Below are 144,179 nucleotides of genomic sequence, written 5' to 3'. Positions count from 1 at the left end.
ATTTGATAAACATATTTTTCTTCCTTTTTAGCATGTGTATCAATTCTGCATTCATCCATACTGGTCTCTTTAAATGCTTCCCATTCTTTATTCCCATTACTAACGATTGTGCCATGAGAATCTCATTTCGCAATATTTCCCAACGTTTTTGGACATTTCTGTCCTTAAGAACATCCAGCTTTTGGATTCTTCCTATCCTCTTTCTGAGTTCATTAAAATCTGCCTTTCTGAAATTCAACCTTGAGGTCTGAATTTTCTCAGGTCTTTCTCTCCTGGTTATCCAAAATTCAAGGATAGCATGATCACTGCCTCCTTAGGTTCCTGCCACCCTTACTTTCTCAACCATTCCCTCCGTGTTGGTAAGATTTAGGTCCAAAATAGCAGATCCTGTTGTTTCTCCTCTACGTTTTGGAAAATAAAGTTGTCATTAAGAGCGGATAAGAATTTGTTGGATCCATTACTTTTACTTTTATACGAGGCATAGTTATGACTTAGGGCTTGTTTGCATCAATCAGGGGTTCCATTTTCCTGCTCTTTTCAAGGAATGGCGCCAAAGGGCATTTTGCTATGCTTGTTTGTCCTTTTTTTAGTGGAAATCAGCAATGGAGTTTCCAAATGAAACCTCCAATGTTGATGTGAACATGCCCTTACACACACATACACACTGCCACTGAGAAACCCACTGATCGGGAAGGGGGGGGGGACTTGTTATTTGTGTAGCGCCAACTTATTCTGCAGTGCTTTCAGGTAATTTTTGTTTATTACAAGCTGGGTACTCATTTTACCAACTTCAGAAGGAAGAAAGGCTAAGTCAGCCTTGAACCAGCTACTTAAACCAAGTGGAGATTGAACCCGCAACCTTCAGGTTGTGAGTTAGAGCTTAGGACTGCATTCTGCTGCCTTAACACTCTTCACAACATGAGGCCAAATGATCAGTCATTTATCAACTATACTGACCTATCTGGCTTGTCCTGAGCTCTAGCTTTTGCCACTCAAAACTGCTATAGCAACTGTACTGTGATCGCAGTAGGCATGTGGCTAGGGTGAATGGCTCTATCAAGAGCCAGGTTATTATTACCTTGCTATATGGTTGTCCCAGTGTTGATGGGGGTTACTATGACATGTGACCAATTTCTGTATTTATGAAGCATTTTTATTTTGCGAGTTGTATTTTCCAATGGTACTATTTAATGTACTATGTAATGTACACACAAACTTTAAAAAAATTCTAAGTGGAGCAAAATGGTGAAGAAAATGTAATTATGCCATTTTGAGGGTTATGTTTTTACAGTGCACACTTTATTCTGTGGGTCAGTACGATTACAACAATACCAAATTTATAAAGCTTTTTTTGGTGCAGTACTTTTAAAAATAGAATAGAACGAAAAATATTTACTTATTTTCACAATTTTAAGTCCCCTAAGGGAACTTAAACTTGCAATCATTTTATAGCTTATACAATATACTGCAATACTTTAGTATTGCAGTATATTGTATTTCTACAGGCAACCTACTAGGACATGCCATGTCTTAATGGGCATACATACATAGCAGCCTTGGGGCCCACACAAGGCTTTGGACTGCCATTGCACTTGTATCGCACCCTGTAATAGTATCTTGGGGATGTTGGGGGATGGAGGGTCGTTGGGTGCTTCCAAACACTGATTGGGTCTTTTAAATGTAGCTTTCAGAATTGACAGTGGCATTCAAATGGTTAACAGCCACGAATGGAGCGACAGCAAACACCGCGATGTATTACACAGGCTCAGTTCCTGAGCCTGTGCCATAAAAAGCCCTGTGCACATCCACTGTACTAGTGTCGCTAAGGAGTTAAAGGGGTTGTCCCGCGCCGAAACGTTTTTTTTTGTTTTTTTTGCATAGGCCCCCCCGTTCAGCGCAGGACAAACCCAAGGGATGTGTTGAAATTTAAAAAAAAAAATTTTACTTACCCGAATCCCCTCTCTGTAACTTCTTCCTTCTTTTCCTCCAAGATGGCCGCCGGGATCTTCACCCACGATGCACCGCGGGTCTTCTCCCATGGTGCACCGTGGGCTCTGTGCGGTCCATTGCCGATTCCAGCCTCCTTATTGGCTGGAATCGGTACACGTGACGGGGCAGAGCTATGTGATGACACGTAGAAGGGGCGGAGCGACCAGAAGGGAGAAGACCGTTCTGCGCAAGCGCGTCTAAACGGGTGATTAGACGCTGAAATTAGACGGCACCATGGAGACGGGGACGCCAGCGCAGGGAAGATGAGTATATAACTTCTGTATGGCACATATTTAATGCACGATGTATATTACAAAGTGCATGTATATGGCCATACAGAAGTGTTTAACTTAACTTGTCATCGCGGGACAACCCCTTTAAGTTACTTGTTTGCTGTTATTGAACTGTGTTAATACAATTTTATAACAGCTACTTCCCTGTGCCGCACTACAATGTACATTTGGGGAAAATTGCCCCCAGCTCCAATTTTACTACTTCAAACAAACTCCATTCAGCTATTGCCCTGGTCAAATATGGGGAGAATATCCGAACTCCAGAAACTGTAGTGCCCTGCTAAAACACAGCCTCAGGAGCTTGTTCGAGTCTTAGAACATTTTATGATCCAGGAATATCTCCAATGTATAGTAGTAGTCACTAATGTTTTTTGTACAGTCAGATGCCGGTACCTCCTACCAACAAGGACATCCACTACTGTTCCAATACAGGTCCCAGAACACGCTACAATCTCTTGATAGTGGTGTATTGATTTTTCTTTTTTGCCTTTCAGCTTATTGTAGAAAAATGATATAGAAATTTTTAATGCAAAAATCTTACGTATGAGTGATATCATGCCTGTTCCCAGTGTATTACTTGTACACAGAGATGGATGATTGGCAGTGTAAGTGACTATTTAGTGGGTTTAAACTAGCATTGAAGTAATTATTCCAAACATAATATAGAACTCTTTTGCACAGTTTTATTCCTTTAGGAACAAGTATAGTGGCAGCGCGTACAATATCATCTTGATAAATAGTACCTGAGGCCCATGAAATTATATTATGCCAAGGTACCTGAATATCATCTATCTATCTATCTATCTATCTATCTATCTATCTATCTCATATCTATCTATTTATCTATCTATCTCATGTCTATGTTTCTCATATCTATCTATCTATCTATCTATCTAATATCTCATATCTATCTATCTAATATCTATCTATCTATATCTCTAATAACTATCTGTCTCATATCTATCTATATCTCTAAAAAAATCTATCTATCTATCTCATATCTATCTATCTCTCTCTCTCATATCTATCTATCTATCTATCTATCTCTCTTATATCTATCTAATATCTATCTATCTCATATCTATCTATCTAATATCTATCTAATATCTATCTCATATCTATCTATCTAATATCTATCTCATATCTATCTAATATCTATCTATCTCATATCTATCTATATCTCTAATATCTATCTATCTCATATCTACCTATCTATCTATCTATCTATCTATCTATCTATCTCATATCTATCTATCTCATATCTATCTCTCAAATATCTATCTATCTATTTCATATCTATCTATCTACATATAAATTATGTAGCACTATCCCATCGTTTCTTACAACTCTGCATTTTGCCATTTCTTTTGTTTTTCCTCCCTGAAATATCTGATATATTTTCAAGAATAACAGAGGAACTTTACAAAATAAAGTCTAAAACAAGATGCTACATGGTGGAGAGCGGACAAGTTCTCTGTAATTATTGGATGGCCGATATGGTTTATTGTAGATCTAATGGTGATTATTTATTTCTAAATTATTTTAACATATGCCATTCTGAATAATCTGATATGCTGTGAAAAAAATACAAGACTACTTCTGATTAGGTTTTTGGAAATGTTACGGCCATTTATAGTATGTGAATGGAGTTGTAGTTTTTACATCACAATTTGTAAAGAGGCTTTTACATTTCCTTTTTGTTCTCAAAAAATTGTTTAATGCAAAAAAATTGAATAAAAAAAGAGAAAATATGTTTAAAAAAGATACTAGCTTCAGGTGGTTTAAACTATTGAAACAGGCAGAAAGAATCATTGGCATTAGAGATGAGCGAATGTACTCGGTAAGGCCGATTTCGCAATCGAGCACCGTGATTTTCGAGTACTTCACTACTCGGGTGAAAAGTACTCGGGTGCGCTGTGGGGCGGGGGGTTGCAGAGGGGAGTGGGGGGGAGAGGGAGAGAGAGAGAGGGCTCCCCCCTGTTCCCCGCTGCTACCCCCCGCTCCGCCGCGCCCCCCCCCCCCCTGCCCCCCCGGCGCACCCGAGTACTTTTCACCCGAGTAGTGAAGTACTCGAAAATCGCGGTGTTCGATTGCGAAATCACCTTTACCGAGTACGTTCGCTCATCTCTAATTGGCATGTTTAAGAGAATGAAATAGAATGTAACTGTTTTGCAAAAACTGAAAACTAAAGTCAGTCATAATTCAGTTATACAGGCAATGTGTATATTTACGGTTTTAAAGCTTGTAGAAAATAGTTTTGTACAATGTTCTTATGAATTGATGATTTATAAAAGCGGGAAAGCAGCTGACTTATTTTTATTTCTATTTAATCAATCTGGGGTTTAGGAAGTTGAGGTGTTATCTCAGATGTAATCATCAGCATTTTCAAAAATGCAGTCAAAAATATATATTCTTTTCTCGCTGAACTTGTATTCAGCACTAGGGAGGGCAAAGGACATCAAAGCGCTGTATAGGGATCTACAGCATGATGAGGGTGGTGCCAAGCTGGAGGGGTGGGGCTTACCCCCTTCTTTGCGCAGTGGATGCCTTTTCTGCTGCAGTCACCTCCCTGGGACGGGCTATCTACTAGTTATCCAATATGTATGTCCAACATATGCTGTCCATGCACTGTATGATACTGCTGCTGAAGAGGGCCCCTATCACATTTTCCACTATAGACCTTTGCAGACCTTGATCAGACCTTGTCTACAATGCCCCCATTTTGTTAATCAGGGAAATATGGGCATAAGAAGAAACCATTCAGTCCCATAAAAATGCATGGATTGAGACCCCATTCTAGTAAAATTACCTGTTAGAATGGGGATACACACAGCACTTTTTGGAAAACACACTTGCATAATGCGAGCCACTTCTGACCCATGTGAAAGCACCCCACAAGTGTTTTCCAGGAAATGTGTGAAGCCACCCTAAATCTCACTATTTTATCATCCACATTGACCAATAGCTACTCCTCTCCAATAGTTAGAAGTCCCTTTGCAGCTGGGTCCCACAGCAACTGTCACCCTAGTAGTTACATCCTGGACCACAAATAATCAAAATAATGTTGGGGTGGCTTTGCTCACATGAATGGGCTGAGATGCAGTACCAGGCACAGCCAGTTGGATGACTACCTCTGTTTATATGAAGGCCGTGCTCCTGTGGTCAATTGCTCACAGATCAATCATTGTCGTCCTATCCTTAGGATAGACCAGCAATGTTATAGACTCACAGAACCTCTTTGTCATAAAAAAAAATCTATAAATGGTTGTTTTTCCATATAATTTATTAAAAACTAAAAATTACAGACAGAATATATTAACTGTCTAACATTAAAAACTAACATTTTTTCATCAGTTTGATATATTGCTCTATTTCACCAAGCCTTCTTAATGCAGGATCTTAAAGTGGCAGCCAGCTACCTTGCATCAGTACTAGAGATGAGCGAACGTACTCGTCCGAGCTTGATACTCGTTCGAGTATTAGCGTGTTCGAGATGCTCGTTACTAGAGGCGAGCACCACGCGATGTTTGAGTTACTTTCACTTTCATCTCTGAGACGTTAGCGCGATTTTCTGGCCAATAGAAAGACAGGGAAGGCATTACAACTTCCCCCTGCGACGTTCAAGCCCTATACCACCCCCCTGCAGTGAGTGGCTGGCGAGATCAGGTGTGACCCGAGTATATAAATCGGCCCCTCCTGCAGCTCGTCACAGATGCATTCTGACATAGCTCAGGGAAAGTGCTGCTGATGCTGGAGCTGCTATAGGGAGAGTGTTAGGAGTGATTTTAGGCTTCAAGAACCCCAACGGTCCTTCTTAGGGCCACATCTGACCGTATGCAGTACTGTTGAGGCTGCTTTTTGCAGTGTTGCACATTTTTTTTGTATATCGGCCGTGCAGAGCATTGCGTCCTCAGTCTGCAGTAATTTTACATCGTATAGGGCCAGTAGTGCTGAGGCAGGGACAGTGAAAAACGTGAAAGACATATACTGTCTATATAGGCAGTGGGCTTTTCCAAAAAAAATTTGGGACAAAAAAATATATTTGGGCTGCCTGTGACCGTCCTGACTGTACTGCGTCTCTGCTGGGGGTAGTAGTCCTAATTAATACGCAGCCAGCTAAGTGTTACAGCGGGCTTGCGCAAAATTCTTTCCTGGCTCTGCGTTGCCCGTTACATCATTGCTGTCATCCTGTCCAGAGGGAAACAGTCTGCAGTAATTTTACATAGTATAGGGCCAGTAGTGCTGAGGCAGGGACAGTGAAAAACGTGAAAGACATATACTGTCTATATAGGCAGTGGGCTTTTCCAAAAAAATTTGGGACAAAAAAATATATTTAGGCTGCCTGTGACTGTCCTGACTGTACTGCGTCTCTGCTGGGGGTAGTAGTCCTAATTAATACGCAGCCAGCTAAGTGTTACAGCGGGCTTGCGCAAAATTCTTTCCTGCCTCTGCTGTGCGTTCCGTAAGCGAAGTCAGCCTCCAACCACAGGCCAATAAGCGGCACATTTAATTACAGCATTCTGTTTCTGCACTACTGGTAATACACCATGCTGAGGGGTAGGGGTAGGCCTAGAGGACGTGGACGCGGGCGAGGACGCGGAGGCCCAAGTCAGGGTGTGGGCACAGGCCGAGCTCCTGATCCAGGTGTATCGCAGCCGACTGCTGTGGGATTAGGAGAAAGGCACGTTTCTGGCATCCCCACATTCATCTCACAATTAATAGGTCCACGCAGTAGACCTTTATTAGAAAATGAGCAGCGTGAGCAGGTCCTGTTGTGGATGTCAGAAAGTGCATCCAGCAATCTATCGACCACCCAGAGTTCTGCGCCGTCCACTACTGCAACTCTGAATCCTCTGGCTGCTGCTCCTCCTTCCTCCCAGCCTCCTCACTCCATTACAAGGACACATTCTGAGGAGCAGGCAGACTCCCAGGAACTGTTCTCAGGCCCCTGCCCAGAATGGGCAGCAATGGTTCCTCTCCCACCGGAGGAGTTTGTCGTGACCGATGCCCAACCTTTGGAAAGTTCCCGGGGACCGGGGGATGAGGCTGGGGACTTCCGGCAACTGTCTCAAGAGCTTTCAGTCGGTGAGGAGGACGATGACGATGAGACACAGTTGTCTATCACTCAGGTAGTAGTAATTGGAGTAAGTCCGAGGGAGGAGCACACAGAGGATTCGGAGGAAGAGCAGCAGGACGATGAGGTGACTGACCCCACCTGGTTTGCTAAGCCTACTGAGGACAGGTCTTCAGAGGGGGAGGCAAGTGCAGCAGCAGGGCAGGTTGGAAGAGCCAGTGCGGTGGCCAGGGGTAGAGGCAGGGCCAGACCGAATAATCCACCAACTGTTTCCCAAAGCGCCCCCTCGTGCCATGCCACCCTGCAGAGGCCGAGGTGCTCAAAGGTCTGGCAGTTTTTCACTGAGAGTGCAGACGACCGACGAACAGTGGTGTGCAACCTTTGTCGCGCCAAGATCAGCCGGGGAGCCACCACCACCAGCCTCACCACCACCAGCATGCGCAGACATATGATGGCCAAGCACCCCACAAGGTGGGACGAAGGCCGTTCACTGCCTCCGGTTTGCACCACTGCCTCTCCCCCTGTGCCACAACCTGCCACTGAGATCCAACCCCCCTCTCAGGACACAGGCACTACCGCCCCTGGCCTGCACCCACACCCTCACCTCCGCTGTCCTCGGCCCCATCCACCAATGTCTCTCAGCGCACCGTCCAGCCGTCGCTAGCGCAAGTGTTTGAGCACAAGCGCAAGTACGCCGCCACGCACCCGCACGCTCAAGCGTTAAACGTGCACATAGCCAAATTGATCAGCCTGGAGATGCTGCCGTATAGGGTTGTGGAAACGGAGTCCTTCAAAAGTATCATGGAGGCGGCGGCCCCGCGCTACTCAGTTCCCAGTCGCCACTACTTTTCCCGATGTGCCGTCCCAGCCCTGCACGACCACGTCTCCTGCAACATTGTACGCGCCCTCACCAACGAGGTTACTGGCAAGGTCCACTTAACAACGGACACGTGGACAAGCACAGGCGGGCAGGGCCACTATATCTCCCTGACGGCACATTGGGTGAATTTAGTGGAGGCTGGGACCGAGTCAGAGCCTGGGACTGCTCACGTCCTACCCACCCCCAGAATTGCGGGCCCCAGCTCGGTTGTGGTATCTGCGGCGGTGTATGCTTCCTCCACTAAACCACCCTCCTCCTCCTACGCAACCTCTGTCTCGCAATCAAGATGTGTCAGCAGCAGCACGTCGCCAGCAGTCGGTGTCGCGGGCGTGGCAGCACAGCGGTGGGCAAGCATCAGCAGGCCTGCTGAAACTACTCAGCTTAGGAGAGAAGAGGCACACGGCCCACAAACTGCTGCAGGGTCTGACAGAGCAGACCGACCGCTGGCTTGCGCCGCTGAGCCTCCAACCGGGCATGGTCGTGTGTGACAACGGCCGTAACCTGGTGGCAACTCTGCAGCTCGGCAGCCTCACGCACGTGCCATGCCTGGCCCACGTATTTAATTTGGTGGTTCAGCGCTTTCTGAAAAGCTACCCACGCTTGTCAGACCTGCTCGGAAAGGTGCGCCGGCTCTGCGCACATTTCCGCAAGTTTTACACGGACGCTGCCACCCTGCGGACCCTGCAACATCGGTTTAATCTGCCAGTGCACCGACTGCCGTGCGACGTGCCCACATGGTGGAACTCTACGCTCCACATGTTGGCCAGGCTCTATGAGCAGCGTAGAGCTATAGTGGAATACCAACTCCAACATGGGCGGCGCAGTGAGAGTCAGCCTCCTCAATTCTTTACAGAAGAGTGGGCCTGGTTGGCAGACATCTGCCAGGTCCTTGGAAACTTTGAGGAGTCTACCCAGATGGTGAGCGGCGATGCTGCAATCATTAGTGTCACCATTCCTCTGCTATGCCTCTTGAGAAGTTCCCTGCAAAGCATAAAGGCAGACGCTTTGCGCTCGGAAACGGAGGCGGGGGAAGACAGTATGTCGCTGGATAGTCAGAGCACCCTCCTGTCTATATCTCAGCGCGTTGAGGAGGAGGAGGTGGAGGAGCATGAGGAGGAGGGGGAAGAGACAGCTTGGCCCACTGCTGAGGGTACCCATGCTGCTTGCCTGTCATCCTTTCAGCGTGTATGGCCTGAGGAGGAGGAGGAGGATCCTGAAAGTGATCTTCCTAGTGAGGACAGCCATGTGTTGCGTACAGGTACCCTGGCACACATGGCTGACTTCATGTTAGGATGCCTTTCTCGTGACCCCCGCGTTACACGCATTCTGGCCACTACGGATTACTGGGTGTACACACTGCTCGACCCACGGTATAAGGAGAACCTTTCCACTCTCATACCCGAAGAGGAAAGGGGTTCGAGAGTGATGCTATACCACAGGACCCTGGCGGACAAACTGATGGTAAAATTCCCATCCGACAGCGCTAGTGGCAGAAGGCGCAGTTCCGAGGGCGAGGTAGCAGGGAAGGCGCGGAGATCAGGCAGCATGTACAGCACAGGCAGGGGAACACTCTCTAAGGCCTTTGACAGCTTTCTGGCTCCCCAGCAAGACTGTGTCACCGCTCCCCAGTCAAGGCTGAGTCGGCCGGAGCACTATAAAAGGATGGTGAGGGAGTACGTAGCCGATCACACGACCGTCCTCTGTGACGCCTCTGCCCCCTACAACTACTGGATATCGAAGCTGGACACGTGGCCTGAACTCGCGCTGTATGCCCTGGAGGTGCTTGCTTGTCCTGCGGCTAGCGTCTTGTCAGAGAGGGTGTTTAGTGCGGCTGGGGGAATCATCACGGATAAGCGTACCCGCCTGTCAACCGACAGTGCCGACAGGCTTACACTCATAAAGATGAACAAAGCCTGGATTTCCCCAGACTTTTCTTCTCCACCAGCGGACAGCAGCGATACCTAAACAATACGTAGGCTGCACCCGCGGATGGAAGCATCGTTCTCTCTCACCATCAAAAACGGGGACCTTTTAGCTTCATCAATCAGTGTATTATATTCATCCTCCTCCTCCTGCTCCTCCTCCTGAAACCTCACGTAATCACGCCGAACGGGCAATTTTTCTTAGGCCACACAAGGCCCACAAGGCTCAGTCATATAATTTTTCTAAACAATTTTTATACGTTTCAATGCTCATTAAAGCGTGGAAACTTGCACCTGAACCAATTTGTATTTTAACTGGGCTGCCTCCAGGCCTAGTTACAAATTAAGCCACATTAACCAAAGCGATTAATGGGTTTCACCTGCCCTCTTGGTTGGGCATGGGCAATTTTTCTGAGGTACATTAGTACTGTTGGTACACCAATTTTTTGGGGGCCCTCGCCTACAGTGTAATCCAATTAATTTTTTGCTCACCTGCATTAAAGCTGACGTTACATCAGCTGTGCTGGGCACTGCAATGGGATATATTTATGCACCGCCGGTGGGTTCCAGGGAGCCACCCATGCCGTGGGTCCACAGGGAGTTGTAACTGCATGTGTCTACTTCTATAGAACCCCAGTCTGACTGGGGCATGCAGTGTGGGCCGAAGCCCACCTGCATTTAACATGACATTACCTCAGCTGTGATGGGCAATGCAATGGGATATATTTATGTACCGCCGGTGGGTTCCAGGGAGCCACCCATGCTGTGGGTGCACATGGAATTCCCATTGCGGAGTTGTACCTGCCTGTGACTATTTATAAAAAAACGCGGTCTGACTGGGGCATGCAGACACCTTGACAGAATGAATAGTGTGTGACACATAGGTTCCCCATTGCTATGCCCACGTGTGCAGCTCCAGATGGAGGTGGCACAGGATTGGATTTCTCATTGCTTCTGTACAGCATTGTGGGCTATCACCCCGGCCCTTTTAAAGAGGGTCGCTGCCTAGCTGTGCCAATCCTCTGCAGTGTGTGCCTGCGGTTCCTCCTCATGGCAGACGCACTTATAAATAGACATGAGGGTGGTGTGGCATGAGGGCAGCTGAAGGCTGCGCAGGGACAATTTGGTGTGCGCTGTGGACACTGGGTCATGCAGGTGGGGGTTGGGCAGCATGTAACCCAGGAGAAGTGGCAGCGGAGTGTCATGCAGGCAGTGATTGTGCTTTGTTGGAGGTAGTGTGGTGCTTAGCTAGGGTATGCATTGCTACTGAGGGCTTTTCAGAAGTAAAAATTGTTGGGAGGGGGGCACTCTTGCCGCTATTGTGGCTTAATATTGGGACCTGGGAACTTGAGATGCAGCCCAACATGTAGCCCCTCGCCTGCCCTATCCGTTGCTGTCGTTCCCATCACTTTCTTGAATTGCCCAGATTTTCACAAATGGAAACCTTAGCGAGCATCGGCGATATACAAAAATGCTCGAGTCGCCCATTGACTTCAATGGGGTTCGTTATTCGAAACGAACCCTCGAGCATCGCGAAAATTTCGTCCCGAGTAACGAGCACCCGAGCATTTTGGTGCTCGCTCATCTCTAATCAGTACCCTTTCTCAATTTTGTCAAGATTAGCAAAATTAGTTCTGTTGCAAATGTTATTATGACTTAATAACAAACAGACAGAAATTGCTATAACCTTGCCTTATAAACATCTTATTTATGCCATGGAATAATGTTACGTATCTATGTTATGAGTTGGACAATTCTAAATGTCGCTAGAAAGCTAGCAGAACTGCTGCACCATGATCACTGAGGGCAGACACCAAATCTCTCTTAAAATTCTTCATAGAATGTACTTAGTACCACAGAGTCTACCATATGATATGTACCCACCCTCCTCCCCGCTCTGTATCCAAGGGTGTCGGGAGGTAGGGAATATGTTCCATACCTGGTGGACCTGTCGGGAGGTTGTTAAATTGTGGTCAAATGTCCGCAACCTATGAAATCATCTGTTTGTGAGTCCAATACCCAAATCTCCTTCGGTTTTCCTTTTGGGAGACAGACCACCAAAGCCTAAATTTAGAGCCCATTGACTTTGTGTAGCCACAAGGATTCATATTGCTTCCAAATGAAAAACATCAAATCTTTTCTTTCCAGATGTGATTAATAGAATATCCACAATATTGCTATGTGAAATGATTCATCCTATTCCTTAACCAATTTCATTGGTACTTAGCAACCTTAGATTGACTATTTAGAAGTCCCAGGGCTACGTCTATATATATAAAGACGAAAGCCCTCACTGACTCACTGACTGACTCACCACTAATTTTCCAACTTCCCGATGTTGTAGAAACATGAAATTTGGCACAAGCATAGATTATGTCATAAATAGGAAACGCTAATGGGTCCCAATTCGATTATTCAATTCTAGCGCAAAAGAATTGGCGTCCAAATTTTATGCATGGAATCTAATTCTCTCACTTCCCGATGTCATAGAAACATGAAATTTGGTATGATCATTGACTATGTCATAAATAGGAAAACCTAATGGGTCCCAACTCGATTATTCAATTCTAGCGCAAAAGAATTAGCGTCCAAATTTTAAGTACGGAATCTAATTCTCCAACTTCCCGATGTCACAGAAACTTGAAATTTGGCACGAGCATTGATTATGTCATAAATAGGAAAAGTTAATGGGTCCCAACTTGATTATTCAATTCTAAGCACAAAAGAATTAGCATCCAAATTTTACGTATGTAATCTAATTCTCTCACTTCCCGATGTCATAGAGATTTGAAATTTGGCAGGGCATTGATTATGTTATAAATAGGAAAAGGTGGGGCGTGGCCAAGCCTGCAGAGCGAGAAGTCGCATGGAGACTGTGCTCCTGTGACTTAAGAAGCTTTTACACCACCTTGGAGGCTTTTGGGCAAGCATTTGCCCTATAAACTATAAAGGAAAGCTTCCCTGCAGTGCGACGAGCATTTTGAGTGACTTACCCACAAAATCGGTGAGGCGGGAGTATCGGGACACGGAGACTTCAAGGAGCTGCGGTCTGGTCCCAGAGTGGAGAGGGTGAGCGGCAAGCGCAGAGGAGCGCACAGCAGCCTTCAATACTAACTGTCAGCTGGCTTTTACTGGGATCGGCGCCTGAGAAGAACGGAGGAGAGCTCCGCTAACAGTGACAGCTCACGGGGTGCTTCCCTTCACAGCCCCGCAAGCGGAAGCAGCGGCAGCCGGTTCGGAGCAAGATACCAGCAAGCACACTAACAGTGAGTAAAGGGGACCCCTGGAAACCCTTTCCCTCAGAGTGGAACTCTTCCCGAGGCACAAGGAACACCATTTCCCCTCTGTTCCCTTGCACCAATCCACAAAACCAGACTTCCCGCCCGAATCTCCCGCCATCTCTCTCCCCCCCCCCCCTTCTCTCCCCCTACTAAGTCTGCAGCCATCAAGGGGAGCAGAAGTAACGGCTGCAAGCAACATTCCTCAGACAAGGCTGAAACTGCTAAACTTGCATTGAATTATAGTTCAGAAAAGGGTGCTACCCTAATTTTTCCGGAGCTGGTAACCCAGCTCCACTATAATCACAATTTTTTCTCCCCTGAGGAATACAGAAGCGAGTCTGCCTCCATTTTACCTCATAAACAATTTTTTTTTTTGCCACCACGCAGCAGCATATCGTATCCACAGACAGCCTACTGACTCACAGTTAAGCATAACACCCAGCAGAGCTTTGCTCTAATTTTTCCGGAACTGCTCCTTGCAGGTCCTCCAATAATAAAATTTTTATGGGACTCTTGATACAAGTCTGCCGCAATTACATTTTCTTATTCACCCTTGATCTGAATATTGAGTAAGATGGAGTGCTGATTGCAGAACCCCATCTGAGCGGCACCCTCGGGACCCAACCCATAGCTTCTTCTAATCCAGAAATGGGGAAGATCGGCAGAAAAAGAGGGGGAGACATTCAGAGCACCTCTAGACCGCACAAAAACCAGGTAGATATGCAAAGATACCTCAAAGACCGGAGCACCCGCTCTCCACGAGCTCCCTCCAAGACGGCGCAGGCACAGGAGGGTGCTTCATACAACAGCAGGGAGGGAGAGGATGGGGCATCCACAGATGGAGAAGAAGGAGAAAATGTGTCCAGAAGTTTTATGAGAGAGCTGTTCTCTCAAGCACTGCAACCCTTAAAGACAGACTTGGGAGAAATTAAAGAAGACCTCCGACTTATGGGTCGCAGGGTGGAGGATCTGGAGATGACGACCTCCTCTTTAACAACCCACTCGTTGGAGCTGGAGAAAACTCTGAGAGTGCACCATGACCAGATCAACAAAGCCCTGTTACAGCAAGAAGACATTGAAAACAGAAACAGGCGCAATAACATTCGCATCAAAGGGTTCCCTGAGTCCTGGGCGCCTGACTGCCTAATGAAAATAGCCAAGGAACTTTTCAGTCTACTACTAGGTGAGGAAAGAGCTTCTGGCATCGCTATTGAGCGCATTCATCGAGCACTCAGATCCCCTCCCCCTCCCTCGGATCCTCCTAGGGATGTCGTTTGTAAATTACTCTCATTTCCCGACACAGCGGCAATTTTAAAGACAGCAAGACATCACAAAGACCTTTGCTACGCTGACATCCCGCTTCAATTCTATCAAGATCTGGCCCCCTCCACCTTGCTTAAAAGGCGATTAATGCGCCCCCTTCTGGAGGTCCTCAGGGAAAAAGGAATAAGATACGCGTGGCTGTTCCCCTTCGGGTTGGGGATAACCCACGCAGGTCAAAAAATCAATATCCGCTCCCCTGGAGACCTCCAACAGTGCTGGCAGATACTGGACATTCCTCCTATTGAAATCCCGAGCTGGTTGCCTATACCCGACCTCCCTACATTCTCCAGCCTACCCGCTACAGAAAGCTGGACACCAGTTTGCAACCATAAATCACCCAAAGGGAGAAGAAAGAAGTCCAGAGAAGAATCGGACACGATGGACACTTGAATCCACCAGAGGTTTGCTAAAACTACTCTCTCTGAGAGGATGGGGGTTAACGCCACCGATGGACACTATCTCACTTTCGACATTACTTTACTGCTAGTTGCACCAGTTGAAGAGTCGGTGTTGGGGATGCGTTTATATCGGTGGAGACTGTTCCCTCTGGTCTGCATAATCTGACCGGGCTGCAGAGGAGGCGGTGTCACGCTCAACTTCTCCCTGAGTGATTGGGGAGTGGTCTTCTTTTCAGCCCCTTATAGTTACCTACAAGACCTCTAAGGTCACTAGCTATTTAAATTTCTGTTACGGACTTGGTAACATTTGCTTCAAGGTTGTGTTGGCTTCCTGTTTGATACCCACTCATCTCTTGCTGGTTTTTAAACCAGCCCCTGCCTGACTCCCCATCTGTAGCTAGGGTCCACGACCGTGCCTATCGGACCAGGTCGTGAGCTCTCTCTACTAAAGTACTTAGGTGTTATTGTTGAGCTACCTGTTGTAACTCTTACACCTAACAACAAGAGTCTTATACAATTTACTCTTAACATCATATATTGTACTGTTTTGTTTGTCTGTCTGTGCAATTACTGTTATCCCTAAGTGTCTTACTCCCTAGTGTGTACTTACCTCTATAATCACCCTTGTTCCCACCCCCATCCTTCCATCTATACGCATCCTATATCTTAGGTTGGTCAGAGGTCTTCAGCACAAGACCGGTATCTCTACTAAGTAACCTTTTCTCTTACTCCTCTTTCCAACTAGCAGGGCGTGATGGACGACTTGAAGATAACTTCCTTCAATGTTCGGGGTCTCAACACGCCGGAAAAACGACATGGAGTGTCTCTGCTTCTCAAAAGATACGCCACAAAGATTCTCCTCCTCCAGGAGACCCACTACAAGGGGGATAGGTGCTTCGCGTTGCCAGGTAAACAATTTACCCAGAGCTTTCACAGCACTAACACCACTTCAGCATCCAGGGGGGTCTCAATACTCTTCCACAAAACCCTCAGTTTCATCTGCAACTCGCAGCATACTGACGGTGAGGGAAGGGTCATGTTCCTGAAGGGAACCATCAACAATAAACAAATTACAATCGCAAATCTGTATGCCCCCAACATTGATCAGGCCTCCTGGTTAGTCTCCCAGTTAGAAATACTTAAACACTTTGCAGAGGGACATATCATATTGGGGGGGGACATTAACGCCACCCTTAATCCCATTTTAGATTCCTCCACCGGGCGTTCTCAGTTACCTAGATTGAGACTGAGGAGACTTAATAAATGCCTACAGGACATGGGCTTAGTTGATGCCTGGAGACTTCTATACCCTACAACGAAGGACTACTCCTTCTTTTCCCAGGTACACCTATCCTATCAGAGGCTTGATTACCTTTTCATTTCATCCGAGCTTCTCACGGATTTGGTGGGAGCCGAGGTGGGCTCGGTGACAGTCTCCGACCACGCACCTGTACACATAACACTCCGCTCTCTACGGCAAGTCCCCAAAGAATGGAGATGGAGGCTTAATGCTACTCTGTTGGACTCAAAAGAAGAGACCATAAAATTAACTAACCAAGTTGAAGAATATTTCCAACTTAATGCGGGAGGAGAGGTAGAATTGCCCATGGTATGGGAGGCCCATAAGGCTTACGTGAGAGGCCTGCTTATCGCTTTGGGTTCCAGAACAAAAAAAATAAAACAAAAAGAAATAGATGACAAATTGGCGCAAATAGCCAGGATAGAGCAGCTAGCAAAGCTTTCACAAACTAACTCCCTCCTAGACAAACTATCAGAGCTAAGGAAGGACCTTCGACTATGTCTCGATTCTAAATTCAATAAAAAACACTTTTATAGGAAACATATTGTCTATGCACAAGGCAATAAAGGTAGTAAATATACCTCTGCTTTAATTAAAAAAGCACGGGCCAAAAGTACAATCCATGCCATCAAAACTGAGACCAATACAATAGTAACTTCAACTAAAGACATCGCCAGCCAATTCCAACTTTTCTACACGGATCTGTACAATCTACAGAGACAATCCCCAGAGGAGCCGACACCCAAGATTAAGGAGCAAATTGACTCCTTCTTAAGTCGTCTAACTTTACCAAAATTAAAAAGCGAAGCAGCTAGAGAACTACTTGAGCCTGTGACTCAGTCGGTGATCAAAGAGCTAATAGCCTCCTGCCCACCCAATAAGAGCCCAGGACCTGACGGCCTAACCTTGACATACTACAAGACTTTCGAGTCTGCTTTGACCCCCAGATTGACGGACTTGTTCAATGCTCTTCTCTCAGGGTCCAAACTACCCAAACAGGCACAGGAGGCGCACATAGCATTAATTCACAAAGAAAACAAGGACCCTGCGCTTTGTGGGAGTTACAGGCCCATTTCTCTTATTAACCAGGACGTCAAGATGTGGGCAAAGTTATTGGCTAGAAGGTTAGATAGATTTATACCTGATTTGATCAGCGGCGAACAGGCGGGGTTTGTGGGGGGGAGAGAGGGTAGAGACAACTGCCACAGACTCCTCTACGCAGCGCGATATGCACGGATCCAAAATATTCCGCTAGCCTTCGTCGGAACTGATGCCGAGAAGGCATTCGATAGGGTCAGCTGGAACTACATGAAAAGCACCCTACTTAATTATAATATTCCAGAGGAGTTTGTGTCCGCCATATTCTCACTGTACGAGTGTCCTCACGCTAGACTTTGGGTCAACGAAGCACTATCACTCCCGTTTGACATCAAAAACGGCACTCGCCAAGGCTGCCCTCTCTCCCCCTCACTTTTCATACTGACACTTGAACCCCTTTTGACGCAGATCAGACAGGATCCTGACATAAAGGGCCTAAGAAGGCGGAGCCTAACCGCGGAGAGAGATGGACGCCTAGAGCCCGCGCTCCGTCTTTAAAGCACAAAGAAAGGCATTCTAAAGCAGCTACATCACCTGAAATGGGGAAGTTCAGCAGAGAAAAGGCTGGAGATCAGGCTGTGACTCCTCGGCCGGTCCGGAGACAAACGGATCTACAGGGATTCCTTAAAGAAAGAAGCTCCCGCTCTCCACATGCGGCGGGGAAGATGGCGCCGGCGGCAGCTTCAGCCTCTGCAGCAGCGCGGGAGGGAGAGATATCCTCGGAGGAGGAGGAGGACGAACACCTCTCAAAAGGATTTATGAGGGAGCTCTTGGCTACAACTATGAAGCCCCTGCTTGCGGAGCTGACGGCGATTAAGGAGGAGGTAAGGAGTGTGGGGAGGAGGGTGGATGAGCTGGAGAACTCCACGGCAACCATTACAACACACTCGGGGGAGCTGGCAGCAGTAGTGAAGGAGCAGCACTCCCAGCTAAACAAGATGATCCTTATGCAAGAGGACTTAGAAAACAGGAGTCGCCGCAACAATGTTCGTATAAAAGGGCTCCCAGAAGCCTGGGCAGCCGAAACATTGCAGAAAGTCATGATGGAAATTTTTGCAAGTTTGCTGGGGGAAGACAGAGCAGCAGAAATTGTCATAGAAAGAGTTCACAGAGCTCTTAGACCACAACCGGCTCCATCTGACCCCCCCAGAGACATAGTGTGCAAGGTGCTATCTTTTCCAGATGCAGCCGCCATTTTAAATGCGGCACGTGACTCCAGAAATCTACAGTATGATGGGGTGGCGATTCGAATCTTCCAGGACCTCTCCCCCTCCACTCTCGCCAAGCGTAGATTATTGAGACCTCTTTTGGAAGAACTACAAGCTAAAAACATCAAGTACGCATGGCTGTTTCCTTTCGGTATAGGGATTACCTACAAGGGAAGGAGGTTCAACATAAGATCTCCAGAGGACTTACAAGACAACTGGCATGCTCTGGGGTTAGAGCCCATAAGTCTCCCCAACTGGCTCCCCCTTCCGGAACTCCCGGGGCTCCCGCCACTGCCTACGCTGCCCTCGCAAGAAAGCTGGCATACAGTCTCCCACGTGAAATCACCTCGCAACAAACAAAAAAAGAAGCAGAGAGAGGAAAACTTAGAGGGAACCACCTGAGATGAAAAGACAGAGAACTCTTTATCTCCCTAACTTTGTTTTGTTCCAGGGCGTCGGATGAACTCGTTGGTCCAACTAGGACCCATTGGCGCGTTCCGAGGAGACCGTTACCTCGGGACACGAGTAAGACTGCTCGCCAAATTACGGAGTTCGGATGACGCAATTGGTCTCCGCCGACTATAACTTACCGGTTACATACCTCCCGATTGTTGTGTCCCCACAAGGAGAATGTCCTATTTGTGCTACCCCGATTAGGCCCTAGTTCAACTTTACTTGTTAAAAGCAGAAAAACTATTTTTCCGCCTAGAATATACGCCTGGGCTCTTGTAAGTTTACAGAGCCCATCCGTATCCCACACAGCACGGATAGTGCTGATTTGTCAACTTAATCTTACAACTGTTTTGTTTCTCATTGTGTGTTATACCCACTTCCCCAACCTTTTCTCCCTTCAACTTTCCTAAACCTGCTCCCCCCCCCCCCTTGAACCCTAAATATACAAACAGCTGGAGACAAGGTGGAAGCGGCCCGCTCGACGCCAACGGAGCAGCCTGCCCAATCTTAGAAGTATATTGTGTATTTGAATTGTGCGACGATCTCTGACTTTGTTACCCTTGCCTTCTAGTTCCTAATAAACAACATTTGGTCCTGCCAGACAGCGATGGGAGTGCCGGATGCCGCGGAGCTGCTCAGAGTCACATCGTTCAATGTCCGGGGAATGAACTCTCCTCAAAAAAGGTACAACATATCACAATTAGTTAAGAAATACAACACCAAGATATTGCTCCTACAGGAGACACATTTTAAAGCCGACAAACACAGCCACCTACCCGGGAAAAATTTTCCCCAGGGTTACCACAACACACATCCAGTCTCCGCCTCTAAAGGGGTGTCAATCATGATTCACAAGTCTATTGTTTTTACCCTGCAGGCGAAATTCTCAGACGAGTTAGGGAGAGCACTTTTCATAAAGGGGGTCATTAACAATTCAAAAATAACGATAGCAAACCTCTATGCCCCTAACTCGAACCAAGTAAATTGGATGCTAGAACAGCTGAGAGCATTAAAAGCATTTGCCGAGGGCCCTATTATATTAGGAGGGGACTTTAATATGTTCCTCAACCCACTGCTAGATTCGTCCAGAGGCAGATCATGGATCTCCCAGAGACATACCAAAAAGCTACAAAAAACACTCAGGGAGATGGGAGTCGTGGACGCATGGAGGACCATCAACCCCTCAGAAAAAGATTACACGTACTTCTCACAAGTTCATAACTCGTTTCAAAGACTGGACCATTTATTTGTCTCCCAGGATATCCTGCCCAGGGTAGTGAAGACAAAGATTGAGGCAATTACTATCTCAGACCATGCCCCTATACATATAGATCTGAGACTTAGCACGGCAGAACACAGGGAATGGATATGGAAGCTGAATGTCTCCCTATTAGACTCTGACATAGAGAGGGACCGTCTCTCTGAGTCGCTAGAAGAGTTTTTCCTGCTCAATGACAAGGGAGATGTAGATACCCCTGTCCTATGGGAGGCCCATAAGGCATATGTAAGAGGCCTATTCATTTCACTGGGCGCCAAACTCAAAAAGCAAAATCAACTCCAAATAGACAAACTCCTAACCCAAATCGCGAAATTGGAACAGCGCAACAAACTATCTTTAGTTAAAAACAACATGGAGGAATTGGAGGACCTGAGGAGGGAACTAGGTCGCTTGCTAGAATCCAGATATAATAAAAAGCACCTCTATCTTCAATACAAATTCTATGCTCACGGAAATAAAGCCAGTAAGCTACTTACCTCCCTAATTAAGAAAGCCAAATCCAGGAACCACATACCCTCCATTAAAGATCATTTAGGAGTGTCTAAATACTCATCAAAAGATATAGCGGAGACCTTTCAAAGGTTCTATGCGGACCTTTACAACCTTAAAAATACAGACTCATCAATAGACCAGAACATCACCAAAGAACAGATTGATCACTTTCTTACTTCAGCTAACCTTCCCAAGCTGAAAGACTCAGAGGTACTAGACCTATTGCAACCTATCGCCCTAAGCGAGGTGGAAGAAATTATTAAGAATAGCCCCAATGGAAAGAGCCCGGGCCCAGATGGCCTCCCAGCAGTTTACTATAAGGCATTTAAAGACACGCTGGCCCCCAAGCTGAAGGATGTAATGAACGCACTCATGTCAGGAAAACAACTCCCAAAACAGGCGCAAGAGGCGCACATAACGCTTATCTACAAGGAAAAAAAAGATCCAGAGCTCTGTGGCAGCTATAGGCCCATATCTCTGATTAATGTCGATGTTAAGATGTGGGCGAAGCTACTGGCAAAAAGGATAGAAGATATCATCCCACGTCTAGTGGATAAAGAACAAGCGGGCTTTGTTAAAAACAGAGAGGGTAGAGATAACTGTTATAGGCTACTCCATGCCGTTAGATACGCGCAGGCCCACAAGATTGAACTAGCTCTGGTTGGCACCGACGCCGAAAAGGCGTTCGATAGGGTGAGCTGGATCTACATGGAGAGAGTACTGAGACATTTCAACTTCCCACCCATCTTTATTTCTGCTATCTTTTCTCTATACAAGGAACCATATGCAAGGCTTAAGATAAATAACTTACTCTCCCCCCCATTTGACATCAGAAATGGCACCCGCCAGGGCTGCCCGCTCTCTCCGTCCCTTTTCATTCTTACTTTAGAACCCTTACTGAGAGCGGTCAGGTTATCCCCTGATATTAGAGGACTGGAGGGAGACTCAGTTAACCTGAGTGCGGCGGCCTTTGCGGATGACATCATGTTTGTCATCTCAGAACCGGAAACGGGAATCCCCAATCTCATTACCCTATTGGACGTCTTTGGATCAATTTCCAACTTCAAGATCAATTTCACTAAATCCACGATCTTTAATGTTTCAGTCCCTCCGGGTCGTTGGGCAAAACTTAGATCCAGCTCACCCTTTGAATGGTCGGATACAGCCATTGACTACCTAGGAATCAAGATCACTAAGAATGCAAATGATCTATATAAGGCAAACTTTGCTCCCTTATTGACGCAGATTAAACTCATATTGAAAAAATACGATATCCCTTGCGCCTCATGGCTAGGCAGAAAAAATATACTTAAGTCATATGTACTTCCCCAAATTTTATACAAACTTAGAATGGTGCCCATTCACCTACCCCAGGCTTTCTTCAAAGCGATCCGTTCTGCCTTCTCGGGATATACATGGAGACAAAAGAGACCCCGCCTGGCTTTTAGTCTTATGATTAAGAGAAAAAATGAGGGGGGGGTTGGGCTTCCATGCGTCCACGACTTTTTTCTAGCGGTACAACTGAGATACTGGCTGGACCTGGTTTCCCCCTGCAGGGGACAGTGTCCTCCGGGCACTGGCTGAGGGAAGCATGGGAGACACCTTTCTGGAGGAGTTATGGCTCCCAACTAAAAATAAATATAGATCCAAAAATTTCAATCCGCTCTTGAAAGGCCCATGCGAGACCTGGGACAGGGTCAGAAGATCACTGGCTCCGGATCCCTCTCCTATAACCCCATTGAGAATCCTAAATAGATGCCTGGGTCTACCATCAGATAGCATTTCCAGAAAATTATGGAAGAGGTTTGCACCATTTAGTCTGGGGGACTTACAAAAACAAGCAGGCAAAAAATCAGCAGATATTCTGGAGGCATTGGCACCGCAGCCCCCCGTATCTTTCTTGCAAAAAGCCCAAATAACGCAGACACTGGCCGAATTCCAGAAAACTTCTAAATCTACGAGACCAGAGACCCCCTTTGAAAAGACCTTCAGAAACCATCCAAACAATAGCTCTATATCAAGCATTCGCAACAAGTTTATTGTCCCCATAGCTCACTACAAACCGGCATTTTTATCATCATGGGAAAAAGAACTCAAAATAATCTTATCTACGTCAGACGTAAAACTAGTTCTACAGACTTCATTCGGCTTATCTCCATGCATCTTGTCACAAGAAAGCCATTATAAAGTCTTAACCAGATGGTATAGGACCCCACAGTGGCTCCATACTCATAAATTAACGGAAAAAGACAAATGCTGGAGGTGCGAGGCAGCAACAGGTTCCTACATCCACATATGGTGGGAATGTGGTGCCCTCGCCAAATTCTGGAGAGAGGTGGAAGGAGTTTTACGATCACTGAAACCTAACTTTCATATTACACCAGAGATACTCTTCTTATGGAGACCGTCAGAGGCATTTCACCCCCTCAGGGATAAACTATTAGCTTTTCTGATTGACGCCGCCAAGGCTCTGATACCCTCCCTGTGGCTCCAAAAGACACCACCTACTATGGCACTCTGGAAAACTAAAGTAGAGTCTATTTACAACATGGAGGAGCTACATAGCTGGAACACGGACTCACACGAGGGTTTTATCAAGATTTGGCACCCCTGGAGACAATTAGAGCAGAATAAAGACCCTAAACGCATGAACACATAATAGACTGGAAGCCGGGAGGGATAACTCATAGAGCAGGATAACACACGAAAAGGCACACACGCAATCCTGAGAGACTTGAGACCCCGAGACATGCTGGACCTTGGTGAAGTCAAGGACTAACTGAAGGGGAGGTCCGACGCCTGTAACACGGTGGAAGAGACGGCGGGCGGCTCCGCGGCATCGGGCGTCCGTTGGAACGGCAGAGTGGTTCTTGATCGTGAGTACATCGTTGGAGTAGCTAAAAGGGCCGGGTCCTGGATAGGGACGACCCGTTGGAACTAGTAGAGACAATATAGGTTCAGCATATCCCACCCCCCTTCCCCCCCCCACCCTTTCTGTCCCCCCCCCCCTTCCCCAACACACCCCCACCCATGAGATGGTTTAATTTTGACTTACTTAGCTCCTCGCTCAAGCGAAGTGAGAGCGGGAGGAGCGCCTCTGCCCCACGAGTAGTGGAGGGAGAGAGAAAAAGTTGTACTTTGCACGTTAGTAAGTATAAGTTATAACCAAGTTTATTGTTATTACCGTTCTTGAGATCTGAGATAGCAACAGAACAGACACAGACGTTTGCTTAGGATACTTTTATATCTCGGATGTCAGTTTATACCAACCTATTGTATTTCAAGTGATCCTCGAAAAATGTGAATGTTTTGTTTATTATTGTAAAACTAATAAAAACTTGTTATAAAAAAAAAATAAATAAATAAAGGGCCTAAACATAGGAGAGGACACTTTGTCCACTGCGGCCTTCGCGGATGATATAGTCTTTCTCATAACCAACCCCGAAAAAGGCTTTGCCAGGTTAGTTGAGATACTAAATGCATTCGGAGCAATTTCAAATTTTAAAATAAATTTTACTAAATCCACAGTTCTCAACATCTCAATTTCCGTTTCTCGCTGCGAAATACTCAAGACAACTTCTCCCTTTGCATGGTCGGAGACTTCTTTGGACTATCTTGGTATAAAAATACCAAAGAAAACCAAGGACATATATGAGGTAAATTTCACTCCTCTGCTAGACCAGGTGAAGAAGCTCTTAACCGAATACGACTTGCCAATTATGTCCTGGTTCGGTAGGAGGAACATCTTGAAATCTTATATCCTACCAAAGATTCTGTACAAAATCAGGATGCTTCCCATTCACCTCCCGAGCAGCTTTTTTAAGTCTCTACGCTCAGCTTTCGCGGCATATGTATGGAGGCATAAAAGACCAAGGCTGGTATACAGCCTAATGATTAAGAGGAAATCAGAGGGTGGAATAGGACTTCCCAACATACTAGATTATTATAGGGCCTCGCAGCTGAGCCACTGGTTAGACTTAGTCCTTCCGGCTAAAAACAATTTGCTTCCTAAACTAGCCTTGACTGGGAAAAATGCGGTGCTACTTGAGGATCTATGGTACCCGAGCAGAAACAACTATAGACAAAGGGACTTCTGTCCCCTCCTGAGAGGACCTTGCGAGTTGTGGGACATGGTGAGGAAGGAATTGGCCCCAGACCCATCTCCAATTTTCCCGTTAAGTACTATTTATAAGCTGTTAGAATCACCATCTGATTCATGTAATGCTTCAATTTGGGTGAAATTCCGGGACTATAAAATCGGTGATCTGCAGGAGCTAGCTCACATTTCTCCCTCAGAGATCCTACAAAGACTGTTACCGAACTGGTCCCCCTCCTTCCTCACCCTTGCCTCAGTGACTAAGACAATAGGAGACTTTATTAGAAGATATGCTACAGCCAGACCCCTGACTCCTTTCGAAAGCACACTGAAACACATTATGCCAAGTAAAAGGAAAATCTCTCTGTTAAGGAAGCATTTTATCACTCCTCATAACCTAACAAAACCTACATTTATCACCTCATGGGAAAAAGAACTGAACCTAACTCTTTCCCCTAGTGAAATTAAAGCGGTCCTGAACACTTCACTCGGCTTGTCCCCTTGCATTCTTGCTCAAGAATCCCATTACAAACTCCTGGTCAGGTGGTACAGGACTCCGCAATGGCTCTCAGCATATAAATTATCCACTCAGGACTGCTGCTGGAGGTGTAAGAGGGAGGTAGGTTCGTACCTCCACATCTGGTGGGCGTGCGAGAGGCTGAGACCCTTCTGGGATGGGGTGGGGAAGGTCCTGGAAAAGATCAAACCAGGTTTTTCACTCACGCCAGACATGGTGTTCCTCTGGAAGCCATCCCCGTCATTCCACCCGAACAGGGACAAGTTGATAGCTCTCCTAATAGACGCTGCAAAGGCTCTGATTCCTCTTTGCTGGCAACGCGAGGCACCCCCCTCTCTAGTTCAATGGAGAGACAAAGTAGATGAGATCTACAATCTGGAAGAGCTTTCAAGCTGGCACAACAACTCATATGACAAGTTTATTAAAACCTGGTTTTCCTGGCGTGACCTGAGACTCCTCGACATTCTTTCCACTTAGCTCGATCTTAGATCTTCGAGACATGCGTACCGTCAGAAGTGCCCCTACTAAACACCCAACCTCCCTCCCTGCTACCCTGCTACCCATCTCCACTCCCCCCCTTCGTCCCCCTTTGTCTATGTCCGGTCTTGTCTATGTCCTGTCTTGTTATGTCTGCTACAAGGCTTTAGTTTAATGAGATACTCTCATTTTGTTCTTTTATGGTTGAGTTAAAATGTTTCTCCAGCCTAATAATATATAAGATTAGCCTTTTGCTGTCTGATGATGTCATACTGTAAAATTGAAAATCTTAATAAAAACAGATTTAATAAAAAAAAAAATAAATAGGAAAAGGTATTGGGTCCCAACTCGATTATTTAATTCTAAGCGCAAAAGAATTATTGTCCAAATTTTACGTACGTAATCTAATTCTCTCACTTCCTGGTGTCATAGAAACTTGAAATTTGGCACGGGCATTGATTATGTCATAAAAAGGAAAAGTTAATGGGTCCCAAATCGATTATTTAATTCTAAGCGCAAAAGAATTAGCGTCCAAATTTTACGTATGTCATCTAATTCTCTCACTTGAAATTTGGCACCAGCATTGATTATGTCATAAATAGGAAAAGTTAATAGGTCCAAAATCGATTATTTAATTCTAAGCGAAAAAGAATTAGCATCCAAATTTTACGTATGTAATCTAATTCTCTCACTTCCCGATGTCATAGAGATTTGAAATTTGGCACGGGCATTGATCTATATATATAAAGGCGAAAGCTGTCACTGACTCACTGACTGACTGTCTGACTTGCCACTAATTCTCCAACTTTCCGATGTCGTAAAAACATGAAATTTGGCACAAGTATAGATTATGTCTAAAATAGGAAAAGTAAAGGGGTCCCAACTCGATTATTCAATTCTAGCGCAAAAGAATTAGCATCCAAATTTTATGTACTGAATCTAATTCTCTCACTTCCTGATGTCATAGAAACTTGAAATTTGGCACGAGCATTGAATATATCATAAATAGGAAAAGTTCATGGGTCCCAACTCGATTATTCAATTCTAAGCGCAAAAGAATTAGCGTCCAAAATTTACGTATGGAATCTAATTCTCTCACTTCCTGATGTCATTTTATATAAAGGCAATGTTGCATGGTTAACTCAACGTGGTGTTTTCTGGGTAACGCAAAGAACCATGCAAAATGGTGAACATATTTTTTCCCGATATCTCTAAAGTAACCACGACTTCGTAAGATTTTCTGTGTGAACACCAAATAAACACCAGTACCAAATTAACTCGCATGAAGCCAGGTATATGAGCTGATTATTATATATCTTCTATCTAAGCACCCTGCCAGAAACCAGCCCTAATTATCTGTTTTTACAAATATTCAAGAACCGATATGGATCCTTGACCACTCTATAAAATTCACCATAGCCTGCTCTATAGGAAAAAAAGGAAAAAGGCTCCCCCGCACTCCGGGACCTAGAGGAAAGGCATGGGGGAGCCTTTTTACTTTTTTCCTATTGATCTACACAAAAGCCCCAGTTATCCGGTAGGCTTTACTCCCCGGGATGCTTCTCCAGACGGCTGTTTTCAGGATTAAAGGAGGATGATAGGTGAACGTGGACACTAGGTGGCGGTGGATTCTCTATCCAGGGAATTCCATCGAGCACCAGGTGAGTGCTTGCAGCATCATTTCTACTATATATATATATTTTTAATCTAAAGATAAGGTGCTGACAGTTATTATATTCTAAACTGCTCTAGCTAATGTCAGTCACCCTTAGCTAGCCTGGGATTGGGTAGATAGATTTCCCCTAGCTCAGGATTGGTTAGTAGGGAGAGTATAAAAGGTGTAGAGTGGACCGCCAGAAACCAGCCCTAGTTATCTGTTTTTACAAATAATAGAGAACTGATATGGATCCTTGATGACTGCACATTCTATACACTTTGTTACCCCTTCGCAGTACTCTATATGGTGAGTATAGCAATAATTGCCTCCCTGCGCAGGGAATTAAGAATGGTGTACACTAGAACTTTACTTGTGGAAATTTTCAATACAAACTGTTGAAGCTAAAAGCTGTGCAACTTATGCCAAAATTCTGGCTGAATGCCAGTAAAAAATATGCCCCCTTATGTTTGAGGCATATACCTGACTTAAATGTTCAAAACAGTAAACCAAAGGTATTTTGGGGTAAACTTATACATTGTTTTTTTTTTCTACCTGCCAAAGCCACCACACTTTACACCATTAACTTTAAGGTGTGGTTGGTGAGTGGAGTTTGTTGGGGTAGAGGCAGAGAAATAGAAGAATGTTGTCGGTGAAGAAGGACGTGTGTAAGAGAGGCTGAGGCTCTGACGCTTTCACCTGGGCTAAGCCTAAACCCATCTGTCATTTAGCCATGGGATGCAAGCCCTTAGGGAACCTGAAGTCAGAATCAGTTTCTGGAGAAGGAGTCAGCGGTTAATGTTATGCTGCTTAACTACTGAGCGGTGGGACAGGACCAGCTCCGCTGCTGAAAGTCGGAGGACAAGTCTGGCGTGAGTGACTGCCAAATAAATGCCACTAGGTCAGCGAAGAAAGGGCTCAATAAGTAGTGAAGGACTCTTCGTGTTTTCCCCTCCATGAATTCCCATCAGATAACTAAGACTGATGGTGACTGAATCTCGGGGAACGAGTGTGTTTTCCTAGCTCCTAGTGTGCTGGAGATTGTAAAGGAAACAAATGTGCCAGAAGTATTGTACCTAAGACTGTTGCAGTATGTTCTTGGAAAATCAAAGTTGGAAATGTTTAGTAAAAACCATTTGCCTCCAGTTTAAGCTACACTTTGGCTATGGACTCTTTTATTTGGCTTTGGTAATTCATTTCTCAAAAGAGGCACCGGCATCACATGGACAGTTAAGCTATCACATCTATTTAGCACAGCCGCTAACTTTTACCCCAGCTGGGTCCAGTTGTCTGGATGTTGCGGGATGAGACAGAAGAACCATCGTGACCCACTATCATGTTCCCCGCTGTCTCCCCGACAAAAGTTCTGGACACGGCCACTGTATATGCATCTACACAGTCTCAAATGCTGCAAGTACAGTGCGAATTACCCCAGAAATGACTATGCTGCAGTGCAGTGAAATATGGGGGTGATATAATGGGGCTGAACTATACTCCCTGGATTGATCGTGAATTATCCCAACAAAAGAGAATCCAAGGAGACAGGGGAGAAAACAACTTAATTTACAAGTAATGATCCACACAAGTAATGGTTCAACATCAAGCTGATCAATGCACAAAATTTTGCAGTCCTGTTCAACACCCAGTTCTAAGGCTTGTAGATTTAGGCCCCCTGTCCACGGACGTGCGGTAGATCCGCCGCAGGAGCTGCTGCCCAGGGGCAGGAGCCTGCAGACGGATCTCCACCGTCAGCCTATCTGACAGTTAGGCTGACCGTGGAGAATCGCGGCAATTCGCAGCATGCTGCGAATTGCCGGCCACGAGTGGAGAATTGCAATGATTCTCTGCTTGTGGACAGGGGGCTGGCGCTTTCCATAGCAATGCTATGGAAAGCTTCAAACGGCATGATTCGCCGGTGATTTACTGCCGGCTAAATCACGCCCATGGACAGGGGGTCTTAGTCCCTGCTACGGTGCTGTTCCGTACTGCCTGTTCTGGGTTTTGCATCATGGCCCTAGAATCTGCAGCTTTCAATATAAGCTACTTCCCCTCAATACTAGGTCCAGTAATAGCTGTGAAATACTATTTCCTAAAACCAGCTTTACTTGTTTACACTACACTCTCTACTTCCTTCTGAACTTTCTAGACAATTGCTGGAACTCTTAGAACTTTTGCTCCTCCCACAGCTCAATACAGATTGGCTGCAACTGTTAGAAGCTGAGTCATTGGGCTGTTCTATCCCCCACTGGGTTTAAGCCACTGCCTTCAAGGCAAGACTGTAATAATGTGCAGAATACATTTAAAGGCATATATACATAACCCTCCAGAAATATACTGACAGCAATATCCCACATGATCTGCCGTTTTAGAGAAGCTCTGACCCATTTTTCCAGTCACTGCAATTTGGCCCTTGTCAAAGGCATTCAAATCCTAACACTTGTCTATTTCTCCTGCTTCCAACACATCACCTTCAAGAAGTGACTGTTCACTTGCTGCTTAATACATCCCACGCCTAGACAGGCACCATTGTCATGAAATAGTCAGTTATTCACATTATCTGTCAGTGCTTTTAATGCTATGGCTGATCGCTGTATAGCTCACTCACATTGGGGGTCCTATGACTATAATTAGGGTCTACGACTATTACTGGGGGTTGTGTACTATGGTTGTCATTGTTATCAAGGTACTTTAGCACTAAAGAAAACTTTCCAAAAACATGATTGGGAGCTTTGGTAGACCTAATAAAAAAAAGGTTCACCACCCCATACTAAAAGAATAAATACACACATTTATGATCTCCTGTATTCTCAAGCAGCAATATCCAATTGATACAGTATGTATACACACTGGATACATTCACTCCTGCATGTTATGAGTTATTGTAAGCAGAAAGCCTTGACTTTCATACCATATGGGGCCCACAAGTGAAGAATTGCATTAAACTTACATATAAAATAATGACTGACTTTCAATCAAAACCCTAAATCAAAAAGGAAATATCCTGCCGCCTGTGTTATGAGATACTTTAATTTTTACCATGATCTCATACATTTACTGTAGATTTAAAGCTGTTCCTCTAGATTCTAAGAGGGGCCATTGAAGTGCAAAGTATATATTTCAAAGGCCACTGTAAGCAGATGAATGTGTCACTTTCAGCTTGCTTGATAGGTAAGTACCATACCTTGTCAGAGCAAGAACAGCCCTGCAAGTATTATAGTATTGCCAAAGGCACTTGGGCACCGCAGTGGAAATCAATCACAGACCTGAGTGAAGAAGCGCAGTGCTAAACAATGGCCCCAGTGCAGAGAAATTTTAATAAAAGCCATTTGCTATTCCACACCTTGGCTGTCTAGACAGCACCTCCTGAGCTTTGATCATGGATAGGATCCTAAATGCTACCAGTGCTCTTGCTTTTTTCTGTTTATGTGCAACATTAGAGCCTCTGGGCATTGCTTCACTTTCAAAGAAACCTTGGTCACTGGTAACCAAAATGTAAATATCTTCAACAACTTTTTCCCCTATCATTACAAAAGTTTTTAATTAAGGGTGGAGACAAGCAGACTCATTGGAGTAGAGTTACTAAAAGTGTCTTACATGCTAAGACAGCTTATTTCCAATTCAAGGATGGAAGAGTACATAGAGGGGCGGGACAGTTGTAGAACTGGTTGGTTCTTGCAGGGTTAAGATGTTGAAAATAGTCATATTTCACTGTTCTTGCAGAGCACTATGCTTTATTTGATCAGATAATTGATAACCCACAGGAGCTTTATCTCCAATTTGTTTCTTTGTTTTACCTGGTATCATTTTTTCTCCCACCTTTCCCTTTTGCTGATTTGTTTATTGGATTGTTACAAGTGTATTTCATTAGCTATATGTGTTACCTTGTTATTGATTGTTTTGGGAAAGTGATGAAACCCAGTATAGATTATTAAAACAAAAATGTTGAACATGTTCTGCAGTATGTAGAGGAAATGTTACATGGTAATAGACTGGTACTGCATTGTGTTTGCTTCTTAGGTTCATGACTGTTTTATTGGCATCAGAACCAACAGTTGATACCCACACTGATACTCTTATGACTAGAAATGAGCGAACGTGCTAGTTTAGGACAATTACCCGATCGAGCATCGCTTTTTTCAAGTAACTGCCTACTCGGGCAAAAAGATTCGGGGGGTGGTGGGGTGGAGCGGGGTGTAGCAGGGGGGAACAGGGGGGAGCTCTCTCTCTCTCCCCCCCCCACTCCCCACTGCAACCCCCCGCTTACCCCTGGCGCCCCCCGAATCTTTTCGCACGATAAGGCAGTTACTTGAAAAAAACGATGCTCGATCGAGTAATTGTCCTAAATGAGCACGTTCGCTCATCTCTACTTATGATGCAGACTTATTTTTCCCCCAACCGCAGCACCCAGGACAATGTATATTTCCTCCATAGGGTAGCATATTAAAGAGAAATTCCCCCATTGCTTTTAGAGAAGATTACCTCCATAATTTGACACCTGATGGAACATGCCATGCATTTTTGCTAGCAGATCATTTGCAAAAAAACAAATTAACAAAAAACTCTGCCTGCTCCTTATGACATTAGAGACATTAAGAAAGATAATAGGGCACCGTAGACTTCGATGGTCCCCATATTACAAGTCCAAACAGGGCAGATGAGGTTAGCTAAACAGAAAACGCAGTGTTACACTTCTTCTATTACATTTTATATACTTTTATAAATAAAATTACGATCACCTTCATTTGTCCTCTTAAACAAATTTGCCACTTTACTGTTTAAAGCAATTTATATCAAATGGAAAACTAAAAAAGTAATGAATATAAAAGATCAGTTTTTTTATTTTATTTATCTGTAAATTGAGAACTTTTTTCCATATATATCGATGCTTTCGAATTTGGGATCGGGTTGAGGATGATGTCATGGCATCAGCCATCGATCATGTGATGCACTCACCAGCGCATGTGCAGTGTCATTCAATGTTGGAAGCTGAGGGAATAGAAACTCCCATCTGTCTGTTGGCTGATTGGCTGTCTGTCATCCCAAGTAGCCTATCAGTAACTTGTTGTAGGTATTTAAACCAGTTCCTCTGAGCAGAGGATGCTGGTTATACTTTTATTTATCCTTGTATTTCTGATCAATAGTTTTGAGGTTTTCTGTAGTGGCCATTACATATCTGGTTAGAGAGTTTTTGAATCTCCGGTCTGCATCAGTGTGTCCACCTTGCTCTTAGTAAGGTTTATTCCCATTATGCCTTCTGTCACGTGTACCCTGTGTGTCAATGGGTTTGTGCAATTCAGTAAATCCCCGGAGCTTCTTCCTCTTTCCTGTACACCACCTAGGGTCGGTGCGGGGACCTTTTCAGGGCAGGAGCTCTACTCCTTAGTCAGGTTCAGCCACTTTAAGATCAGGGATATGCCCTAGTCTTTCTTCGTCTTCTTGGTGTGTCACTTGTCTCTCAGACCCTTGTAGTCCTTGTGGCTCTTTTGCAGTGCTTTTCAGATGTAACAATACTAATCAGCCAAAATATTCAAACCTTATATTGCGTAAGTCCTTCTCTTCCTGTTAAAACTGTCTGACTTGTTGAGGCCAGGACTCCAGAAAACCTCAAAAAAGTGTCCATTTTTATATTTTTACAGCAGTTTGTGCAAAAATACAATTACTTTTGGGTGGGATCACACCAGAAGAACTAGCCTTTGTTCCCCATGCTTTTTTATTGAATCTTTGGTATATATGATATAGTTGCTGGTTCACTAACTGTCTTTCCTTGGAATGAATTTGGTAGGTACTAAGCACTGCAAACTTGGAAAACCCCACAATATCTGCTGCTTTGGGCATGCTTAGACTGTAGCTATTACAATTTAGTACTTGGCACTCCGATCCTTACTGCTTCCAAAAAATGGCTGTTCAATTGCTGCCTAATATATCCCACATCTTGACAGGTGCCGTTGTAGCAAGATAACCAATGTTATTTACTTCATCTATCAGTGGTTTTAATGCTATGGCTGATTTGTGTATATTATTGTTCATTTAAATAAATAAAATTATTCTATTTTCTATATTTTCCTGTATATTTTATCAATACCAATTTACTGCATTCTAATGCAGCCCTAATTGCAGAATGCAGTAGAGAATTTCCATAAATCATTACACAATTACTCTTCTAACATTCCACCACAACTGCTACCACCACTTTCAGCTCCGTGTGCATGTTTGCCCTTTAAATTGCAAAATCTCTCCCACCTTCAACCTCATAAATAGTTCCTGGTGTACTGTAGTTGTTGTTGCTCATGCTGATTTTTCCTTTGGGGTATGGAAAATCAATCATAGACCATCTGTTGTGAAAAATGAAAAGCTGTAGCAAAGCCTTTTTAACTGGATGCTTAGCCAAAAATGATGATTTTTATGAAGTACTGACACAATGATGCACTCAACCTCTTTTTTTTCTCTTGTGTGAATAGCTCTGCAGCAAATATGTGGTATGTTTTCATTAGGCAGTAAATATATTTGACAGTATAGTTATTTTATTTTTTTCAAACACTCATATATGTTGAGCTCTGTACACACTACATTTGAGGAATGTGGTTGGTGTGGTTAATTGAAGTGCGCCACCAAATGTATACCCAAACATACGTAAATCTTTGTCTGTCCTGCTGCATACAGTGTAACCACCAGCAGTTTCCATTGTAAAGAAAAAGGTGGAGTGCAAATTTTTTATGTTGAATCCCATTGTACTGTAGTGTGAAGTCAACTAAGCTTTAGTTCAGTTGACTTCACGCTTCAGTGCAATGGGATTACCCCCCTCTACTCTTTTTTGGTACTGTGTCCAGTTCTCGGCACCCCACTTTAAAAAGACATAGACAAACTGGAGCAAGTTCAGAGAAGGGTTACCAAGACAGTGAGCGGTCTGCAAATCATGTCCTACGAGGAATGATTAAAGGATCTGAGGATCTGGGGATGTTTAGCTTGCAAAAAAGGCTGAGAGGAGACTACAAAATAGCTGTCCACAAATATCTGAAGGGCTGTCACACTGCAGAGGGATCAGCCCTATTCTCATTTCCACAAGTAAAGGCTAGAAGCAATGGGATGAAACTGAAAGGGAGAAGATACAGATTAGATCTCAGAAAAACTTTTTGACAGAGAGGGTGATGAATAAGTGGAACAGGTTACCACAGGAGGAGGTGAGTTGTCCTTCAATGGATGTCTTCAAACAGAGGCTGGACAGACATTTGTCTGGGATGATTCAGTGATCCTGCACTGAGCAGGGGATTGGACCCGATGACCGTGGAGGTCCCTTCAAACTCTACCATTCCATGATACTAGGATTCTACAATTAACCACTTGAGTGGCACGCCCAGAAATTTTCCGGGACGAGCTCCACTGCCGATAGTGATATAGCCCGGAAGATTTTCGGGCTGTGTTTCACTATGGGAGCTGCAGAGCACAATGCCACAAGCTGTGGCATTGTGCTCTGTCTGCACAGCCCCTCATAGAACAGTTCAGGACTTTGAAAAACAGAAGCAGGAAGATATTGCCGATCTGCCAGCAATCTACAGCTTCTAAATTCAAAGTCCTACTTTGTTTACAGGTTGCCATAGAGACCATCGGTTTGTCAGAAGCAAGCCGATGGTCTCTGTGGCAGGGAGAGCTGGTGCTTGGCTATCAGAGGACAGCCAGGCACCAGCTCTTACAGCAGAGATCAGAGAAAACCTCGGATCTCTGCTGTGTTAACCATTTAAATGCTGCGGTCTATGCGACTGCAGCATGTAAAGGGCTGTCACCATCGGACCCCCGGAATGTGATCAGGGGGTCCTGATGGGTCTCTGTGGAAGTCAGATTTAAAAATCCCTGCCTTCTAAAAGAGCTGTGCAGATTGGCTGAGGGCTCAACCAATAGCAACTACTGCTTAGCTATTGGCTGAGCGCTCAGCCAATGACACACTGCCCTTAGCTATTCATTCATGAATAGCTATATTTTAGCTATTCATGAATGAATAGCTAAGGGCAATGTATCATTGGCTGAGCGCTCAGCCAATAGCTAAGCAGTAGCTGCTATTGGCTGAGCCCTCAGCCAATCTGCACAGCCCTTTCAGGAGGCGCGGATTTTTAAATCCCCGACTGCTGAAAGAGCTTAATAGCAGTGCAGGGGAGCCACCAGGAGGACACGTGTGAGCGCCGGAGAGGTGAGTAAATTTTCTTTTAATTTTTTTACACACTTTTTGCAGATTATCGGGGAAGGGCTTATATTTCAAGCCCTTCCTCGATAATCAATCCGCGGGGCTTGCCAAAGCAGTGCTTTCAATAGGGTCAGCAGCAGTGCCGATCCCATTGAAAGCAATGGGATAGAATGCCGTGGACTTTTGCCACAGTTGTGACAGCTGTGACAGCTGTGGCAGAGGATTCCTTCATCCCCGCGCTCCCATTGAAGAGACTGGCGATATGCCGGCGTCATGCCGATATCCCGGCGTGATGCTGGCTTTTTTTTCGCACTGTGATGCGAGACTTTAAGTTTAGTCTCGCAGCGCAGTGGAGAAAAAAACGCCAGTGGGTGTCCACCCTAAAATAGAGCATGCTGCAATTTTTCCCCTACAAGTGGAAAATCGCAGTCGATTTCTGCTCATGTGCAGGAAAAAGTGCTTTTTTCATAGCATGCCATTGAAGGTAGTCACTGCGGAACCCTGAGGTAGATGCCCGTTCCGGATTTCACAATGCAAAGATGCCCCATGTGCAACCGGGCTAAGTGGAGGTTGCAGGCAGCAGTCTGGATGGTGTGTTGCTCCCCAGATACTGTCCTGCATTGCCTGCCCACAAATTTCTGCTTTCTTTAATCCATTTTTATCTGGTATCCTAGCAAATTGCGAGCAAATCCGTGTCCATGTGCAATGTTAATTGCGTATGTACTGCAAATTGAACACATCCATAAAGATCAATGGAGCACGTGTGCGTGAAATCTGCGGTAAAAGAGAGCATCCTGCAATTTTTCTTTTACTCGTGGAATCTGTAATTGCTACCCGCAAGTGTAAGCGAACCAGCGAAAGTCCATGCATTTCAGTGCCAACATATTACCTCGTATCATACAGGCGGACGGCGATCACAGAATCCGCAATTCAAATCTGCTTGTGTGAGACCAGCCTTAAGGAATACTTTGACTGGGGCTACATGGTGAATTTGATGTGATCTTGCAATCTATGAGAACTTAGTGTAATTGCATTGTGACTTACAAGTTGCCGTTACCTGCAGATGTAAAAAAATACAACCTTACTGAATTTTTTGCGAACTGTAGGTCGCGGTTACACCATTGCGACCACATTGAGTTCTATTAGATTGCAAGATCACTGGGGTACCTGTGTCACAGCCAAAGTCACCATGCAGCCCTAGCTTAAACCTTGATATGAATAATCCAAGCCAGCAGAAGATAAACCTGTCCCGCACTACTTCTCAGTGTGTAGGACTTCCTGCATCTTCCTGAGACAATCAATATTGTAGAAAATCGGCAGAGAATACAGGGGCCAGTTTCCTGTCTGTTCTACTTTTCACTGATTGTACCGCAGGAAGTGAGACATAACTAATCCTATTACAGACAGAGCAGTGGGGAGAGGCTCCTGCTGCAGGGATTGTTAGGAGAAAGAACAGAAGGGGGACATGTCTCATCTCCTGGACATATAGTAAAGTATTCTTCAAATTTCTAGGTTTAACTGTAATATGAGATAAAATAGCACCAGAAGAGAAAAAGAAATCAGAGTGGAATTTCTGGGTTTGCTGTGAGTGTATGTGGAGATATTCTTGTGTGTGTGTGTGTGTGGGGGGGGGGGGGGGGGGGGTTTGTATGATAAGTAGTTCTTTAAAGGTAAAATATAATTAGAAAACTACACATTATTTCAATCAGGCTTTATTTGAAACAACTCCAGCTCAATTTGCACCATATTCACATCTTGGCTGGGACCTCTGTTGTTCAAGAGAGATTTTCAGCTTTCTATTCGCACGATGTGACCAATTTCACTGTCATGGATTTAAACACTGGGAATAGGGGGTGCTACCTTGAAAAACAGATGGGTATTCAGTGAGAGGGGTGACAGCAACGGTGCACTCCCACTGATTCCCATTTTTTCAGACACGCCCACCGACACTCGTGTTTGGTACCACAGAAACCTAAGGTCGCCTCCTAGTTTTTAGGCCGTTCAGTCCCTTGAGGTGGCATACCACCACATTAGTTGGTGCCATCCATAGTTCTGTGTGATTACATATCTACTCTTGTTTTAAATTAGATACACGAATGAAAGTTACGTTTTAGATTCTCTCTGTGAATCCTGGTCCTTTAGGATCCGTAAGCCCACTGCGAATTCTTGAACCTCTGTTTAGAAGAAATAGTGTTGCATGCAGCGCTCTTCCTTCGGGTAAAAAGCCGGTCAACTGAACGGAAGCCGAATGGACATCATTATAGTCAAGGGAGTCCATTCGGCACTGTTCTGTCATAAAACTGATCCATTCGGCCAAGGGATTCTCCTTCCTGCTCTCTGAATGGAGCAGAAAAACGGACCCCCTTTCGCAGATGTGAAGGCAGCCTTACTGGTGTCCCTTAACTGCACTAGATTTATTATGTCATTTATGCACCATTTGCACCTCAATAGTGAGGTTTGAAAAGTGTCTTCGAGAGGGGTGTGCCTTTGACGAATGTGCAAAATTGCAGCCAAACTTTGATGCGAAATATTGTTTCAAAGTAACCTAACCAAGAGATGGCATAAGGAAGAGAAAAGTGCAAGATGCACCAGCTCTATCACAAAGCCTACTCCACTGTCATAAATGTGGGGCATCTTCTGCCTGCCTTAATACAGTAATAATAATTCAGCAATATTATTTCTCTTCTGCAGATTTGCTTCTACGAACTCAGAAAACTAAAATTAAATACATGATGTGTTCCCTTTAAAAAAGGGGTTACCAATGTGTAATTGGTCTTTTGGCATACATCTGGCTAATAGAAGTCTATGGGACGTCAGCCTTTGCACCCTGATGTAAACGCAGCCTTAATAAGGTCACTACTCAGTCAACCGTCAACTGCAAAGAAGAGAACATAATGGGTGGAGGAAGACAATTTCATCTATTCAGTTACTCCATAGATATTGGTACATTGTTCGGAAAATGCTTATATTGAGATGTAAATAAATAAGACTTAGTATTGCCATAATAATAAGTGTATTCTATATGAATATGTGAATATATCAGTGAACAGCTCATGAAATATCACGCTTGAGAAGACCTCAATGGGGAAATTGCATTTAAATGACTGCATGTGCCTGATGACATTATATATGCATTGAATCTGGGTCACCAAAGAAGACCAAGTACAAGAATTTTATAATGTGACGTCTTATACTAACGAGGCTCACCTTATCCACCAATGCAAACACAGCAGCTGTTATGGGAGTCTTTGTCTTCATATTACATGCATGTATGAACTTGGCTGCCTTACAGCCATATATTACAGTATCTAAATCAAGATTATATATTTTGCTTTTCACAGTTATTTCTTTGAACGTTGGAATATGGATACGTTAATGCAATTAAAACCAGGCAATTTTCATAAGCAAAGAAAAAAAAAAGACGATGCTGCTTTAAATGAGCTAAGTGCAGAAGATTTACTAATACGGTCTAATGATTATACACTGCAAAGTTAGACTAGATAGTCACAGTGGGTCTGCTGAATGATAAATCCGATGTATCTTTAGACTATGTACCGGTAGTTAAAATTTGTCACAATTTTGGGTGCTCAATGCAGCATTTAGGCCATGCCCTCTTTTCAAAAAGCCACACCCCTTTGTCAGATGAGTTAAAAAAAAGGGTCCGAAATTGTCTTAAAACACATATTAAATGTGGAGCGAAGCATGTAAGACAGCTTTCTGGTGCAATTTGCATACGCACGCACAAAAACACGCTTGTATTTACAACACTGCATTCCCTATGGTGTGTGCACATGTCCGTAATTTGCAGGTGCGTGCCTGCAAAGATAGGACATGCGTGCACCATAGGGAATGCACGCATTGATTTCAATGGAGCCGCGGCTGCTGCCGGCGGCTCCATTGAAAACAATGGCCTGCTGGCTCCCTGCATTCCTTTTCAGGGAAGGACTTTACATATAAGCCCTTCCCTGAAAACGAAAGATTTTAGTGTAAAAAAGAATAAAAATGCAGGCATTCTCTTCAATGGAGCCGCTGCTGCTGCCGGCGACTCCATTGAAGACAATGGTCTGCTGGCACACCTGAATTCTTTTTCAGGGAAGGGCTTTACATATAAGCCATTCCCTGGAAATGAATTAAAAGTGATTTAAAAAACAAAAAAAATAGATACTCACCTCCCTTCAGCTGCCGGGGCACAGCCGCGTCTTCTCCTGCTGTCCCCTGCACTGTGGTGCTGAACTGCTGATCTATCACCAGCCGGGGATTTAAAATCTCCCCGAATAAATGACAGGTGAGAGCTGCCTGTGATTGGCTGTGCACCTCAGCCAATTACATTCAGCTCTTTCAGCAGGCGGGGATTTTAAATCCTCGGCTGGTGATAGATCAGCAGTTCAGCAACACAATGCAGGGGACAGCAGGAGAAGACACGGCTGTGCCCCGGCAGCTGAAGGGAGGTGAGTACCTATTTTTTTATATTTTTTTTTACTATTTTTAAAGGCTTTTCAGGGAAGGGCTTATGAAGCCCTTCCCTGCTAAGCCACTAACAGCTGCCGGGGCTCAGCGGGGACTTCTGCCGCTATCACCGGCTCTGTAGTGCTGCTGAGCTATCAGCAGCTGGGGGTTTTAAATCCCCAGCTGCTGATAGCTCAGAACTACAGAGCCTGCGACAGCGCTAGAAGTCGCGGCTGAGCCCCGGCAACTGAAGGGAGGTGAGAATTGTTTTTTTTTTATTTTTTGCACTAATTTAAATGGCTTTTCAGGGAAGGGCTTATGAAGCCCTTCCCTGAAAAGCCATTGACAGGATGCCGGCAGCAGGATTCTCTACCGCAGCTGTCATGTGTGACAGCTGCGGTTGAGAACTGAAGAATTCCTTTTGCTGCATCTGCCACAGATGTGGCAGATGTAGCAGCAGGGAATTCTTTTAACTAGCAGGGGGGAAGGATACATCTGTCGCAATGCGGCAGATGTGTTCTTCATGCCCGCGGGGGTCACAGCAGCGGCGGAGAGGTACATTTTTTTTAAATCTTTTTTTGTTTTGCGCTAAAATGTTTCTTTTTCAGGGAAGGGCTTATATTTTTAAGCACTTCCCGAAAATTCGTCCCGCGCTCGCCGGCAGCCCATTGCTTTCAATGGAGCCGGCTGTATTGCCGACTCCATTGAATTCAATGGGCTACAATCGTTCTTCTCTGCCACAGCTGTTACAGCTGTGGCATAGGAGAACGATCTTAATGCTGACATCATTTATTTTATTTTTTTTACACATTTTAGGATGATTTTCAGGTAAGGGCTTATATTTTTAAGCCCTTCCCGAAAATTCATCCCACGCTCGCCAGCAGCCCATTGCTTTCAACGGAGCTGGCTGTATTGCCGGCTCCATTGAATTCAATGGGCTAACATCGTTCTTCTCTGCCACAGCTGTTACAGCTGTGGGCGAGGAGAGCGATCTTTATGCTGACAGTGCGTGGGGGGGGGGGGGGTCTCACTCTTGCCACTATTGTGGCTTAATAGTGAGACCTCAGAGCCCGAAATGCAGCCCTGTTGCTCCTCGCCTGCCCTATCCATTTCTGTGTTTTTTACATGACTTTTGTGATTTGCTAAGATTTTCACAAATGTAAACCTTAGCGGAGCACCAGTCATATACAAAAATGCTTGAGTCGCCCATTGACTTCAATGGGGTTCGTTACTCGAAACGAACTCTCGAGCGTCACTGAAAGTTCGACTCGAGTAATGAGCACTCGAGCATTTTGGTGCTCGCTCATCTCTATTCTTTACTGTAAGAGCAGTTAGACTGTGGAACTCTCTGCCTGAGGATGTGGTGATGGCAAAATCCATAGAGGAGTTTAAGAAGAGACTAGACATCTTTTTAGAGCGCTATGACATTACAGGATAAAGACGTTCAATAGTCAGAATGGGTTGTTGATAGGGGGATCTTTCTACTGTCAGACTTTGAGTCAGGAGGCAACCTTTTCTGAACAGCGTTAATCCAGAGATTATTTTGACTGCCATTATGGAGTCTGGAAAGAATTTTTTCTCCCACTGTGGCTCAAATTGGCTTCTGCCTCATATGTTTTTTTTTGCCTTTCTCTGAATCAACATGTGGGGGGTGGGGTGGGGGGGTGGAAACAAGCTAAACTGGATAGACACTTGTCTTTTTTCAGCCGAGCATACTATGCTACTATGTTAAATGCGGCCGAAAATAAAGCATGTCGTGTATTTTCACCGGCGGCAGAAATTCACGCAGAATATCAGCCAATATGAGTGCATCCATTGAAACCTATGGGTTTTAATGGTTGCGGTTACTGTGGCCGATTTTCTACGTGCAAAAATGCGCGCAATGAAGGAGGCCTTATTCTTCATTGTATCATTAGGATTCTCCTCAAAAAATGTTCCCAATGAAAATTGGAAAAAATGGCAATATAGCAGCTATAGACTACAATGTAGTCCAGTGCAAGTCTATCGTATTTCATTGGTTATATTGGAGACAAAATATCTGCTTGCTCTTGGGATTATATTCACCAGAATGGGCAAATATGAATAAGTGGCTCGATAATTACAAAAAAAGACGCAGGAATTGTCGGCCAAATTTATACAGTAACTGACCTAGACTCACCCCTGACTTAATAGTTTTTCTTTCATAATTAGGGTTTTGCCAATCTTTGTCATTTCTCTAAGCCCATACATTCTCAATTAACACAACAGAAAAAGAACAACAGGACTGTATGCTGCTCATGAGGTCAGTACTTGCTGGGATTATAGAACCAAAGAATCCTGAGTAGCATGTATTGATTGGGTCTGACAGTTCCTGCCACATTAAGCCTCACCACAGCTGTGATATAAAGGCGCTTAGAGCTGTTATCAGAAATACCATCCACTATCTTTAAAGATCATCAAAATTGCTTCAAATTGTATAAGAGTTATTGTCACATAATTTGCTCAATGAATTTCAACAGAATGAATCGGTTTAACATTTTAATGCTAGCTTAAAGGTCAAACACAAATAAATTAAGCATTTATCCTATGAATGTTATCATGTAAGGTCAATTTACTAAAAGATGTAGACTGCAGGACAAATAGCATTTCTCTAGTGTTTCATATGTTGCACGGGGCGCCTAAAAATACCAGTTCCTGAATCTTTTCCAAGAACTGATATGTCAGAGGCTGTGCATTTATAGAGTAAGCAGCAAATTTGTACATTATTAAGACAGTGTATGATGGCAATGGTTTTCGGTAAAGGGGATGTGCTAAGATTTCAAGTTATCCCCTATCTACAGCCTTTAGCTACAGATAGCGGATAACTTGAAAGAGATGATAAAAGCGTGATTGGTGGGGGTCTATCCACTGAAATCCACACTGATCCCAAGAACGGGGATTCCATGTCCCCAGCCCTCCTCACTACGGGCTTACTGCACCCCCCACAGTGAGAAGGAGCTTGAAAGGAGCAATGACCGTCTATGTGTGGTGCTGCTCTTTTATGGCACTGAGGGCTTAAACTCATGGGCACATGCGCTAATATGGTCGCCGCTAGTCTTTTTGACTATTTGAAAAAAGTGGGAAGATAAGTCCTGCCCTATCCTTCTCACACATAGAAAAACTGTGTGCGAGAAAGATAGAGCAAGTCCTCTCTTTTCTTGGGCATGGTATTAACACGTGAGAATCCCGATAGTGAAAAAAAAAAGCATTGAAATCAATGGTTTCATTTTGTTCCATTATGTGGCCGTGATTTTCAAGGCTGCATAAAGGGACTAAAACACACCCTTCTATTTAAGCCCTGAAGAAGATAACTGAGTATAAGTACTCGGCTATTTCAGTGAGCCCCATTTGAAATGCATGGAGTGGCGGTTGCGTATGCTTGGCTCTACTCAATCTAATATCACTGCAGGTAGAAAAAGCATACCTGAAGTGATGAGAGGAGAACACCTCGGGATTGGTAGGGGTGTCACTCCTGAAACTTTTATCACCTATCCTGTGTTTAGGTGATAAAAATTAATTCTGCTACAACTCCTTTAAGCCAATGGCAAAAGGAATGGTTCATCTGTTAGGGTTTATTCACATGGGCGTATATCGGCCCCGTTTTGACGCCAGGGCAAGATATCCTGCCTCTCTGATGCATTGGTTTCCGCAGCATAAAAGCGCCCAGTCGCCCAGGTGCTTGTACATCAGTGGTGGCAGCTACCATGACTCCTATTGGAGCCAAGGACAGCTGCAGGAGAGAGGAGGTGGGAGTGAGTTTAGCAGCGTGACTGTTAAACTCTGAACCCCTTCTCTTCTCCTCTCAACCCCTTGCCATTGTTTGCAATGGGAGGGGTGGGGGCAGAGCTAAGCCCCTCCCCCACCCTGCCCCTCCCATAGCAAACAGCGGCAAGGGGCGGAGAGGGGCGGGAGATCAGCACACTAGCTTCCGCCCCGTCCCGCCTCCTCCCCTTGCAGAGAGCTGGCGAGGGGGAGGGAAGGGCTGTCTCTCATGTGAATAAGCCCTTAGGGTGCATTTGCATAGGCAAGAAAAAGTGGTGCCCGACATTCTTGGGTACGACTTGTAATGCACAGTGTATGTATACTCCATCTGTGTGCTGTGCAATGTGTGGAACATTGCATATCTGCATATTCTATTCTCGTGTGAGACTGGCACAAAAATAGAATATGGTACAATTAGAGATGAGCGAGCATGATCGGTTAAGGAAATCACTCGAGCGAGCATCGCCATTTCGAGTAACTGCCTGCTCATTCGAAAAAATTCAGGGGGTGGCAGGAGAGAGCAGGGGGGAGATCCCTCTCCCCCCCTCCCCCCCACCGCCCCCCGAATCTTTTCGGATGAGCAGGCAGTTATTCGAAAATGCTGATGCTCACTCGAGCAATTTCCTTGACCGAGCATGCTCGCTCATCTCTAGCTACAATCCTTCTGTATCGCAGCAATGCTGTGAGAAAAAGATCACCCATGTAAATACACCCATTACAAATAATGGCTTGCATGTTCGTGCAAATTTCGTGCATCTCGAAGTGTTCAAAACTTGCAGGACAATATTAGCCATGTAAATATGGCCTTTAAGACCATGTAGTCCTTTAAGAGGGCCTCTTGGACCCAGACAACAGTTTGTGTTCCTTTCCACCCTTGTTTTTGGTGGAAATTGCTCTTCTGTTCCTTTTTTGTTTTCCTGTATATTTTATAGTTTTCTTTATAAAAAAAGACGTTTTCTATTTAGTAATATATACTGTACCTTTGAATATTGCAATTTTTATAGTAACTGTTGCTGAGTTTAAAGAGGAACCTTACTCTCCTCTCTTCTTAAAGGAAATCTGTTACCAGATTTTGGGCACCCAACTGAATACATAGGTGGTTTCCCAACGATATGAAGAGTATAATGGCACTTTTTTGATTTTCCAATGTGATTCCACTCCCCCAATATAGGCCAATCTATGGGCCATATGCTACATGCAAACGAGGGTAGCACTGTTCAATGGACATTTCAGCTTTGCCTTTTGTCCAACTGTATCCCTGCCCATCACAGATGAAACCCTGGCCCATTCAGTACCTTACGATGTCCCCAGTTCCTTTCACTGGAGACGTGGTGAATTCAGCATCACTGTGCTGGCGCCACATCGATCATTGGGAAACTACCTGTTCATTCAGTTGGTTGCCCAAATTCTGGTTACAGACTTCCTTTAAGCCATAGCTGCAGGGGAAATATATGAAAGTTATCTACATTGGGACATTGAGGCTCAACATGCCATCAGAAAAGCAGTTATTGCCAACTGTTGGCCATTACGTTCAGTTCGAAAGGTCCCCTGAATGTAAAGTAATCACTGAGTATCACGCTACTTGAACCCCAAGAGATTACCTATACTTTATGAGGGAACACGGCAACAAATGCTCAATATACCTGCAAGAAATATTTTTTAGCCATTTTGCACGAGGACTAATAACCTGTATTAACGTCAATATCAATAGTATGCTTTCTATACAGTACATCATATATACTCAAAACGTGTTAGCCAGTAGAGCAAAATGTGATTGTACTCAGTCAAATAAAAACAGATTTGGATGGGACATACACAAATACATAATCTCTCCCAGGAGGGTGAAAACCCAGAAGGGGTGCCTTTCCCAATCATTGTTTTAAAGACTTGGTAAAAAGCCATACATTGGTTTGAAGGAATGCTGTCATCCAATAGGTGGCGCTGCAGAGATGTTTCATATTCCTTATGTGCAGGTCTGAAGGAGAGATAACACGCAGGCCTGTCACCTCCTAGCACCAATGTAGAGATCATAAAACTGTCACATTTCTTGCCAGTGGACTGATTAAGTATTTACTTCTCTGCTCATCTTGTCTGGTACAAATTAGTCTCAGATTTCTGTGCCTTTTCATGTGTGTACATTTGTATTCATATATGTCCCATCCAAATCTGTTTCATTATGCCTGAGGAAGGATTCTGAGAGGTCTAAAAGCTTGCAATAAGATCATGTATTTTTGTTAGCCAATAGCCATTAAAAGGTATCATACCTACAGGATTACTTGGCTTCTTTTACTGAGAAGAGTCAGATATACTCAAAAATGATGGCATTAAAAATACAACTTATCTTGCTAAAAACAAACCCTTTTACTGGGATGTCGACTGAAAAATCAAAACGTTATGGCTCTAGGAGTGTGCCGATGATAAAAAAGGATAAATTGGTTGGTCATTAGGGAAAAATGGGCCCATCACTAAGGGGTTAATAACACAGTAGCAGAACAATGCTAACATGTTTACTTACAGGTAAGTGGTTGTTATATTTTCTCCTCTGGATGTACTGTGATAGTTTTATCTAGTTCTGCTTTTCATGCTAAATAGTTTGGCGTTGATGTGTCTAGACTTTGGTTACTTTAATATTGATTTTGCACAAAATCCTAATGGAGAGTAGTGATGGTTGAACCGTGTTTGTTTTGCTGTAGTATCATGAGTGCTGCAATATATCTAGTAGAAAATGTGACAATGCAAGGAAGCTTTTGTATTTTTTATTCTACATATAGGTAAGCAAATTGCAGGAATGTTAAAAACACAGGTGCGGTATGCATTATTGAGTGGAACAAATATCAGTCACTTTATCTAGGAAGAACACAGGTCATACTTGAAACTGAATCATTTAGGGTCCCAGGAAGTGTTTGAAAATTTATCATCTTACTGCATGCTTAGCATAAATAATTTAGGCTATGGGAAGGCAAGATTAATAAATGATTCCGAACTACCATGGTATCTGCAATAAAATAATCATATATCTATAAATACATAAACAAAGTTGGTAGTCAGCAGTCCGGACTTAGAAAGTGAAGTACAACATCCACAGTCAACAAAATATGTAAAATACCTAGATTAGGTAATTCAATTGTGAAGTTTATTTTACCATAGAAGTAAGGCCCCATTCACATGGCATACTTTTGCTGCAGGTTCTGCCCTGAAATCCACAATGAAATCTGCAATATTTTTGGAATTCTATTGAATGCTATGGAAATCCATAGTTCATACAGAATGGTTTTTCCACATGCGAATTTTGAAATCTGAATTGCTGATCTAAAAAGAATTGACATGTCAATTCTAAGCTCACACTTAGCCGTTTGAAAAACGGCTAAGTGTGAGCTACTGTTTAATCTTCCAAGCGTTAAGTAAACTGTGTATCTTTGGTTTACTTTATCAAACCTGGTTTGGACTCTCAGGGGAAAAAAAGAAACAGAAGATTATAGGATCCAATCAATCTATCTGTAGTCTTGGTAATCATGTATTCAGGTGTGTATAACACGTGTTCTACTCGGGAATTGAGATTATTTACTCCAAAAGATCCTAGTTGTGAGAATTCACATCATTGGATCAATCGACGTCTTCGAAACAACTCAAAGCTTAAAGTTTTCTAGATGAAAATGATCCAGCCAGGTCCCTAAGTCTCCCTAAAATGCTCCACTCTGTCATTCCTATAAGTAAATAATTTTTCAGAAACAGTGATCTGAAAATATTTGGGATATATCTATCAGTGTAGGACACAGTTCGTCTTCCAGTTTCTGGCAATCAGCAATATAGTGGAAAGAAGACCATGAATTACTAATATTCTGAATCCTAAATAGGGATCCTGTCAGCCCCTATCAGGAGGGTTGCCAACTCTGGTGAGGAGGGAATCTCTATTTCAACTATTCTCTTTAAAAGAGAAAAGAGCTCCTGTCAAGCCACCCATATGATGGGGCAGCTCAAGAAAATGTGGAGAAGAGAACTTCGTCTTCCACATCCTCTCCAACACCTATCGGAGGTTTCTGGAAAAAAGTAAGAAAGCCTAGCAGGGGATCTATACCATCTTGTTACCACTTTGCTATGAACCTCCATCAGAGTGGCACACAAGGAGGCTTTGTTTGCCCAGCAATGCGCAGTAGTCCATTGTTCTGTTGAGAAGGAGAAACCTATTTCCTTTTCCCAATTCAGAAGATGGGCTTTCTTACGTGGGTTATGAGCATAATTTTCTCCACCGCAGAAAATTTCATAAATATTTTTTAACTTCAGTTTGTATGGAGGTGGATCAAATAAAACTATATAAATATATATAACGGCAGAGAGAGCTTCAAAGATGATAGAGACGCCCATATGCTGTAAATTTGGGACTATAAGAAAAACTCTCTATCCAAGAGACTGTATTCTCCCTGTAGATGTTTAAAGGATTTCCTCTCCTTTCCATCATATAGATCCGAAATTAGGTTAATATCTTTAAATTTCCAGTTTTGTATATACAAATTTTCAGACCAGAACTTCAAGATATCTATTGGGAGAGAAATAGATCTCCTTGGAAAGCGATTCTTAGAAGCTTCAGCTATTGATTGCTATTTCAATTGTGGGGCAATTGCTCCAGGTATTGATTGCTGTTTCAATTGTGGGGTTCTTTGGGGGTATAATATTGGGATCTAGGCTAGTCGCTATCAATAGGTTATGTAGGGATTTCTTACCTAATGCCCTCTGTTCAATATTTGGTTAACTGATCCCCAACTGAAGGACACGCCATGCTCTCAGCTGCATAATAATATGTAATTTGTAGTAAGCTTCAATGTTCGGGACTCCAATTCTCCGCTGGCTTCTAGGGCTGTACATTACTGATACAGCCACTCTTGGTCTTTTATTGCCCCAAATAAATAGCAACAATTGTTTTTGTAGGTTCTTAAGTAGCTTGGTGGGCATTTGACTGGAATTGTACAAAATCTGTATAAAATGTTTGGAAGAACCATCATTTTGTAAAGAATAATACACCCTACCCAGGAGAATTCAATCTTATTATTGATGTTAAGGCATTCCTGGCTCATTGTATTTCCAAAAGGAGATGTAATTGTTATACCCAGATATTGGGTTCCCAAAGGCACCAACCCATAAGAAAATTCTTTTTCAATTTGGGAGTGAAGTTTAGGTGATATATTTATAGCTAGTAATTTGGACTTTGTTGGGTTAATTTTGTAGTAAGAGATCCTCCCAAAGTGTGTTAAGAGATTGGATGCCACCCTGACAAATTCCAAAGGAGAAGTCAACATTAAAATTATATAATCAGCAAATAGAGCAATCTTATGTTGCCTGAATGATATAGAAACTTCTCTGATGTTACTTTCCAAACAAATTGCTTCAGCAAGGGGTTCCATCGTTAGTACAAACAAGGTTGGAGACAAAGGGCACCCCTATCTAGTCCCATTAGTGAATTCAAATGAGTTGGAAATGATTCCATTTAATAATATTCTAGCAGAAGGGGATCCATACAAAGCCTGGATTGCCCATAGGATTGCTCCTTTGAACCCCAACCTTTTCAGAACTGAGAAGGCGTAACCCCAGTGGATCCTGTCGAACGCCTTCTCCGCGTCCAAGGTGAGGAGCAAGCAAAGGGTTTGAGAGGCCTCCACTTCTCCCATCACATCTAACAATCTTCTAGTGGCATCCAATGTCTGTCTCCCTTTGACAAATCCCATCTGATCGCTATGAATGAGGTCAGGAGTTATCTTGAGAAGACGTAAAGCTAAATTTTGCGTAGAGTTTAGTATCATTATTGAGTAACAAAATTGGTCTAAAGTTAGCAGAGAAAGATGTGTCCCTACCAGGTTTGGGCAGTGTTACTCTATTTGCTTGTAGCATCTCCGGAGGGAGAGATCCCATTAGCATGGCTTCATTGAATAAATTTCTAATATGAGTTGCTATTTGTGCTTTAAAAATTTCATAGTATACACTGGTGAAGCCTACCGGGTCGGAGGCTTTGTCTTTCTTAGAGTTATTCATTGCTTGTAAGATTTCTTGCAGGGAAAACAGCGTTTAGTTTATCCAACTGTTTTTTATTTAATTTTGGGAGTTGTATGGAGGACAGGAAATAATCTATCTCATTTTCAGTTGGCTGGGGATGGGAGGGCTCTTTCTTAAGGTTATATAGAGATTCATAGAAATTCCTAAATATTTCAGCTATATCCATCGGGTTTGATGTCTTACTACCTGAGACTGGGTCAACTATAAAGGGGATCTTTGTCCTAGATCTTTTTTGTTTACCTCTATTGGCCATAAGATGGGTGAATTTATTGTTGCTAATATAGTAAGAGGATTTTAGGCTTTTTAAGTTTTTTTTGTGCTTATCTATAAGAATATTCTGAACTTTGAGTCTTGTTTCTATGAGTGTATTTTGCAGGGGGTATTCAGGGAATTTTGTAGATCTTCTAAGTCAGCTAACTCCAATAAAGTATTTTTAAGCAATTTATCTCTAATTACAGATTTATGTGTGTTCCATAGAGTAAATCGGCATGTCCCAGGGTTATCATTGAATTTTAAATACTCCTCTAATGTTTCACGCACTTTTTTCTGAAATTTAGGTTTCTTCATTAAGAAGGTGTTGTTTCTCTAGTTTCCAAATGATGGAGTCTGGGAACCTAGCTTCAATTTGAGTGAGATTGGGGCATGGTTGGACCATTATGTCACACCAATGTTTGCTTATTGTGCTTTTTTGAGAACAAGGAAATCCACCAGGAACATGTCGATTATAGAAAATGATTTATGATGAAATGAATAAAAAGTATACTCCTTGGAATGAATATTTAAACATCTAAAAGAATCAAACAAATTGGTTTTATGAATCCAAGAGGTTAAGCTAGGACCTCTCCCCCTTCCTGAAAAACTTATATCTATAGTTTTGTCAGTTATAATGTTGAAGTCACCGCATAGAATCAGGTTACCCTATTTTGCCTTTTTTTATTTTCCTCATCACTCTATCCAAGAATTTAATTTGCTTTGAATTGGGAGCATATATATTGGCTAGGGTCAGGAGGAAGCCTTCAATTTTGCAGATCAGGATTAAAAATCTTACTTCACTGTCCGCTATCTCTTCAACAACATGGAAGTTTACTGAGTCTCTTATGGCTACCAGAACTCCTGTCTTCTTCTTAGAGGCATTAGCCAGGACGATTTGCAGGTATTTGGGGTGAGATAAAGAGGGGGTCTTGTCTTAGGCAAAATGAGTGTCTTGGACTCATAATATGTCCGCTTTCAAGGAAAGAGCTTCGCTCCATAGTGCCAATCTCTTAAAAGGTGAATTGAGACCCTTGGCATTCAAAGCCAGCATGCTCAGTTCCATTTGGGTATTAGGGGAGGAGCTTGTAGTGTCTGGTGAGTAATCTCAGAAGAAACCACTTGTCTGACTGAGTACTTGAATGGGATAATACATTGTGAGATGGTAGAAATTGAAAAAGGATCCTATTATAGAGTGAAAAGGGTGGAATGGAACAACTTTCAAATGAACCAAACTGTCAGTTCGCATTCTTTGAGTAGACAACTTATGTGAATATAAAGAAAATGTACCTTTTCGGAGCTTGGGGCAGACGAAAACCCAATATAAAAAGGTCATGGTTAGGGGTGTAAACAGCTAAGCCAACAACCTGATGGCACCCCTTTAGTCGGTCTAAGGACCGCAAAGTAGACTTAAAGTCTTAGATGCATAAGCCGCTAATGTTGTGGAGAAAATTATTTACCAGCTCTGGGAGCCTGTTTTTGTGAGCAGTCTTTTGTGACGTAGGTAGGGGCTTCTTCCTTCAGTGTAGGAAGATTTCATTTTTTCAGTAGGAATATGACTTTTTCAAAGGAGGTAATGATACTAACAGTGCCTTATTTTTTTACGAGTAGCTTGGTTGGGAAACCCCACCTATACAGGATTTTGTGATCACTCAGGATTGCCATGATAGATGAAAATTTTTCCTTGCCTACATAGTAATTTGCAGAAGTTGGAGAAAAACTTGATGTTACCAAAAGGTTGGGGTAATTCTTTAAGATTTTTGGAAATTTTCATGAGGTGATCTTTAACATGGTAAAAATGCACTCTAGCAATCACATCCCTGGGACTGCTTTCCGGAATGTTTCTAGGTTTCGGAAGCCTGTGGATTCTATCCAGGATGTGCTCCTCTAGCTTAGAATCAGGCAAAAGGGTTTTTATAAGATCTTGTACAAATTTATTTAGCTCCTATAGTCTCACTGTTTCAGGTATCCCTCTGAATTTGATGTTGTTGTGCCTGTTGCGGTCTTCACGGTCAGCCATATTATGTTTTAGCACTTCAAAATCCTCCTCTAATTTATAGTGGGCATCTATCAGTTCATTATGTGAGCTTGTAATTTCACTGGTCTTCTTCTCTAGGTGATCGACTCTGTCACCTAGGTTTCTTATTGCAGTGCTGATTCTAGTGTTGAGCTCAGCAAGGTCATTTTTTAGTGAGCCTCTCAGTGCCAGAACCATGTCTCTTATAAAAAATTCAGAGGCAGCTTGGCTTGAGCATTCTATATTCAGTATAGGATCTCTGATCACATCTGCATCCCTACTATAGTGTAGGATGGAATTTTGTGAGGGATCTTCTCCTCTAGGTTGTCTCTTTTCAGAGCTTACTCTAAGAGACACTGCATTGATGTCCCCTTCACTTTGTGCTGACTGAGGGGAAGAAAATGGAGATGTATTGCTAGGCCCCTTTTTCTTCTTTAATGAACTGATCAGGGCCATCTTCTCTCTCCCTTGCTCTTGCCACTCTATGGCTGTCTGCTCCTGTTGTGATGACTGTAGGTGCTGACTAAGTTGATTATGTTGGGAAAGCAAGGGGCAATGTGAAGCCCGCCTACCCTTCTCCTGGGTGCAGGGTTCCCCTCTCCTCACTGCATCCAGACTGCATGCTGCATCCTCAATTAAAGGCTCCTCTTCAGTGCCAGGCGCTGGGAAGAAGTCAGTGAGCCACTTGGGACCTGCTTTCGTCTGCTGCCTCCTTTTTATTCCTGCTTTTAGTGGTTCTCCCTGCACCTTCTGTGAGATAGCGCGGTCCTTTTAAGTCCTTTGGGTTGCTCTGGGTGGATTTGTCAGCGGAACTCACTTACAAGTGTCCGCCATCAGTGCCATCTAGGTCACGCCCCCAAGAAGCTTTTAAAATTGCATTTAGTTCAACCTGCTGCAACCTACTGTAGTGTTAATCCAGAAGAAGGAAAAACACCTCTATGAGGACTGAGGCAAAAGTCTTTTATGCTCATTTGGGGGAAAAAATCCTTCCTGAGTTCAAATAACAAGAATAAATCCTCGGATCAGCAACCCATCTCCAGTATTCTAGTGCCCATAATTGAGAATGTTATGACTTTGAAGAATGGCGTTTAGACCCATTTAAAAGTAATTTAATATATTAAAGGGGCTGTATCAAAATCTAAAGTTATATCCTTATACTTATATACTGAAAAGTTATATCCAGTGCTATTTGTTTCATTAAAGAAACGGAAACATAACGAATCAGAAGTATTTTTTAAAAACTTATTGAAATCAATAAGGAAAAAACAAGATTCGTTTATTTCCATTTATCTGCTCCAAAAACTGAACAGAGATGGAAAGCCTTAATGCTTGTGTGAACACAGCCTTATCTGATTATGATCAAAAGTTTTTATTTCCTATGATATGATCATTGAGCGCATAAGAGGTGGCTTAGATATCACTAAAACGTTGTACAATCATTGTAGACAACAGACATAACATAGGTTATATCATGCATTTTGGTGACTTCCTGAATTCTCCTCAAATGAAATCAGATCAAGAACTACTGATGCCTTAGGCACTTTTGTCCTCTTGCTAGATTGTTCTCACTCAAGTTCCTGAAAAGTGAAAAAACAATGGATCTGTGTGCAGCCTCATGGGGTGTAAGAGAATGATGCTACAGCATTGCCTTACACTGGATGGGGCTGCAACACAGATCCATTGTTTTTGCAAGTAGCTTACTTGTAACATAAGTATGGGAACCAAAGTACTAGTAGAGGGGAAAATGTTTTATCAATGAAACTTCTAGCTGATCAATGATGAAATACAAGCTCAGTGTGATAACTCAGATAACTGAGATGTTATATAAAGTATTAATATAGTATTAACATCCTTGCTTTAAAAATGTAATGCTAAATTTATCATATTAGAATCACCATTCTATTTATGTCATAGATACATAACATACATGTCAGGTGGGTTCACTGCTAGGGGTCTCTGAGCTGGGACACTCCATGTATCACCAGAATTAAGTGAGTGATGTTTATCAATGGCTTATTGCATGAAGAATTCTCCATCTCTAATTAAATGTGGTGGAATCCCTAAAAGTAAACAGGGCCATTTACTGTTTTAAAAGGTACCCATTTGTTTCTGTTATATTTGGAGTACAGAATAGAGTAGGCAACTACGTTATTCTGTACTCCAAATATAACGAAAGAAATGTCCGCTTCACAATAGAAGTTAATGGAAAGTAACAGAAGTTTACCTACTGTTACACAATGCGTCCAACTATTGTACTTCATATATAATGTGTCATATCTATAATTACTTCTCCCCCCACCCCAACTAAACATTGTATCACTGACCAGGGCCAGTTTAGCCGCCATTAGGAAGTGGCATGTCCACTTCCATGCCTGTGGGGGTATAATTTTGCATTCTAGCAGCAATAACGCTAGCCTTAGATTTTTTGGAACCCCACAACCTGTAACACTTTGTATAGTTCAGAAAATGTATTTCCAGGAGGTCTGTAGATGTGGGCATTCCCAAAGCAAATGGTATAAAGTTCCTTTTCCCCCACATTCCCTCCTGCATTGATTGTTTGTTTTGGGGAAGCTTCTCACTAATCTGGAGGGCATGTAGTACCATCTGGTTAGAGTCTTGAAATGGGTTTGAAGGAGGTTTGCAAATAATGTGGACTTGTTCGCCCAATTGAATGAATATATCCATTGATCTTGGGAGAAATTTTTCTTCAAATCACGTTCCCAGTTTAATATGTGGGCTGTTTTATTCATTCCCATATCACCTGCGAAAATTTTATAACACTAAACCCTTTTTGGAAAGCAAAGCTATTAGCTTAGTGGGTAGGAGGCACTCTCCTAAACAGGAGTTCATCAGAAAGAATCGTATCTGACAGTATGTATGAAATTCTTTAGTTGGTAGGTTATACCTATCTCTCAGAATCTGGAAGGGGATGATCTTTTCCGGACTAAAAAGTCCACCACCAGATCAAAACCCAGTCTGGTCCACCCTATGGAATAAAACATGTAAGTATCTCCAGGGTAGGCTCTACAGGTCCTCTATCTGAATCTACTTTAAGTTTGTGTATACATAGATTCCAACCCTGCAGAAATGCCAACATGGGGAGGGGGGGGGGCATAGACTCTGAAGGTCTAGGCTAGGGAAAAGCTGTGGGTACACCCTACTGAATGCTATGGCTTTTAGTAATGAATCTAAATTTCTGATTTTGTTTAGTCCTTTATCTATGTGAATCTATGCCGAGTTTTGAGATTTGTCTAACCAAGGAACAGATAAATTTAGATTTATAGCCTGACAAAAAGACCATAAGTTGAGAACTCCCAAACCACCCTGCCTACAGTTGAGGTACAGTATGGTGGATGCAACTCTAGGTCTTTATTGTTCCATACAAATCTTAGCAGCTGTCTCTGGAACTCTATTATCTGGAATTGGAAGGAATAAAGTGCACAAGAAATACAATATTTTAGGTAAAAATCACCATTTTATATAACACAATTCTTCCAAACCATGAGTATTCCGTTTTCTCCAATGAGTCTAGGTCCCTCTGTATTGCAGAGTGCAGGGGGTCCAGATTCACTGAGACCATTTCTGTTAGTGGGAAGCACCTAGGTAAGGGATTGATGTCTGCCATTGAATGTCAAATTCTTCCCAAATGGCCTTTTTTAGTGATGGGAGAATATTTATCCCTAAGATTTGGCATTTATTTACATTTAATTTATAATATCAGATTTTGTTGAATGATGAAGTGGTATCTTTTATTGCTCGCAGTGAATTCAATGGTTCTGATAGTCAGGAGCACGTCATCGGCAAATAACCCAATTTTGTGCTGTCCAGTTCCCATCGGAAACCTCTGATTTCTGGAGAGATTCTGATCAGTTCTGCCATGGGCTCCAAAACCATTATGAATAGGAGAGAGTAGAGGGGGCAGTCTTGTTGATTACCATTTGTTATCTGGAATGGGTTGGATAATGCTCCATCTATTAATACTCTGGCCCATGGAGTGGTATGCAGAACTTGAATCGCTCTCAACATATTACTCCCAAAACCAAATTTCTCCATGTTGACAAAAGCAAAGACCCAATGAATTCTATTGAAAGCCTTCCTGGCATCCAGGGCAAGGAGGAGGGAAGGTGTCCAATTCGATCCCACACCTGCCATAAGTTTAAGTACCCTCCTGGTACCATCGCCCCTGGTCTTCCTTTAGTAAATGCCACCTAATCACTATGTATTATGATCGGTAATATCTGAGACAATCTTAGATAAAGGATTTTTGAGTAAAGTTTCGTGTCTGTATTAATCAGCGAAATCAGCCGTAAGTTCACTGGGGAGTCTGTCGGCTTTCCTGGCTTAGGGATGGTGACGATAGTGGCTTGTAACATTTCCAGTGGTAAGGCCCCTCTAGTCATTGCTTCAGTGTACGTCTCTTTGAGATAGGGAGTTAGGATGTGGGTGTAAATCTTATAATATTCATTTGATAAGCCATGTGGGCCTAGATTTAAATTTTTTAAAGAAGTCTTATTGTTCGACTAACCTCCTCAGTGGAAATAGGTTTGTCTAAGGAATGGGATTTGCTGTTCACTTTAGGAAGAGACATTTTCTGCAAAAACTCGTTAATAATGGACAAATTTGGTTGAGGAGATAATGGGTCGTCTTTTAAGTTGTAAAGTTTGGTATAGGAGGAACGAAATTCATCCGCTATGTCTTGTGGGTGTGTGAGTGTAATTTTTGGATTTCCTGATTTCAGTAGGTAGGGGATTTTTGCTTTAATTTGCTTTTTTTTTGTATAATTTGACATTAATTTGGAGGGTTTGTTATATGAGGAGTAGAAATTTGCCTTCATAAATTCTACGTTTTTGTTGTGTTTTTCTAGGAGAACAGAACACAGTTTGCTTCTAAGCGTTCCTAGTATCGTTTGGTCAGAATCCAAAGGCAATTTTTGCAATTTTATTTCTAGAGTCTGAATTTGGTTAAGTAAGTTATTGATTTGTCTCTCTTATGTTGAGCACGTAATTTTATCAAAGTACCTCTAATTACAGCCTTATGGGCATTCCATAGGGTAAAGGCATTTGTTTCAGGGTGTATGTTAAAATTAAAGTATTATTTCAATGCTGCAGTTATCAAGAATTTGTTTTTAGGGAATTTGAGTAGGGGTACATTGTTTCGCAATAATTTTGCATTCCCTCATGGGGACTCCAAGGCTCTGAGGAGTGAATTATAGGTAAAGTCCACCTGTCCACCAAGAAGAGATCAATGTGCGAAAAGGATTTGTGTCAAGTGGAGAAAAAAGTGAGTCCTTTAGATTTTAGGCATCTGAAAGACTCGTATAATGTCCCTTTATGAAGCCAGGGGATAATATGGGGGAGGTCCTATGTCTGTTTTTGGAGTCTATTGTTCTGTCTGGAGTCATATTGAAATCTCCACACATGACCAAATTTCCTCCTTGCAGCTTCCTTACTTTTTTATGAATTTGTTTAAGAAAGAGATCTGGGCACTGTTCGGGGCATAAATATTTGCTATAGTTATAAGGATTTTTATTTAAGATGCCTGCAAGGATAAGGTATCTCTCCCTTTGGGATCTAGGATTTGATCTCTAAGTACAAAGTTTATATTAGCTTTAAAGGTGTTTTTTGGGGGTGCATAACATAAATTTTTGTTGGAGAATTTTGGACATGCTGTAGATGAGAAATGCATCTCTTGCAAGCAAATCACGTTTGCTCCTACCGATTTAGCGTCTTTCCAACCCGAAGCCCCTTGCAATTTGGGAAAGAAAATTTAAGTCCATATTTACCCATATCTAGACTGCTAAGATTCTGAATCTGTAATATGACTGCACAAACATAGGAAAACAAACAGTTGAAAACACATACTTAAAAGAACATGGCAGAACCATTGCAGTGTGGAGCTGCAGTACAAAATTTTTAGTAACTGCAAGTACCAAATTGAAAAACAAAACAAGAAGACAAAGCATATAGTAACGCAGGACTTAATACCTGCATATTTTTCTGGGGAAACATTTAAAAGTTTGCCTGATGTTAATCGGCCTTCCTTAGTGAAATCGTTAAGAACTATTCCAGTGAGGCAAGAAGAAATGTGTTACAGCTGAAAAACGAAAGCCTAGAGGAGGGCTTTCATGGTTGAGTAGGTTGGGACCAGGACTTGGAGACTTTCTTAGACCTTGTCGCTGGAGCATGTTGTGAGTCTCCTGGGATTAATATACATGTTGACAGGAGTATTTTTTTTTCTTGAGAGGTAGTAATTATGTGGAGAGAGCTATCTTTGTGGACTAGCAGTTAAGTGGAAAATCCCCATTTGTACAGAATTTTTGCGGGGTGCATTACCGTTGTGACAGGCACAAATGCTCTTCTGGCTTAGATAGTAGCCTGGAATAGATCTGTGAACATTTGAATTTCGGAATAGGTTTAGGCAGGGTGCCAATTTTTCGTGCTGCATACATCAGAGCCTCTTTTACGTGAATGAAATGAATCCTAACTATAATGTCTCTAGGGGCTTCTGATGGGAGAAAGCTTGGTTTGGGCACTCTGTGAGCCCTATCAATGATCCGCTCCTGATCTGGGATGTTTGGGAAAATTTTGCACATACGTTTAGAAAGAAGTCTTTCAAATTAGATTGATTAATATTTTCTTGTATTTCCCAGAGCTTCATGTTATTGTACCTATTTCTGTCCTCAAGGTCAGCTAGCTTATACGTAATAGAGGCCACTTCTTCTTCCAGGGAGTAATGCGCATCTATCAGATTATTATGAGATGTGGTCGATTCCTCCATCTTATGTTCTACGTGATCTTGTATGGAGGAATTAAACGAGGAGGACAAGTGGTTAAAGTCCCTCTAAACTGATCCTCTTAGAACCATCACCATATTATTGATGAAGACCTCTGAGGCTGGCTGATTTGTAGAGGGGAGATTTTGTAATAGGATCTGCTAGACTTAGGCTGGTGTTGTAAGGGAGAAGGAGAGGACATCCTAGGCCTCTGCTTTTCAGGGCTTGCAGAGGAAGAAGGGTTAATGCTCTTTTGAGCTCTATGAACAGGTGCCATCTTGCCTGCCATGCTAGCATCCATGTGTGTTATGTCAGCTTCACTCACCTTCCTCTAAAGCTGTTCTTCAGAAGCTTGTTTCTGCAGGTGGACCGCTGTGCCTCTGATGTCTCTGCCAGCAGGAGCAGCAGCATTGCTGTAATAGAAAGCGGCTGCTGTACCTCCATTTGCTGTGGATCCTGAAGGTGAGGATGGCCCACTGGCGGCTATGGCCTGTTCACGGCCAGTGCTGCGAACTGCAAAAAAAATCAGAAACCCTCTGCGGCGGGTCTTTGGAGGTCCTCCATTTTGTCATGTTGGCAGCCTCTAAGGGTAAGAGTCCTCTTAGGCTTATAATTTTTTCCTGGAACGCTTATAAAGTTGCTGTAGAAGGATTACTTTAAGCGGAGCTCACAAGAATGTGTCGCGCTCGGTCAGCATACAGGCCACACCCCCTTGTCTATGTATTTTTTTAAATCGGGGTGCCCAGAACTGGACACAGTATTCCAGATGAGCAACAAACTCAAGGTGGCAGCATTAGTTGGTGCAAATAGTCCAAATATGTTTATTTTCCCATAATCAATAAAAACAGTAAAGCGACGTTTCGACCAGCGATTTGGTCTTTATCAAGCTCTTTTGGTCTTGATAAAGACCAAATCGCTGGTCGAAACATTGCTGTACTGTTTCTATTGATTATGGGAGAATAAACGTATTTGGACTATTTGCACCAATTAATGCTGCCACCGTGAATTTGTTGCTGGATTTCTGGGACTGGGTCCATGTCCCGATGGCTGCTGCATTGCATGTAGTGTCCCACCCGTATGGGGATTTCTTGAAGTGCTGCTGGTGAGATATATTTTCTCTAGTATTCCAGATGAGGTCTGACTAAGGAAGAGTAGAGGGGGATAATTACCTCATGTGATCTAGACTCTATGTTTCTCTTAATACATCCCACAATTTTGATTGCCTTTTTTGCTGTTGTTGCTGTTGCTTTTTTTTTGCTGCTGTTGCTGTTGATTTTTGGCTGTTGTTGCTGTTGACTCACGTTCACTCTGTGATCTATTAGTATACCCTGGTCTTTTTTACTTGTGCTGCTGCTTAGCTCAATTCCTCCCATTCTATATGTTTTTTTTTCTTGCCCAAAAGCAGGACTTTATAGTTCTCCTTGTTAAATACTATTTTGTTAGTCACCGCCCATGGTTAAAGCTTGTCTAGGTCTTTTGGAATCCTCTCTTTTTCTTCTCTAGTGTTAACTATTCCTTCTAGCTTAGTTTCATTGGCAAATGTGATAATTTTACCCTCAATTATCTCCTCCAGATCATTCATAAAAATGATGCACAACCCTGGGCCCAGGACAAAGCCTTGTGGTACCCCACTCGACACATTCTTCCAATTAGACGTTCAGCCATTTCTGACCACTTTCTTGAGAACAAATACTCATCTAGCATTGAATTCACCTAACAGTTATGAATCCCATATTTGGTTATTTTTTCAATAAGGATGGTATGGGATACTTTGTCAAATGCTTTACTAAAGTCAAGATATTCAATATCTACTGCATTTCCCTGATCAACCCAGTCAGTGATTCTGTCATAGAAGGAAACCCATGCTGGCTCTGGTTAATTACTCCATTCTCATCTAAGTACTTGCATATATGCTGTTTAATAATTTGTTTAAAGATCTTTCCTGGTATAGAAGTCAGTCTCACAGGAGTGTAGTTTCCTGGATGCACCTTCTTCCTTTTTTTGAAGATAGGTATAATATTTGCCCTTTTCCAATCTTTTGGGCCTTCTCCTGTTCTCCATGAAGATTACTGCGAGTGGTTCAGCAAATACCTCTGCTGCTTCCTTCAGTATCCTAGAATGTAATTCATCTGGACCTGCAGATTTGAATTCATTTCGAGTTAGCTAAGTGTTTCCTCATCATACCTCTGCTTATAGATAGCCTGCATTCTTTTATTCCCCAAATAGCACAAGGAAGATCAGTTGATGTTGCATTTACTTTCTGAGAGAAAACAGATATAAAATAGGAATTTAAAAGTTCAACCTTCTCAACATTTGTAATGAATTCACCATTTTCATCTTATAAATATACTATTGCATCTTTGACTTTTCTTTTGCTTTTGACATACCCCCAAAATCCTTTTGTATTGGTTTTGGCATTTCTTGCAAACCTCAATTCATTATTAGCTATTCTGACACTTGCACTACAGTTTCTGCAGACCCCATTATATTCCTCTTCAGATATTTCCCCTTTTTTTCCATTTGATAAACATATTTTCTACCTTTTTTAGCATGTATTTAAGTTCTGTGTTTATCCATCCTGGTCTCTTTAAATGCATCCTATTCTTCCTTCTTTTACGGATTGTAAACAGTTGCGCTTTGAGAATCTCATTTGGCAATATTTCCCAACCTTTTTGGAACATCTAGCCATTGGAACCCCCGCTTCAGATGTGAAAGCAGCCTAAAGGTCCATTTACAGCAAAAGATAACCACTCAAAAACTTTTGAGTAATCATCTTTGCATAACTGTAAGTAGCTAATTAGCTACTTAAGAGTTATGCAGGTGGAGCGGGTTACGGCTGCGATAGCTCTGAGAACAAAGCAGCTGTTTTGTATATGCAAACAGCTGCATTATTCTCAAAGCTTTCAGCTGGTGACCAGCTGAAAAAATACTATCAGCACTGCCTGCTGAGAAAATCAATTTTGAGCTATAAACATTGTGTCTATATCGACTTTTAGTCCCATCTCTCGTGAGTGCATAATGAGCTTAGGCAAGAATTTCCTCAGTCGATACCTGGTAGAAGAGAGCACCCCTCCTGTATTCCTACAGAGCTCCAAGCCCAAGGTTCAGGAGGAGGTACTGTGCTAGTGTGAGGTGAGAGCTGCAAAAGACCCTGCCTACACAGTTTGACATAAAGAGGTGTTACAATCATATTACCCGCCCTTCTGTACCAGAGCATAAAATCAATCCTCATCAATTATTTCCAAAAATTCCAAACGTTGAACGTCAACTAAGTCATCTAAGTCAGACTGCTTCCGAATTTGCATATACTAGGTATAATCGTGGTTTGCAACATACCTAACAGGCATTTTAGAGTAACTGCATAACATTACACTTGCACTTAACAATATTATGACAGGCATTAATACCCATTCTTCCCTGACATCCTTTTTCCTGTAGGATCCTGGTGGAAGTTATAAAGCAGGATGGCAAATTATTGCTTCCTACTAGTGGCAATATGGGGGGAAGCAGTATTCTGAGTCTGCTGATGCCTATTATAAGACATCAGGACAGTCTAAGGCCCCCCGCACACTAGTGTATTTGCCGCTGTGTTTTGTCGATGTTAATCCACAGCACATGGCCCCATTATAAGGCTATGAAAACACGTCGGTGTTTTTTATGCAACCTGGTTGTCCACATGAAAAACACTAATTGCATGTCCTATTATTGTCTGCATCATTCACGGGAAATAGGACCTGTTTATGTCACTGTGCTGCCTGTCCAATGCAAGTTGAACCCAGGAAGGCCTTAGTGAATGGAGCTGGCGGACACAGTTGATGATGCTACTTGCTAACACCTACCTGCCCCATTCATTCTGATGCAGCTGGTTTGTAGAGGAGCTCACAATCACTGCTGAAGCACGAGAGTTGCTTATGGAAATTATTAGTTGCTGTATTTGGGGACACTAAAGACCACCCAAATATAAAACAAGTCTCTTGCATATGCTAATTAGCGCATTTAGAGGCTTTCCTTTTCCAAGCTCGAAAGCACTGAAGGGATTGAAGTTTTGTTCTAAAACAGTAAGGCTGTATTCAGGTAGTCATGTGAGAGTTGTGCCTGAGATTGTAGGATGCAACTCATATTGGACAGCAAATGGGTACGCGTGCTCTTCGATACCTGTGGGCAGAGGACGTTGTATGTCCAATTCTGGTCCAGAATATGACATGCTGTGATTTTTTTACATGGACCATTGGTCTGTGAAAAAGATTGCTAATCTGAATAGCCCCATTGATTTCAATGGGTCCAACTTCTGCTCAAGTTTACTCAGTTAAAAACTTATACAGAAATCAGTAACAAAAGTGCCTATGTGAATTACCCCTAAGAGTTATTGGAATAGGTAGACCAAAGCATGTAAGCCCTCTTCAGTAATAACACTGCATAATAATATAGAGGCCCGTGATTTAAAGTTTATAATTATTTTGGCCTTCTAGTTAAGAGAGTGAATTCATTGTCTTCGTGGAGAGATTGTGGTGGGCTTGTGCTTAAACACAGCAGCTAATTTGAACAATAAGAGCTTCAGTGTAATGTGTGGGTGATGGATGGAGAACAGACTTGGATTAAAAAAAACACAGCCAATACTGAAGAAAGTATATAGAAGGTAAACATTATCATTAGAAAATGAACTACATGTAACACCCCAACTGACATCTTTCATTACTACCGGATTCGGTCATTTTCTGGCTAATTTATATAGGCACCATACTGTCATAAAATGGTTAACATTGGAACCAGATGTCGATAAATTGTGATCCCCTATGTGCTATTACAAGTATATCTATAAATGTCAAGAAGATGATAACAGTGGGTGGTTTTCAGGACTTCATGATTATTGCACTTTCTGATTTTTCATACAATCTGTGCAGAATGTGTTGACTCAAAACCATCATCATTATTAATGATACGACCATTTGTCTTTGCATTGACAAAAAAATTGGTTTTAATCTAGTGTGCGCGTTTCCAGCTGTTGGGAAGATAAGTGAAATGTCCATAGTCCTCTTTGTATTTCAATAGAATCACATAAATTATCATGATATATTACTCCTAACGGAAATTCTGTCAATTGCAAGCTTTAACAGCTAATTGAAAGCTAAGTGCTAGCATGCAAGGCTGATGTGGGTTTTCTGCAAAGAAATAGCCAAAGCATCATATGTTGAGTCAATATCCATGAAGCTGTAGTCACTAGTTAGCACTGTTCGTAGGGTAGTTGGTGCTTTTTGCATTAGCTTGAATCAATGTAACATATACTGTAATGCCCATATAATACAACTATACAGTGCCCAAATAACACCACCAGAGAGTTTCCTAAAGGAAACTGTCCAACGTGAAAACTTGCAAACTTGTCTTTCCATTAGTTTTGGCAACACAGGTGAGATCGTAGTTGTAAATTTGCATCACTTCCCTTAGAGGAAGGTGGCAGGTGATCTGTTCTGATCCTCAGCTAGCTGGCTCAACTCCTAAAATTCTCGGCTCCAATACTCAGGGAAAGAGGAGGGAGTGAGTGTATAGCTGGGGAGGGAGTAAAGAATCTAAGCTATGCAACATCGCACAGAGATGCAGGTGGCAGCCAGTGTGTGATTGTGTTAATGAAGTGAACCCTTTCCAGCAGTCAGAGTTTTAGGAACAGGGCTGGGTGACCCTAAACATGCATGAAGCCCCAACTTGGTCCTATTGCTAAGCGAGAGCACCGCTGAGTGTGGCCACAGATGCGGTTTTGTTAATAATTGGGACACACAAGGAGTCCTATTTCTAAGCGGGGTCATAGAGGGGGTCACTATTACTATTTGAAGCCACAGAGGGGTGTAATTACCAAATAGGTACACAAAGGGGGTTTGATTACAAGGTGTAGGCACCCAGGTGTCCTATTACTAAGTGGGGTCACATAAGGGATCTTATTAATAAGTGAAGGCACACAGATGGTTCTATTACTAAGTGGGAGGGAATAAAGGGGGTCCTATTAATATGAGGCACTACAGAGGGGGCCACTTTTAATAAGTTGAACCACATCGGGCACATTATTATTATGGGGAGCACTGAAAAGTTGATTAGGGTTTGCAGCAGCTGTCTTGGGAAAATAGAAAACATCACCTGTGTTCACTGGAAATAACTGCACTGTAATCACTATCACTGTGTAGAGCTACTATTTAAGTATATTATATGTTAAAGGGGTTGTCCCGCGCCGAAACGGGGTTTTTTTTTTTCAATAGGCCCCCCGTTCGGCGCGAGACAAACCCAATGCATGTGTTAAAAAAAACAAAACGTTTAGTACTTACCCGAATCCCCGCGCTGCGGCGACTTCTTCCTTACCTTAGCAAGATGGCCGCCGGGATCTTCACCCACGATGCACCGCGGGTCTTCTCCCATGGTGCACCGTGGGCTCTGTGTGGTCCATTGCCGATTCCAGCCTCCTGATTGGCTGGAATCGGCACACGTGACGGGGCGGAGCTACGAGGACCAGCTCTCCGGCACGAGCGGCCCCATTCACCAGGGAGAAGACCGGACTGTGCAAGCACGTCTAATCGGGCGATTAGACGCTGAAATTAGACGGCACCATGGAGACGAGGACGCTAGCAACGGAACAGGTAAGTGAATAACTTCTGTATGGCTCATAATTAATGCACGATGTATATTACAAAGTGCATTAATATGGCCATACAGAAGTGTATAACCCCACTTGCTTTCGCGGGACAACCCCTTTAACTAACATTTAGGGGTATACTAAAGCTGAGCCACTATATCTAAGTCTGCTGCATTATTAAGGTTGTCTTATAGAATATATATATATTTTAGGGGTTCTGATGCTATATCTATGTCATGAGCTCGATTCTGGGGCTGTAGTTATGTTATGAGCTTGGTTCTAGTGTTGTACTTGTGTACTGAGTTTGGTTCTGGTGCTGCATTTGTATGTGTTTGGTTATAGTGCTATGTATTTATGTACTGAGGTCAGTTTTAGTGCCTTATTTATAAACAGGTTAAGGATGGAAGGACACAGTGGGGATCGCCACACACAGCCAAACCCAGCCAAACCCTGTCCACCCGTGGTAGCCAATAGCTGCACAATTTTGTCAGTATTTTGTGGCCATGGTTTGGTTGGGTTCTGCCAGCGCACTGTGCATTTCCACCCTAAGGGTGCATTGATATGTAGAGGATTTTTTTGTTGATTTTCCACAGCAGAAAAATGTAATCTGCGTCGAAATCCTTACTAAAATACATCTCAAAGTCCACACAAAAAGATCAGATTTTGGTGCAGTTTTACTGTGGATTTTTCAGCTGCAAAAATTAGCAGCAAATCCATCACGTGTGAACATACCATAAGGATAGCCCCCTGCTAGTGTTATATGCTTGTCCTCCAGGCTAAAATTTACCAGCTTGCCACTGTGCCTAGCTGCACTAGGCAGGCAGAGCTACAGCTCTCCTTTCTTGCCTGAGGTGACATCCCAACACTGTTTTACCCAGTGTTTCTTACTGTGATGGAGAAAGGGGAGGAGCTGGAAAAAAAGCAGACAGAATCATAGTTAGCTCCAGTCACTAGAGGCATATGTCAGCTGTATAACACCACCACTAACTGATACGTTTGGAACACTGGAGACTGATCCCTATACTCCCCTGCAACATGTGACACATATAGAGAGTGGGCTAAATAGTACACTACAGGTCAAAGGTTTCAGTACACCTCATTTTCTTTCCAGTTATTTTTTGCATTAACACAGTTCAAGTCCAGCAAATATTGTAAAATGGTTCAAAGGTTCAAAAGTAAGTTAAACATAAAAATATTATAAAGTTTTAACTTGAAAAGCAACAATAGTCTAAATTTATGATTTTCACCAAAGGGCTCTTTTTCAGGGAAAACATCAAGGATAGTTGCTCTGCAGCAAATAAAACAAATTATGACTTGAAATTAGATGCAAACTATTCCTACAGGTATCTCAACATTTGTAGATAACTTTCAAACCCTCTGATTCTATATAAAAAGTGTTGGAGCAGACTGCATTACAAACCTTATAGGGCAGGATTTGGACAGTTTTTTGCACAGTTCCCATATCGCACTCACTCATTTGAAGTTATCCTTAATGCAGCAAAAATAAAAAAGTTTCTATTTCAGGTGAGAAGAGTAGAACTTTTCAGGTTTTACAGGTAGAGTATCAGTAAGAAAGCCACCGCTAAGATTGCAAAATAAGAAAACAGACTAGCCTGGGCCAAGCAACATCTCCTGTGGACTATTGAAGATTTGAAGAAGGTCTTATGGACTGATAAACCAAAATTTTACATATTTCGTATGTCATGCAGGGTGTTTGTACACAGTCAAGTGGGTGAAAGGAAGGTTCTTGAGTATGTAATACGAACTGTCAAACATGGAGGAGGAAGCAAGATGGTCTGGGGTTATTTTACTGTATCCAGAGTTGGCAACGTGCACAGTGTAATTGCCACACTGCACAAAAAAAGGTTACCACAGAATTTTGATATGCCATGCAATACCCACTGGTGTACACCTATTTGGTCAGGGGTTGATATTACAGAAAGACAATGATTCAAAACATACTTCTAGATTATGTCAGAACTACTTAAGAAAATAGGAAGCTGGTAAGCTTCAAAGAATGGAATGACCTACACATTCTCGAAACTTTAACCCCATTGATATTTGGAATGAACTAGATATAAGGGTAAAAGCGAAGCAAATTACAAGTGCAGCACATTTGTGAAAACTTCTGCAACAATGTTGGGAAGCAATTTCTGAACAATATTTAAATGCAGTTGTAGAAAGAATGCTTTGATTGTGTAAAGCCATTATATCAGCTGGAGGGGGCTACTTTGAACAGTCAAAATTGAATTTTTGTGAAACAATATTAATCCATTATTTTTATTCATCTTAACATGTTTATTTGTTCAATGCTTTAAGAACACTTCAGACAGTAAACTGTGTAAAAAAAAAAAAAAACTTTGAAAAATTGAGTGGTTCCAATATTTTTCACCAGTAGTGTATGTTATAGGCTCCTATGTTCCCTCTAGTGGTAGCTGTAGGCAACCAGAAATTGTATCTTGTTTATGCAGGAAATTCAGAGCTCCAACCGCAGAGGTTAAACTAAATCTGAGCCTGAAGCATGAAGATCGGGAAAGACATAAACACAGCATTAATTTTCACATCTCATTTAAGCTTCTGAAATAGACCCAATCATCAGGTTCATTTTCATTTGCAGTTAGACACTTGGCACAAGTAGCCTGAAGTGGACCCATATCAAACAGAACTGTAATATCGGTGGATAAAGTGATGTGGTTGTATATCCTATCTGGTTCATGGACTCTCATACTTAGGTATTATTAACGATAACTAAAGGCTTCATTTTATTGTCATTATTAATAATAGAATTACCATAATGTGCGCAATGCATTTATTTACTTATCTTCTGGAAATAAACCAGGGGCAGATGGTTTGAATATATTCCAAGGTTGTTCTTGGCAGTAAAATAGATTCCAGTATGAAAGAAACTGCAGTGAATTCTATTCCTGAGATACAGACAATTTCATGAAGTGATTATTGTGTAAGATTTCTCATTCCAGTGTATCATCCATAGATACATCGGACTCCAAGGGAAAATGTCACTTTAAAGTTGCAACTCTCCAAGATGATGGAGATGCACTAATGAGATTGTCTCATCACAATAACTCTGGAAGGAAGCTGCAACCAGCCATATATCTCTCCCACAGCATAGGAAAGCATATAATGGCTAAACATGTAATATATGATTAGGATGTGTCTTTCAGAGGGAGAGAGGCACTTTGTTATTGTCTCTCTGCTCTTGCAAAGGGTGCATTTGCACAAATGATTTTCCTGCATGAGTTCTGTCCGGTTGCAGTACGGACTTAACTCGCATGGAAATATAACCCATTGATTTCAATGGATTAATTTACAAGAGCGATTTTTCGCTTGCACCAATTCCTTACGTTTTATATGGGAGTTTCATGCAAGTGCGATGCAATTTCTATTTTTTACTATTGCAACAACATACGATGTGAAAAATGTGCATGAAAATCGCACGTGCAATGAAGCGATATGTTTTTCTCACAAAACGCATCACACTTGCAGCAAAAATCGCAGGTTTGCAAGTGCTATATTGGTCTGAGTTTCTTTGACTGATATTACACTCCTCCATATAAATGCTTCCTAATAGAAAAAGATAACTCACAGAAAAAGAAACCAAGAATGCACCATCTGATAAACTGCAGGGCAGGCTCAATCACCATTAGACCCTAGTAGAATGCAGATAGCTCTCTGCATTCTACCACTCTGCATTCTACCAGGGTCTAATGGTGATTGAGCCTGCCCTGAAGTTTATCAGATGGTACATTCTTGGCTTCTTTTTCTGTGAGTTATGTCTTTGTATATTTTTTCTCTCACCTCTGTTATTCTAATAGAAAGAGGGTCCAAGCATGGGAACCTCCTTCAATGGCATCCATACGCCCAAAAAGAGCATATAGAAAATGGCTTATAATCATGAGAAAAGTCTTTTAACAGAAACAAATTAGTAAGTCCTCCTACCACTGTTATATAGTCACTGACAGTGCTGAACAGCGACCAAGATTTTGCATGTGATATAGACGATAGATAGATGGATATTTGCAGCAAAAGAAAAGCTTTACAACACATTACATGTAATCACACTACAGGAAACTGCATTTGTTTGAATACTTTCTTGCAACAAACCCCACAGCGAATGGTCATATGGGGTAACATATATACTCAGTCCAGATACATAGGAACCATAATATATGAGACCACTAAGACAGTCCTTGATGCAGTTTCTACTTGGTGCCTAGTACTGAAGGGGATCTCCCAAATACAGGGGTGCTAACAGGTGACTGTTCTGGCTCAGAGACTCTTTTCTACACTGCAGTGTCCACTCACCTGAGGCATCATCCAACTCACAGTTCGATGGTCTTAGGGGCTGGTGCCAGGATGAAGCATCGACTACTATGACCAGGTGGTATTAACCCTAATACTGTTTGTCCTCCTGGACTACACCACTCTCATATGGCACCCTTCAGACTGCGGCCTGGTGAGCAGCTGTGAGGTCATCTGTGGCAATGGAGGGGAGGGAGGCTCCCTCTACTCACAAGCATAGCTGCTCTTTCATTGGGCCACATAGTTGTTTATGGCCATCTGTATCTCATCGCAGCCACAATGACCGCTCTCTCCTACTCATGACTATCAGCAGATACGAGTCCCCCTCTCTCTCTGCGCATGCTGGTTTGTTCTTCAGGCCTACCAAGCTCTGTGGTCTCTGGAAGCTCCCCCTACTATAGCAGCTGTCTATAGTGTGAGTTTGACCTGTATTGACCCCCAGCAGGAGTATTATTGTTTTCCATAAGGAAGTGACTGCTCTTGACGGGGGCCGAGATGACATCTAGTGATGTGGGGCCATGTCATTAAGGAAACAGGAATTCATGATTGTGCCTGTGTCATCCAAGGCAGCATGGCTTCATTTGGAGTTGTAAGGGGATTCTCATGGAGCAATGCACCCTATTGTTTTTATTGCCAATGTAAGTGCAGGTATGCCTAGTTAATGTGTATATCTGTGGTCAAAGCCTGATCCCTGGTGGTAAGGATTCGCTTTTTGTATATTGACTTATGCTGATTGGGCTGGAGGATCCTATAAGGGAGGATGTGGGCATACAGCTGATGGGGTCACGCTAAGTAGTCTACAATAACAGAGAGTGACAGAGAATAGCTGTACCAGTCTTCTGTTCACTGGCTTCCAACCTCTGGAATCTGGACTAGAAGAAATTGAGGAGTGCTTGTTGCCTCCTTTGTGTGAAAGTGTGACTCTGTCACCTGAAAGTGAGCCCAACTTTGAGAACGGGTTTCTGTGTAGACTCTGATCCTGCTCCCCATTTCTTTCCACCTGAGTTCCTCCAGCCAGCTGCTGGAATACCCAGACTCATCCAGGCACAGAAAGCAGCCTTAGTGGCCAACTAAAAGATTCTGCTGGGGGTCAACAAGGCCCTGCTGAAAAGACTGTTTTATTTGAGAGACTATTAGTTTCTAAAGACTCCCCATTATTCTGGCTTAATGGTTTGAAGGCCAGTACGGAGTTGATGCCTTGGAGTATAGTCACAGGGGAAAGAATTGTGGCACCAGTCTCTTATACCCCAACCTGTCAACGGCCCTTCCTTCTACCCAGGGACTAATAGCATCATGTTTATGTAGTCATTCCATTCCTTTTAGCCTGGGTTCACACGGGAGGGAATCCCGCCAGAAATCTCGCTGTTTGGCCGCAGCAAAACCCGCGAGATTTCCGCCGGGAGAACCGCCGTGGCTTAAGGCTTTGAAGTGGCCCGGCTGCTCGCTCTTTCGCTGCGGCCGGCGCTCCCATAGAGGAGAGCGCGGCCGCAGCGGAATGAAAAAAAGAATGGACATGCTGCATATTCTGAAACCGCGGCTGCGGCGGCCGCAGACGCGGTTTCAGCCGGACTTACCGCAGCAGATTGGCCGTCCCGTGTGGACGAGATTTCTGAGAAATCTCGTCCACATGGCTGGCTAATCCCGAGATTAGCAGCCGCGGGCGGATTTACCGCGGCGAAATTCCGGGTGGCAAAACCGCGGCAAATCCGCCCTGTGTGAACCCAGCCTTAGGGTGCCTTCACACTTGAGATCGCGATATCACTGTCTTTTTTTTTTTACTTGAATGTCAATGGGACTTTTTAATGTTAAAAACGCATCGCACAAAAATCGCAAGTTTGTGCTTTGCGATTTTTGGACGATGTGTTTTTAACATTAGAAAGTCCTATTGACATTTGCGTTAAAAAAAACGCAGCGATATAGCGATCACAAGTGTGAAGGCCCCCTTACAGATAGAGAGAGACAGATAGATAGATAGATATGAGATAGATATGTATAATATGTACACGATAGATATGAGATAGATAGGTAGATAGATAGATAGATAGATAGATAGATAGATAGATAGATAGATAGATAGATAGATAGATAGGAGATAGATAGATAGATAGATAGATAGATAGATAGATAGATAGATAGATATGAGATAGATAGATAGATAGATAGATAGATAGATAGATAGATAGATAGATAGATAGATAGATAGATAGATAGATAGATAGAATGTGAAAAAGGTTCAGAATTAGTATCTTTCTTTTTGCTCAGAACCTTTCAATTATAGAATATAATCCAGATGGTGATGCTGATTTAACATAAACTTTTTTCTCCTTTACTTGCAAACATAAGCTACGACAGTGCAGGAGACTGTGAAATGTGGCCCATTTAAACTAAGTCATTTCCATGAATTATTAACAAGGCATTAAAGGTACTATTTATATAGCCAATGTAAGACGTCTCAGATATAGAACACAAGCTGTTTGAGTGTCTTTAGATTGCTTTAATTTAAAAAGGAAAGCATTTAGAGATAAGGTGACCACCCGAGCATGCATAACTCTCAAATTGCCATGCTTGACCCATAAAAACATGGATGGTGTCTCACTTATATCAAATGTTATAATTACCCGCAACCTAGTTTGTAAAACGCCATATATCAGAGTTTCAACACTCACTTTAACTAGTCAAATTCTTTTACAGTTTAGAGAGCCAGCTGTCTTCCAGTGACAGTCAGTTTTCTAGTATGAATCAATTTGTCTCCACTGACGGAAAATAATTGCAAAGCAAACAAATTATCTATGCTACGTTGAATTCTATTCACTCCGGGGATTTCAAGCGTAAAGCTTTAAAAGATTTTTATTCCTTCCACAAATTATGACCTCTTTTGCAAACAGTGAAGAATGAGGCCGTCGAGAAATGGTCCGGAGGCTTCACTGCAGTCTATTTTAGGATTTAAAAAAAAAAAAAAAGAGCAATGAGTTGATTAGAAAAAATTGCAATTATTATTGGATTAACTATGTTTTTTAATCTTGTTCTTAAAGGAAATGTCTCATGCATTTGTTTTTAGTGTCATTTACGTGAACGTCATTTTGTGGGAAAGGAATAACATGTAAATTCTTTTTTTTTTTTATGTTACATTTATTTATTTATTTTTAGAGATTTCCCTGGGGGCGGCCATATTGGATGCAAATACTTCACTCCCGCATTTTCTGTATAGACAGCAGGATGTGTGTGTTTTATGGCAGCTAAAATGAATGGGCGTCAAATGGCAGAGAAATGTCAGATCCCATTACAGTTTCTGGGAGGTGATGGTGTACAACCCCCTCCCACAGAAACCAGAGAGTGACGGGGAGCTGCATACAGAGTCTTATCTATAGTAATGCTAGCCTGCCTTCTCCAGGCCTCCAACAGTACAACAGAGCTGTTATTAAAGGATGTCTGTTACCTAAATTTGACCTAGTAACACAACATACTGGTATATATATGCTGTCATAAGGAACCCAGCATTACCTTTATCCTTAGCCAAAATGCCTCCTATGTGTATATATATGGCAATAAGTTTCTTCCACGTCATATGCTAATGAGCCCTGGGCTGTCCAAAGGGAGGTCCACCTTTGCCATTGGTCCGGACTATCTTCCAACCTTTCTGCTAAAAACCAACCCTTCCTTGCTGAGTGACGCCTCCAATTCGTCTCACTGGACATGTAATGCGGTCCACGTCCAATGTGCCTGCACCACACTGAGTGATCAGGTGCGTGTACAGAGACTTGTTCTCAAGATGGACTGGTATCACGTGCATGCACCGTGCTTACTACATAACGTTATACCAGAACCAAGTTTACAATTTACATGTGGTACCAGACCTGAGCTTACTGCATAGATACAAGAACAGAACCAAGGTTACTATATAGATACGGTACCAGAGCCACGCTTACTACATAGATGCCATATCAGAGTCAAACTTACTACATAGAAACTTAACTAGACAGATGTTGTAATAGAACCATGCTTACTGTATAGATAGAATACCAGAACTGAGCTAACTACATAAATACAGTACCAGAACTAAGCTTACTGCATAGATATGATAGCAGAACCAAGCTTACTACAAAGGCAAAATATATATGCTTGTCTGTGTTAGAATAAAATATAACTGCTACCATTACTGTACATAGGGAAAAACAGATCCATGAGAAACAACATATTGCGTACATACAGTTACATTCTCTTATTTTGTAGTACACCTGGACAGATCTGAAAATATGGTGCAAATCTAGCCTAAATACAGGTTTAGAAAATGTGACTCAAAATATATATTTACACACATATATAGGGTACGACCACATTAGTCAGATCCACTGAGGATCTTCTGCAAATCTGTAGTAGTAAAAAATATACCAAATGTTTTTGGTGTGAAAATGTTTTAAAGTTGTCAAATATTTCAGCCTTTGCATAGCAGAGTCAGATTTTCAGACTATATGGGAACTTCACCGGGAGGGGCAGGGGTATTGTGGCAACGGGGGAGCAGACGAGTATACAAAATACATCCACTGGCTCCCGTCACCTCTCCGAACAGTGGGTGGTGTTGAAGTCAGTCCTCTGTCTGCGAATGGAGTTCTGGTAACACTGTGAAGCTTTAATTCTAGTTTCTTTCTTTTTGCAGGCAAAACCCCGTCATTGAGGTGGAGTAATGCAGGACAACATGTCCCGTGGATGATGTTGGGGCAAATATTCCCAAAGAATTTCACTGGACTGGAGGCATGAAGAGTACGTCTGCTTCAGATGCTGATCTCTGCTGCGCTGTCTCAGGTTTACCTGGGGACTACCGGTGTCAGTCCAACCCCCCACTCCCTCAGGGTGAGATTTTAACAACCTAAATACAAGTTGTGTACATTCCACTAGGTGGCAGCAAACATTAAAGACATACTGCAAACAGGCTATCACATAAAGTGAATAGTGTCTAACATATATCCACAGATTTTGGGTTCCATCCATGTCTTGGTTCCTCTTATAAAAATGTTTCAGAAGTGCCAGAGGAAAATGAGTTCTATTTTAACATCAAGGCGGTATGGGAGAATATTCAGAAGAGTCTTCGGATGATGGTTCACAATTGCAAGCGGGTGGCAGATAGTAGGCAATCTGAGGGGACAACTTTCTTGGTGATAGACTTGGTTTGGCTGCCGACTAAGAGCATAAAACTAAAACAACAGTCCTTCAAGTTAGTTCTACGATTTATTGGTCCTTTCAAAATCATTGAAAAAAAATAATCCTATATTGTTTCATTTGGAGAGCCCCAGCTCTATGAAAATAAATAATGTGTTTTACAAATTTTTTGATTCAGGAAATGGTTCACCTCCTCCTGTCCCAGTTCTGGTTGATGGAGATATTCAATTTGAGATGTCGCATAGTGGCCTCACCTGTGGGTATTTTGTCAGGACTATTTAGCCTGGCCTGGTGCTCGGCTTAAGCTTGATTTATTTTCAGTTTTCCTCTGGCTGTGAAGGAGGCCAGAGCTTGGAGCTGGTTCCCCTGTTTAACTGAGTCTTTGCAAAGCTAACATTTTGTTTGCAGTGTTATTCTCCTATCCCACATAGAGTCAGCTAGTGGCCTAGGTACGTAGTCAGATTTGCCCTTCTCAGGGCCGGTTACCTGCGAATAGGCAGGTCTTTTTCCTGGGTAGGTTCTTTAGGAACAGCATTTCCCTTGTTGCGATTCTCTGTATTGTTTACCACTGTTGGGTGTGCATTTGCGTTACTATTTCAGGTTACAGATCTAGCGCGTCCTGTTTGGACGTGACACATATAAGTAGAACGTTGTCATTTTTTATTATCAAACATGATTCAAAGTAATATTTAGCAATAAAATTATTGGGGTTATCCAGGCTTTAAAAATTGATGGCCTATCCTCATGATACACCATGATTGGCTGATCGAAGGGGCCATGGCAGTTGTGTGAGTCCTGCAACCTCTTCAAAGTTTGCATATGAGTAGGATTGTGTTCCTGAACTGCGGTATCAAGAGTATACCAAGACTAGTTAAACCATGAACAGACATCTGACAGAAGATCACACATCAGCAGGCCACATGTGGTTGATCCTAGGGGTGAGTGTCAGGTGGCACATTTGATATCTCAGCAATGACATGCCAAAACTTTCCCAGCAGTACAACAGGGGGAAATTACACAAATTTCCACAGTGACCATGCGTTGATGGGGGTTCAGTAACCAAAGACCAACAAGGGTACCCCTGATGACCCTGCGTCATCACCAAAAATGCCTTGCATGGACCCAGGAAATTCATCAATGGACTTTGGACCCATGGCATCTAGTGTGGTGAGTCTCATTTCTAACTGAACCATGTAGATGACTGGGTTCGCATCTTGCATAAAAATCACAAAGCTTTATCCTATGGATGCACTGTTGGAGTTTAACAGGCCGATGGTGACAGTGTTATTGTCTGGAGAGCATTTCCTGGCATGGCCTAGAACCATTGTTCATCATGAATTCTTGAATAGTGACCATCTGCACCCATGTCTTCAGGAAGTCGACCCTGACCAATGTGCCATCTTTTAACAGGACAATACTCCATGTCATCGAGCTCGGATAGGTGGTTAAAGAAACACGTCAATAAATTCACCACATTACTAGGTCCCTTAAAGTCACCAGAATGTAACCCATTGAACATGTTTGCGATATGCTGGAAAGAGCTGTGAGATCTGTTCCCACTTATTTGCAAATATGCACCAACTAATGGGGCTGCTGTAGCAGGCATGGGTCAAGTTGAGTATGAAGGATGTTCGCCACTTCAAGGGATCTGTTCTGCTAGGCATGTTGACATTGTTTATATGTTTGAGCTTGTTGTCCTGCTGTAAAATAGGTTTGGAGCCAATCAGACGCCTCCCTGATGGTATTTCATGATATATAAGTATCTGTCTGTATTTCTCAGCATTGAAGACACCATTAATCCTGAGCAAATCCCCAACTACATTTCTTGAAGTGCAGCCCAAAACTTGTTTATCTCCACCATACTTTAGATTACCTGCAGACACTCATTATTCAGCCCTTCAGCAAACAAACTGCCTTCTCTTACAGCCAAATATTTCAAATTTTGACTCCCCAGCAGAACACCTGCTGCCCGTTTTCTATACCTTAGTTCCTATGTTCTTGTGCATAGTTAAAGGGGTATTCTGGGCACAGATTAACATTTTAAAATCTAATGTACATCATCACAATAAGCCATTTTGTAGTAGCTTCACTTTACTGAGTCTAACTGCTTTCTTAATTTTCTATATATGTCACATGACTCTCTACCGGAAAAAAATATCTCCACTTCCTTTGACATCTTATCTGCATTTGCTACTTCCTCCCTGTTCAACATGCTGTGAGCAGTGCATGATGGGAGGACAGGAATGGAAGTACTGCACTGTATTGCTCAGGTGCAGTTCCAAGTGCCAGAAGGCCCTGTCTGTCTGCTTCAGTAGGCTCTGTCTGGCACTCTGAATAAGAGGGAGGTTGCTGCTAGAAAGTTGCAGGACCTGTGAGATGTGGGTGAACAAGCTCTATGCATGCTGCAAGTTGTGAGTAAGAGTCTGTCGCTGTGTTTACTTGTAAACATAGCAGCAGATTGGTGACAGCATGAGATGAAGAAGAGGGTCCAGATCGACAGATAAATAAGGTACAGGTTGCCATTACTTAGCTGTACCTCCTAGAGTTTAGCATTTTCAGAATTTCCATTTATGACCGCAAAACCCTTCTAAGTCACTCTGCCTTTTTTTCATGTCAAATGAATGGCTTCTTGACTGCAATTGTTTTTTATAAAGAGCACTTCTGGCCAGACTTCTCCAAACACTACCTGGGTGTGCCTGGGTCACACAGGTTTCTGCCAGTTTGAGTTGATGGCACTGCTCGATATGTTCCAATTTCAAAAGAAATTAAGAATGATGTGTCTTTCATCTGCTACATTGTTTCCTTTCCGGACCATTTAGTCTAAAGTCCTCATCATTGCCCTTTTTTGCGCTTCTTCAAAAACTTGAACAGCACATCTTGAAATCCCAGTCTGCTTTGAAATATTTGCCTTGGAGAGACCTTGCTGATGCAGGATAACTACCTTGTGTCTTGCTGCTGTACTCAGTCTTGCCATGGTGTATAACCTGTGACATGAAACTGTCTTCCTTAACCTCACCTTTTTAAAAGAGTTTGGCTGTTCTTCACACAGTTTAAGCCTCCTACACAGCTCTTTCTGTTTCACTTAATGACTGCATTTCAAACAACCTATGAAAATGATAATCATTGTCACCTGTTTGGTAATCATACGCCTGGCTCTAATATTACAGAATCCCCAACTCTGTGCAAATGTACCAAGTAGACTGAAGCTGTTTTGAAGACAAAGGGAGGTCAAAGCAAATAGTGATTTGATTTATATTTCTCTTTTGTTCATTCATTTTGTTAATTGACACAAATAAACACATCTAGTTTTGAAAGCATTCTTACTATGCAGTATTTTTCCATCCCTGCCTATAACTCTTGCACAGTGCGACTAACATGGCAGTGGGGAAGTATTACCTCCCAGCACAATGATGTGTGGGGGAATTACACATTGATGTAAATGATGTGCGAACAGCAGTGTGAGAGTGTATAGGTCTACGGATACTACATTCCCCATGCTAAGTAGATTAAGTAGTGATATGTTAGGGCTGCCTTTTCTGCCAGTTGATGTGTGTGTGTGTGTGTGTGGGGGGGGGGGGGGGGGGGGGGGGCACATGGGAACAGTGAAAAATGTTGCAGTGTGCTACAATTGGGGGCAAGTGACGGGGAATAATCGAGGATTCCAGTAGGTGTAGACGAGTGTCTTTGCATGACAGAGAGATGGCTGCAAGAGAGACTGAGCCCCCCTATGGGAAGTGACAGAGCACAGTATTGTACAGGGTAAACTGGTACCAGAACAGTCCAAGTGTACACTCTATCCTGTCTGCCTCCCACTCCAGTTAGGTTGCAGGTAGATGGGAATATAATCTCATACACTAGAGAGTTGGGCTATTTCCAGCAGTTGTTGCAGCAGAGAGTGAGACCCCAAGAGTCTTGGAGACTGGTGCTAGGGCGCAGAATCAAGAAGCCAAATGCCCTGGACCAAGGAGTCTTAGAGACAGACCATGTGCTTAAAGCAAAGCAGTTATTAGGGAGGTGCAGCAAAAACTAGTAACATTGATATTCCTGCATTAAAGGGGTTGTCCCGCGGCAGCAAGTGGGTCTATACACTTCTGTATGGCCATAATAATGCACTTTGTAATGTACATTGTGCATTAATTATGAGCCATACAGAAGTTATAAAAAGTTTTATACTTACCTGCTCCGTTGCTGGCGTCCTCGTCTCCATGGTGCCGACTAATTTTCGGCCTCCGATGGCCAAATTAGCCGCGCTTGCGCAGTCCGGGTCTTCTGCAGTCTTCTATGGGTCCGCTCGTGTAGAATGCCGGCTCCGTGTAGCTCCGCCCCGTCACGTGCCGATTCCAGCCAATCAGGAGGCTGGAATCGGCAATGGACCGCACAGAAGCCCTGCGGTCCATCTTCAGCAGGTAAGTATGAAGACGCCGGACCGCCGGGATTCAGGTAAGCGCTGTGCGGGTTGTTTTTTTAACCCCTGCATCGGGGTTGTCTCGCGCCGAACGGGGGGGGGGGTTAAAAAAAAAAAAAAAACCCGTTTCGGCGCGGGACAACCCCTTTAAGAAAGGGTTACAAAATGTTGTTGAGAGCTGCCATTACCATTTGTGGACTGTATTGTAGTTGAGTATTGTTCAAGAAACTTTGCCTCTCAACTATTGCTGTGAGACAAACTCTAAAGGGAACGTATCATCAGACAATCACCTGTTATATAAATCAAGTTTTTATGTTAAACACAATTTTTTAAGAATTTTTCAGGAGTTCTCTGATTACCATCACAGGCAGAATTGCAATGACCTATATATAGATAACACAGGAGCCACCATAGGTCTTTAGCTGTGATTATGTATTGTTCATTGTGTGAATGGCCCATGAAGCTGCTGTAAAGCATATCTCAACATGCAAGTGCAGCTTGAGCAAGATGTTTGTCCCCATAGGCATGCACAGACAACAGAATAAAAAAAATCAACATTCAGAAAATAAAAGCAGATTAGAAAAATCGAAAATGTTTCTCTGCCTGGTTTTAATTGCTTAAAAATGAAGGTGATACGTTTCCTTTAAATATTCATTGTTAGCTACTAGAGATGAGCGAGCATACTCGCTAAGGCAAACTACTCGAGCGAGTAGTGCCTTATGCAAGTACCTGCCCGCTCGTCTCTAAAGATTCGGGTGCCAGCGGGGGAGAGCGGTGAGTTGCGGGAGTGAGCTGGTGGGGGCTGGGGGGGGGGGGAGTGAGAGAGATCTCCCCCCCGTTCCTCCCCGCTCTCCCCCGCTGCTCCCCGCTCCCCGCCGGCACCCGAGTCTTTAGAGACGAGCGGGCAGGTACCCGCATAAGGCAATACTCGCTCAAGTAGTTTGCCTTAGCGAGTATGCTCGCTCATCTCTAGTAGCTACTGTACAGTGAAAACTAGTGAAATTTAAATCTCTTGCCTCTGCGACATGCCATTTATTTTGCAACTCTATATATACCTGTGGAGCTTCCATACTGAATCAATCAAATAACAGAAAACTCTTTTTAAGCTACTTTAATGCTTTGGAGTCCAGTCAATTATTTAAGACATCCCAAATGAAGGGATGTCCAGTCTTGAAAGATGTGGCTTTTAGCAGGATCATTCTCCGGCCAACGTATTTCCAATATAAGATTGGGAATGTTTTTGATATACCGGTAAATGAGGGTCTCAGCTACTGCTCTTCGATGAATTTTATAATGTCTGGGTTGATATTCCACAAAATGTTTATGCTTGAAAAAGTATTTTATCCTAAATAAGCCCATTCTGAATAGACATACTATTGGAATTTTTTTATTGTGTTTTCAGAAAAAAAAAGGGTTTTTTTTAGCATACTTTTTAAACTTTATCTCACTCAACTGCAAATCAGTTTAGTAACATTACATTCAGTTTATTTCTACATATTGTGAACTACTGTATTATTACACTGCATCAATATCATAAAAATATGCACATTTTAAACAGGAATGTTCCAAAATATCATGAAAAATGCAAAAACCTGAACATGTGCATAAAGAATAAACTAAGTGGTCACACCATTAATAACACTATAAGTAGTGATGAGTGAACGTACTCGTTTAGGGCTATTTCGCAATCGAGCATCGCTTTTTTCGAGTAACTGCCTACTCGGGTGAAAAGATTCGGGGGGCGCCGGGGGGCGGCGTGGTGGAGCGGGGGGTAGCAGTGGGGAACAGGGGGGAGCTCTCTCTCTCTCTCCCCCCCCCCCACTCCCCTCTGCAACCCCCTGCTCACTCCCGGCGCCCCCTGAATCTTTTCACCCGAGTAGGCAGTTACTCGAAAAAAGCGATGCTCGATTGCGAAATAGCCCTAAACGAGTACGTTCGCTCATCTCTAATTATAAGTGAAATCATCAAAAGAATTAAACTTGGCTAAAATGAAGCTACCATTATAAAATAAAAACCCACAAAAATTAAGATTAAAAATACATTGTTGCCCAATTCAGAAATGAACAGTTAGTTGTTTTTAAGCAGCCACATAGGTCTGTTATGACCTAATGAGTTAAAATAAGACCACCACCATGGCTTTTCTCTGTCTTGAGATTGTTGATCTCCTTCATCTTCGCCTAGCTCCGTTTGCCCCCGGTGAGCGTGAGGATCATAAGAATCAAGTTGGTCATATCGATCATAGAGATCTTCTGGAATAAGTCTACTATATTTACGAGCTTTTATATCGACACGATTCAAAACAAAGTCAACGCGTCCAGGTTTAGTCATTCTAGCTGGAAGAGTGATTTTCTTGGAGACTTTAGAGTAGCCGAAGGCTTCAGCAGAGACCACATGGACACCTGGAAGCAAGAGTCGCCAGTAATCTCCATCTTCGGCTTTAAAGCAAACAAAAAAGATTCTGTTAGCTAAGAGGATATAATCAATACTTATTATTATAAATAAATGATGAAACCGTATCTAGAAAAGCTATCCCGGAGGAGGTCAGATAACAGTTGTAGGACAGAAAATTCACAGCTCATACAAAATGCACATATGAAGATAAATTGGGATTATTTATAAAAGCCGGTTAGAGCAAACAACGACATTTCTGAAAGTATCAAAGCAAATTGGGTCATAGTCCTCATTTTTTAAAATTCTGCCAATCTTTATTATTTTGATTTTGCATTTTTAAAGGTAATGTTTCCAGTATCAAGAGGCCTTTGACCACTAGGTCACCTCTTCTTATACTTCCCCCTTAAAATGTGACCCTCTACCTAACAAAGTCCATCTAAACACCTCTCCATGACATAGGTATTCCATCCCAAAATATTTATCATTTATTGACTGTAACTGATTGCAAAACATAGGACCCTAGTTACTTGTTTCACTTCATCTGCACAAATGCAGCATGGAAGAAACAGCCAAGCACAGCTATCAAACTAGCATTAATCACCTATCCGGTGGATAGGCAATATACTTGCTATGTTGGAATACTCCTTTAATTGATTGACCCTTTCCACTTCCTTCCTGGAGCGGTATTTAAAGGGGTAGTCCAACTATTAGGTTCATATCATATCCTAATTTGCAGTACATAAAAAGTAGATAATATATGCAATTGTCTTCAATATTCTATTCTCTAAAAAATTGCATTCCAAGTCTCCCCAATCTTTTGGTTTCTTGCAGAAGATTGTGATGGGATATGGCAAGTAGTACTTAGCTTACTACAGGACGAGCTGGCATAGTTCTATTCCAGCCTGCAGAGTCGGCTATGCAGCGTTTGGTCAGTAGGTCCAATGTGTTAGGAGAGGGCGCATGCATGGTAAACTGCTTAGCTGCCACTGAAATTCCATGTCTCAGTGGCCAGCTGCAGCCAAACAGAGGCAACAGGGAAAGGGCAGACGAGTCTGGAGTGCCTGCAAGCGCTCTCAGTTTCTCATTTCAATGGAGGTACTGCTGCAACGCACATGAGCTTTGGAGTCTAAGTAGCTCAGAAGGCAGCTTTGGAAGCTGGTACTAGGAGAGGAGGATGGGCTGGGCACTCATGGGTAATATAGTTTCTTACATTATCATTGGAGTTATGTAATCAGATATGATGACCCACCCATTTCAGCCTCTGCACAGAAAAAGTATCTGGGAGCTGCAAGGGTAAGGAGAAGAGGAAGGAGCTTGCAGTGGTACACAAGGAACATACAGTAGGCATGCTTATGAAAGTTTATTAAGGTTGCAGGAGTTTAATAAAAACTTTGGGAAGTGGGAAAACCTCTTTAAGACATGTGGATTTTGGTGTGGAATCTGGGTACGGAATAGTTCCACCAATCAGAAAGCACGCTAAGGGCACCTTCACACAATGTGTATCTGCTGCAAGCTTTCCACAGTGGAAAATCCACAGCAAATACACTTTAAATCCGCAGTCTGCTGGATGGCTATGGTGATTATTTAAGTTGCCATACCAGCACAACCAATAAGGAACCTATAGGGAGAGAACCAGGCTGCAGGTGTAGCTCCTGGTGTCTGAAGTGTAGGTATCAGACGTACTCTCAGACTCCACTTAATTGTATGGAGATTAAACTATTTTAGAATCAGAAAACGGGGGCCATAACAGTGCACCCACCTATCATGTGCCAGGACAAAATAGGGAAATAGAAAGTCTCTTCCATTCCTGTGATAATCCTCTTATGATATTATATCATTGGGATAAACATTGTGAGTTAATTATAATATACAGCAATTCCTATGGTACATTATAATACCTGTGGTCATATCGTGTCGAATTCCTTTCACTGAGATTCGAGCATTCTTGATTGGATTCCCATGTTCGTCCTTGACTACTCCTTTAATACCACGATGTACCTAATAATAACAGTCACACAAAATTGCATTAACATATGTGAAGAAACAAATACAAAGTTACAATAACTACCGCCCCCCCCCCCCCCCAAAAAAGCCCTAGCATGATTTTTTAGGATTTTTAAGGATGCTCGAAATGTAAACCCTACTCCAAAAATAAGCCCTAGCTACAGTCAATTAAAAAAATCAGTTTAAATAGTGTCCTGGCAGCTATATGGGTAAAAAATTTAAATGAATTGGCAATATAATGCAGCAGAACAGAGAGAGACCCTTCATCAAGAAAAGCAGACACCCCCAAAATAATCATATTTAAAAGAACCCAAGAGACTCAAAACAATTAGGATTGGCAAGTGCCTGGCTCTCATACACAGATTGGATAGTCCTGCGGACGTCACTCAACTCCCGAGCTCATTATATTAGAGCATTGCGGCTCTCATATACCCAGAATGTGATGACATAACTCGATTTCAATAAATGTTGATTTTTTTTTTGTTCAAGATTAAATGTAGATTGCTGTTCATGGAAAAATAAGACATTCTCTTAAAATAAACCTTAACGCCTCTTTTCGTTTAAAAATTAATATAAGACCCTGTCTTTTGGGGGGGAAACACGGTATGAAACTAAGGCTTAGAATAGTTACTAAAGTATATAATATTAATATTTGACAAAGATGTAGTAACTGTAGGAAAAATAGAATTTCTGCTGTATATAAGAAAGCCGTAGTAAAAAATATACTACTGTATCTAATAAAGTGCACTGATACTTCATAGTACTAGCATATGTACATTGTCTTGCAAAGTCTACCTTTAACTGCTTTACAGCAGAATTCAGTCTCTCTGTTGCGTATTTGGAGCAGAAAAATGGAATAAAATGTTTCTGGGTTTTTTCCCCATTGCTTTCTATAGGTTTTAAATCCCCGCCTGCTAAAAGAGCTTCAGAACACTGCCGGGGACCAAGCGGCAAGACGCGTCGGAGCCCCAACTGTGGCGGAGCGGTGAGTATATATTTTTTAATATTTGACACCAACTAGGGATGATTTTTAGGCAAGGGCTTATATTTCAAGCCCTTCCCTGAAAATCCATGTGGGGCTTGCCTGCATCCTATTGCTTTTAATAGGGTGCCAACAGTGCTGGCCCCATTGAAATCAATGGGAGAGCTTTGTGATCCTCTGCCACAGCTGTGACAGCTGTGGCAGGGGATTCTTTCATCCCCGCTGCAGTCCCCTCATCACTGAACACTGTGTCAGTGCTGTCATAGTGTTCAGTGCTGAGGGGACCTCCATGGAACAGCTGCTCTAGTGAATGGGCAAAGTTTCATGCACAAACTTTGCCTGTTCATGCGTGTTCCGAGGAGGAGTTTTTTTTTTCGCACATAGTCGTGCAAAAAAAAAAACACTCGTGTGAACGAGCCCTTAGGGTGGTTTTACACAAGACAACTATAGGCTGAAAAAAATAGCTCAATCAAGCAATTTTCAGTGATTGTTGTCCCGCATAAACATGGGACTTGACAAAGTATCAAGCAAGAAATTGTTCAGTAGTTGCTAGTTGCTTCATTTCAGCTCATTGAAACAATTGGACTAGTGAGCAAGTTCTCGCTGTATGTAAACAGGCAGTCATTCATCTTTAAATTCACAGTGAATGGAGATGGGCAGCTGAAAAATCTCCAGTACATTCTGCCTCAGTTCACTGAATGTTCTTATCGCTACACAGGAGTGATAAGTCTTGGCATGACTGTTGGGAGTGTAAGTACTCCATAGATAGATAGATGAATAGATAGATATTAGATAGATAAATAGATAGATAGACAGATTCTGTGCCCCCGAAGTCACCCTTTGCACTCCTATGGCTACACACAGAGACTATGATATAACATACACTCTTCTTGACATTTCTATGTGAACCAAGATAATTTCATTGAGCCATTCAGTCTGCCAAATAAAACACTAATTCACATCATCTGCTCAGTGTAGCTAGGATTATTGACTTTAGAACTGTCATCTCAGACACTTTATTTAAGTACTGCACTTTCCTAAACAAGCTTCTATAAAGATGTAAAATAATTACATGAAACGGTTTCATCCAGTTTCAAAATAATCAATCCATCAAGTATTTTGTGTCCCAAGAAGTGGATCTGTTGCACATCCGTGTGTAATATTCTAGATTGGTTTTGGCAAATTTTAGCAATAGATATACTAATTGACTGAACATTATCAGCGGATTTGATCAGAGCTCTGTATTTGCTCTCTGCTGTATACGGGCTAGACTTTCTCCGAGTCTCCACTGCTCAAATCTTTAATCTTGAAAGCTTTAATGTGTAATGTGTATGGATTTTATCCTGCCTTATTGGACTCACCAAGACAAAGTTTCACTAGAGAGCTGTAAAATGGAATGGGCTTGGTGGTCTGAACTGTAGTACTTATGTCGTAATAAAACTCGCCACAAAGAACATTAATGTTCTGCACAGAGAGCCTCCAGTACTCCAGCGAGGCCGCCAACTGTATCAATAGCTTCACTGTTAGTTAAAGTAATGTGAAGACATAAAAACCCAACTCTAGTCAGTCAACAGAAAGTAACAATCCTGCTTGTGATAAACACAAATAAGATCAATGATGCAGTGCTGATATTTGTTGAGATTAAAGGGGTTCTCCAGGTGTGATATGATTTTTTTAAAATGGATCTAAATCTGTTCAAACAATATAAACAACACTTACCTGTCCTCTTCTCCCATGATCCAGGGCTGCAGCCCCATGGTCTTCCTAGTCTTTGTTTAGGAATGGCTACCATGTGACCACTGCAGCCAATCAGAGTCTGCAACTGTCACATGCCATTCTCCTGGCATCACCGTTTAGATGCTGGAAGCCATGATGCCAGGAGAATCATACCTGGCCACTTTAGCCTCTGATTGGCTGCAGTGGTCAGGTGGCAGCCAATCCTAAACAAGGACCAGGATGACTGCGGGGCTGCAGCCCTGAATTCCTGGGAGAAGAGGACGGTAAGTACTACTGCTTTTATTGTTTTAACAGATTTGTATGCAGTTTTACCAAACTTTATCCCACTCAACCTCTTTAATTGTTCCACTTCCAAGGACATCGGTGCAATATTAAGATGTTATTTTACCTCCCCCTTACCATTAATAAAGATATGTGTTTTTGATCATTCATTTTTATGGGGGGCGAAAGATCTTTTTTTCTACTGAGGGGGTAGAATATTTCCACATTTAATCACCCTCTGAGTCCATTCAAACCACATCTGCATTTTTGTTGTATTCAGTATTGACTATTTGAAGCTAAGTGTATTAAGACATACTGTAGGCACAAGGTGACATGTATGAACTATGGATATCTTTAGCTTTTATTTTTATGAGGTTTTACACATCTCCTGCCCTACTTGGGTCAGAGTTTCTAGCTACATTAAAAATGTTTGTTTATGCATAATATATTTTTTTTTACAAAATTGCATGAAGGTGCCCATGAATATAATTGCCCTTTAACCCTTTGCAATCCAATTTTGGATTCAGGGTTTCCTATGTGGCTTTCTCTTTCTGCCATTATACAATGGTGCCATCTGCTGGCTAGAGCCAGTACTGCGGCATTTGACATGCTAGAGAGGCCCCGACAACAGAGCAGCCAGTAATATACAGTAAAAATACTCTGCCGGGCGTCTTCGAACATCGGAGCTGTACAGCCTTCAATCAGAATGTCTTTAGATGTCAGACAGTGGATTGGAAAGGGTTAATGCTGTGGCAGTAAATGGAATAAATGTAAAGACATTTTCATGCTCAAAATGGGTATTCTAATAACAGTTATTTCATAGAATATTCAAACCTATTGAGAAAATGAGGTCTTCTGATTCCAGATCTGCAAGCCAAGACTGCTGCATTCAGGAGAAGAGTAGAGACTTAGCTATAGTCTGTCTGTTACTCCTATAGATTTCAATGGAGAGTGCCTTATGCAGCTCTTAATTCAGTGGTCCACTGACTTTGTAGACATGTTATAAATGCCTAAAGTGAGATAGTACTGTGGCTCAGTGTCTAGCAATGTCGCTTTGCAGCAGTAGTCCAGTTCTTGAACCTGGCCAAGGGCAACATCTGTGTTGAGTTTGTATGTTCTTCACATATTTGCAGCAGTTTCTTCCCAAACTCCAAAAGCCGCTAGTAGTTTAATTTGGAATTTAGTTTGTGAGTCCCAATAGAGACTATGACCGCTAAGAGCAATAACAAGGTTTGTAAAGTATTACATAATTTTTTGGCGCTGTATAAATTATTACTATTAAAGGGGTATGGCTAAGATGGGAATTCCAATTCTTATGCGATTGTCTGAGATTATAGAAAAAAGATAAAACTGGCTGTTCTATCCATTCACTTTTATGGTAGTAACAGAAGCAGCACAGAACATCCAGCTTGGCTGCTTCCGTAATTCCACAGTGGTGGCAGTGCTTGAGCAGCTCTTCTCTAGGATTAATTTTGCATGTTTCTTACACAGAGTTTTGGGTACTGATTCTAAATTTGGGCTCAAATTTTGGTTGCCGGAACAGATTTACAGGCAATAACCTAAACAGTAGAATAAAGACGTGTAGATATAATTACAACTAAATATGTTTTATAAATGTACTTAGAAAAGTAAATCCTGAATAGGATAAACATACAGTTATGGGCATAACATAAGATCACCAGATGGCAGATGTATAATAACAAAGAACTTCCATAAGTGGCATGCACATATGGGAAGTTAGATGAAACGTTTGCATAAGTCACTTATTTCTTTCATGTATGCCAGTGTTCTCCCTTGGAATATTCCAGCAGTAATCAGCCAGTATTGCAGGCATTCACTTTCCTTCATATCGTTTTTCAACTGCATGTATGTCCTGCTGAAATTTTTCACCATGTTCATCTGATAAGTTACTGCATCTCTTCGGGTAGTAGTCAGGGTGCGAGTGCATGAAATATATTTTAAAGGACATGTTGCATTCCAAATCTTTTTATGATTTCAAGATGTTGGTAACAATCTGTTCAAAGTCATTTGATCTTGTTTTCCGCAGAAATTGGTCTGTTATATTCTTGAATGCCATCCAGGCAGATTTTGCTTTGCTTGTCAAGCATTCATTGAACCTATTGTCACATTTCAGTTCTCATATCTGTGGACCCACAAAACAACTTCTTATCATTGCTTCTAAAAGATGTGTAAATTTGGTCTTGAGATAGGCAAATCCTCTGCCATTTGTATCCATTTCCTTGGCAAACTATTTCATAAGGCCTAATTTGGAGAAAGCAGGATGTCTTCAGAGTAGACAAGACTTTCTCATTGAATATTTTTGCCCCTAATTCTCCAAATTCAGTCTGGCCAGTCCTTACTTATGTAATGAGATTGCCTGTCATGGCTATCTAACTCACACACAAAAAAAGGAATACTTCTTGAACCCTGTCTGCATTTCCAATAAGACAGCAATGATCTTCAAGTCTCCACAGATCTTCCACTGACATTAAGAGTATTTAATTGATTGAAGCATACACTATGCTGCAGCATTTCATAGGACTCCTTTGCAAAACTAGCATAACTGAGTGAAACAGGACATTGCCTTTGTGAAGCAAAACTGCTTTCAAACAGTTTTTTGAGGCATCTATGGAAAGCCTCTCCTCTAGGACATCATAAAAGCGACCCAAAGCTGATGTCAAACTACTTATGTCATTACAAAAAGTTAGGATCCCATCATAAATGAAGAAATCCACAATATTAAGTTCTCTGTATCTATAAATTGTAACACTTGTTTTGAGTTGGAGAACATTCCGTTCTTGCAACTTGGAGTCCAGAAGTTACTTGGGCCTAAATTACAGACTAAATCATTTAAGTTCGCCTGTGTTGAGAAGTGTAGAGTTGAATGTCCTGTAGGTAAAATGTAGTACTTTTTCACTACTTAATAGAAATTTGTTGTCTTCCTGCATTGCCTCATTGTCATCATCTTCGGTTCACTCACCATCAAAAGCTGTCTGGATTGATTCGGCATGTACGAGGTGCCAAATTGTTTTACGAATGGCTGCTGCTAAGTCTTTGGCTTTACCCAGAAAGAAACTAGATTATTCCACATACTCTCCACTGATATCGACACACTTCTTACATCGGTATTCCAAGTTCTGTAAGCCTTGCAAAAAGAAGCATTTCGGTTGTGCCTCAAACCAGTCATCCGTAGCAGCCATGGCATCAGAAATGGTGTGAAATTTGGTATCCTTAAAGTGTTTCTTCAGGTTTGGAAACAGATAATAGTCGGAGGGAGCTAGATCTGGTGAATAAAGTGGGTAGCTCCACCAGTTTTGGTGTGGTCGCTTGTGCAGTGTGAGCGGAGACGTTGTCTTGCAGGAACAAGATTCTTTTGGACAGCTTGCCGTGCCTTTTGGCCTTCAGAGCTGCTTTTAGTTGGTCCAAAAGTTCAATGTAATACCTTGTATTGATGGTGGAACCATTTTGAAGGTAGTCCACTAGCAGCACGCCCTCCTTATCCCAGAACACAGACGCCATCACCTTAGTGGCTGATTTTTACACCCTGAACTTCTTTGGGCGAGGAGAACCACTGTGCCTCCACACTTTTGACTGCTCCTTGGTTTCAGGGTCATACAAATAAATCCGGGTCTCATCCATAGGGACCAGTCACCCCAAGAAGTTCTTATCAGTCTGAAAATGCTGACAAATGGACCGGGAAGTTTTCACTCGCATGCTTTTCTGATCTGTTGTCCAACATTTGGGGACCCACTTTGCAGATAGCTTCTTCATGTTCAAATGTTCATGGATAATGACAAAAACACGTTCACAAGAAATCCCCATGATGTCTGCTATTCCTTTAGCTGAAATTCGCTGATTCTCCAGTATGAGGTTGTGCACAGCATCGATGATCTCCAGAACAACAACCTCTCTCGGTCGTCCAGGACGTTTTTCATCATTGGTGCTGAAGTGGCCCGTTTTAAATTTGGCAACCCAGTTCTTAACTGTAGAATATGAAGGGCATTGATCCCCCAATGTCTGCGACATATCACCATTAATATCCTTCATGGACTTTCGTTGCAGAAACAAGAATTTTATCACTCCTCTGCTCTCATTTGCTGTGAATATCGCCTTAGACTCCGCCATTTTGTTTTCCCGCATCCCTAGATCCCTGTTGCCATAAGCTACAAACTCAAAATTTTTAAAACATATATTAGACACATAAGGCTTTCATGTGATGTAACATTCGTTACCATAGAAACAAAAAAGAACACAGAGCCAAAGACTTATCAGCACCCCCTCGTACTAGGAAAATATGGGGCCTCATTTACCAAAGCTGTCTAATGGTAAAACTGTCTTTATTGCCCATTGCAACCAATCCTTTCACTTTAATTCATTTAACTTCAGCAGTTCCACAAATTAAAGCTGAGCTGTAATTGGTTGCTATAAGCAACAAAGACAGTTTTACTGTGAGGCCTTACTCACACGGGTGTTTTTTGCCGCGATTTGCGGATCGCCTGACGGATGCGCATCCGCAAATCGCGTGACCGGTGCCGAAAAATCGCCCGAAAATACTGCTCCTAGCCGCGTTTCAATAGAAACGGGCCGGAGCTGTCCAGCGCATTGAATTCAATGGAGCCGGCAATACAGCTCCATTGAAAGCAATGCGCTGCGGGCGATCGTGGGATGAATTGTCGGGAAGGGCTTAAATATATAAGCCCTTCCCTGCAATTCATGCAGAAATGTGTAAAAATAAAAAAAATATATATACTCACCTGGTCCTGGCAGACGGAGTTCAGCCGTGGCCGGCGGCAGTTCTCCTGAACTGCTTTCTGTAGTATTCAGCAGCCGGGGATTTAAAATCCCCGCCTGCTGAATGAGCTGCCTCTGATTGGTCACAGCCTGACCAATCAGAGGCAGCTCTCACTCACACCCATTCATGAATTCATGATTGGGTGAGTGAGTGCTGCCTCTGATTGGCCCTGGGCTGAGCCAATTCAATGGGCAAACATCGTTCTTCTCTGCCACAGCTATTACAGCTGTGGCAGAGAAGAATGATTTGTCTAGTATGTGTTCTCAATGGGGTCGGCGCTGCTGCCGCCGGCCCCATTGAGCGCATATAGAGAAGAGAACAGGAATCGCAGATAGGTGCGATCTGCGATTTCTGTTCTATAATTTATCAGACGAGTGCATAAAAAGCGCTCATGTGTCCGATACCATTGCAAAGCAATGGTTTTATAAAATCGCCGGACGCATGCGTATGCGCAAATCGCGCGAAAAAACGCCCGTCTGACTAAGGCCTTAGAGAGTTTTGATAAATGAGGCCCATGAATTTAATGGTCAATATACTGTAACAAAATGATACAATATTGAACATCCTACTTTCTTATGATGTCTATAACTTCATTATCTTGCCTGACAAATAATTTTGGTTGCCATATTTGGGTTCAAAATCATGATTATAGGTAAGAATATGGATTTTTTTTTTTTACACAGGAAAAAAATACCCTTGTAATACAGTGTCAACTGTCCTAAGGATAGGTCATCAACAGTAAATGCCCGGAAAACCCTGTTAAGACCCAGCTACAATATACCTGTGCTATACAAGTTAGAAAATCTTACTAAAATTTCTTTTAAATGATTTTCCATACATCATATGTGCATCAAGGGGACTTTTGTTGCATAAAAATACTGTATAAGTTATTCAGCTTTTCACAATCTTTCCTAAACTGTAGCAGGAACTTTACTTCTTCATGTAGAAGCTATCAATTACACATGCCTGCAGGTAAAAGCTTTAAATTCTGAGCTGTCCATCTTGCTTCCTCAGTACATCTATTCTCTTTTCCTCTATAAAGGAAATCATTAAACTTCCTTTCGGCGCAGTAAGCTTATATTCTCTGTGCTTAACCTGACTCTGTACCATTTATGTTAGCAAACTACTCACGTGAGAGGAAATGCAAATCGACCGACCCAAGCTAACGTCTCATTCGTGACCAGCCATGATCTATTCACCATGTGTTGTGCAGATTTTCAGAAATGGTTCCCCTGGAGTAACAACTCTAGTTACAATAATATGAAACATCACTTAACCTTTAACACCCTAACAAGAGATTTATAATAGATATAACATCCCCAGTAGCAGTTCATAATTACAGAATTAAATATGCCTGGTGGATCTGGGACAATGGTCGGTCATAATCATAAAACCTCAAACCATGTCTAGACTTCATGGAAGCAGAGAGAGGGATGAATAAAAACCTAACATGTAACCTGATCCAAGGACATCTCTGCTTACAATTAGACTTCATTGAGGTGTTTACCTTACTTTTACCTTAATAACTTGATAAATTGAAAAAAATGTATAACATTTGGGCTAAATTTCAACACCAGTTCACTTTATAGATGGAAGCAAGTACATTAGACTCTGGACTTCAACAACTGTCTTGGATTAGAGCAGAAAAGTAAAAGTAACCTCCAAGAAACATTGTGGATGCAAATATTTCAGGAAATTGTTAGTCTGTCTATTACTCTTTTTACAAGACATTTTAAATAACCACACGTATCCCAAAATGTTACATGACTAGAATAATAAAGAGGGAGAAGGCCAAGGCTTTTTTTGTGGAATCATTTGCATTTGCTTCAAGTTTTAAGAAAGTAAAAAGCCAAACCTAAAAAATATTGGATGGGTTAAAACAGTTAAAAATAAAAAAAAGGAAAGCATTCAGAAAATCGTAAAAAAATACAAAACCATAAAGAAACAACCATAACAGTTACCAGAAATATAATAGAATTAAAATTTGAAATTTCCTGAATTGTAACTTTTTTTTTTTTTGATGAAAAATGTAATTGTCAGCTTAATTTTGACGATAGAAGGATACTAAAAAATATTTAGAAAATTTTTGAAATTAGAGAACAGGAACAAAGTACAAGCAACATTTAAATATTAGCTATCCCTAATTTTTCTCTTATATGTAACGAAAAACAGTAAAACCCCTTTGAGATAACCATCCAAAAGTACAGTAAAAAATTATTTCACTGTACTCTGCAAGAAGAGACTGAAATGCACAGAAGATAGGGGAATTAAAAATATGGTCCAAGTAGGGTTGGAGTGGTCTTCTTAATAAGGTGATCATTGGAGAGGTTTCATTGTATGTAACATTAAAATTATAATGATTATTGGCTATCCAGAACAATTGATCTCTTTAAAAGTGCTCTTGCTATTACCGCTGTTGCTGGCTACTTTCTTCCAACCGTACATACATACTTAAGGCAAAAGCGCACACCGTCTGCATAAAATCGCGCACTGAACTGTGCAGTTTTGCAGGGTTAACTGAAAACATTGTGGGCTAACTAGGCTGTACAGCCATTCAAATCACGGTGCGGGTGTGTCCTGCACCAATGTGAACTGTCATGGCAGTGCATAACAGTACAGTTAACAGCGCTGCTTTGCACGCAAAAGCACGTGATAGCACTCCCTTCACAGAGCAATCACGTCTCGCTCTTGCAAACATATATATGCCTACTAGAGATGAGCGAGCATACTCACTAAGGATAATTACTCGATCGAGCCTTGTCCTTAGCGAGTATCTCCCGCTCAGAAGAAATGTTCGGCTGCCGGCGCGGGTGACAGGTGAGTTGCGGCCATGAGCAGAGGGGAACGGGGGGGAGAGAGGGAGAGAGAGTTGACAACAACTCTCCACTTTAGCTCATACAAAGAAGTCTCAAGAGAAAGACCTCCCTTCATAGCAACCATATTTCCTAACCGGTCATGTAGCTAAGGGTTGTCTTCTTCAGCCACCTTTAAATGTACATCTTTGGATCTTATAGTGGTCTTAGAACTTACACATGATTAAGTCATCCGGCATTAAAATAATGCACCGGATGCCATGAACAATCCCATTGAAAACGTTGGGTTCAGTTCTTGCATCAGTTTTCCCCCTGGAGCTTTACTATAACGCCGGAGGGAAAAAATGACGGATGGCTGTATAGATGGGACCCCAGCCTTCCATCTATATGTTTTTACATAGGTCTGCTAAAAGCAAAGAAGAATGTAACTAAAGCTTCAGGATCATTGGGGTGTGTGCTCTATGTAAAAGTTTTATTGTCTCCTGGGAACTTTTACATCTAACTGCTGCAAGATGTATTCTGAGCAGATTATGCTGCGTTAATGAATGACTACATTGAAGGGCTTGAATGTGAAAATGTGTTATACTTTTCAGACCCTATCTAAATGTAATTCTGTTTGGAGAAAGATGAAAAAGAATCCCCATTGGTGCAAAGGAATGTAGAATTGGCAGTATCTGAGCTGAGGAAAAGAATAATGACACAGGTTATATCTGGAATTTGTTTCCATTAAATACTCTCAGTTATTTGGCCGGCCCGAGAACATGGCCCATACCTCAAATATCAATGAAGAGTGTTGTCAGTGAGCAGAGCGGGCTGAGACTTCCTCTCAAGCGTCTTCAATAGCCGCCCCCCCCCCTCTCCTCTGCTTCTGCTCCCCGTCTATTCTCATTCACTAATAGTGAGACTTGATGTATTAGTGAAATATTTTGTCATAATTCTGCACGCTGAAGCGCTGCACTGTACCATTTCAATTAAGCTCAGCAGAGATTCTTTATTGTCTTGCCAGGCAGGATACAGTTCGTCCTCGGTTGGAAACTTCTCACATCCCAGCTCCAGGGTAAGTTCAAAACAATTTGTGTGGAGATAACTGAAGTCTGACATTCCTAGAAAAGAATTTCATGACATGAGACCGGTATCCTCGGACATTACAGACTACTTGCGGTTTTAGAGGTTACAAGAGAAGACGATTGACCAAAGTTCCAACAGGGTTTCTCAAGTTTGTTCTTCGCAAATCAACCCGTTGGGTACGGAATTTTCGACGTGTAGGTTTGAAATTCGCATTGCAGAAAAAGTAAGAGACTGGTCACTTACTGAAACGGATTCTTTGTGGAAACTATGGCGGGGTTAGTCACGCGTGGAATGGGGCTTCTCCGTGGTAACCATGGTATGTCAACTATAAATTTGTATCAGGTAGCAAAGGGTCAACATCAGATTTCTGCCATGGATTTTCCAGCAAATTTACGTCAGATTAGCTTTTTGGCCATTTGCACACGGACAATTGTTCTGTCTAATTTTTGGACCCAAAGTTGGACAGAAATAGAACCCATTCATTTGAACGGTTGTATCAAAAGGGGCTCTTTTTGACTTAGAGGAATAGTCTGAGTATGGGCGTCTGCAGACGGCCGATTTTGCTCACACAAACCGCAGCAAGTAGAACCCACCAATTTCAATGGGTTCCCCCACATTCAGTATTGGTTTTGTGGAATATTTTTGCACACCAAATTATACGCAACATGCTCTAGTTTTTGCTCATGTCTGATGCGCATTGCAACTTTAAATTCGTCCATGTGCAAGTGGCCTTAGGGTGTATTCACACGGTCGATTTTCCCACTAGAACTCTATCAGATTCCGAAAATGGGCAGGACTCACATAGTAAAGGAACCCATTCATTTTAATGAGTTAACTGACAAGCAATTTTTTCCTCTGACCGAGTTAGAAAAATCGCTGCAGGTCCCATTTTCAGGTGACATTGTTCAAGAATTGCTCGTTAATTTCTATGGACGCGTGATAAACAACACTTTGTACTGCATGCCATGGGATTTGCATGAGCGTATGATGCATTTTTAACACAGGTTACTTTAGGGATCACATGAAGGAACCAGGAAGTGCGGAACCGAGAAAAATGTACGTAAAAAACGCATAAAAATAGCAAGAAAATTACATGAAAATTGCATGGAAAATGGTTAGTTATAGGCCTCTTGCACACGGGCGGAAATTCCAAAGCGCGATTTCCCGCTGAATTTCCGCCCGTGCCCGCTGCCATAGGATTGCGTTACATAATGCAATCCTATGCAGACGGCCGCGATTTGTCCGCATGAAAACAAGCGAGGAAAACAAATGTAGTGATGGGCCGGCTCCACACTGCTATGTGCTGGCTGGACGGCAGTCGGCGCATAGCAGAGATGGAAGTCGCCAGGATCGGGTGAGCCACAGATCTCTGCAGGGGCATGGATCCAACCCGGCCGTCTGCAGGTGGCCTTACACTGACTAAAATTGCACTTGCCTGTGAGTATTTGGCCTAATGCTTCAGGGCCTTTTACACACACCGGCGTGTTTTAATCCCGTTATGCAGCTGTGATAATCGCGGTCGCATAACGGGAAAAAACAAAACCATTGATTTCAATAGTTTCGTTTTCACTATTGGGATTTGTAAAGTACAATTAACGGGCGAGAAAAGATAGAACTTGCCTTATTAAGTATGTGCAGGAGATATAGGGCAGGATCTATCATCAGCCTGTTTTTCTCAAACTCCTGCGCAATGGCGCAGAGTTGGAAAAGTCAGAGAAGCTTAAAGGCTATTTCATAGAGGAGTATGCATAACTCGGTCATGCAGGTTTTTCTGCGCATAAATACACAGTGTATTAATGAGCACTAAAAATGCTCAAAAGGGTTCAATTTTTTGATGTACAAGTATGCAGTGAATACAGAGTTCCTGCTTATGCACTGCATATTTGCGCTGGCCCGTTTACATCAGTGGCTTATTGGTCCCTGCCTCTGATTGGCTCAGCGCAGGGACCAATCAGGGGCAGCTCTCAGCTGAATGACAGCTGAGAGCTGCTCCTAATTGGCTCAGCGCAGGGACCAATCAGGGGCAGCTCTCAGCTGTCATTCAGCTGAGAGCTGCCCCTGATTGGTCCCTGCGCTGAGCCAATCAGAGGCAGCACTCACTCACCCATTCATGAATTCATGAATTGGTGAGGCTGTGACCAATCAGAGGCAGCTCATTCAGCAGGCGGGGATTTTAAATCCCGGGCTGCTGAATACTACTCAGAGCAGTTCAGGAGAACTGCCGGCCGGCCGCGCTGAACTCCGTCTGCTGGGACCAGGTGAGTATATATTTTTTTTTGTTTTTACACATTTCTGGATGAATTTCCGGGAAGGGCTTATATTTTTAAGCCCTTCCCAAAAATTCATCGTGAGATCGCCCGCAGCCCATTGCTTTCAATGGAGCCGGCTGTATTGCCGGCTCCATTGAATTCAATGCGCTGGACAGCTCCGGCCCGTTTCTATTGAAACGCGGCTAGGAGCAGTTTTTTCGGGTGATTTTTCGGCCTCGGTCACGCGATTTGCGGATGCGCATCCGTCATGCGATCTGCAAATCGCGGGAAAAAACGCCCGTGTGACTAAGGCCTTATAGTAATTTTTTTTATTTAGTATATTTATGTTGAAATAAAATATGGGAATGGGTTCCTCTATTTGTTTCAGACATTTTGATATATAGTATGTATGGTTTTCGTTTACAGGACACATACGGTGATGGTATCGTTGGTGTTGGCTTTGTGTTATTTTCTTTCTTATGTATGTATAGTTGTTTTATTCTGTCATTTTGTCTTACTGATGTATGTAATTATGTTTTTTTACTATCTATGTCCCCCATGACGTCATATAAGACCTCTGGGGGACACTCTTTTTTTGTTTTTATTTGACACTTTCCCACTGTAGCTGGGGCATCCATAGAAGCCCCAGTTACAGAGGAAAGCATCCCCTGTAGTGACATTAGTCACTGGCAGAGCTGGCCAGGGTCTAGTTTGACCCTCCAGCTTGGCTGTAGCAGGGAACCTCCGCAGGCACATGCCCCCTCCAGCTCCTGTAGTGAAAGCTACAGTTTTGCTTTCACTTTCTAGTACACAGTGTTCATTAAAGGGGTTGTCTCGCGAAAGCAAGTGGGGTTAAGTACTTCTGTATGGCCATATTAATGCACTTTGTAATATACATCGTGCATTAAATATGAGCCATACAGAAGTTATTCACTTACCTGCTCCGTTGCTAGCCTCCTGATTGGCTGCAATCGGCACATGTGACGGGGCGGAGCTACGCAATGACGCGTACAAGGGGGCGGAGCCAAAACACAGCTACTTCCGAGCTGAGCCGAAGGGAGAAGACCCATCTGCGCAAGCGCGTCTAAAAAAGCAAGAAGACACCGAAATTAGACGGAGCCATGGCGACGGGGACGCTAGCAACGGAGCAGGTAAGTGAATAACTTCTGTATGGCTCATATTTAATGCACGATGTATATTACAAAGTACATTAATATGGCCATACAGAAGTGTATAACCTCACTTGCTTTCGCGAGACAACCCCTTTAACCCCTTAATGACATGGCCTATTTTGGCGTTGAGGACCAAGCGATTTTTTGGTATTTTTCCATCTCCATTTTTCAAAAGCCATAACTTTTTTATTTTTCCGTGGACGCGGCCGTGTAAGGGCTTGTTTTTTGCGTGGCGATCTGTAGTTTTTATCGGTGCCACTTTTGGGTATATAGACAATATCGTAAATTTTTTTTTTTTTTTTTTTTATGATAACAGGGAGAGAAAACGCATCAATTCTGCCATAGATTTATTTTTTTTTTTTTACAGCGTTAATCATGCAGCATAAATGACACACTAAAATTTTTCTGCGGGTCGGTACGGTAACAACGATACCAAAATTGTTATATTTTTTTTAGGTTTTTACACTTTTTTGCAATAAAACCCCCTTTTTTTGGAAATCTTTTTTTTTTCTCTATAGCTGCATTCAAAGTCCTGTAACTTTTTTATTTTTCTATGTACGGAGCTCTATGAGGGCTTATTTTTTGCGAGACGAGCTGTAGTTTTTATTGGTACCATTTTGGGAAATGTACGGCTTTTTTGATCACTTTTATTGCATTTTTTGTGAGGCAAAATGCTAAATATTAGCATTTTGCCTCTGTTTTTTAGCGTTTTTTTTTACGCTTTTTGTCGTACAAAATAAAAAGCGTGTTCAACTTTTTGTACACGTCGTTACGGACGCGTCAATACCCAATATGTGGGGTTTTAGTTTTTTTTCCCTTTTTTTATGCTAATATTAGAAAAAGCATAAAAAAGGGGTTTTTTACATTTTTTTTTTTACATTTTTATTTTTTTTACACTTTTCTTTTCTTTTTTTTAATACTATTTGAGTCCCTCTGAGGGACTTACATCACTGTGCCTATGATCGCTGTCATAAGGCATGGCAGAGCTACTGCTCTGCCATGCCTTATCGCTTGTACAGCGATAATAGGCACAGGCAATACAGGACGCCAGTGTCTGGCGTCCTGTTGCCATGGTGACAGGCCGGGCTCTCGCGATAACATCGCGAGTTCCGGCCGGAGACACACAGGGATCGCGATCCCTCTGTGAACTCTTTCCCTGCCGCGATCTACTTAGATCGCGGCAGGGAAGGGGTTAACAGCGGCGGGCGCATCTCCGATGCCCCCCCGCTGTTGGAGCGGGACGCCGGCTGTGACTGACAGCCGGCTCCCGCTGCGGGATAGCGCGGGATCACATGTGATCCCGTGCTATCTCCAGGACGTACCAGGTACGTCATGTTGCGGGAAGTACCAGGCTGCCATGACGTACCAGGTACGTCCAGGAGCGGGAAGGGGTTAAGCACTGTGTACTCGGGGAAGAAAAGGCAGGAAGGGTTAAAACCCCCTCCTGTCTTCTCCTCCAGGTTATCCGCTGTCACTAACAGCGGATAACCTGTTCCTGCCTCTGATTAATTGCAGAGCCAGGAGGCTTAAAGCAGTGCCGTAATTTTAATATCGGTGGTGCTTTAAGCCCAAGACCAGGCTGTAAATTTACAGTGCTTGGTCCTTAATGGGTTAAAGCCCACACTATGGTAAGATATATGGGAGGGAGATGAACATGTGAAGTCTCTATGGATAGAAATCGATGGAAGAAAAAATAATAATCAAATCATCATAGGATTTTTCTATAGGCCACCAAATATAACAAAAGCCACTGAAAATCTATTACTGAGCCAAGTAAATGCCACAAATCACAATGAGGTAATTATTATGGGGGACTTTAACTATCCAAATATAAACTGGGAAGCTGAAACCTGCAGATCTCATAAAGGTTACAAGTTTCTGTCAATAACTAAGATATTTACCTTACCCAACTTGTACAGGACCCAACTAGAGAGACAGCCATGTTGGACTTAATATTAACCAACAGACCTGACAGAACAACAGGGGTTCAGGTCAGGGGATACCTGGAAAATACTGACTATAATATAATACATTACCACTTGTCTTTCAAAAAAGAGTTTTGTAGGGGAGCTACAAAAATACTAAACTTTAAGAAGACAAAGTTCGATCAGCTCAGAGATACCCTTAAACTTATTGACTGGGACAATGACCTCAAACATAAGAGTACAGACAATAAATTAAAATGTTTAAAAACATCTTAAATACTTACTGTGAGCTGTTCATACCTTACAGGAATAAAGGAATTAGTAATAGTAAAAAAACAATGTCGCTCAATAAAGGAGGCAATAAACAGCAAAAAGAAAGTGTTTAAACTACTGAAACAAAAGGGCAGTGAAGAAGAACTAAAAACCTATAAGGAAAAAAGTGAATTATGTAAAAAGCAGATTAAAGCAGCAAAGGTGGAGACAAAGAGACTTATTGCCAAAGAGAGTAAAACTAACACTAAACTGTTTTATAATTATATAAATAGTAAAAAGTTTAATATTGAAGTTATTGACTAGAGATGAGCGAGCACCAAAATGCTCGAGTGCTCGTTACTCGAGTCGAACTTTCAGTGATGCTCGAGAGTTCATTTCGAGTAACGAACCCCATTGAAGTCAATGGGCGACTCGAGCATTTTGGTATATGACTGGTGCTCCGCTAAGGTTTTCATTTGTGAAAATCTTAGCAAATCACCAAAGTCATGTAAAAAACACAGAAATGGATAGGGCAGGCGAGGAGCAACACGCAGGGCTGCATTTCGGGCTCCGAGGTCTCACTATTAAGCCACAATAGTGGCAAGAGTGAGACCCCCCCCCCCCCCCCCCACTGTCAGCATAACGATCGTTCTCCTCTGCCACAGCTGTAACAGCTGTGGCAGAGAAGAACGATGTTAGCCCATTGAATTCAATGGAGCCGGCAATACAGCCGGCTTCATTGAAAGCAATGGGCTGCCGGCGAGCGCGGGATGAATTTTTGGGAAGGGCTTAAAAATATAAGCCCCTACCTGAAAAAGAAAGATTTTAGAGTAAAAAAGAATAAAAATGCAGGCATTCTCTTCAATGGAGCCGCTGCTGCTGCCGGCGACTCCATTGAAGACAATTGTCCGCTGGCACACCTGAATTCTTTTTCAGGGAAGGGCTTTACATATAAGCCATTCCCTGGAAATGAATTAAAAGTGATTTAAAAAACAAAAAAAATTAGATACTCACCTCCCTTCAGCTGCCGGGGCACAGCCGCATCTTCTCCTGCTGTCCCCTGCACTGTGGTGCTGAACTGCTGTCATTCAGCTGAGAGCTGCGCTGAGCCAATCAGAGGCAGCATTCACTCACCCATTCATGAATTCATGAATGGGTGTGAGTAAGATCTGCCTCTGATTGGTCAGGCTGTGACCAATCAGAGGCAGCTCATTCAGCAGGCGAGGATTTTAAATCCCCGGCTGCTGAATACTACAGAGAGCAGTTCAGGAGAACTGCCAGCTGGCCGCAGCTGAACTCCGTCTGCCGGGACCAGGTGAGTATATATATTTTTTTTATTTTTACACATTTCTGGATGAATTTCAGGGAAGGGCTTATATATTTAAGCCCTTTCCGAAAATTCATTGTGCGATCGCTGGCAGCCCATTGCTTTCAATGGAGCCGGCTGTATTGCTGGCTCCATTGAATTCAATGGGCTAACATCGTTCTGCCGGGACAAGGTGAGTATATATTTGAGTATATATTTTTTTTTTACTTTTTACACATTTTAGGATGATTTTCAGGTAAGGGCTTATATTTTTAAGCCCTTCCCGAAAATTCATCCCGCGCTAGCCGGCAGCCCATTGCTTTCAATGGAGCCGGCTGTATTGCCGGCTCCATTGAATTCAATGGTCAGTGCTCGTTTAATCGAGACAAGCACCGCGTGATGCTCGTCTCGAGTAACGAGCATCTCGAGCACCCTAATACTCGAACGAGCATCAAGCTCGGACGAATATGCTCGCTCATCTCTATTATTGACCCTTTAATAAAAAATCTAGAGAATGGTGAGGAGAAAGCAAATTCGTTAAATAGTTTTTTTCTCTAGTGTATTCACAAAGGAAGAGATGAGATGCAAACTGATAAAGTAAACTCTCCACTAAATGTCACCAATGTAACCCAGGAAGGAGTGGAGATTAAAATTAACCAATTGCTGGGTCCCAATAGCATACACCCCCGGGTTCTATGGGAATTAAGTAAGGTGATAGACAGACCGTTGTTTCTTATATTTAAGGACTCTATAGTGACTGGGCTTGTTCCACTGGATTGGCGCAAAGTCATTATAGTTCAAATATTCAAATGGGGTCAAAAAGTAAACCTGGAAATTATAGGCTGGTAGTCTTACTTCTATTGTGGGTAAAATGTTTGAAGGGTTTATAAGAGATACTGTCATGGAGTACTTCAAGGAAAATATCTGTATAACTCCGTATCAGCATGGGTTTATGAGAGATCGCTCCAGTCAAACCATTCTGATCAGCTTCTGCGAGGAGCTAAATTCTAAACTGGACCAGGGAGAGTAAGGGTGGTTTCACACCTGCAATGGGAGTCCCAATTTCCTGCTTAGTTCAGGGAGCAGGAATAGGGAATCCCCACAGCCGAACTGCTCAGTCTTAGTACAGAGCTAAAGAGCGCTGAACGGACCCCATTAACTATAATGGGGTCCATTTACTTTCTGCTCAGTTGTCAGGCTTTTAGTTGAAAGAAAAATTGCTGTATACAGCGGTTCTCCTTTTGGCATTTTGTGCCGGATTGGTGGAAGAACATCTGACTGGAGGTTCCAATGCAGATGTGAACCCAGCATAAATAGATCTTGTAGATTTTGATTTTTTTCAAGTTGTTTGATGCTGTGCTGCATAAAATATTGATATATAAAATGAGAATGTGTGTAAGTAACTGGCTCAGTGATAGAAAGCAGAGGGTGGTTATTAATGGTATATACTCTGATTGGGTCACCGTTACTAGTGGGGTACCACAAGGGGCAGTATTGGGCCCTATTCTTTTTAATATATCTATTAACGACCTGGAAGAGGATTACACAGTAAAATATCAATATTTGCAGATGATACAAAAATAAGATGATAAATGTAAGGCTCTGCACATGGAGAAATACAGAGGAAATACACGTCACCATTACACACTAAATGGGAAACCACTGGCTAACACTGACATGGAAAAAGAGTTGGGGATTTCAGTTAGCTATAAACTTAACTGGAGCAACCAGTGTCAGGCAGCTGCTGCCAAGGCAAATAGGATCATGGGGGGAATCAGAAGAGGTCTAGGCAAATGAAAAAAACATTCTTCTTCGTCTGTACAAGTCACTGGTCAGACCACACATGGAATATTGTGTACAGTTTTGGGCACCGGTCAAGAAGGACATATCAGAACTTGAGTGGGTTCAAAGGCAGACAAATAAAGTAATAAATGGAATGGGCGGACTACAATACCCAGAGAGGTTATCAAAATCAGGGTTATATAGTTTAGAAAAAAGACTGCTGAGGAGTGAACTAAAAATTATGTATAAATATAACGGGGGACAATACAGAGATCTCTCCCATCATGTATTTATACCCAGGACTGTGACTGTAACAAGGGGGCAACCTCTACATCAGGGATCCCCAACTCCAGTCCTCAGGGACCCCACTACAATAGGTTTTCAGGATATCCTATTGTAAGAACACCTGCGGCAATGTCTGAGGCACCGACAATAATTACATCACCTGTGCAACACTGAGGGAATCCTGAAAACATGACCTGTTGGGGGTCCCAGAGAACTGGAGTTGGGGAACACTGCTCTACATCTAGAGGAAAGAAGGTTTCTACACCAACATAGAAGGGGGTTCTTTACTGTAAGAGCAGTGAGACTACAGAACTCTCTGCCAGAGGATGTGGTGCTGGCAAATTCAATAAGAGTTCAAGAGGGCCTGGACGTCTTTCTTGAGTGATATAATATTGCATGTTATAGTCACTGATTGCTTCAGAAGGGTTGTTGATTCAGGAATTGTTCTAATTGCCAGATTGGAGTCAGGAAAGAATTTTTTCCCCTAAAATGATTAAAATTGGCTTCTACCTCATGAGTTTTTTGCCTTCTTCTGTATCAACATGGGTAAGGGGGTGTAATAAGCTGAACTAAATGAGCATAGATCTTTTTTTTCAGCTGTACATACTATAGTATTATATTACTAAAGACGGACTAAGATCCATCAACAGCAGCACCCGTTTTTCACAATACACAGAGATAGAAACTAAAAAATAAAAACAGTAAATGTGAAGCATGTATTTGCTGGCTATACAGTCAATGTGTAAGTGGTGTAATCTAAAGTAAGTGAACCCACCTCCACTGAAGCTGTACCATTCTGCACCATTTATAATGGATCCTTTCTTTAGAAAATTTCCGCCACATCTTTCTGTTGATTGATCTGACATTTTGGGATGTGAAGCAACATAGGTTTTTGCAAGCAACTTAAATATCTGGTGAAGGGAAACATATTGATGTGTGAATGATATAAAAAGTAACTTTACTTATTAGCAAAATTTGACATAGAAAGTTAATTAATTTTATATATACTTCCCTTTTCGTATGGTTTACTGATTTTTGAGTGATATGTTGTTCTCCTCCCCATTCAAATCCAAAGTGAATGTGATTTATCTACACTGCACAGGCAGTCATATACCCTAACAGCATCAAAGGGTTATCATGACAACCAATATTTCTAGAACGTGGCTCAGCTGGCTGTAAAGACATAAGACAACCTACTCACCTCACTCGATCACCGATGCCCAGTTCTCAGTCACTCTCCATTTCTTGCAGCACCGATGACATCACCAAGATCAGGGTCATGTGGCCAATGCAGCAAATCACAAGCTTAGGACCCTTTTACATGGGACAATCTGTTGGGCGCAAATACCCCAAATGTCGTCCCAGTGATAATTGTTCCTGTGCTTTTACATAGAAACAATCATTGTCAGTGAATGGAGCCCTGTTTACACGGTCCAATCTGTTATTCCGTTTTTATGCACACTGAATGATGAACAGTAATTCATTCCCCCAGTTTCTGTCTTGCATGCATTTAGACCAGAGGTTCCCAAACTTTTTGCCCTGTAGTCCACTTGCTGATTTTTTTGTTTTCTGTAGACCCCGTGCCTGCCTAATATTGAATTTTCCTTAACTTATTAAAGTCAAATGGGTTTTCCACAGCTGACACGGCGCGGCTCACTTAGATTGGGTTTTTTGTAGGGTGGACAATTTCAAAAAAAGAAAAACGTACAATTTTTATTCAGATCTTTATTGAAAAAGCACAAAATGCAATTATGGTAAGTGTTGGGATTTGGGACAAAAGAAATCAGAACCTAGTGAAATTTTTACTTAAAATGAACACAAAAATACTGATGTTAATGGGAGGGATGAGCCTCATGCTCTGATAGCAATTGTTCAACATTTGGCTTCATATTAGTGAGGTATAGCCTCAAATCTCCGCTGCCAGTGATTTGCAATCGATTTCTTTTTTCCGTAAGAAGACTGGCGACCGCGCTAAAATCCCTTTCCACGAGGTATGAAGATGAAAAAGCTGTTTTGTCTATTGCCAGAGCCCAAAAAGTTTTGCGTGAACGCTACATAAACAATTTTATGCAATATCAGAGCTAAGTAATTTCTATGTCTATTGTAAGTATTATGTACACGATCTGTGTGCAGTGTATTATGTCATTTACAGAACGCGTAAATGGTGATGACCTGCCTAAATGGAGTCTGCTCACGTGGACCACCATTTACATCTTGTGCACCCCCAAATTTTTTTCTTACTAACATGGACCCCCAGCAAGTCAAAATCGACCCCTGGGGGTCCATATAGACCACTTTGGGAACCTCTGATTTAGACTGAACCATAATTGTTCATAATCACAGGTATCTGAACTATTTCTCAGCCCCTGTAAAAGGGCCTTTACTTTAGATGATGATTAGCTGCAGTGGTCAAATGTCCCTGCGTCCAGATGTCATCACTACTGCAGCAGTAAGTAGGGAACATTGGGGGACCAGGCACTGGCAGAACAGAAGTACCGGGGAATTGGGTCAAGCATGTTTGTCTTCTTTTATGTTTTTACCATAGGCTGAGCCACTTCCCAAAAGTTTTGGCTGCCAGGATAACCACTTTAAAGCTTTTTCCCTGGATGTCAGTGGCAGGGACAAAAGTGCTCAGCTGAATAATGTGCCCATTTGGCTGTAAATGGCGAGTCTCGTACAGACCCATGAACTTTCTATCAAACCCATGTACCACTCCAAGGAAAGACTAAAAGAGACTATTAGGCGCAGGATTGAGATGAGCATTTCCGCCCCTTTGTTTTGGTGATCGGTGGAGTTCTCAGCACCCTGACTTTCACCGATCAAAACTGTTATCACAGTAAACCCTTTTAATTCAAATTGTGTAATTGTCACCTGGGCTCCCACAATGCATTGTTCTCTAGAAATCAAGGCAAACAGAGTGTTAACTAAGATGAAAAAATTAAAACTAAGTAGATCAGTCCAGTAAAATAATTGTCTAGATTTAAGGAGGACCTGTAAGAATTCCTGACATGTCTGGTTTAGCCTACTAAAGGCCACAAATTTCTCAAATTTTCTTTTTAATTGTTTATCCTCATTTTGCAGGAGTTATATTTTTTATTTCTCCGTCGACATGGCTGTACGAAGGCTTGTTTTTTGCTGGACAAGTTGTATTTTTTGTATTATTTAAAAATGGCAAAGTGGGGTGAAAGAACAAAAGACACAGTTGTGCCATTGTTTTTCGGGTTTTCTTTTTAGAATGTTTATGGGGCATCAACAATGACATGTTAACCTTATTCAATGTAGGCATTACAATTATGGTGATACCCAATGTATTCATTTTTTAATGTATTTTTAATTTAAAAAAAGTAAAAGAACCTTTAAAAGAAAATATCACATCTGTCACTATAATCTGGGATCCGTAACTGTTTTGTATTTTTCCATCAATGTGGCTGTGTGAGGGCTTGTTTTTTGCAGGCCAACTTGTAGTTTTTACTGGTACCATTTTGGCATACATATGTCTTTGTGGTCACTTTTTCAGTACTTTCAGGAGATGTGGTGCCCAAAATGAAAGTAATTCTGGCATTATGTAATTCTTTCCTTATAACATTCACTATGTAAAACAAAGAATTATATTTTGTATAGTTTGGACTTTTATGGATGTGGCGATACCAATTTTCTTTATTGCATTTTCTGATTTGTTTTTACATAACCATGGGAATGTCTAATATTTTTAAAAATTTAATTTAACTTAGGCCTCATGTCCACGGGTTGGTTGGATTCCGGGTCTTCACTATGGATGTGTGCAGAAGCGCCAGCGCACCACAGCACGTGTGCGGAGGAATTTTTTTTTTTAAACTTCTGCTTTCCTGCGAACCCTGCTGCCCGTCCCCAATGTTAATTACAGACAGGCCGCGGACCGGACGGCTTCCATTGACTTTAATGGAAGACGTCCATGTGGGAACCACAGCAGAATAGAGCATGCTGTGATTTGTTTTCTGGACGAAAAGAACTATTTTCTCTCAGAAAGTAGATGTAACATCAACTGATCTTCACTGTGCTATTGGGGGAATAAAAGAATGCAGGCTATCTATAAGCAGAGAGATGGTGAGGGAACACTTAGCTAACTTAAATTAATTTAAGTCTCAAGGTCCAGAAGAATTACATCCTAGGATACGAAAGGAAGCAGCGGAGGTAATGGCTGAACCACTCGCCATAATCTTGGAAAATTCCTGGAAAACAGGAGAAGTCCCAGAAAATTGGAAAAGGGCAAAGGTTGTCCCTATCTTCAAAAAAGGGTAGAAGGTGGACCTAGGAAACTACAGGCCTGTGAGCCTGACTTCCATACCGGGAAACATCTTTGAACAAATTATTAAACAGCAGGTATGCAAGTACTTAGATTAAAATGGAGTAATTAACCAGAGCCAGCATGGGTTTGTAACAAACAAGTCATGCCAGACTAATCTAATTTCCTTCTATGACAGAATCATCGACTCGGTTCATCAGGGAAATGCAGTGGTTATAGTATATCTTGACTTTAGTGAAACATTTGACAAAGTATCTCATACCATCCTTATTGAAAAAAAGACCAAATATGGGATTGACAAGGCAACTGTTAGGTGGATTCACAACTGGCTGCGTGATTGTACTCAGAGTGGTCATGAATGGCTGCACATCCAAGTAGAAGAATGTATCAAGTGGGATACCACAAGGCTCTGTCCTAGGCCCAGTGTTGTTCAACATTTTTATAAATGATCAAATTTGACAATGACACAAAGCTAGGAGGGATATCTAACACTAGGGGAGAGAGAGAGAGTATTCAAAAAAATCTAGAAAAGCTTGCACAGCGGGCGGCGACTAACAGAATAGTATTTATCAAGGAGAAATGCAAAGTTCTGCATCTGGGCAAGAAAAATGAAAAAAGCACATATAGAATGGGAGGAATTGGGCTAAGCAGCAGCACATCTGAAAAAGACTTGGGTATACTAATAGATCATAGACTGAACATGAGTCAACAATGTGATGCAGCAGCCAATATTAAGAGAAGCATAGAGTCTAGATCACATGAGGTAATTATCCCCCTCTACTCTTGCTTAGTCAGACCTCATCTGAAATACTGTGTCCAAACTGGAGCAAGTTCAGAGAAGAGTTAACAAGATGGTGAGCGGTCTGCAAATCATGTCCTATGAGGAACGGTTAAAGGATCTGGGAATGTTTAGCTTGCAAAAAAGAAGGCTAGGATGAGATTTAATAGCTGTCTACAAATATCTGAAGGGCTGTCACAGTGCAGAGGGATCAGCCCTATTCTCATTTGCACAAGGGAAGACTAGTAGCAATGGGATGAAACTGAAAGGGAGGAGAGAAATTAGATCATAGAAAAAACTTTGTGACAGTGAGGGTGATCAAGGAGTGGAACAGGTTACCACGGGAGGTGGTGGGTTCTCCTTCAATGGAAGTGTTCAAACAAAGGCTGGACAAAGATCTCTCTGGGATGATTTAGTGAATCCTGCACTGAACAGGGGGTTGGAGCCGATGACCCTGGAGATCCCTTCAAACTCTACCAGTCTATGATTCAAAATAAATCCACACACTTTAATCTAGCTGTGGTTGCTCATGTTTCTCTATTGGCGGCTTGAACTGCGGATCGTCTGCGCAGGTGCTCCGCACAGATTCCGCAATTTAAGTCCGCCTGTGGACATTGGGCCTTATTTTTACTTTTTTTTTTAGCTCTCATAGAGATGTTAAGCTTATAATAGTTTGATTGTTACTATAATATACTGCAATAACTTCAGTATTTCAGTACATTTTATTTTTAACAATAGTCTACTAAGCTCTGCCTGTGGCAGAGCTTAATAGACTGCGTTATGTGGTAGAATGGTAACCCTAGGAGCCTTCCTTAGGCTCAGGGCTGCCAGGTGAGCCCATTGGCACCTCACAATTGTGTTATAGGTGTGGGGTTTGCTGCAGTTGCAGGAGGGTGTCAACTGTTAAAGCCTGATCCATATACCACCCACAACCACCTGCTGAATTCTGTGCTATACTGTTCCTCTGTTATTCCTTCTGAAAATGTATGAACTGAATTGACATCTAGGCGTTACTATTCTGTTATCAATAGGGCTTGTCCCTACACTGTCTAAGGGTGGGTTGACACGAGCGCGTTTTGGTGCGTGCATACGCACGCACCAAAACACGCTTGTATTTACAACAATGCATTCCCTATGGTATGTGCACATGTCCTTGTTTTACAGGTGCGTGCCTGCAAAGATAGGTCATGCGTGCACCCTTCCCTGAAAAGCCATTGACAGCTGCTGGGGGTCAGCGTTGACTTCTGCCGCTGTCCCTGACTCTGTAGCGCTGCTGAGCTATCAGGAGCCGGGGATTTAAAATCCCCGCCTGTTTATAGCTCTGATTGTGATTGGCTGAAGCACTTCAGCTAATCACAATTGGAGCTATCAGCAGGTGGGGATTTTAAATCCCAGGCTGCTGATAGCTAAGAGCTACAGAGCCAGGGACAACGGCCAAAGTCAACGCTGAGCCCCGGCAGGTGAGTATTTTTTTTAAACTATTTTAAAAGGCTTTTCAGGGAAGGGCTTATGAAGTCCTTCCCTGCAAAGCCACTGACAGCTGCCGGGGCTCAGCGGGGACTTCTGCTGCTGTCCCCGGCTCTGTAGCACTGCTGATCTATCAGCAGCTGGGGATTTAAAAATCCCTGCCTGCTGGTAGCTCTGATTGTGATTGGCTGAAGCACTTCAGCCAACCACAATCAGAGCTACCAGCAGGCGGGGATTTTAAATCCCCAGCTGCTGATAGCTCAGAACTACAGAGTCAGGGACAGCACCAGAAGTCGCGGCTGAGCCCCGGCAGCTGAAGGGAGGTGAGCATTGTTTTTTTAAAAATTTTTGCACTATTTTAAATGGCTTTTTAGGGAAGGGCTTATGAAGCCCCTCCCTGAAAAGCCATAGACGGGATGCCGGCAGCAGGAATCTCTACCGCAGCTGTCATGTGGTGGAGAATTGAAGAATTCCCTTTGCTGCATCTGCCACAGATGTGGCAGATGTAGCAGCAGGGAATTCTTTTAACTAGCGGGGGTGAAGGAAACATCTGCCTCATGCGGCAGATGTGTTCTTCATGCCCGCGGGGGTCACAGAAGTGGCGGAGGGGTACGTTTTTTTTTTTTTTTAATTTGTTTTGCACTAAAAAGTTTCTTTTTCAGGGAAGGGCTTATATGTAAAGCCCTTCCCTGAAAAAGAATGCAGGGGGCCGGCAGAGCATTGGACGTTTGTACGCACTTAAGTACGCACCAAAACACGCTCGTGTGAACCCACCCTAACACTGTAAGAAATTAATTGATTAGTGTCATTCTGTAGACACACACCTTGTTGACTAGAGCTACAGTATATTTACATCCAGTTGCCAATTTATATACATTTTCAAGAGGAATAGCTGAGGAATGGCACAATGCAGAACTCTGGTCCACTGACTGTCGGATTACAAGGACATTCATTTTTATGTACTTTATGTAGTTCTTACCTTGTCATCTGGGGTGGGAGAATACATTTTTTCTTCTAAAGGATGCTTTGAGAAGTCATAAGGGTAACTGACAACTAAGTCGCCTCCATGAAGACTGCCGGAAATAACAAAAGGGATATTTCTCATCCATTTCATGACCGCTTTTGTCTCTGGAGCTATCTATATAAAAGATAGGGAGAAACACAGAGGGTAGGTAACATTCCTCAATTGGATGAAGCAGTTAGTGGAGGAGACTGAAGTAGAGTCTCATTATAGACATGGGTGGCATTGGAACAATATCTGTGATGAGTCAATAAGATGAGCCACCAATCTTTGATTGATTGAGTCTGACCAATGTGACCTCCACTAATGGCAAGAACAAAGTTGCAGAATTAGGGCGCCCACCCACTGGCGATTTTTTTCCCTGCGAAATTCGCAGCATTTTTTTCTCTGCAGGGGTCTATGGGACTTGTAATGTTAAAATCGCGATCGCGCAAAATCGCAATTTACCGCGAAATCGCGATTTTGCGCGATCGCGATTTTAACATTACAAGTCCCATAGACCCCTGCAGAGAAAAAAATGCTGCGAATTTCGCAGGGAAAAAAATCGCCAGTGGGTGGGCGCCCTTATAGTGAAGGTTCCCATTCACTGACAGAAAGCAGCAATCTAGAAAAGCCTGAAGAACTGAAATAACAGAAGTAGTAACATAAGCCAGTGCAGATCCCTTGGACATAGATTGGCCTCATAGAGCAGTACAGGACATATAAGCAATAGGAAATATTGGGAGCAACATCCTTCAGGCATCAAATAGAAGATGGTAGCAAGTAACATTCATCCCATTATTTTCCAAATAGAATGGAGGCTTCATGACCTGACAGTTTTTAGAGATTTTTTACATTTGACTGGCTATCCTGTTTTCTTTCCATTTTAAGTTACATCATTTTACCATTTTATGACCATTGTATTTGCTTTTTCTATTGGGCTTTTATGACTGTGTAGAGACCATAGTCACCACTAGGGGGAGTTTAGCTATAATAGATCAAGGCCATGTTCAAACAATGTAGATTATAAAAATGAGAGAAAATGTGAGTCCTTGAGCACCAAAGTTACAGTGGGTCTCCTGTTTTTTCCACCTGTGGTTTCAAAAATTTAGAGCACAATTAGGCCTCATGTCCACAGACGAATCGGCTTCTGCATGCGGGAGCCTGCAGTGGAATCTGACCTTGCCCGTGGCAGGGGACACTGTGGGTCTTCTACTTACCAATCTGAGTCTTCTGCAGGTCTTCTATCTTCTCCTCGGACTTGCGCAGAAACGCCGGCGGCGCACCGCTGCACATGGAGTTTTTCTTTCAAACTCCTGCTTTCCCGCGGAATCTGCAACCCGTCCGCAATTCAATTGTGGATGGGCCACGGATCGGATGGCTTCTATTAACTTCAATGGAAGCCTTCCGTGTGGGATCTGCACTGAAATGGAGCATGCTGCAAATTTTTTTCCGGACCAAATGGTCTGCAAATCAAATCCACATGCTCTAATTGAGATGCGAAAGCGGCATGATTTGTGGATCTCGGGCCATGATTTGTGGACATCGGGCCATACCCAGATAACCAAGGCAGCTGATTAGTTTACACTCATGTATTATGGCATACAGCACATAGGCATAACCAGAAAATTATAATAAAATAGTCCTCTACTGGTCCCATTTTATACCCCATCACATGTTCTGGGGGGACCCTTGTCATAGATGTTAAAAGGTTAGCAACAGCTAAAGAAGAACTTTGAATGGAATCGACGTTCATCAGGATATTCTTTAGCTACATTAAATCTGTTTCTGGAAAGTTATGACTGACATTGTATAGCAGCTCTTATAAGTTCTTCTAAAAGGTGTAACTCAACTTTCCTAAACTCCGGAATAGCAAATCTACCAGAATATGCAGCAGTCCTTCTCTAGGTTGCAGTATTATGAGAGACTCGCCAGTCAGGAGATTGGGACAGCTGAATGACAACCACTGTGTGTCTTGATATTAAACATTGGCTGGAAACTTTTTTTGCATTATACATTTTGAGCGGTGTTACCTTTAGCCTGGGTTCACACGGGGCGGAATCTCGCAGTTTGGCCGCAGCGAAAAACCGCAAGATTTCTGCTGGCAGAAGCGCTGCTTCAAAACACGTGGCGGTTTTGAAGCGGCCCGGCCGGTCGCTCTTCCGCTGCGTCCCGTGCCCCCAAAGAGGAGAGCGCGGCCGCAGCGGAGGACGAAAAAGAATGAGCATGCTGCAGACGGCAAATCCGCGCCGCAGTGCCGGTTTCTGCCGGCTTTGCCGTGGCGGATTTGCCGTCTCATGTGGACGAGATTTCTGAGAAATCTTGTCCACTTGGCTGGCTAATCCTGGGATTAGCGGTCGCATGCGGATTTGCCATGGCAAAATTCCGGACGGAATTTCCACGGCAAATCCGCCCGTGTGAACCGAGCCTTACAGTTTTAAACCTTCTAAAATGTCATAAAATGTTTGGATGTAAACTAATATGGAAAGAAGGAAAAGTTTGCTTATGTCTTGTAGCAGTGCTCAGTGCAACACCCAACAGCCGGGAACAATGACATCCACATATACTGTATGATGTAAACTAGTAAACTAGAGACACAAGGCATATGCCCTGGAAAAGAGCGACATCTGGTGAGAGAAGCAGCTATTCGGTTTTATAGAGCAATAGCAACATCTAGTGGACAAATCTTATACTGCACTGGTTACTAGCGTTACAAAAAACTTCAATATGCAAGATAACTGGAAGACCTGCATTAAAGTGACCCTCTGGGCCTGGACAAAGATAGCCGAACCTCTTCTCTGACTACCTGATGTACACTGTGCATTAGCGTGCATTGATAGTCTAAGACACTACAAGCTGCTCCTACTAGTCAGTGCTGCTCACGTGGGTAGTGCTGATCAATCAAAGCAGGTGTAAGGTCTTAGACCAGGGGCGTAACTGAAGGCTCAGGGGCCCTGATGCAAAACGTGAGCTGGAGCTCCGCCCTCTATCTCTATCTGTACCCGTACCCATACCTAAACCATGCTGCACAGAGACATAACTTGAAGCTTCTGGGCCCCAATGCAAAACCTGTAACAGGGCCGCCAACTATAATGCTTTGTTCATAGTACTGGGCTCCCTATATGGGGAAGAGAGGTCTTATGGGCCCCCTAAGGTTCCTGGGCCCGGGTGCAACCGCATCCCCCGCACCCTCTATACTGAAACAACGATCCACGCCACCATAAGATTGAAAAATCAAAATGACTCACCTGGTGCACAACGGGGTTCCCGTAGGATATTCGGGGACACCCCGCCTGCACCTGTGGTCCGGGTGTGCCTTGTATAATATGCAGAGAATCTCCAGATATCCTTCGCTGTGGAAGGAGAGCCACGGGGAAGAGAAACCCCAAGGAAGCAAAATAATCCTTCAATGGGTTAAATAGAATGGTATAAAGGAAAAAGACGGCTTCTTTCCGCGCTCCCGCTGTAGATCTTCTTGTTTAGATCAATTAACTGTCATATCCGACAGTATTTTTAAATAGTAGGTTTATTCAGAAGCAAGAAAATGTATCCAAAAAATACATATAAAAGACACCTCTTGCAGCGAGGGTCATGCAACGCGTTTCGGCGTATTAAAACGCCCTTTTCAAGCAGAGCATACAATAAAAATGACATCTTTAAATAGTGTGCATTACCTTGTGGAGGTGGGAATTCCAATTGCACCATGCGCTCCTCCTCAATGTTCCATCGCTCTGGCGCGATCTCTGAGCGTCATAGTATTCCTTACCAAAAAGGCGGGTGTGTCAGCGCAAATGTGCGCCGAGTCTGCAAGGAAATTCCGTAGAGATAGAGTGGAGGGACGCACAGTGTACATCAGGTAGTCAGAGAAGCAGGTGCAGCCATCTTTGTTTGTCCAGGCCTCAAGGATTGCTTTAACTTATTTAATTATATCAAGCCAATTTCATTAGTTCTAAAGAAAAACTCCAGTAGGGACTCATTGTGTCTTAAAGGGGTTCTGACATGTCGCCAGGCATGTCCCCTCCATCCAGCTTCTTCATTTGTGGCTTGTAGAAGCAGAGCTGGAGCGGTCTAAATGGCCGCTTCCTGCTCTGCTCCGTCCGCCAGCCACTTCCGAGGTTACCTCACAAGCAGTGCTTGCTGTGGGCGGCCCGTCCGTCCTGTCTGAAGTCTGAGTTCTGCACATGCACAGTGGAGACGCGGCCCGTCTTGACTGTCAGAGGGCACCTCTCCACTGCGCATGTGCGCATTCCCGCTCGTCAGAAGAAGACTGCCTGCCGGGAGATGACCCCCTTGATGACAACAACAACGACAGAACACAAAGTAAGTATTATGTTTTTATGCTTTAACAGCCATTAATCGTGGGTTCCCTGTGTCCATTAGGCAGACCAGGGAACAATGGCTGTTAAAGCATAAAAACATTATTCCTGTCAGAACCCCTTTAAGGAAGCTGAATCAGGGCTGGATTAACAATGATGCAAATGAAGCCCCTGCTCCAGGCCCCGCGTTCCTCTATGTTCTGGGGGACCCCCGCTGCTTGCTCTTCAGTGGGTGCGGGAGCCCAAGCACTTGTTCTCAATGGTTCAGCAGATCCAGTCTGTTTATAGAACTAAAACCACAGGTATGCTCACCTCCCTGCACTCCCATGCGGCTCCACACAGCTCTTCCGATCTTCCTTTCTTCACATGATACATGCCATGACATGTGACTGGCACTTGCCAGGGATAGGCTGGCGCTAGCACTGGGCACGTGTCACAACACATACCATGTGACCATGCTGCACCCAGAAGAAAGGAAAATCAGAAGAGCTGTCTGTAGCCGCATGGGTGTGCAGGGAGGTGAGTATACCTGTGGTTTTAGTTTTTTCAAACCAGCAGAAAAGGAGGAGAAAAAGGCAGCTTGTTTAATAAGGGGAACTGAAAAGATATATCACCTTTTCTGCCTGGTAGATAATGCTATTAATAATAAGGCAGAAAAAGGTGGCATTATTCATTACAGTGGCAGAATTGGAGACATAACTTATAAGGATAGAAGTATCAGCATTATGTATTATGGGGTCAGATAGAATGACATTATTAATTACGTAAGCAGAAGAGGGTCTTTATTTATAAGTGGGGCAGAAAAGGTGACATTATCAATTATGGGGGCAGAAAGTCGGCAATATTATTTTAAGGGGCATTTTTAATATGGGGCAGGAAAGTTAACATTACTGTTGATGGGGGCAGAAAAGGGGACACTTTTACTTTGTGGGGGGTACTAAAAGTAACACTTACTGCATGGGATGTACTGACTATCTGAGCACTATGAATTTGTAGATGGTTTTCATGTAATCACACCCTTTATGACGTTCTTTGTGGATTGCAATGCAGGGGCGTAACTATAGAGGATGCAGGGGATGCAGCTGCACCCAGGCCCAGGAGCCTTAGGGGGCCCATGAGGCCTCTCTTCTCCATATAGGGAGCCCAGTACTATGCATAAAGCATTATAGTTGGGGGCCCCGTTACAGGTTTTGCATTGGGGCCCAGAAGCTTCAAGTTACGCCTCTGTTGCGATGTGTGTGAAAACCACAACATCCTGCAGGAACCCATTGGGCATGTGTAAGAAAAGAAGGGGAGAGCCTGCTTGGACCAGTAAGCAGTTACTCGAGAAGAGTGATGCGTTATCTGAGCGTGCTCTCTAGTCAACACATTATTTGAAAGCAGATCGTGATACGGCCATCATGCGGTACTATTTTACTGATCACAAAATCAGGAATGCTATCTTTTCTCTTTAAGGAAAGCACCTAAAAGGTGAGTGAGTGAGTCAACTTCTAAGGCCATTCATGCACCCAGAGGAGCATATTCAACAACATTCTAGGGGTGCGCCTGGAAACCCCATTGGAAATGGACAGATTCCATTGCTCCTCGTGTCTGAGATCTGTAGACCTGGAGTGGCCCCAAGATGTTATCTGCTGTATTGCTGTATTCACAGATACCAGCTAAAAGAATACATTATGTTGAAGGCAAGAGAGCAACGCTCCATTCTATTTCAAGGATCCCAGCTACAGCTGCTACCAGACCTCTCACACTCATGAAGCGAAAAGCTCTACGACCTCTCTTGGAAGAACTTTGGCACCGCAACATGACATATACCTGTGGCTTCCCCTTTCATTTGCAGGTTCCCACAAGGGTCTTGTGTTGGAGTCGTGACACCCAAGGCACCTCCCTACTTTCTTGTCAGCCTTAGGTCTTTCACCAATCACCCTTTCTGTCTATTTCCAATGGGGTTTCCAGGGGCTTCCCCAGAATGTTGTTGAATATACTCCTCCGAGTGCTTCCCCTACCATCTTCAGACCTTCAGCGCTGTTCGCGACATGGTCCATGGTAAAGAACGAGAGGTGGCAGTGTAGAAGCCCAATTTGGGGTTCTCCCAACTTCCACTTATCCATGGTGACTTTCTCTGGTTCTTATTTTCGAGGTTCCTTAGGGGTGCAGGATGTGACCATTGGTGTTGGCCCCCCCACTGTAGAACTGCCCTGGCCCCAGAAGTTTGCTGATGCGCAGTGGGGGAACTCCCTCCAAAATTAAGAGATGAGTACCATGGGGATGGCTCTACTGGGAGTCTCATGTGAAGTTGGTTATTAACTGTGATTTCCCATTTACTGTTATTCGTTAGATACACATGCCTTGTTAAAACAAAATGTCTTCAGTTATATACCAATTTGGGTTCGGGAACCTGTGCCCTGGCATTTCAGGTACAGGTGATAATTTCTTCCCCTAAAAGGTATAATCGCCCTCTCTGTAACCCAGTGAGACACGATTGCTTCAGTAAGAAGTCTGCCCAGCTGTTCACTGAGCCTCCCAACTTAATTCAGTACCTAGTTTGACACTTTTTCCTGTTTTTCTTTGTTTTCTTCCTCTCATTTGTCCTCTTTTCTCTCCCTTTGATTTCTCCACTCCCCTTTTTTTCTCTCTTTTTCCTCCTGCTTGGCTCAACTGGTTGTCTCTCCTGTCATCGCAGGATTGCTCAGTTGGATTTTTGCTCCTTAAATGTAAGAGGCCTCTAGTAGCGCAAAAGGGCAACCAAATACATTATCAGTTACACAAACAGGGGACTCTTTCAGGAAAACCATTTCTGCTCGGGGCACATCCCCAGCATCAGGGATAGGTACTATACCATGTGGTTTCACAGTTCGAACCCTGCGGCAAAGTCCAGAGGAGTCTCAATCGCAGTCCACAAGGTAATGGCCCATAAGCTCATGGACACACTTGTAGACTCTGAAGGGCATTTTGTATTCCTCAAAATCAAGTTATAGAATACATTATTTACATTAGCGAATTGGTATTTTCCCAATCAGAGTTCCATGAGAGTGAGTAGAGCATTATTGGTCCGCTTGGCAGACTTGGTACTGTGGAGCGACTTTAACTTTCCGCAAGATGCAACTATGGATTGCTCTGCCTCTCGGGAAGCCCTCTCCTCCACGCAATTACAATTGTTTACCCAGGCCCTCAGGAGACTTCAACTGGTAGATGTGCGGTGCCTCCTAAATTTAAACAACAGACATTACTCATAATTCTCCCCCGCCCACCACATGAATAGTCGCATTGATATCCTTCTGTTGAGTCACCCACCACGCATTGATCTGGAACCCCAGTGCCTCAATAAGGAAAGCATTATGGTCGGATCATGCACCAGTCTTCCTTACCCTGACGGGTCCCTAATGTCCCGTAGAGGCCTTGTAATACAGGGAGTACTCATTATGCATGGAACACAAAATCAGGCTTCCAGGCAGTGTTGAATGAGCTGCTAAATACCAAAGAAGAGCTTAAAAGCCTCCTGGTTCAAAAATACCTATGATTTCGAGATATATCAAAGCAATACTTGAACAAACACGCTAACAAGGGGTGGTCATTCCATCACTTATTTTCTCCACACTATGATGGGGCACACTTATATCCCCCCACATCCAGGATAAGTCTGAGTGTAGGGTACATAACTCTGACGGGATAACAGAGGCCTTTAGGGAGTACTATCATGACCTGTATAATCTCAAAGCCAAGTTCGACGACATGTACCCTAGTTCACTTCAAACCTGAATGGTCACCTACACAAATGAGACAGCTCTGCCAGTGATTTCGGAGCCAGTCAGGGAATCGATGAAAGAAGATTTCTCTAAGGAAAAAATCAGTGAGGTCATTAAGACATGCCCTGTAGGAATATCATCGGGACCTGATGGGTTCACTCCCAAGTTCTTTAAAATGTTCAAAGAGGACCTCACCACTATTGTGAAAGCCACATTCAACCAAATATCCCCTGCCACCCTAATTTCGCATCAATCCCTTATGACACACATTACGGTAATTCCTAAACTCTGGAATAATTCTCAAAGGTGTTGGCTAATAGACTGATTCCCATACTACCAGACATCATCCAAAACAATCAGGTGGGCCTCATAAAGGGGAGGGAGGCAAGGGATAGCACTAACAAAACCCTCACCTAGCAGTGGACGTAGAGGAGGCCTTTGATTGCGTGCACTAGGAATTCCTCAGATCATCCCTTGAACATCTGGGATTAGACATAGGATTCCTGAGTAAGATCCTAGCTTTATACATTCATCCTTTGGCACAGATCCATGTGAACAGCCTCCTGTCTGGATCATTCCCTATCAGGAACGGGACAAGATAGGGATGCCCATTGTCCTGCCTCTTGTACTCTATTGTGATAGAGCACTTTGCCTTAGCACTAAGGAATAACCCCAATGTATGGGGACTGCAGATTGACTCTCACATGTGTAAAAGTGCATTATATACTGAATACCTCCTAAGTAATCCTTCAAGAATTCACATGATTCGGCCACTTAAACAATTTCAAAATTAATCTTGGGAAAACTGAAGCCCTAAATGTATCCCTGCCCACCAGGGAGGTTCTACACCTAGCAAACTAATTTGAATTCAAGTGGTAATCATCCTCTCTCCAATACTTGGGGATGAACCTGTCTGCAGATACGTCCACCCTATAACAACTTAACTATGTCCCCTTGTTAGAAGAGACAATTAGAGATCTGAACAGTTACTCTAAGAAGCAGCTGTCCTGGTTCGGACTAATAAATGCCCTAAAAATGGATGTAGTGCCAGGTTGCAGTATGTTTTTAAATGCTTCCTATAGGTGTCCCTTCCCAATTTTTAGGCTCTCTTAGGTTGATATATCTGTATATACAAATTATGTCCCTGTTAGTCAGTCATAGCGTAGCTTAGTTATAGTTACAAGCATTTTTCAGCAGAAAACATTTATATTATAGATTTTAGCACTGATCTTATACACATGGCTACATTATGGAACCCTAATACAGTGCCATTGCTTCTATGGAAGAATATGGAGCCCCATGTAGACATGCAGCTCTACTATGTGTATGAGGCCCATAAAATACCAGACAGATATCCTGTCCTCTTCAATGGCCTGTAAACCTAAAAGCCACCTTCTACAAACGGACCTAGATAAGCTGGGGGCTTGGGCATAAAAATGGCAAATGAAGTTCAATGTTGATAAATGTAAGGTTATGCACATGGGCAGGAGAAACAGATGTCACCAATATACACTAAATGGGGTACTGCTAGGGAAAAGTGATATGGAAAAAGACCTGTGGGTACTAGTGGATTATAGATTAAACTAGAGTAACCAATGGCAGCCATCTGCTGCAAAAGCTAATAAAGTCTTGGGGTGCATTAAAAGAGGTATAGGGGCGAAGGATGAGAACATTATTCTACCACTATATAAGGCACTTGTCAGGCCCCACATGGAATACTGCGTACAGTTCTGGTCACCAGTGTTCAGGAAAGATGTTGCAGTGCTTGAGGGGGTTCAAAGAAGGGCAACTAAACTAATACATGGAATGAAGGGACTGGAATACCCAGAGAGGCTCTCCAAATTGGGATTATTTACCCTGGAAAAAAGACAGCTAAGGGGTGATCAAATAACTATGTATAAATACATGAGGGGACAATACAAGGATCTCTCCCATGATCTGTTTATACCCAGGACTGTGACGGTAACGAGAGGACATCCGCTACATCTAGAAGAAAGCAGGTTTCATCACCAACACAGAAAAGGGTTCTTTACTGTAAGAGCAGTGAGACTGTGGAACTCTCTGCCTGAGGAAGTGGTGATGGCAAAATCCAGAGGATTTTAAAAGGGGACTTGATGTCTTTCTGGAGTGGAAGGATATTACAGGATATAAATCTTAGGTCAATTGTTAATCCGGGTATACAAGCAGGTAGGAACTATTAGGGGTTGATGCAGGGAACAATCTGATTGTCATTAGGGAGTCGGGAAGGAATTTTTCCCCCAAAAGGGCTAATTGGCTTCTGCTCTGGGTTTTTTTTTGCCTTCCCCTGGACCAACAACACAGGAGGATAAACAGGCTAAACTACATGGACATTGTCTTCATTCGGCCTTACATACTATGTTACAGAAATGCACATGGTGTTTCTATAACAGGATATAAAAGATTTCCTACAGCTTTGTAACCTAGAATCCTGCTATTATTCAACAGAACTCAAGTAATGCATTCAACAACTTCAATATTCTATGATGTGAATACCCTTGAGAAAAAATGCAGATGAGAGTTTAGCGGTGAATGGATGCAATAATTGTTTCCGTCTCTTTGAATAATCTCCATAATTGTTTTTAATGATCACATGAATGGATTTCATACCTTGCTCAGGATTATCAAGGCCATATCTCATTACACACAAATCTGAACCTATTATAAGTTCCCTATAAGTTCAGATGAACTTAAATGAGATCAAGAAAATGAGTATTGAGCTCAGGCTTGCAGCTAGCGAGTCAGTGATTACATCAGATGAGACAATTCAGTATGGAAATAAAAGTAATAATTGCAATATCAAGCAGATAGCACAAAACAAGTGAATGCTCGCCCTTGAACACCATTCTGTTTTTTTTTCTAAACAGTTCCAAAAGTCGGTGTAAATACATTTCGTGATATATCATTATAGCCATCAGAGCACCATTTTCTGATAGACAGCTATATACGTCTGAAGACAAATGTGTAAGATTCATATAGGAAAATCTATGGCTACAAGTGACAGCCTTAGGCTGCATTAACACGAACGTATATCGGCTCGGTTTTCACGCCGAGCCAATATACGTCATCCTCATCTGCAGGGGGGGAGGATGGAAGAGCCTGGAGCAGGAATTGAGCTCCCGCCCCCTCTCTGCCTCCTCTCCACCCCTCTGCACTATTTGCAATGGGGAGAGGCAGGACAGGGGCGGGGTTAATGCTCAGAACTTAGCCCCACCCCGCCCCACCTCCTTTCAGTGCAAATAGTGCAGAGGGGCGGAGAGGAGGCAGAGAGGGGGCGGGAGCTCAGTTCCTGCTCCTGGCTCTTCCATCCTCCCCTTCCCCCTTGCAGATGAGGATGACGTATATCGGCTCGGCATGAAAACCGAGCCGATATACGTTCGTGTGAATGCAGCCCACGGGCTCTTTCACATGACTGTATGCGCTTTTACAGTCACCCGTACGCGCCGTAAAATTGCATGAATGAAAAATAGCCGCGATCAAATGCCTATCTTTAGCTGCGTATCTTCTGCCGTTCACACGGGCAGCTACTGCGTATCAGCAAAAAATACGCTGCAGGGCAGAAATCCCTCATTTGGCAGAAATCCTCGGAATGACTGCTAATGCTTAACTAGAGTAAGCTGTCTTCTATACCCAGCATTGGACGCAACTAAACTCCCTCCCCATCCCTTTTTAAAAAATAATCTATAATGAGTGTAAAATCAAAATCTTTCATACCTTACCCCACCAATACGACTCGGGGATTGGCATATGATCAACTCGGGCTGAGCGTACTTTCATAATCTTATGCACTTCAGATGTTAAATCAGGGAAATTTCTATTGAGATCAATGTTCTGAGCTGTCATTCGCCCATTTGTCCATCCATTGTAACCAGCACCCTGCGAGATGAAAGCATTCAGATCAATTTAGATTTGTACCATATTCATCATTTGATCCTATAAAAGGGGTTTTCAGAAAGTTTGCAAGTAGAACATCTAAAGTAGAAAAAAGCTCTACTGTATGTTAAATAGTGAAGTACATGTAAATGTACAGTCTGCAGTCATTAGACGGTAATAAATCAATTTATTTTATAATACTAATTATATTACCACATCTTGTGAGAACATATTCAGCAGCATGTTATAATTAAAGGAGTTGTCCTGTTATAAACTATAGATGGTCCATCCTCAGAACAGATATAATCAATAGTAGATCACTGGCGGTCAGTCACCCAGGATCCCTGCTGAACAGCTGGGCGCCAAGTCAATGCACTCATGCATTATGCTGATTTTGGAAGCAGATAGTTCCGTTCTTCCTGCAGTGGCCAGGCTTGGTATTACAAGCACAGTTTCCATTGAAATGAATGGGAATTTGGCCTGCAATACCAAACCTGGACACTGCAGTAAGAATGGAGCTGTCTGCTTCCTGCAGAAATCAGCTCAGTGCACAAGCGTGCTGGCGTCAGCATACAGCTATTCAGCAGGGATCCAGGGTGACTGGCCACCGCTGACCTACTACTGATGACCTGCCCTAAAGATAGAGGATAATTAATTTACAACCTGACAAACCAATTAAAAACATAGAAAACAAGTAAAATGACAAATAAAATGAATGAATAGAGAATGAGAGAAAAAGAGAGATGTCCCTGCTCATAAAAGCTTACGACTAGAGATGAGCGAATGTGCTCGTTCAGAGCAATTACTCAATCGAGCATCGCTTTTTTTGAGTAACTGCCTAATAGGGCGAAAAGATTCGGGGGGCACCGGGGGTGAGCGGGGGGTTGCGGTGGGGAGTGGGGGGGAAAGAGAGAGAGAGAAAGAGAGAGCTCCCCCCTGTTCCCCCCTTCTACTCACCGCTCACCCCCGGCGCCCTCCGAATCTTTTCGCCCGAGTAGGCAGTTACTCGAAAAAAGCGATGCTCGGTCGAGTAATTGTCCTAAACGAGCATGTTTGCTCATCTCTACTTACGACCTAAATAAACCTTATATTTTACCTCCTCTGATGCCAAGTCATAGCCATCTGGGTTCATGGAAGGCAGAAGGTGAATTCTGGTGGTGTTGATCAAGGTCTGGATCCTGGAATTTCCAAGAAGATATTCTGAGCACAAATACTGTGCCAGGTAAACCAGCAGTTCTTTTCCCACTACTTCATTACCATGCATGTTGGCAATATATCTAAATTCTGGCTCAACTGTAGAAAAAAATTGATAAAGAATTTGTTTTATTCTTCATATACAAAATTTTATCCAGTGGAACCTAAAATTGATTAGGCTTCAAAATTATATCCAGATGACCAACTAAAATTTCAGCAAGTCTTCTAGAGGAGATTGTCCTCCCCCCAAAATTTTTTTAATTCAGAGGCCAGTTCCTCTTTAGCTATTCCACCCCTCCTCAGAAACCTGTCTTTGGCTGTGAGGCAACTGTAAGGAACTCTTGCCCACTGCATTGTCCATAACTAAATTAAAGGGGTTTGGGCATATGAACATCATAGAGTGGGGTGATGTGCTTGGGAGCCCCTACATGACCCAAAATGGAAAGCTTCCCCATTTTGGTGGACCTTGTGTTGTCCTGGTATTACAGAACAGCCATTTATGGGAATGACTGTCCTGTAATAGTACATTTTTCCTGCAGTAGCCACTGTAAGGGAAATGTCTCACCAACCATGGCTTTCTTCAGCAGAAGCATATGATTGCTGGGAGTGCCAAGGGTGGGACATGGGGCACTGGTGTAACTATAGGTGATGCAGTTGCACCCGGGCCCAGGAGGTTTTGGGGGCCCATAAGGCTTCTCTTCTCCATATAGGGAGCCCAGTACTATGAATAAAGCATTATAGTTGGGGGCCCTGTTACGGGTTTTGCATTGGGCCCAGGAGCTTCAAGTTACGTCTCTGCATTAAGGGGTTAAGAGAAGATGGGGCTCCAAGATAAACTTTTTCACCCGGGCCCATGAGCCTTTAGCTACACCCCTGGGGCAATCAGCTGTTCACCCTGGGACCTGCATTCTCAAGCTAGCACAAGCCCTTTAAGGTCTGGACTCTGCACATAGATTACAATGTAACTATGTAAGTGTAAATGTATGTAGACAGTGTCAATACTCACGTAATTCATGTTGTCCTGGATTGTTAGAAAACTCAATCACAAAAAGGTCTTTTCCTTCAAAGCTTCTTCCAATGCTGTATGTCTTGGCTATGTTGGAGCACTTGGCTGCAGTCTTTTTTAGTATACTGACCATTTGTGTGTAGGTATGATATTTGAAGCTTAGGATGGTAGATGGCATTGGAGGAGCAAGGTCTTCAGCAGTGACCTCAACATTAACTGTAAAAGATAATCATAGAAATATTCATATACAAAACACACCGCTTTTGTTAATTATCTAGAGTCATTTAGGAATTCTGTCCATCATTGCAGTCAGGAAGGATTTTTCCTCCAAAATGGAGTAAATTGGTTTCTGCCTCATCAGGGTTTTTTTGCCTTCCTCTGGATCAACAAGGGGGGTGGAAACAGGCTGAACTGGATGTATATTTGTCTTTTTTCAGCCTTGCATACTATGTTACTATATCATAGTCTTTCAATGGTTGCACAGCGGAGGTGCATTCATGTACCCATCTAATATGGTTCTGGTTTTGTTTGCATCCTTATCATTGTTGTTCAAAGAAAACTTGTCTAAATTAGCGAGTACACAGACTTACGCATGGTAGCGCTCGTGCTCTATCAGTTGTGTTCGGCTGTTCCCGGCAGCAGAAGACAGCCCCATATAGTGCTTTGTAAGCACTATATGGGACCATTTTCAACTATTGGGAGGAGCTGAAAATGGCCAAGAGAGCATTAGTACTGCAGATTGAAAGTGCAGCTACTCTTTAAAAATATATTTTTCATATGCAGCTCTTAGACCTATGTGTCTCTATGTTTACAGATTACAAATAAAATTGACTCTGCCAAAAATGTGTACATCCATTTGGAGAATTTCACCCATGATTAACGAAAATATACTAACATGCCAAAAGTCATGGGATAGAAGTTTGTAAATTGATTATGAAGTGGCGTTACGTCAGTTGATACTTTGGGAACTCCCATAAGTTGTGGAGCCTTGTGAGTATGGTTGAACATTGGCCAGTGTGCTCATGACAAGGCAATTCTAATTATCAGAGTTTGGATGTCGTATGATAGTGGGTGCCTGATGAATGTGACAATTCATTTTCGAAATTGGGTAGGCATTTAACATTCCTCAATCCACAGTGTGACATGTGTACTGGGAATACGTCATTGAAAGCATTACCACCCACGATGGATAGCGCAATGGCTATCCACAGGTACCTAATAATTGCAATCAGCAGTGCCTGGCTAGAATTGTTCATGCAAGCAGACAAATGACTCTGACAGAAATCACATCCACATTCAATGCAGGAGGCCTCACATGCATATCCTGCAGGTCAGTGCAGTGTTCTTTAGCTGCCATGAGATGTGGGAGCAGAAGACCTACCAGAGAGCCTCTGTTAATATCACAATACTAAACACAATGCCTCACCTGGGCTTGTGAGATTGTTAACTGGATCCCAGAGTACTGGCAACATAAAGCGTGGTCCAATTGTTTCAAGATGATGGTAGGGTTCGTGTATGGCATAGACTCTAAGCAACCATGGACCACAGTTGTCAAAAAGGCACTGTGCAAGCTGGTGGGGGTTCCATACTGGTGTGAGGTGTGTTCTCAAGGCTTGGGTTGGGTCCACTGGTCCATCTAAACGTGTAACTGACTGGTGTCTGCTATGTTTCATTGCTTGGTGACCATTTGTAGCTCTTCATGGAATTCATGTAATCCCACAATGTTGGGATATTCCAGCAAAATAATGCACCATGTCATTTGGCCCATATTGTCCAGAACTGGTTTGAAAAGCATTCTGGAGGAGTTCTAACAAATGGTGTGGTCTGCCTGATATTTCCAATTGAGAATTTATGGAATGTAGTGGAGAGGTCCATTTGCACCTGAAATCCTGCACCTAAAAATACCACGAAGCTGTTGGTGTCTATCCAGATGGTTTGGTTCAACTTTCCTCCAGACGTATTCTGTCCACTTGTGAAATCGATAACACATCGATTTGCTGCACTTCACCGGGCTACAAGAGGTCCTAGATCATATGTGTTCCTGTCCCATGACTTTGGGCATGTCAGTGTATAAATGTATGGAATGATCATGTGAATACGGCTGATGATATGCCAGTTTGTGCAATGTCACAGTGAGTATATCTTTTTTAGATACTGGCTCCCTGATCAGCCAGTTTAGTCTTTCATATTGCTGGTGGGATCATTTCTAACAATGATCCTATAGACAATTGATTGACCCATGATCATCTTACGTGTATGGCTAGGTTACCACAGGACTGCTGGGCCAGACTACGAAGGCTTTATTTGGTATCTATAATCATAGAGACACATAGGTCTGTAAAGAAGTTATATATACAAAACAGTAGGCCGTTTGTAATCAAGACTAATTTTCCAATGGTTGCAAATATACACAGCTTTTAACTCCAACCCTTTGCATGCGTTACACCAACTTTGCTACTGAAACAATATATGGTATTTTGAAGGTATGAATAGTGTGAATAGAGCCTTATAACAGATACCGAATGGCTTGGAACCAAATAGTGTCCGCGCCATAGTTACTGTATATAGTAGAAAATTAAGGGAAGTTTTCCATGATATAGATTTAAGACATATTGATAGGATACGCTATTAATGTCTCACTGGCAGTTTCTGACACATGGGACTTCTTTTGCCCTTATGAACATAGGTGTCCAGAGTCCATTCCATGCTGTGAAGTGGCCTCGGTCATTCTCCATTAGGCCTCTTTCTCATGAACGTTATTTTGACGCTAAGTTAGCCACGCTATAAAATCATGACCATCAAAGCAGTAAATCGCGACCAAGTTGCAGCTATTATTCATGATTTTATCATCCATTCACATGGCTGGCTGCAGTGCAATAACGTGGCAGTCCCAAAAAATCCCTCATTGGCAGAACTACTTTAATGACTTTTAAATGCCTTACTAGAGGCACCTGTCAGTGTTTAGAAGGGCTGGCCTCTGCTAAACTCACTCCTTTTTCAGATGGTTTCCATAGACTCCCTACGCTTGTGGTCCAAAGATAGAAATTTCAATGTTGAAATAACGCACTTATGTCTTATTTTTCGCAGTTCGATTTTTTTAGGCTCGTCGTTCTTGGGATTGGTAGGGGTCTAGCGTTCAGACCTAACTGATCAGAAACCTGACCCCTATCCTCCGGAGGATATCTTAACATCTTGGTACAAACCTTCAGCTCTGTGGTTTTGCAGGGAATTTGTGGCTCAGTTTGGGGAAAACAGAGCTCTGACCTCCATAACGATGTATTAGGAAATTATTCAATACCACATTTTTACTTGATTTACATTAGCAACATGCAGCTTCAATGTGTCGAAGTGTCATTTGTGAGTTAAAAAATATTGTAACAAGGGGGATATCTGAAACTCTATAATGAAGGTTCCACAATAAAATCTTTAATGCTCAGGTCTAGACACTGAGGCATACAAATGCCAACAGAAAGGGTGTGATAACATATTTCACAGGAGCTTTTCACACGGCGCAAAATTATCCAGGAAAAATGTTAGAAAGCGTAACTGCCAGGGAAGAGAAGAAATCCCTTTCAGATGCTCCTCAGCTGAAGACCTGCAGCTCACAAGAACTACTGTAGATCTCCTAGATAACGGAGGAGGAAGAATTATTATGGCTTTCTGACCGTTGTCCTGCGGACCGCTTCCTTCTAGGTTTTTTTTGGGGGGGGTTTGACTATTCAAACTCTTCTCTATTGCGCGAGTTTGAATAAAAAGCGTGAAGATAGGTTTTGTTTTGTCCCATTTTACAGACGTCATTTTCACGCCGGGACAATCACAGTCGTCTGAAGAAACCCTTAGCAGTATATTTTTGTGTGTGCATTAAAAACTAGAGATCTCAAGACCAATGCAAACATGATTAGCACATACAATTCCATGTATCGGCTGCCCCCTGGAACCGGGGGAGACCCCAGCGTTTCTTCCTTTAGTGAGCATAAGGGCACACAGATGTATTTGCGCGTGTATTTCAATGGGTTCATTCTCATTCCTTTTTTTGTGCGTGCAAAAAAAAAAAAGAACGTGAGCTCCAGAGCTTCTCTACCTACTGTAACAAGTACCAATTCTGCAGCCCATAGCGCGCTCTCTATCATGACCTCACCAGATCAGCGTCACTCAGTCTTTTCGGTGTAAAATATCACAGATCTGGCAATTAAATGGCTGCCATGAAATGTATTTATTTTACCCATTAAATAGTATATATTTATTTCGCAGTGCTGTACATCACTTGATGTCCACATTGGGGCTCAGTCCACATTAATCCATTAGTATGGTTTTAAAGTATTGCGGGAAACTAGAGTACCCTCATGTAAACACATAGAGAACATACAAACTCCATGCAGATGTTGTCCATGGTGGGGTTTGAACTCAGGCCCCAGCACTGCACAGCAACAGTACTAACCTCTGAGCTACTGTGCTGCCATAAAACACTACTTTCCTGTGTAGCAAATGTCTGCCCAAAAGATGGCAAGATATGCCGGAGGTGAGAGAAGTCAGACCTGTGGTCATGGGCAGCCACTTTCAGGTAAGACTTTATATCCGGCATGTACAGTGAAAGGAGTCTGTGAGATGTGTGAATCAAGTAAAATTCACCTAAAGTCAAGTGGAGGACATTCAAAGCAGAAAAGCAAAAAGTTTCTAACACACAGTTAATCATTAAAATGTGGAGCCAAGGGCAGTCATAGGAATAACAACAAGGACAAAGGGTTATTTATGCTATTAAGCAGGTAATTATGTGTGCATGTAATTTAATATCAAATATCACCTTGAATTGGCCTTACTTTGCTGTGTTGTTTATTACCTTCTATTGGCAATTATCTCTACCATGTAATGGCCAAATAATGCTATCCAATACAGTCGAATGCCTAAATTCCAGCATCATTAACCCAATGATATAGGCTATGTTAAGGATTAATATCCACGGTGATCTAGGGTCCTAAATTTTCATGACCTACCCTCATTACCCTCCCTGATTAGCAGTTTGAAGGGGCCACATTGCTGCAGCCTCCTCTTTGGCTTATGAGGTCATCTTTATTTTTTTCTAATGGCCTTTCTGTAGTTCAGTCCCATTGAAGTGAAGGGGGCTGAGCTGCACTGCCAGGCGCAACAGCTACACAATGAACAGCATGGTGTCTGGTATATAAGCCACAGCACCCGTCAAACAACTGATCAGCAGGAATGCTTGGAGTAAGACCCCCACCAATTTCGTATCGATGACCTATCTTCGCGGTTAGGATGTCGCCTTACCTCTTAGCATCTCCAGAGGATCATGGCATGTTTCTTCTTCTCCAACAAAGAATCTATCACAGTCCAAAAAATACGGCCATGCCATGTCAATGGCATCAAAAGCAGGCAAGCAGGCCTTCTTTAAAGTTTCACAGACCTTCCGACATGGTTTTATAATCTTGTTCTTTTCACATTTCGGGGCAAGGACGGAACACCCAACAAGTATGAGGTCCGGATTGCATTCTCCTTGAAGCAAGTTGGCAATAACATTTAACAGAATGTACTCAACGCTGACCTCCACGTCCCCTCTTGTTCGATGGTCTAATAAATTTGGAAATATTGTTTTTCTGTAGGGTAAATCATCACAATATCCCAGGACATTATCTGTGCAGGTTGCTTGGAGAATGACAGAAAAAGACAAAAAGCGGGTTAGGTTCTATTTCTAGATTTACTTCTATTGCTGGACTCAACATGCTTATATTTCATCAGGGTTGCTTAAAGGGATCCTGTCATATTGAAATACAATCCTATCTGCAATCATCAGATTATACAGCAGGAAGAGCTGAATAGATGGATATAGAGCTTGAGGGCAAATGGTTCAGTATTACCTATTCATCTAGTTCCCTGCTTATTCTATGCTTAAGAGTCAGGTGGGCGGTTCTATCAGTTATTGACAACCTTCCCATAACTCTTAGGCCGCCTGCAGATGGCCGGGTCGGATCCGGCTGCAGGAATTTGGGACCCGACCCGAACCCCTGCATAGAGCAGTGCGGCACTCACCTGCTCCCGCGGCTCCGGATCTTTCATGTGCCGGCTCCCGGGCAGCCGGTGCATGCGCAGACCGGAGCCGGCGGCCAGGGAGTGACATTTCTCTGTGAGCCGCGCACAGAAATAGAGCATGCCACGATTTGTTTTCTGCGCGTGATATCGCGCAGACAAATCGCGGCCGTCTGCATAGGATTGCGTATTGTAATGCAATCCTATGCAGGCGTGTACGGGCGGAAATTCTGCGGGAAATCCCGCCGCGGAATTTCCACCCGTGTGCAGGGGGCCTTAGTCATAGAAAAATAAGAGATTTAGATTAATAAATTATACTAAATCTTTCCCCATAAAACTATATACCAAACTTCTCAGCACCTCCTGCTGTATAACATGCTGCCCTCAGAGTGAACAGCATATTCAACTTAACAGGCTCCCTTTAACCCTTTCCAATCCACTGTCTGATGTCAGAAGACATTATGATTTAAGGCGGTACAGCTCCGATGTTGGAAGACGTCCGTTGGAGTTCTCTTACTGTATATTGCCAGCCTCTCTGCTGTCTGAGCCTATCCAATGTGTCACTTCATGCAGTACTGGCTTTAGCCAGCAGATAGTGCCGTTGTATAACAGCAGAAAAAGAGTAAGCCCCCTAGGAAAACCAGGATACAAATTGGATTGGAAAGGGTTAAAAAAAACTCCAGCCAAAACTATCTTTTGACATCTCCAAACACATACATGATCACATCTGTGGAGTTCAAGACTACCACTTACCTTCAAAAATGGGCTGTAATGGTCTACAGAGTGATTGAACCTTCTACAACTCCTCAGACACTTTGGTTTTATTCACTAAACATTTCTGACATAAAAAGTACCACTTAAACGCTATCGTTGGCAGGAGCTTCAGTACAATTTTAACTCTTTTTGATTACACAAATAGAACCTTAATTAATTAAAACCTAAAAAAAATGTATATTATGACCATATTACACACCAATATTCATATAGTTTCTGAAGGTAAACAGCTGGAACTTTGTAAATGACGCCCATCACATTACATTCATGGGTGCCTTAAAAAAAAAAAAAGGCCCATTCTGCTATTCTGGCCAGGGTCCGTTCTTTTGATTGGAAAGTTAATCTTTTTTTTCTATCAAAATAAAGGATACCAGACTGAATGGGAGCGAACTGAAACAAGCGGAAATAAACAAAATAAATCCAACTGAAATACAAAGGATTTGCTGTATCCCTTTTCCGTTTTTCTGTTCTTAGGACGGAAAAGGCATAGAAAACGGAAAACAAAAAAATAGTGTGAATCAGGGCTCCCACCCACTTGCCTTTTTTTTACGCGTTATAGCTTGCTTTTTTTTCATGCCATATGGGCTCCTGCACACTTGCGTTTTTTTCACGCGTTATAGCTTGCCTTTTTTCATGCTATATTGCTGCTTTTTTTTCACGCGATTGTCAATGGGACTTTCTAATGTTAAAAACGCACCAACTTGCAAAGCGTTTTTAACATTAGAAAGTCCCATTGACAATCGCTTGAAAAAAAGGCAAGCTATAACGCGTGAAAAAAAGGCAAGTGGATGGGAGCCCTCAAGTTGAAATATCTGACCATAGCGGATTTTGAAAACAAAGTGCTGTGAATGGAGCTGGAATGACATATTTTTCTTAAGCATACACCCACATGGGCTGTATTGAATGCAGATCTTCTATGGGAAATGCACAGATTATCTACAGCAGCAAAATCCAGACCTTTCACACGAGATGGAATATTGCGCAACTGCATTACGGAATAAGCCATCCCTGAATTCTGCACTAAAATATGCGCAGCTAACTGTGGATTTTGATGCGGAATTGCCGCCAGGATTCTGCTATTTTCCCACCAATATCTGCATGTTAAACAAAAGTGGCTCCAGTGGGAGGAAGAAGTCAAAGTCCTTCCTTTATATTTTCTACGTTTTTTGAATCCATTTCTGATTGGGTAAAAAAAACAACATGGAAACTGCCATTAAATCCTGTGTGAAACTCCCCACGTTATTTTTTCCAGAGTTTTTTTCCACAAAAAACACTGCAGCCAGAAGTTAGTTTAAATCCATTACTGCAATATTAAATGCACTACAAGCAGAATGTTTTTTTGTGTTATATTTTTGTAAAACTTGTAAAAACTATTAGAAGTCACTTTTCACTTCAATGACCTGTATAAATGCTTCCAGCCTGCAGCCTCATGCTATGATATTGACATGGAACTAGTCAGCGACTTCCGATCTTCTTATAAATTACACTAGGGGACGTTATCCCATATATATCACACACATACATAAAAACTTACATGAAATAAATGAGCCCTGTTTCTTCAAAGTAAGAATGTAGCCATTGTGCACAATGCTTTGGATGATTACAAAATGTGAAGCAAGAGCTGGCAGTGGGAGTAGACCCCTTACCTGAGCCCCTGATGGCAGTACCACCTGTAAAACCCTGATGGCAGGACTGCAGATCCTGTTATATTTGCTATGATCATACTAAATGAGGTAATTTGGAATTGGCATATACCAAACCAAAGAAACTTTCTTTCTTCCATGGAACATGGACATTCGGAAGTTATAATATTTTCACATTTACTTTCCAACACTCAACAAATAGGAAAGAGACTCATCATGGAAAGAGAACAAGTAACATTGCCTACCTTTCTCCGAAGCCGAATCTGTACATCTGCCTGAAATTTATAAGAATAAAAATTAATGAATTTTTAAAATATATTTGATATTCCCATTGATATCCATAGTTTTCGAATACACATCTGTAAACAGTAATACATTCGATGAGTGTCATTACACAGTACTGTTTTTTCTTAGTTTATAGTGTGATTGTAGATATGATACCTTTTAATGGCTAACAAAAATACATGATGTTATAGCAAGCTTTCGAGCCTTCTATCGAACCTTTATCAGGCTGGAATCGATAGCAGACCCGAAAGCTTGCTATAACATCATGTATTTTTGTTAGCCATTAAAAGGTATAATATCTACAAGATTACTTGGTTTCTCTCACTGAGAACAATCACACTTTGCTCTACTGGCTAACACAGTACCACCCCCCTTTTTTCTTAGTCTATCACATTTTTAGATGCTACTTAAAGAAGTTTCCCATAAATGACAATTATCAACTCTCCATATGATAGGTGCTAAAATAAAGATCTGATTGTTAGGGATATGAATGCCGGCACCCCAGCAATGATGAGAATGGGGTGTCCCTAATCCCCCCACGTGAATGGAGCATAACTCCATGTTAGTGACCACCACTACATTCACTTGTATGGAAGTAAGGGAGATCGAAGTTATCTCTGTCAGTCCCATTGACAGTGAACAGAGTGTTGATCATGCACTAGTGATTCCTAAAGGGGGGGACATTTGAGAAAATGATCGATTGGGGTCCCAGCATTCAGACCCTCCACCGATCAGACACTTAACATTCATCCACGTTTTGATTACGGTATGTGAAAACTAATTTAAGGCACTTTTTTGGCCCCAAATATTCATTCTGTACAGTTTACTGAAAGTCAGGATTAAAGGTTATCAGCAGAACACTGCAATACCCAGGTCAAAAAAGTATCATCCTCAGCACATTTCTCTCTAGCTAAAAAAACTGACTGGGATGGAAACTATGTGAAACGGTGACCAAAGAGGTCTCCTCTCACATATTAAATTGTATGATTCTATGATGATGTGAGAAGAGCCTTACGTTTGGTTCTCCAAGTTCAAAATTTGCAGTAGATCAGGACGTAAGAAGCTTCATGTATCAGATTTCTGTGTCCAATCTACAACCAAACCTGAGAGCATCATTGACAATGCCAAGTGTTGGTGAAGGTGGTGGTTAAAGACACTATTATTAGACTAAGGCCAGCTTCACACGGGTGAGATTCTCACGCGAGATTTGTGCATTGCGAGACAAATATGAAGCCCATTCTTTTGCATGGGGTCATACACATGAGCTTTTTTCCCCCGCATTGCACCATAATGTGATGCTGAAAACAAATTGAAAAACGTCCTGTCTTTGGCCATGCCCTTGCATTGTTTTCAATGGAACTGGCGGCAGCATCGCACTACGTGCTAGGTGCATGGGGTGCGATGCAAGGTTTTCTCATTGAAAACAATAGGAGAAACCCCCCAATCCTCTGCTGCGGCTATCAGCTACAGCAGAGGATTGCTACTACCCTGAAGTGATGCAAGGTGGTTTTGATATAAAAACGCCTAGAGTCCATTTGCAAACTGCATGTTGGCGATCGAGATATCAGGCCATGATTCACAGCCCAATATCACACTCACCTGTGTGAAGTTAGCCTAAGAATATGCAAATATGCTGTCTGGAGTGACAATAGAAACCAGCTGACAAAAATTATAGAAGCCAGCAACAACATGGCCGGAGAACACCAAAAGAAGTCACTTCGAGATTTTACCAGCGTTTTATACTTACTGAATGAGCACAAAAACTAATAACAAGGTATATAGGAAAATCTGCCATGGGCTGCATTCACACGAACGTATATCGGCTCGGTTTTCACGCCGAGCCGATATACGTCGTCCTTATCTGCAGGGGGGGAGGATGGAAGAGCCAGGAGAAGGAACTGAGCTCCCGCTCCCTCTCTGCCTCCTCTCCGCCCCTCTGCACTATTTGCAATGAAAGGAGGTGGAAGGAGGGCGGGGCTAAGTTCCAAGAAATAGCCCCGCTTTCGTCCCGCCTTTCCCCATTGCAAATAGTGCAGAGGGATGGAGAGGAGGCAGAGAGGGGGCGGGAGCTCAGTTCCTGCTCCTGGCTCTTCCATCCCCCCCCCCCCCCCCCTATACGTTCGTGTGAATGCAGCTTTATCCTAAGACTAGGTCATAAATGGGTAATTGGTGGCAGTCTCATGCCCTCCCAAAAACTCCCACTGTTCAGTATGATGAAGCGGCATAGCCTATACACTTCAGTAGGCTGGAAAGAGTTATACATTATAGACTACATCATTTACATTCTCATTAATTTAGTGAGATAGTTTTGTCAAACAATCCTACAACTAGCAGGGGAATTACAAATAGGACCTCAGAGCTCAATCACAAGGAATCCAAAGCTCTGGATTTCTTCTAATTGAGTCACGATCACAGTCACTTGTATTGCATGTGAAGAAGCAGTGTGGCACTGCAATCTTTGGCAGCGTGACGCGCACCATGGCCAAAGTTGTGCAGTCTTGGTATAAAGATGTGAGTATTACATTACTTAGCAAACTACAGTATAAACTAGTGGTGCCACTAAACCCTTTACCCCACCAGTAAATCTATTGAGTTTTCTTATTGACCGCTTTTCCCCTCTCCACACCCCCCCCCCCTCCCCGAGTCATAAAGTACTTAAGAAGGTGCGTACAGCTTCAGCCATAATTACTTCAGATCAAGGAGTTATTAGTGCAGGGCGCCATTCACATTCCAGATGACGGAAAATGAAGCAAGTCTGGACATTGCTCCATTCATCTGGACACAGGACAAACCCATCAACACCTGCAAATATCCAGTATTGTGGTACAAACCCATCTGTTCATAAGATAAGGTAGCAAGTCTTGGTATTTTATAGCTCCTTCATTTCTGAATGAATCACTTATCTGCATTCCAGCATAATGTACCTCCATTTTATTACAGTACAGCGTAAAATATCCACTGCTGACACGACAGGGTCATTAAACTCTACCATACCCGCGGGCTATGCTTGCCTAAAAGGAATGAAGTTTGGGATAATCTATTGCACAGAAAAGGAGAGAAAAATGTATCTGTAGAGGAATCTTGAACACAGGTCAATATACGAGTATAAAGCTTAGCAAGTGTTTTCAAACAGATCTGACATTGAGGACACTGGCTGTTATAGTTTGTATATATATATATATATATATATATATATATATATTAACCTTGATGTTTGCAGAAAAAAATTCACATGGCCATATTGAAAGGTGATGTTACATGTGCTGCTGGGATCTGTAGTTCTAAGCTTCCTAGCAGCACAGCCCTCACAGGGTTAATTGATTGAGCTGGCCAGATGTGGTACTTCCAGCAGCACACATAACAGGTGATTTCTCACTTAGACGTTTAAGGTGTATCCACAGGATAAGCCATAAATGCCTGAAAGGTTGATAGGTTGGGTTCCCTACCTCTTGGACTCCGTAATGACAGGAACACATGGGTCCACTGTGGTGTCCAGAAAGCTGGCCTAAGCTACAGGGCGCCAGCCATCTGCTTGTAGTGATGGCACCGGTTGGCTGTAGGCTGGGGGCAATTGCCTCCCTTAGGTGCACTAAGCCAGATGATCTTTTTCCTTTGTGTCTTGTAGAGCTACATGAATCATCCTCCTCCTGGCTGTGTCTCATCCCCTTTTTCGGAGGCACCTCTATCAGCCCATTGGTGCCCTTGCAACACAATTACTGGATCTGCTATTTATATTATGAGCTTAGTTCTTGTACTATACTTATGTTATGAGCTTGGTTTTGGTGCTGTATTTATGTTATAAGCTTGCTTCTGCCACTATTTTTATTTACTGAACTGTTCTGCTGTGGTTGTGCTGCTTCTGCAGAAGCTGAGTATGGGGAGACAGCCTATCAGTACAATATGTATTGGTTTTTTGGAGGGGGCCAAGAAAAATTACATACAGGGTGCCATCTAACCTATTCCCTTTAGAACCAATGCTTTACCAGTTTTGACCAATGGAGCATTATCGTCCTAAAGGTGAAGTCTCCATAGGAAAACCGTTGATCCATTGAATCTCCTCCTCACTGCAGGGGGTGCTGTGAGTCTGTAGTGAGGAGGAGAGGAGGACCTGAGACCCCCAATGATCAGACTTTTACCAGTTATTCTGTGGCTGGGTGATAAGCCAATCCTGGAAATACCGCTCTAAGGCCATGTTCACATGATAGAATACTGTATGTGCCACCTTTGTACAGACTGCGTTAAATGTACATTCAATACATTTGAATAGAAAGCCATGCATGTGGAAATAATATCTGCATCGTAGAAAAGAAAAAAAATAACATACCCCTTTTTGAAACAAATTCTGCACTCAGATTGGCGCCATGGAATGGAGCTGATCCGAATGTAGATCCCCAGTAGCTGTAATGCCAATCCACGTCAGTAGTCCGTGGTTAAATTTGTGGGCTTCTGAGACAGATTTCTATTGAAATTCGCATTGGATTGTTCCGACATGGAAATATATGAACGTACCCTATGGTTAAGTACACACTAGATGTAACTGCGAGTTTCACCCGACAGGTAGCAGCTTATATGCCATCCAATCTAATAACGATCTGCGTCAGAAGCCTGTGCTCAGTCGTGGACATTGGCATGTCCTACTTGTTATCCATGGCAGGAATAGGATATGCCATGCATTTTTCACAAGGACCATGGTTTAGTGTGGAAAAAAAAAGTCTATGAGTATAGCCTCATTAGGCCATACTAGAGGTGTATGCTGTCCATGGAAATACACAAACAGCCCACGGCCCCAAAATTAAGCTAGTGTGCATCCAGCCTAAATAAGATGTTACCATAAATATGCATGCCCAGCTGAACCACGCGTACATTTTTTGGGGAAGCCTAAGAGGTTAGGGCTTCTTTACTGACCATATTAGGAAAAAATTAGGACCTGCTCTATATTTCCACAATTTGCGCAGCAAAAGCCTCCATAGAAGTCTATAGGAGGTGCACAAATGCACAAGGGAATGCGTGAAATGCTGCGCAAAAACGCAGAAAAGAGAACACATCTGGACCTCATTAGGCTAATAGCCTTTAAATCCACGTAAAGGGTGTGTCGTGCGCACGTATGAACCGACCCAGCATGCGCAAAAAGTACAGTATGATGCACAGATACACGTGCAAATGTACCTCATCCAATCGTGTTCATGCACAAATATGTTCCTCTGCAGCAAGCATTTTTGTGCATACGCTCGTGTGAAGTCGCCCTTAGTCTATGGATTCAACCTGAGCTGGATGTAATGACGAACATAGCTCTGCTAATTCAAATACAGTAAATGTTCATTTAACACTTAACGTGTAAGGCTGGGCTCGCAGGGGCGGATAGCAATCGGCGTCCGTGCGGAGGATCCGCATCCATTCAAAGGCGTGTACTTTCTCTTTTCCGCTCACACTCACGGATATGAAATGCGTATTCCTTGAGTGGAGGAAAAGTCACAGCATGCTCTATTTTGCTGTGGATGGCCTCCATTGAGGTCAAGGGAGGCGTTTGACCCGCAGCTAGAGATGAGCGAACCTACTCAGCCACCCCCCTTTTTCGCCCTAGCGCCGCGATTTTTGAGTACTTCCGTACTTGGGTGAAAAGATTCGGGGGGCGCCGTGGGTGAGTGGGGGGTTGCAGCGGGGAGTGGGGGGGGGGGAGGGAGAGAGGGCTCCCCCCTGTTCCCCGCTGCTACCCCCCGCTCCGCCACGCCTCCCCCCGCCCCCCGGCGCCCCCCAAATCTTTTCACCCGAGTACAGAAGTACTCGAAAATCGCGGTGCTCGATCGAGTAATTACTCGAAACGAGTATACTCGCTCATCTCTACCCGCAGCCCATACGCAATGAACATTGCGTATGAGCCGCAGCTACCCGCATCATCACTAAGCGATGGCACGGCTTAAAGCTATAAATGTCAATAAAGATAAGTTCTTGAATAAAAACTTATCAAAATTTGTATGGAGGAACAGGAACATGTTGAGCATATAATAGGGACGGAAGCCCTCAAAAGTATTCTGTTGCAATATAACTGCAATGTATTTCCTGTCTTCCCTACTACTAAATAAAAATGTTCAAAACTTAGCGATGGCACGGGAAATACAGACATACAAAAAAACTGTACTGTGCCTGACCGAAAACGAGCCGCTGCGGTCATCCGCATTACAGATTGTTCAGGTACGCACAGTCACAGACGGAATCCTAGCTGGCCTAAAAGGTACAAGTTCAACAAACTTTAAGTTGAAAAGTTATTCTAAACAGTTTGCGGCAACAGTGTATTTAACGCATAAGCTGCTAAAGTTAATGTTTCCTACATTTGTATATAATTTCTATGTCATTTTATAAGTTTAATCAATATTTTCTTACTTTACTTTTATGTTGACTTAACAGATAGACAGGATACCAGAGGGACATGAAGGGAATTACATATAGTAAGAATATATAAAATGAGCTATATATACCAGACGTATATGTAGTGAAGTAGCACAAAAGAACCAAACACATAAAAAGTAATAGCTCATTGTGTTCTTACCCAAGGCTCGGTCTCCGGGGAGGCAGCTGGGGGAGCAGCATACAACCCCCACACTGATGATGAGCAATCCTCCAAGCAGGGGATACCTGGATTCTGCCATTGTGAGCTGGGAGTGAATGGACTGATGTGGCACAGGCAGTCTTGGAGAGATCTTAACCACTTCTGAGAGTCTGGGCTGTATCAAGACTTTTTTTTTCTTCCTTTCCAGGCAGCCAAATTGCTCACGTGTTACAGTGAATACATCCCTGGGGTCATGTTACACGGGATGTTCTAGGGATATTCAGACTTACTTAGGAGCAGGCTACAGATTCCTAACCAGTCTGGAAGATAATAGTTTTCTCTTTACATGGGGAATCATTAATTTAAGAGTTTTTGAGGGTACTTAGAAGCTATTTGCTGGAAGTACAAGCCTCGGGATTACTAGGGGTGATTTGTCTCCCTTCTAAAAGTGCTGACTTTGAGGGAATGCATATGTCTTTAACTGTTCCCATGCTATGGTTGCACAAGAGCAGAAATGCTCCCCGTCTATAACACGTAACCACAGTACCACAAAAATGTGTACAAATTCTTACTGTGAACACTGGAGCTCTATGGATGAGTATTCAAAGTGTTCTGAACATCTCATCGATGATAGAAAGATAGAAAACTTTTTGCCAGGTAACAATATTAAATCTAGAGATGAGCGAGCGTACTCGTCCGAGCTTGATACTCGTTCGAGTATTAGCGTGTTCGAGATGCTCGTTACTCGTAACGAGTACCACGCGATGTTCGGGTTACTTTCACTTTCATCTCTGAGACGTTAGCGCGCTTTTCTGGCCAATTGAAAGACAGGGAAGGCATTACAACTTCCCCCTGCGACGTTCAAGCCCTATACCACCCCTCTGCAGTGAGTGGCTGGCGAGATCAGGTGTCACCCGAGTATAAAAATCTGCCCCTCCCGCGGCTCGCCACAGATGCATTCTGACAGAGATCAGGGACAGTGCTATCTTGTTGGAGCTGCTATAGGGAGAGCGTTAGGAGTATTTTAGGCTTCAAGAACCCCAACGGTCCTTCTTAGGGCCACATCTCACCGTGTGCAGTACTGTGGAGGCTGCTTTTTGCAGTGTTGCACATTTTTTTTTTTTGGTATATCGGCCGTGCAGAGCATTGCGCCCTGCAGTAATACTACAGGGACAGAAGTGCTTAGGCAGGGACAGAAGACATATTATTGATTGAATATAGGCAGTGGGCCTTTGCAAAAAAATTTGTGGGAAAATATCTATTTGGGCTGCCTGTGAGTGTCCTCAGTGTTCTGGGTCTGTGCTGGGTGTAGTAGTTCTCCAAATTCATACGCAGCCAGCTAAGTGTTACAGCAGGCTTGCGCAAAATTATTTCCTGGCGTTCCGTAAGCGAAGTCAGCCTCCAACCACAGGCCAATAAGCGGCAAATTTAATTACAGCGTTCTGTTTCTGCATTACTGGTAATACAGCATGCTGAGGGGTAGGGGTAGGCCTAGAGGACGTGGACGCGGCCGAGGACACGGAGGCCCAAATCAGGGTGTGGGCACAGGCCGAGCTCCTGATCCAGGTGTATCACAGCCGACTGCTGCGGGATTAGGAGAGAGGCACGTTTCTGGCGTCCCCACATTCATCGCACAATTAATGGGTCCACGCAGTAGACCTTTATTAGAAAATGAGCAGTGTGAGCAGGTCCTGTCATCCTCTGGCTGCTGCTCCTCCTTCCTCCCAGCCTCCTCACTCCATTACAATGAGACATTCTGAGGAGCGGGCAGACTCCCAGGAACTGTTCTCGGGCCCCTGCTCAGATTGGGTAGCAGTGGTTCCTCTCCCACCAGAGGAGTTTATCGTGACTGATGCCCAACCATTGGAAAGTTCCCGGGGTCCGGGGGATGAGGCTGGGGACTTCTGCCAACTGTCTCAAAACCTTTCAGTGGGTGAGGAGGACGATGATGTTGAGACACAGTTGTCTATCAGAGAGGTAGTAGTAAGGGCAGTAAGTCCGAGGGAGGAGCGCACAGAGGATTCGGAGGAAGAGCAGCAGGACAATGAGGTGACTGACCCCACCTGGTTTGCTACGCCTACTGAGGACAGGTCTTCAGAGGGGGAGACAAGGGCAGCAGCAGGGCAGGTTGCAAGAGGCAGTGCGGTGTCCAGGGGTAGAGGCAGGGCCAGATCGAATAATCCACCAACTGTTTCCCAAAGCGCCCCCTCACGCCATGCCACCCTGCAGAGGCCGAGGTGCTCAAAGGTCTGGCAGTTTTTCACTGAGAGTGCAGACGACCGACGAACAGTGGTATGCAACCTTTGTCGCGCCAAGATCAGCCGGGGAGCCACCACCACCAGCATGTGCAGACATATGATGGCCAAGCACCCCACAAGGTGGGACGAAGGCCATTCACCGCCTCCGGTTTGCACCGCTGCCTCTCCCCCTGTGCCCCAACCTGCCACTGAGATCCAACCCCGCTCTGAGGACACAGGCACTACCGTCTCCTGG

General features: G+C 42.8%; 1 protein-coding gene across 1 annotated transcript; it reads right to left on the bottom strand.

Annotated features, from left to right (window-relative positions):
• Positions 1 to 81,613: 81,613 nt before the first annotated feature.
• On the bottom strand, positions 81,614 to 142,068 carry CPZ (carboxypeptidase Z). The gene is made up of 11 exons (XM_066573339.1): positions 141,687 to 142,068; positions 135,103 to 135,132; positions 131,685 to 132,059; positions 126,402 to 126,617; positions 125,298 to 125,494; positions 124,043 to 124,204; positions 112,231 to 112,389; positions 105,500 to 105,635; positions 95,649 to 95,788; positions 83,995 to 84,094; positions 81,614 to 82,140 (listed from the first exon to the last, which is right to left on the bottom strand). Exons 1-11 carry the CDS (start codon positions 141,784 to 141,786, stop codon positions 81,773 to 81,775), a joined length of 1,983 nt encoding a protein of 660 aa, XP_066429436.1. The 5' UTR covers positions 141,787 to 142,068; the 3' UTR covers positions 81,614 to 81,772.
• Positions 142,069 to 144,179: the final 2,111 nt, after the last annotated feature.

The sequence above is a fragment of the Eleutherodactylus coqui genome, chromosome 7 (assembly GCF_035609145.1).
Source record: "Eleutherodactylus coqui strain aEleCoq1 chromosome 7, aEleCoq1.hap1, whole genome shotgun sequence".
Lineage (NCBI taxonomy): Eukaryota > Metazoa > Chordata > Amphibia > Anura > Eleutherodactylidae > Eleutherodactylus > Eleutherodactylus coqui.
The sequence above is the reverse complement of the archived record's forward strand: the minus strand, read 5'-3'. Positions and strand labels throughout refer to the sequence as shown.

Bases quoted from the DNA above. Each gene is read 5' to 3' on its own strand.
- CPZ (XM_066573339.1), bottom strand. From the start codon at position 141,786: ATGGCAGAATCCAGGTATCCCCTGCTTGGAGGATTGCTCATCATCAGT. The intron at 105,636-112,230 runs GTAAGAACTACA...TCCCTTCACCAG, and splicing joins CTCCCACCCCAGATGACAAG to ATATTTAAGTTGCTTGCAAA. The intron at 95,789-105,499 runs GTGGGTTCACTT...ATTCTTTTCTAG, and splicing joins ATGGTACAGCTTCAGTGGAG to GAATGTCAGACTTCAGTTAT.